The sequence below is a fragment of the Amblyraja radiata genome, chromosome 11, assembly GCF_010909765.2.
Source record: "Amblyraja radiata isolate CabotCenter1 chromosome 11, sAmbRad1.1.pri, whole genome shotgun sequence".
NCBI classification, from domain to species: domain Eukaryota; kingdom Metazoa; phylum Chordata; class Chondrichthyes; order Rajiformes; family Rajidae; genus Amblyraja; species Amblyraja radiata.
This window is the reverse complement of record NC_045966.1, coordinates 5,615,664-5,750,379: the sequence shown is the minus strand read 5'-3', so window position 1 is coordinate 5,750,379 and position 134,716 is coordinate 5,615,664. Positions and strand designations below refer to the sequence as shown.

The 134,716-nt window shown below is 47.4% G+C and overlaps 2 protein-coding genes and 1 long non-coding RNA gene across 4 annotated transcripts; 1 reads left to right on the top strand and 2 right to left on the bottom strand.

Moving 5' to 3' along the window:
* Positions 1-1,542: 1,542 nt before the first annotated feature.
* Positions 1,543-16,399, bottom strand: LOC116978235 (cyclin-G1-like). Its single transcript, XM_033029232.1, has 7 exons — positions 16,332-16,399; positions 9,486-9,758; positions 7,712-7,965; positions 5,890-5,968; positions 5,392-5,490; positions 4,018-4,216; positions 1,543-1,710 (listed from the first exon to the last, which is right to left on the bottom strand). Exons 2-7 carry the CDS (start codon positions 9,756-9,758, stop codon positions 1,703-1,705), a joined length of 912 nt encoding a protein of 303 aa, XP_032885123.1. The 5' UTR covers positions 16,332-16,399; the 3' UTR covers positions 1,543-1,702.
* Positions 16,400-17,015: 616 nt separating this feature from the next.
* On the top strand, positions 17,016-25,694 carry LOC116978232. Its single transcript, XR_004413422.1, has 3 exons — positions 17,016-17,085; positions 18,637-18,641; positions 25,685-25,694. It is a non-coding gene; the product is annotated as an uncharacterized LOC116978232 (long non-coding RNA).
* Positions 25,695-53,543: 27,849 nt separating this feature from the next.
* On the bottom strand, positions 53,544-109,643 carry septin8 (septin 8). 2 transcript variants are annotated; one of them, XM_033029226.1, is made up of 9 exons: positions 109,534-109,643; positions 101,341-101,536; positions 97,176-97,362; positions 92,291-92,452; positions 84,493-84,589; positions 82,999-83,167; positions 80,482-80,614; positions 77,397-77,587; positions 53,544-54,471 (listed from the first exon to the last, which is right to left on the bottom strand). In XM_033029226.1, exons 2-9 carry the CDS (start codon positions 101,505-101,507, stop codon positions 54,306-54,308), a joined length of 1,272 nt encoding a protein of 423 aa, XP_032885117.1. In that variant the 5' UTR covers positions 101,508-101,536; positions 109,534-109,643; the 3' UTR covers positions 53,544-54,305. The 2 variants fall into 2 exon arrangements, with proteins under 2 accessions (XP_032885117.1, XP_032885118.1); XM_033029227.1 differs by lacking the exons at positions 53,544-54,471; positions 109,534-109,643 and adding an exon at positions 75,236-75,317 and having other exon boundaries at positions 101,341-101,507.
* Positions 109,644-134,716: the final 25,073 nt, after the last annotated feature.

Genomic DNA, 134,716 nt, shown 5'->3' with positions numbered 1-134,716 from the left:
GTCAGGCAGCACCCCTGGAGAACATGGATAGGTCATGTTCTGGGTTGGAACCCTTCAGACTGATTGGGATGTGGGGGGGGGAAGAATAGAGAGCTGAAAGAGAGGGGCAGGACAATATGTAGAAGCCCCCCCCCCCTCTCTCTCCTTTTTCTCCCCACACCAGGTATTGATCCCACCCATATCTCTCCTCCACACACCCCCTCCTCTAGCTCCACATCCTGCAACTTTACAAAGCTGTTTCACACCTCCTGTTATCATCCCTGGCTTTTGTCCCGACCATCTACTTGTCAAATAAAAACCCCTCACTTGTCTACCATTTACCTGTTGCACTTTGTCCTGCCTCTCCCCCACTACAATTAGCCTGAAGAAGGGTCTCAACACAAAACGTCACCGAACCGTGTTCTCCAGAGATGCTGCCTGACCCACTGATTTACTCCAGTACTGTTTGTCCAACAGGATTGAAGAGCTGCAAATTGTGAGGCCAGAGGAAAGGATGTAGGGGGGTGGGGAGGAATAGGTGGGGCTAGGGAGGGGGAGAAGGGAAGGGAGAAAATTAAGTTTATCTGTACGAACTTCACCTTCCTTTATCAAATTGAAAAGCATACACTGTAGGAAATGTCTGCCAAGAAGCTTATTTCCAAGTGCAGGTGAACTATTAACATGATGCCGATGATCGGACGAGTATAACACAGAGTGAGCCTGCTCATACACCATCTTGATTCACATAACACATCCCAGCTGTTTACTGACTATGGCAAGATAGGCCTTTGGAAAAACCAAGTCAATCTAAATCAACTGCAATTGAAAAACCTCACGCATGTAATGCATCTTTCAAAGCAAAGATCCTTCATACACTCGCAAATCTATAAGAGCAGTCTCAATAGATTAGGTTTAAATAGGTAGACACAAAATGCTGGAGTAACTCAGCGGGTGAGACAGGATCTCTGGGGAGACGGAATGGGCGATGTTTCCGGTCGAGTCCCTTCAGACTGAGAGTCTAGGGAGACACTAGAGATATGGAAGGTGCGATCAGACTGAAGAAGAGGTTTCGATCCGAAACGTCGCCCATTCCTTCTCTCCAGAGATGCTGCCTCACCCACTGAGATACTCCAGCATTTTGTGTCTACCTTCGATTTAAACCAGCGTCTGCAGTTCTTTCATACAGATTTAAATAGGTCTCTTCCTGGCCCAATGTACAGTATATATCTATCTGCACCTTGTTACAATTCTAATCGTTTTGTAGATGGGAGGAAGAAAGGAAGTTATGACGGTTTTGTGGCCTCTGGTCTAATGGAGATTCTCAGGTGATAAACTACATTGGTACTAGAGAAGAATTGGTCCATGTGGATCCATAAAAGAGCAAAACCTGAAAGCTAACTGGTGTGTTCAAATTCGACCGACTGGTTGAATAAATAACAATGGGATACAAAGTCAATATATGCCCAAACCTTACATTCAGTATTCAAACATTAATAATTATTGTGCAAATTTGTGTTAGGCATCATATTGGAAAAAAAAGTTAAGGGTTAATACATTTTTTAAAAATCTGCCAGTGTTATTTTCCCAGAATCACACAACACACAATGGTTCACTCCATGTTGCAGCCCATGTAGACAAAGGCACTCGTTTTGAAGATGGAACAAAATCAGTTCACTGGTAGTGTTTTGATGTGACAAAGATCTATCTTTTCGGTGAGCAATCATTAAGTTTCTGCAGGGAAAACAGAAAAAAACGAAATTCATGTTACACTTTTCCATCAAAAAATTATAGTTTAAATAATACCTTGGACTTGGTGATTATTGGCCAACTAGAAAATTCATACATACTGCATATTAAGCACAAAAACAGTCTCCAAATGCAACTGAATTAACACAATGACCATGGATAACAGACAAAAATGCTAGAGAAACTCAGCGGGTGAGGCAGCATCTATGGAGCGAAGGAATTTAGATGCTGCCTCACCCGCTGAGTTTCTCCAGCATTTTTGTCTACCTTCGATTTTTCCAGCATCTGCAGTTCTTTCTTAAACATGGATAACAGACATGTATTTCCTGTCGGACTTAATTTATTCATAGTACATTATTACAATCCAACAGCTTACTAATACTTGAGACCAAAGTTTTGAGGAATGCTCTTAGATTTGAGTCACATGAAGGGTCTGGACCCAAAATGTCACCCATTCTTTTTCTCCAGAGATGCTGCCCAACCCGCTGAGTTATTCAGCACTTTGTGTCTATCCTCGGTGTCACCCAACATCTGCAGTTCTTTGCTTCTACATACGTAGCTTTCTTTCTTGCCTCACAGGCAAGAGTTTGAGTCCAAATTCTACTCTAAAGGCAAGCACAAGTTCGACATTGCACTCCAGTTCAGTAATATAGGCGTGCTACACTGTCAAACTCTGTAATGAAATGTTAAACGGAGCATATTTCTACACAGATATAAAATGTCTCGTATGCATCGGAAGAACAACCAAGGGGTTCACCTGCACCCAACCCAGGGCAAGGGAAGCACAAACACAGGCACATGCGTTTAAGGTGAAAGGTGCAAGATTTAATATGAACCAGAGGGGCAACCTTTCTACTCAGAAGGTGGTGGGTGCATGGAACGAGCTGGTGGAGGAGATAATTGATCGTATATTAAAAGACACTTGGAGGTACATGGATATGAAAGGCTTAGAGTGACATGGGCCAAAGGTGGGTAAATGGAACATTTTGGTCGGCATGGATGAGTTGGGACAATGGGGCTGTTTCTATGCTGCGTGACTATAGCTCAATGGTAAGGTGTAGACCATTTAGAACGGAGATGAGGAAGAGTTGTGAATCTGGAATTCTCTGCCACAGAAGGCAGTGGAGGACAATTCTCTGGATGATTTCAAGAGAGAGTTAGATGGAGCTCTTAAAGATAGCAGAGTCAGGGGATATGGTGAGAAGGCAGGAACGAGGTACTGAATGTGGATGATCACAGTGAATGGCGGTGCTGGCTCGAAGGGCCGAATATCCTACTCCTGTACCTATTGTCTATCTAGTTTAGTTTAGAGATACAGCGTGAAAACAGACCCTTCGGCCCACCGGGTCCGCGCTGACCAGCGATCCCCGCACACTAACACTATCCTACACCCACTGGGGACAATTTTTACATTTACCAAGCCAATTAACCCACAAATCTGCACGTCTTAGGAGTGTGGGAGGAAACCGAAGATCTCGGAGAAAACCCACGCAGGTCACGGGGAGAACGTGCAAACTCCGTACAGACAGCGCCCGTAGTCGGGATCGAACCCGGGTTTCCGGCGCTGCATTCGCTGCAAGGCAGCAACTCTACCGCTGCGCCACCGTAACCCAATACATATTCTACACTAAAAACTCAAAAGTCTAAGAAAAATGAGAATTCCCTCTTTGCCCTAATCCAGTAGTTAGCTACTGAGAAAGATTGGGAGCCATTATAGAGGATCACACCCGATTCTATGTCCACTGCAAACAGAGAATCCAATTCTCCTGTGGTCATTTTTGTATATATTATTAATATATGGTGAGACACAAGGTTAGCACTGTATTCATAACAAGAGGGTCAAATTATTTCAACAAGTATAACTGATGTCAAGAACAAAAATAGATCACAGCAGGTCCTGTGTAGGAAGGAACAGCAGATGCTGGTTTACACCGAATGTAGACACAAAATGGTGGAGTAACTCAGCGGGTCAGGCAGCATCTCTGGAGAGAAGGACTGTGTCGAGACCCTTATTCGGACCGCTCCGTGCTGGTTCACTCGGCTAAGTGGCGGTTTGTTACTTGGACATGCAAGGAACTGCAGGTGCTGGAATCTTGGGAGGATCGCAGCGATGTCAGGCAACATTTGGACAAGGGTCTGGGTCAGAACATATTCATTCCTACAGCAGACTCTCAGCAACTGTCTGAAAAAAGGTCCTGACCAGAGACATCACCCCTCCATGTTCTCCAGAGATGCTGCCTGTCCCGCTGAGCTACTCCAGCATTTTGTGTCTATCTTCACGGCAGGTCCTACCTGGCTCAGTGCAAGCAGCGGCTTCAGGGATCGTCGGGAGGGGAGTAATACGATGGCAACTCTTAAGCTGCCTAGATGTGCGCCTGGAAACAATCCACATCAGTTTTTTGTGACTTGGCCTGGAGCACGCGGTTGACGAATACTCCGCTAAACACTTTGCAACAAGTTCCTTCCAGTAGAATAAATCAGGATCGCTTATCTGTGGCCAAAAATACAATGATTAAACTTCAATTTTCTCCAATTTAAAAGATAAATAGCAGCAGTGTGTTTATTTTCAAGAACAACTTTCCATCAAGATACAACAAGAAAAACAAGTTATTTATTCACTACCACTCCCCCCCCAAATCACATACTTTAAAACCTCATACATACATACATACATACATACACAGCATTTTGGGCACCATATCAGAGCAAGGATGTGCTGGCTCTGGAGAGGGTCAATAGACAATAGGTGCAGGAGTAGGCCATTCGGCCCTACAAGCCAGCACTGCCACTCAATGTAATCATGGCTGATCATCCCCAATCAGTACCCCGTTCCTGCCTTCTCCCCATATCCCCCGACTCCGATATTTTTAAGAATCTATTTGAAAGCGAGCCCATTCTAGCTCTCTCTTGAAAGCATCCAGTGAACCTGCCTCCACTGCCGTCTGAGGCAAAGAATTCCACAGGCTCACCACTCTCTGTTCTAAATGGCTTACTCCTTATTCTTAAACTGTGGCCCCTGGTTCTGGACTGCCCCAACATCGGGTCCAGAGGAGGTTTACGAGAGTGATCCCAGGAATGAGTGGGTTGACCTATGATGAGCGTTTGTCGACACTGGGCCTGTACTCGCTGGAGTTTAGCAGAACGAGGGGGGACCTCATTGAAACATACAGAATAGTGAAAGGCTTGGACAGAGTGGATGTGGAGAGGATGTTTCCACTAGAGGGAGAGTCTAGGACTGGAGGTCACAGCCACAGAATTAAAGGACGTTCTTTTAGGAAGGAGATGAGGAGAAATGTCTTCAGTCAGAGTGTGGTGAATCTGTGGAATTCTTTGCCACAGGAGGCCAAGTCAGTGGATATTTTTACGGCAGAGATAGATAGGCTCTTGATTAGTGCGGGTGTCAGAGGTTATAGGCAGAAGGCAGGAGAATGGGGTTAGGAGGGAGAGCTGGATCAGCCATGATTGAATGGCAGAGTAGACTTGATGGGCCGAATGGCCTAATTCTACTCCTACAACTTGTGAACATGGCACAGGACAGAATTCCCTCACACTTCCTCAATCTATACTCATTGTTTTAGGCAGATTTATAACAGGTATTTTAGATTTAGCTACAGGGTTAACCTGCAGCCTGGTGCCATCAGGCAAGGCCAGCCATGTACCACTTACTTTGGAGTGAAGCCGCAGGCTCTCCACAGTCTTGTTTACTTCGAGCAACCCTTGAGTTTGGACCTCCAGCGCCAGGATCGACAGGGCCAAGACAGACCCCTGAAAAATACAAGGTAGATTCAGTTTAGCTTAGAGATACACGCCCAGAACAGGCCCTTCGGCCCAATGGGTCAGCGCCAACCAACGATCCCCGCACACTGACACGATCCCACACACACACACACACACACACACACACACGGGACGATTTACATTAACACCAATTAACCTGCAAACCTGTACGTCTTTGGAATGTGGGAGGAAACCAAAGATCTCAGGGAAAACCCACGCAAGTCACGGGGAGAACGTACAAACTCCGTACAGACAGCACCCGTAGTCAGGATGGAACCCGGGTCTCTGACGCCGTGAGGAAGCAACTCTACCGCTACACCTCGAATCGCTTTGAAAATTAAGTAACTCATTTTACTTCACATTTCTTTCACTGGTGTCCAAACTTACTTTTGTCTTGGAGAAGATAAAGCGACAACTACAAGCTTTGAGTTGGGATTCGAGTCGCTCAAGATTCAGTATCTCCTTCCTAAATCAAAGAGGACAAGTTTGTCAGGTCACTCTGTAATGCTGATACAATTAGAACATAGAAGGAACAGTACAATAAACGAAACTAATCAACTTGTGCAGGAAGGAACTGCAGATGCTGGCTTACACTGAAGTTAGACACAAAATGCTGGAGTAACTCAGCGGGACAGGCAGGATCTCTGGGTAGAAGGTATGGGTGACATTTCGAGTCTAGACCCTTCTTCAGACATACAATGCCTGTATTAAGTCAGCTCTGTACTTGTGGATGCTTACCACAAAAGTAGCAGACTGCTTACGACACAAAATGCTGGAGTAACTCAGCCGGTCAGGCAGCATCTGTGGAGAACATGGATAGGTGACGTTTCACAGAGTGCTGGAGTAACTCAGCAGGTCAGGCAGCATCTGTGGAGAACATGGATAGGTGACGTTTCACAGAGTGCTGGAGTAACTCAGCGGGTCAGGCAGCATCTGTGGAGAACATGGATAGGTGACGTTTCACAGAGTGCTGGAGTAACTCAGCGGGTCAGGCAGCATCTGTGGAGAACATGGATAGGTGACGTCTCACAGAGTGCTGGAGTAACTCAGCGGGTCAGGCAGCATCTCTGGCAAATATGGATAGGTGATGATAAATGGATAGGTAAAAAGTTTGATGAAAGATCCTGACCCGAAATGTTACCCATCCGTTTTGCTCTCAAGATGCTGCCTGACCCGCTCAGTTTCTCAAGCACTTGCATCTATCTTTGGGATGAACTAGCATCTGCAGATCTTGGATTCTATAATGGACAGGTGACGTTTTGGGTTGGGACCTTTCTTCAGTCTGAAGAAGGGTCCCGACCAGAAACGTCACTTGTCCATGCTCTCCGGAGACACTGCCTGACCCGCTGAGTTTAGTTTATTGATACAGCGCGGAAACAGGCCCTTCGTCTCACCAAGCCTATGACAACCAGCGATCCACGTACACTAACACTATCCTACACACTAGGGACAATTTACAGTTTTTACCAAAGCCAAATGAACCTGCAAACCTGTACGTCTTTGGAATGTGGGAGGAAACTGGAAAAAATCCACGCCGGTCACGGGGAGAACGTACGAACTCCGTACAGATAGCACCCACGGGCAGGATCCAACCCAGGTCTGTCCAACCTCTTAAGGGCTTAAGTGTTTGGACAGGCTAGATGCAGGAAGATTGTTCCTGATGTTGGGGAAGTCCAGAACAAGAGGTCACAGTTTAAGGACCGAGATGAGAAAAACATTTTTCACACAGAGAGTGGTGAATCTCTGGAATTCTCTGCCACAGAAGGTAGTTGAGGTCAGTTCATTCGCTACATTTAAGAGGGAGTTAGATGTGGCCCTTGTGGCTAAAGGGATCAGGGGGTACGGAGAGAAGGCAGGTACAGGATACCGAGTTGGATGATCAGCCATGATCATATTGAATGGCGGTGCAGGCTCGAAGGGCCGAATGGCCTACTCCTGCACCTATTTTCCATGTTTCTATGTCTCTGGCACTGTAAGAATGCAAATCTACCGTTGCACAAAACTTATTGGTGAGGATGCCAATTTTTACGGGGAGAAGGGATGAAAATGGGGTCAAAGAAGAAATGGATCAGCTATGAGCAAATGGCAGAGTAGACTGGATGGGCTGAATGGCCTCATTCTGTTCCTATGTCATGTGAGTGTCTTGGGAACTACCACGCCGCACAAATAAACCGTGTCTTGCCCTGAAGATAGTCACCATCAACCATACCTGTCAGATGTGGAACAGTTCTGGACAAGCTCGTGGAACAATCGCAGAAAGTTCAAGGCAGTCGGACCCTTCAGCCTCCAGTGCAGCTTGTCCAGAATAATATCCTCCATCCTCTTCATATCCGACACCGTGAATCTGCACTGACTGATTCCAATCAATTCGCTGACCCGTGGAATAGTGCGTACCTCTTCGACGCTCTTCACAGCCAGGTACATACAGCACAGCCCAACACAACACAAGTGTTTCGGCTGGACCTGGTCAAGAGAGTTGCATTGTCATACATACCCAGAACAGAGCAATGAAATTCTTACAGGTCAGTACAACTGGCCAATACACACACACACATAATACGATGCATACAATTTTCAAAACTTCCACCTAGCATCAAATACTTTTTTTTTTTAATATTCAAACACAAGGAACTGCAGATGCCGATTTACAAAAAAAATATCAAAGTGTCTCGTTACTCCAGCCGCATTCTCCCCTTAACCTTTGACACCCTTACAAATCAAGACTTATCAATGTCTGCTTTATAAATACCCATTGACTTGGCCTCCAGAACCTCGTGTGGCAATTAATTCCACAGATTCACCACACTCTGACTAAAAAAATCGTTCATCATCTCCTTTCCAAAGGAAAATCATTTTATTCCGAGGCTGTGCCCTCGTTTCCTACACTCTGCCATTCCTGGAAATATCCTCTCAACATCCACTCGATGCAAGTTTCAATGAGGTCCCCCCCCCTCATCCTTCTAAACTCCAGCGAGACCAGGTCCAGTGCCGTCAAACGCTCATCGTACGTTAACCCAATCATTCCTTGGATCATTCTCGTAAACCTCCTCTGGACTTTTACATACAACTTTTTGGACTCGGGTCTGCATGAGTCTCCCGGTGACATGCATGGGTTTTCTCCAGTTTCATAAGTTCATAAGGAATAGGAGTAGAATTAGGCCATTCGGCCCATCAAGCCTACTCCGCCATTCAATCAAGGCTGATCTATCTCTCCGTCCTAACCCCATTCTCCTGCCTTCTCCCCGTAACCCCTGACACCCGTACTAATCAAGAATCTATCTATCTCTGCCTTAAAAATGTCCACTGACTTGGCCTCCACAGCCTTCTGTGGCAAAGAATTCCACAGATTCACACACATTTCCTTCCCCACTCGAAAGGCATACAGGTTTGTATGTTAATTGGCTTGGTAAAAATTGTCCCAAGTGTGTGTAGGATAGTGTTAGTGTGTGTGGGGGTCGCTGGTCGGCGCAGACTTGGTGGGCCGAAGGGCCTGTTTCTGCCAAGTATCTCTAAACTAAACCTAAATATCATCGGGGTTATCAAGTGGGCACCTCCCCTCACTGGTGTTTCGTTGAGTTAGGCCCACGACACCTCGGGAAGACCCAGCAGTTAGTTCTCGGGTCCCAGAGCAGAAGAATGTTCCCAATGTTGGGCGAGTCCAGAACCAGGGGCCACAGTCTTAGAATAAAGGGAAAACCATTTAAGACTGAGGTGAGAAAAAACTTTTTCACCCAAGAGAGTTGTGAATTTGTGGAATTCCCTGCCACAGAGGGCAGTGGAGGCCAAGTCACTGGATGGATTTAAGAGAGAGTTAGATAGAGCTCTAGGGGCTAGTGGAGTCAAGAGATATGGGGAGAAGGCAGGCACGGGTTATTGATTGGGGACGATCAGCCATGATCACAATGAATGGTGGTGTTGGCTTGAAGGGCCGAATGGCCTCCTCCTGCACCTATTTTCTATGTTTTTCTAAGACAGAGTCTTACCTTCATTAGACCCAGGAATCGGTCAAGCAGTGATACGGCCAAGACAAAGGTATCGGTGCTGAAGCCAAAGAACTGGGAGAGGCTGAGGAGATCCTTGATTTCAAGGTCTCTCAGTCGCACGGTCATTCGGATCCCATTTTCATGTGCTGATTCAATGGCCTTCAAGCCGCTGATCCGGGGCTGATACTTGGGTTCTTGTTCCAGATGCCTGTTTAGCTGGTTCACCGCTGCCACCACTTCAACCCGTGCTCCTTCCGTTTCAATTCCAATCATCTTAAATGCAAGGCAAACACAACAATCGCAACGTCACTTTTATCAGCTTCAAGCGGGAAAAAAAGCGCACGCAATCGTGCCGAGGAGAGAAGGAACTGCAGGTGCTGGAACCTTGGGGAAAAAAACACACACAAAGTGCTGGAGGGTCTGAGCAGGTCAGGCAGCGTCTGGGAGGTAAAGGACAGGCGACCTTTTGGGTCAGACTGCAGTCCCATCGTGATGTCAATTCAATACAAAATAACAAGAGATTCAAAGGTCGGCGCATTTTAACTGCAATACAGTTAATGTCAAATAATTCGGGTCCACCACCGATTTTCAGGGACCTTTGGTTCCAGAGTCTTACTGGATTCTCTGTTTTGTCGGACCAACAGAGGTCCGACCTCCATTTGGAGTCCACCGGTACTGGAACAGTCCACCCAGGCCACCAGGGGGCAGTGATAGGAGTGAGAACTGCCCTTAACACCAACATCTAATTTGAGATGGAGCTTAAAAAAGAAAGACAATCTATAATTTTTTTGTAGTTTTAACCATACAGTTGCAGGATCAAGGAATGAAATTCCAAGCCTCCCATTGGGACCCACAGTCCCGTTTATATCAACGGGTTGATGGTGGAAAGGGTCAAGAACTTCAAATTCCTGGACGTGCATGTTTCCGAAGATCTCTCCTGGTCCCAGAACACTAATGCAATCATAAACCTCAGCGCCTCTACTTCCTGAGAAGATTACGGAGAGTCGGTATGTCAAGGAGGACTCTCTCGAACTTCTACAGGTGCACAGTAGAGAGCATGCTGACTGGTTTGCATCGTGGCTTAGTTCGGCAATTTGAGCGTCCAGGAGAGGAAAAGACTACAAAAAGTTGTAAACACTGCCCAGTCCATCATCGGCTCTGACCTCCCTACCATCGAGGGGATCTATCGCAAAGAACCCACACCATCCTGGCCACACACTCATCTCTCCGCTGCCATCAGGTAGAAGGTACAGGAGCCTGAAATCTGCAACATCCAGGTTCAGGAATAGCTACTTCCCCACAGCCATCAGGCTGTTTAAACACAACTTCAAACAAACTCATCTGATCTGTATTTTTGACTACAATATCCTGTTGTGCTGCAGCAATGCAAGAATTTCATTGTCCTAAACTGGGACACATGACAATAAACTCTCTTGACTTGACTGTATCTAAGACAGCATGGAAGCCATCCACTTGACCCACAGGAATTTAAAAATAATGTTTTTTTTATTTAGGCAGTACAGTGATAGAGTGCTGCCTTACAGCGCCAGAGACCCAGGTTAGATCCCAACTATGTGTGCTGTCTGTATGGACGTTTTAATGTTCTCCCCGTGACCACGTGGGTTTACTCCAGGTGCCCTGGTTTCCACCCACACTCCAAAGACGTGCAAGTTTGTGGATTCATTGGCTTTGGTAAAATTGTGTATTGTAGCGGGGACTCAGAGGAGTCCAGCCAAAAACCAAGCGGAACACAAGTTGTGTGAACGAGACGTGTTGTATTCTGTTAGTCCCGCACCCAACTCCTCCCTAGTCACGTTGCCCGGCCGTAAATACCCACACGGGTAAAAACCCCCGTGTCTAGCGCCTCCCACAACGAGACACCTCCCTCCAGAGCCGAGGGTTCCTTGTGCCCGTGGCCTGCCAGCAGTTGTCACCACAATATTGTCCCTAGTGTGTGTAGGATAGAGTCAGTGTACGGGGTGATCGCTGGCCGGCGCGGATTGGGCCGCAGGGCCTGACGCCACGCTGTAGCTCTAAAGTCTAAAGTCGCATCTCTTTTAAAACACTGCCGTAATCCCCCTAAACATACACCCTCATCTTTGACTGTTCCACCCTAGGAGGATGTTTCTAACTAGCCATGCCTCATTATATTATATCCTTGGACAGATGCTCCCCGATTTACAGTGCTCCCACTTATGATATCTCGACTTTACGATGGTGCAAACGCTGGGCAAAGGCAGCGAGCCGCATCTTGTATTCAAGTTGTATTAAATGCGCTTTAGACTTGCGATATTCTCAATTTGTGATGCGTTTATCGGGACGTAACCCCATCGTAGGTCAAGGAGCCGCTGTATATCATTGTACGTTCTCACACACTGTGACCGCATGGGTTTTCTCCGGGTGCTCCGGTTTCCTCCCACATTCCAGAGACGTGCAGGTTAATAGGCTTCTGTAAATTGCCCCTACACATGTAGGATAGAAGGGAGACACAAAGTGCTGGAGTAACTCAGCGGGCGAGGCAGCATCTGTGGAGAGAAGGAATGGGCGACGTTTCGGGTCGAGACCCTTCTTCAGTCGGGGTGATCGTTGTCCTTAGTTTAAGAATAAGGAGTAAGCCATTTAGAACGGAGACAAGGAAACACTTTCTCTCACAGAGATGGTGGAATTCTCTGCCTCAGAGGGAATTCTCTGGATACTTTCAAGAGAGAGCTAGATAGGGCTCTTAAAGATAGCAGAGTCAGGGGATATGGGGAGAAGGCAGGAACGGGATACTGATTGTGGATGATCAGCCATGATCACATTGAATGACAGTGCTGGCTCGAAGGGCCGATTGGCCTACTCCTGCACCTATTGTCTATTGATCCTATTGCTGCTGACCGTATGGAGTTTGTACGTTCTCCCCGTGACCGCGTGGGTTTTCTCTGGGTGCTCTGGTTTCCTCCCACACTCCAAAGTCGGCACACACTCAGTGGGCCGATGGGCCCCGTTTCCAAGCTGAAGGTCTAAGAAAAACCTAAAACAGGTGCTGGAAATCATTTCCTACATTCCACACACGTACAATGGATTTGTTGCGCTAAATTATTGACACGCGCAGGAGTGAAACGATGGCATCCGACTCGTGTCTATAAAAAGCCGGGAACACGTCTGGTAATGTATCCATGGAGACATTCCTGGATGAAAAATGTCCGTCACCCTGCACAGAGTGTGAGATAGAACCGCAGGCAGCTATGTGACAACGAGCTATGTGTAGACAGACACCTGTTCAGCAAGTGGCTTTACACCAGCTTTCCTCAAACACACAAGTGGCACAGGGAACAAAACTGCATTTAGTTTAGAGCTGCCCACGGGCAAAAGGTATCGTAGCGTAAGGAGCAGAACGGCCAGGTTTTGCAACAGCTTCTTCCCCCAAGCTATCAGACTCTTGAATGCCATGTAATGTGCCGCCACCATTATCTATTTTATCTTTTTATCCATTTTATCCTTCTATATTTTATTTCAGATGCAACGAAATTTCGTTCAGAATTGCATTTATTGATGTATTTCTGAATGACACTAAAGTTTTGATTGATTGATTGAGATACAGCGTGGACACAGCCCCTTCGACCCACCGTGTCCACGCCGACCATCGATCACACCTTCACGCTAGTTCCACGTTATCCCACTTTCTCATCTACTCCCCAAAAAACACACTTGGGGGCAATTTACAGAGGGCCGATTAACCTACAAACACGCACGTCTTTTGGGATGCGGGGGGGGGGAACCCAGAGCACCCGGAGGAAACCCACGTGGTCCCAGGGAGAAGGTGCAAACTCCGCACAGGTAATTATTAGTCAAAAATCACATTATTTTTTTTAAAGTACACTGCCAAAGCAAACAATGACATTAACATACCAGAATAAGTCAAGAGATATGGGAAGAGTAATGGTCTCTTTAAGAATAATGCGCAAGTCATTTAGAACGGAGACGAGGAAACACTTCTTCACAGAGAGTTGTGAGTCTGTGGAATTCTCTGCCTCAGAGGGCGGTGGAGGCCGGTTCTCTGGATACTTTCAAGAGAGAGCTAGATAGGGCTCTTAAAGATAGCGGAGTCAGGGGATATGGGGAGAAGGCAGGAACGGGGTACTGATTGTGGATGATCAGCCATGATCACATTGAATTGTGGTGCTGGCTTGAAGGGCCGAATGACCTACTCCTGCACCTATTGTCTATTGTCACAAAAATTCTCCATCAGAATTAAGGAGGGGGAGAGAAAATACAAGTTGCTTTTAAGTTGCAGAGTGGATGGGGGGAGGGGGGGGGGAGTTGATGAGCAGGTCACAAAACAGTACAGGAACAGGCTGGTCAACCCACAATGTCTGTGCTGAACAAGACACGACACGAATCTCCTCTGTCTACAATCCAAATCCCCCCTTTACTTGCATTTCCACATATCTATACAAAAGCCTCTTAAACACCACCATTGTACCTGCCTCCACCACCACCACTGGCAGGGGTGATAATCCTTTCATTATCACCTCTTCCCCAGCCAACAATGGGCCATTATGGGCTCCACCCTTCCATGGCCATCTATTGCTGGCCCCGTTTTGTTCTACCCCCCCCCCCCCACCCCCGCCCCATGTTCAGAGTGAGGAAGGGTCTCCACCCGCAACGTCACCATTTTCTCCATTGATGCTGCCTGACCAGATGAGTTTGTCCAGCATGTCCATCCACCTGTTACCTGCCAGTCTTTGCCCTGCCTCTCCTCTCTTCCAGCTTCCTCCATTCACCCCTGCAACTAGTCTGAAGAAGGGTCCCAACACAAAAAAAATCTCGCCTTTCCGTGTTCTCCTGAGATGCTGCCTGACCCCATGAGTTACTCCAGCATTTTGCGTCTATCTTCAGTGTGAACCAGCACCTGCAGTTCCTTCCTACAAATACATTTGATTTTTAAAAATCACTTTGGCCACATATCTGCATTTGTGCGGCAGTCCCACTATTTAAACTTGATTAGTACGGGTGTCAGGGGTTACGGGGAGAAGGCAGGAGAAGGGGGTTAGGAGGGAGAGATAGAACAGCCATGGCAGAGTAGACCGATGGGCCGAATAGCCTAAATTTTCTCCTATCTCTTATGATCTTATGACCTACTCCAGCTAGATCAAGAAGGGTTTCGCCCCGAAACGTTGCCTATTTCCTTCGCTCCATAGATGCTGCTGCACCCGCTGAGTTTCTCCAGCATTTTTGTGTACCTTCGATTTTCCAGCATCTGCAGTTCCTTTTTAGACACAGATCATTTTATAAGCTTCGTTGTCACCTTCCCCTAGCTAATAATGATCTATTCTACATTTTCCTTGGTTAACATCCCCTTTGATGTCTCGTTTTCATACCTCGCCCTTCCATACCTCTAGTGTCTCCCTCTCTCCCCCTGACTCGACCCAAAACGTCACCCGTTCCTTCTCTCCAGAGATGCTGCCAACATGACCTCAGAATGACCAACATGCACATATGTACGCACACACTCATCGACATTAACTAACACTAAGAAATTAATATTGAATTGCTAAACTTGCTATTGTGTTGTACTGCTTACAGCTGCAAGAACGTGTAGCAATCAATAAAGGGCTATAGGCCTATTGCAAGTTTATGTACAGGGACATATCTATCCATGCACTGTATACTTGTATTTATACTTATGCATTTCAAATATGTATGTCATGTTTTATACTTTGGCAATATAACAATGTTTTTTTTATAGTTTTTAAATTGAAATTGAAAAAAATTGATTGCTGCCTGTCCCGCTGAGTTAATCTCCAGCAATATTGTGTGTATATTCAGCAAAGAGATGAATGCAGATCAAACTAGGCTGCTGCCACCACCCTATCAGCCAGCTGGTCAGGCGAGGTAGTGCTTGGATCAGACAAACACCACTGCAGGATATGCCCGGACCTGTTCCCCTACCATCTCCAAACCAAACCCCTTAAAGAATTAGCCCATTCCTCCCCACAAATAGGCGATGGAAGCGGCAGCCAAAACTTGTGCTTCCCCGGGACAAACTAAACGCCCATGGACTTTGTGTTGTAGGGAGGAACTACACTCAAATTTTAGACCACAAAAGTGCTGGGCGGAGTAACTCAGCGGGTCAGGAAACAATCTGTGCAGAATTTGCATGGATAGGTAGCGTATCAGGTTGGGATCCTTCTTCAGGGTGCAAATTGAATATATATTTGTGTATATTATATTATAAATATATATATTTATACACACTCACACAGTCTACTTGCATAAACACAGTGCGTCTGCATTCTGCAGACGCACTGTGTTAATGCAAGCAGACTGTGAGTGTGTATAAACATATATATTTATAATATAATATGCACTCTGCAGACGCACTGTGTTAATGCAAGCAGACTGCGAATTATATATAAGGTAGACAAAAATGCTGGAGAAACTCAGCGAGTGAGGAGTGATATATATATATATGTTACCACCAGCAAAACAACTACTGGTGCTAGTTCCAAGTACAAATGAAAGATATTTAAACCAGGCACGTTTACAAAACAAAAAGTAAAATGGTACACACACACACAAAGTATTGAGTTATCCAACACACACTAGCCGTTTTGTCTCCAAACTCACGCACCCCACAGTAACATTGTGTACTGACTGTAACACAGCCCCACGCCACACTTTGCAACATTGGGCATTTGCAACAATCTAAATCCACACTGTTGCCGACCAACACGCTTTCTCCTGCTAAGATGTTTTCAACACGGAATTAAAACTCATCTTGCAGTCACTGGATTTTTTTTTTTTTTTAAACCGAATTCAGAATTTAAAAAAGATATAAACATATCCAAGCAGAATAGTTACCTTGTGATGTCCTCGTTCTCTGGGGCAGCAACGGTTTCCACAGAGAACCTTTTCAATCTCCCTCAATGTCCCGCCTCTGTTCCCTGACCATTGGTTTGTTTTCATGTACTTGCATTGGCCATGTCAGACGTCAATCGCATTGGGCGTCGATTTATTATTGTCACGGTGACTGGGATAAGTCCATAAATTCTCGGCGCAGAATTAGGCCATTCGGCCCACCGAGCCTACTCCACCATTCAATGATGGCTGGTCTATCTCTCCCTCCTAACCCCATTCTCCTGCCTTCTCCTCCACAATCCCTGACACACACATACTAATCAAGAATCTATCCAAAGAACTGCAGATGCTGGAAAAATTGAAGGTAGACAAAAAATGCTGGAGTAAGTAACTCAGCGGGTGAGGCAGCATCTATGGAGAGAAGGAATTGGCGACGGTTCGGGTCGAGACCCTTCTTCAGACAGATGTCGATCCGAAATCCAGCCTTCCTGGATTATCCATGCTGCTGGACCAACAGAGGTCACGGCTTACGAAACGAGTCCGACAGTACCGGAATGTTCCGCCGAGGGACCTAGGTCCCGGCCCCACAAAGTCGGCCTCGGAAGTCGGTTATGGGAATGGATCTGCCGGTTCCGACCACGCCGGAGTTCCAGAGACCCGGCCACGGGGGGAATATTCGACCCGCCAATCAGCCGCGGAAGTCCCGATGAGGTCGGGATTGGCCGCCTCGCCCGGCATGGATGCCACATTTTCGGGGGTGGGGGGGGGGTTTCAAGTGCGCTCTCGTAATTTTATCCGGATCATAGGGGTGCCGGCCCACCAGTTGCCAGAAAATCAGTGGTGGACCTGGAACATATTGGTGACTAAAATTAGTCACATGGCATTGGGGGTAGGGTGTTGACGTGGATAGAAAATTGGTTGGCAGACAAGAAGCAAAGAGTAGGAGTGAATGGGTCCTTTTCAGAATGGCAGGCAGTGCTAGATGCAGGGAAAATGTTCCCCATGTTGGGCGAGGCCAGAACCAGGGGGCCACAGTCTTAGAATAAAGGGGAGGTCATTTAAGACGGAGGTGAGAAAAAAAATTCACCCAGAGAGTTGTGAATTTATGGAATTCCCTGCCACAGAGGGCAGTGGAGGCCAAATCACTGGATGGATTTAAGAGATAATTAGATAGAGCTCTAGTGGCTAGTGGCATCAAGGGATATGGGGAGAAGGCAGGCACGGGTTATTGATTGGGGACGATCAGTGTGGGAGGAAACCGAAGATCCCGGAGAAAACCCACGCAGGTCACGGGGAGAACGAACAAACTCCGTACAGACAGCGCCCGTAGTCAGGATCGAACCCGGATCTCTGACAGGCAGCAACTCTACCACTAGGCATAACTACTTTAAATGGCACAACGCTCGATTGATCAAAAAAGTGGACAATACTTATTGTTTGTGCAGTAAATGATGACAGATGAAAAATCCATTGACTGCGTATGGGAGTCTGGCAATGATACAGGAATCTCAGCGCAGGGAAACTCACACAACAAACTGCACGCTATTTATTGCAGGCTGGATTTATAACTGAATTGTCCAAACCCTTTATAGTGGGTTGCACTGCTTTAAACAACTCAACACATTAGCAAGTTCATCAGAAACTACTGGCCTTGCTTATGTTGATGACAGTCAACTCATTAAAAAATTCAGCAATTTATCCAGTTTTCAAAAATTCAGGAAAGAAATATTCTCCAAAGGCTCCAAAGTTTAATTAATAGGTGGTGTACAATATGCTTGCTTCATGGTTTTACTTGACTGCACGTTTGCACCTTCTCCCCGTGAGTTTTCTCCGAGACCTTCGGTTTCCTCCCACACTCCAAAGATGTGTACAAATTGTAGGCTAATTGGCTTTTTGTGAAATTGTACATTTTTAGTTTGTTTTAGTTTAGAGGTACAGCGCAGAAACAGGCCCGTCGGCCCACCGAGTCCTTGCCGACCAGCGATCCCCGCACAGTAACACCGTCCTACACACACACTAGGGACAATTTTTACACTTATGCCAAGCCAATTCACCCTCAAACCTGAACGCCTTTTGAGTGTGGGAGGAAACTGAAGATGTCGGAGAAAACCCACCAGGTCACGGGGAGAACGTGCAAACTCCGTACAGACAGCACCCGTAGTCGGGATCGCACCCGGGTCTCGGCGCTGCAAGCTCTGTAAGGCAGCAACTCTACCGCTGCGCCACCATGCTGCCCTTGTCCCTAGCGTGTAGGATAGTGATAGAGTACGGGGTGATGGCTGGTCGACGTGGACTCGGTGGGACGTAGGGCCTGTTTCTGCATTGTAGCTCTGAAGTCTAAAATAAAGTCTAAAGTCAGCAATGGAGTTGGACTTCTGTGGGCAGCTGAATTTCAGGAGATTGTCCCACCGTCCTTCCTAAAACACAAAGTGCTGGAGGAACTAGGTGGGTCAGGCAAAACCTTACTTTCTGAGTCTGAAGAAAGGTCCCGACCCGAAAGGTCACCTATCCTTTTCTCCTGAGATGCTGCCTGACCCGCTGAGTTACTCCAGCACTTTGTGTCAATCCTTGAACATCTAAGCTTGGTTTAGTTTAGAGATACAGCATGGAGACAGGCTCTTCGGCCCACTGAGTCTGTGCCGACCATCGATCACACGTTCACACTAGTTCTATGTTATCCCACTTTCTCCTCCACACCCTGCACCTTAGGGGCAATTTACAGAGGGCCGAATAACCTACAAACTTGCACGTCTTTGGGACATAGAAAAATAGAAAATAGGTGCAGAAGGAGGCCATTCGGCCCTTTGAGCCAGCACCGCCGTTCATTGTGATCATGGCTGATCGGCCCCAATCAATAACCCGTGCCTGCCTTCTCCCCATACGTGGGACGTGGGAGGAAACCGGAGCACCCGGAAGAAATCTACGGGAGAACGTGCAGACTCCACGCAGACAGCACCCTAGGTCTCTAATAGTTGTGGAGGAAAATATGTGGAAGAAAATTTGACTGTTCCCTCCACAGATGCTGCTTGACCCACTGAGTTCCACCAACGCTTTGTATTTGAGTCAAGATTCCAACATCTGCAGATCTTCCTGTCTCCAAAGTCCCCCCCAGATTTGATGTATAGGAAGGAACTGCAGATGCTGGTTTACACCGAAGATAGACACAAAGTGCTGGAGTAACTCAAGCGGGTCCAACAGCATCTCTGGAGAGAAGGAATGGGTGATGTTTCAGGTCGAGACACTTCTTCAGACTGAGAGTCAGGGGAGAGGGAGGTATAGAGTTTTGGAAGGGTAAGGTGTGAAAAGGACAGATCGAAGCAGATGATGATGAGGAAACGTGGAATGGATCATTGTTAGCTGAGGGGAAGGTGACAAGGAGGCATACAATGAGTACATCTTAGAATAAAGGGGAGGCCACTGTGTTTTTGATTTTCTGTTTTTGGATTGAATTCTGTTTTTAATTTGTGTCTCTGTGATGTCTTTTTTTACCTGTTCTATTCCGATTATATGTTTTTATTCCGATTACTATGTAAGGTGTCCTTGAGATGTCTGAAAGGCGCCCATTAAATAAAATTTATTATTATTATTATTATTATTATTTAAGACTGAGGTGAGAAAAAACTTTTTCACCCAGAGAGTTGTGAATTTATGGAATTCCCTGCCACAGAGGGCAGTGGAGGCCAAGTCACTGGGTGGATTTAAGAGAGAGTTAGATAGAGCTCTAGGGGCTAGTGGAGTCAAGGGATATGGGGAGAAGGCAGGCACGGGTTATTGATAGGGGACGATCAGCCATGATCACAATTGTAATTGTAATTTATTTATTTAGGGGACAGTGCATATTAATAAACATTTACATGTAATACGCAAGATTGTAGCCAGTAGCTAATTTCCATCTTTAGTCCCTCTGGTAAACAAAAGACAAAAACAAAACAAAACAAACAATAAAGTAAAAAAGTAGCAATAAAAGAGTACCATAGGATAATTTTAAGGTAGATTATGATTGCAATTTTGATTTTGCAGTAACCATGTTTTTAGATGTTTGGTAAATGAATGCGGTGCTGGCTCGAAGGGCTGAATGGCCTCCTCCTGCACCTATTTTCTATGTTATAAATGAATCAGGAGGACTGAAGCTAGTCGGAGGTGGGGGGGGGGAACGGAGAGAGAGGGAAGGCAAGAGTTACTTTAAGTTAGAGAAGTCAATAATCATACCGCTGGGGGTATGCCGCAATGGAGAAAAAATGGTGATAAACATATAGGTAGAAAAGAGATTGAAAAGAGTGGAGCCATTGTATCAGGTGGCAGTGGATCCTCGTCTGAGAAAGAGTTACAAAGAGCAGCCATATACGTATAATATACAGCTGCTGTGGGTATTTTGTTGGTTCACAGGCTTGATCAATGGTGTTTTATCATTAATGTTTTATTATTATTAATGTTTAGTGTCTGAGTCATCGTAACTGTCACTGTATGTCATGTTACTTGTGGGCGGAGCACCAAGGCAAATTCCTCGTTTGTGAGGTAACCAATGATGAGGTGTTTGCGCAGTAATCAACCAGAACCAGAACCAGGGCCCTTTAAATATCTAGATCCACAGACAGCAACAAATACACATAAATGGCCACAAGTATCTTCAGAGTGCCATCAGAAGGTTCCAATCATCATCTCCAATCCTTCACCCACATGCCATGAATCTCATGCCTTATACTTCTCCTTTCCCACTTCACTGATTACACAAATATTATTCAGTTGAACAAAGGGGATGGCATGAAGGCATGAGGGAGGAGCTGGCCAAGGTAAACTGGAAAGGGATCCTAGCAGGAATGACGGTGGAACAGCAATGGCAGGAATATCTGGGCATAATCCGAAAGGCGCAGGATCATTTCATTCCAAAAAGGAAGAAAGATTCTAAGGGGAGTAGGAGGCAACCGTGGCTGACAAGAGAAGTTACAAGTTAGGGATAGAATAAAACTAAAAGAAAAGATGTATAACACAGCAAAGAGTAGCCAGAAGCCAGAGGATTGGGAAACTTTCATAGGTCAACATTGGAAACAAAACGGGCAATACGGGCTGAAAAGATGAAGTACGAGGGGAAGCTGGCCAGGAATATAAAGAAGGACAGTAAAAGCTTCTTTAGATATGTTAAGGGAAAAAGAGTAGCAAAGTCAAATGTGGGTCCCTTGAAGGCAGACACGGGTGAAATTATTATGGGTAACAAGGAAATGGCAGAAGAGTTGAACAGGTACTTCGGATCTCTCTTCACTAAGGAAGACACAAACAATCTCCCAGATGTACTGGAGGACAGAGTATCTAAGGGGGTTGAGGAACTGAAATAAATTTTCATTAGGCGAGAAATAGTATTGGGTAGGCTAATGGGACTGAAGGATGATAAATCCCCTGGGGCTGATGGTCTGCATCCCAGGGTCCTCAGGGAGGTGGCTCTAGAAATAGTGGACGCATTGGTGATCATTTTCCAATGTTCAATAGATTCAGGATCAGTTCCTGTGGATTGGAGGATAGCTAATGAGAGAGAAAACGGGGAATTCCAGACCAGTTAGCTTGACTTCGGTGGTGGGAAAGATGCTGGAGTCAATTGTTAAAGAGGTAATAATGGGGCATTTGGATAGTAGTAAAATGATTAGTCCAAGGCAGCATGGATTTATGAAAGGGAAATCATGCTTGACTAATCTTCTGGAATTTTTTGAGGATGTGACAAGTAAAATGGATGAAGGGGTGCCAGTGGATGTAGCGTATCTGGACTTTCAGAAAGCCTTTGATAAGGTCCCGCACGGGAGACTGTTGACTAAAATTAGAGCACTTGGTATTGGGGGTAGGGTATTGACATGGATAGAAAATTGGTTGGCAGACCGGAAGCAAAGAGTGAACGGGTCCTTTTCAGAATGGCAGGCAGTGGCGAGTGGATTGCCGCAAGGCTCGGTGTTGGGGCCACAACTGTTTACCATATATATTCATGATTTGGAAGAGGGAATTAGGAGCAACACTAGCAAGTTTGCAGATGACACAAAGCTGGGTGGCAGTGTAAAACATAGAAACATAAAAAATAGGTGCAGGAGTAGGCCATTCGGCCCTATGAGCCTGCACCGCCATTCAATATGAACTGTGAAGAGGATGTTAGGAGGTTGCAGGGTGACCTGGACAGATTGCGTGAGTGGGCAGATGCGTGGCAGATGCAGCATAATATAGATAAATGTGAGGTTATCCACTTTGGCGGCAAAAACAAGGGGGCAGATTATTATCTCAATGGGGTTTAGGTAAGGGGGAGGTGCAGCGAGACCTGGGCGTCCTTGTACACCAGTCACTGAAAGTTGGCGTGCAGGTACAGCAGGCAGTGAAGAAAGCTGATGGAATGTTGACCTTCATAACAAGAGGATTTCAGTATAGGAGTAAAGAGGTTCTTCTGCAGTTGTATAGGGCTCTGGTGAGACCACATCTGGAGTATTGTGTCCAGTTTTGGTCTCCTAATCTGAGGAAGGACATCCTTGTGACTGAGGCAGTGCAGCGTAGGTTCACGAGATTGATCCCTGGGATGGCGGGACTGTCATGTGAAGAAAGATTGAAAAGGCTAGGCTTGTATTCACTGGAGTTTAGAAGGATGTGGGGGGATCTTATAGAGACATATAAAATTATAAAAGGACTGGACAAGCTAGATGCAGGAAAAATGTTCCCAATGTTGGGCGAATCCAGAACCAGGGGCCACAGTCTTAGATTAAAGGGGAGGCCATTTAAGACTGAGGTGAGAGAAATATTTTTCACCCAGAGAGTTGTGAATTTATGGAATTCCCTGCCACAGAGGGCAGTGGAGGCCAAGTCACTGGATGGATTGAAGAGAGAGTTAGATAGAGCTCTAGGGGCTGGCGGAATCAAGGTATACGGGGAGAAGGCAGGCACGGGTTATTGATTGGGGAGGATCAGCCATGATCACAATGAATGGCGGTGCTGGCTTTTCACACAGAGAGTGGTGAATCTCTGGAATTCCCTGCCACAGAAGGTAGTTGAGGCCAGTTCATTGGCTATATTTAAGAGGGTGGCCCTTGTGGTTAAAGGGATCAGGGGTATGGAGAGAAGGCAGGTACAGGATACTGAGTTGGATGATCAGTCACGATCATATTGAATGGCGGTGCAGGCTCGAAGGGCCGAATGGCCTACTCCTGCACCTATTTTCTATGTTTCTAAGTGGTTGTCGAAGGTAGACAAAAATGCTGGAGAAACTCAGCGGGTGCAGCAGCGTCTATGGAGCGAAGGAAATAGGCAACGTTGAAAACGTTGCCTATTTCCTTCGCTCCATAGATGCTGCTGCACCCGCTGAGTTTCTCCAGCATTTTTGTCCACCTTCGATTTTCCAGCATCTGCAGTTCCTTCTTAGACACAACAAGTAAGTGGTTGTCGAACAGGAAACTCACAAAATGGTTCACAGTTGATGCTGGGGACGGGACGGTCTGCACGTAACTGGTTACGCGAAGGAACTAGGAGGAGCTGAAGACTAGTTCGGGACTCTCTGAATCGAAACAAAGAAGCGGCGGCTGCTGCAGTTGCAACTGCGGACGCGATCTCTCTCTCGCTCTCTCTGTACCCGGGTCGGCAGCTCTGAATCCCGGCCGCTGGTTGTTGGTTGTTGGTTGTTGCTGTCCCACTACACCTCTTCTCCCTCCTTGGCTGCGGGCTTGCGAGCGCTCCCATACGATGCTCGACTCTCTGGGGGAGACATCATTCCCTCGTTCACAGCCTGAGCCTGAGCCGGACTTCTCTTCCCCTTTGTTTGGGCCGAGGGCTGTGGGCGGAGGGAGGAAGATGCCGAACTGATGGGGGCTTGTGGTGGCGGTGGCGGCAGCAGGGGCGGACAAACGGGCCGCTTTGTCGTCGGAAAGAGGTCAGTAATTAACCCGGAGTTTCCCCTGAACTTTTCCGCCCAGCCCTGTCCTGCCCTGTTCTGCTCTGCAGGCGGAGAGATAGATCAACAGTGGTCAGAGTTCTTGGCGAGATTGTGTGTCTGAATGTAGGCAGGAGTGGAGCTTGGATGTAACTAGTAGTGTATGTTACATTTTGTAGCGTGTTACATTTTGTATGTTACATTTAGTCGTGTTAGTTTGCATGTTACATTTAGTCGTGTTAGTTTGCATGTTACATTTAGTCGTGTTAGTTTGTATGTTACATTTAGTCGTGTTAGTTTGCATGTTACATTAAGGCGTGTTAGTTTGCATGTTACATTAAGGCGTGTTAGTTTGCATGTTACATTAAGGCGTGTTACATTTAGCATGTTACATTTAGCGTGTTACATTTAGCATGTTAGTTTGCATGTTACATTTAGCATGTTAGTTTGCATGTTACATTTAGCGTGTTACATGTTGCATGTTACATTTAGTCGTGTTAGTTTGCATGTTACATTTAGTCGTGTTAGTTTGCATGTTACATTAAGGCGTGTTACATTTAGCATGTTACATTTAGCATGTTAGTTTGCATGTTACATTTAGCGTGTTACATGTTGCATGTTACATTTAGTCGTGTTAGTTTGCATGTTACATTTAGCGTGTTACATGCTGTATGTTATATATGTCGTGTTACATTTAGCATGTTACATTTAGTCGTGTTAGTTTGCATGTTACATTTAGTGTGTTACATGGTGCATGTTACATTTAGCGTGTTACATGTTGCATGTTATATGTCGTGTTACATTTAGCATGTTACATTTAGTCGTGTTAGTTTGCATGTTACATTTAGTGTGTTACATGGTGCATGTTACATTTAGCGTGTTACATGTTGCATGTTATATGTGGTGTTACATTTAGCATGTTACATTTAGTCGTGTTAGTTTGCATGTTACATTTACAACAAACAGACTGAACTGTAACAGCCTATTGCACTTTATCTGTGTATTTATGTGAATATTGAACTGAACTGTTCTGTATTTATGCCTACAATATTCTGTTGTGCTGCAGCAAGCAAGAATTTCATTGTCCTATCTGGGACACATGACATTAAACTCTCTTGACTTGACCTGACTTGTGTTACATTCAGCTGTGTACATTTTGTATGTTACATTTTGTAGCTTGTCACGTTTTTGTGGCATGTTGTGTTACGTTTTGTACGCTACATTAAACATGTTACATTTTGTCACATGTTATATTTTTGTTGCAAGTCTCTCTTTTGTATGTATCATTTAAATCTTCCACCACCCTCTCTGATCAATCCAATTTACAACATAATTGGTCATTTGTAGTATTCTAGGCGATCCTTAAATACTGGTTTGAGGGCCTGAGCTACAGGGAGAGAGAGGGTGGGCAGGCTAGGAATTTATTCCGCGGAACACAGGAGGCTGAGGAGTGATCTGATGGAGGGGCAGAAAGTCCAGAGGGGAAGAGATAGGTTGAATGCACAGAGTGTTTTACCCAGCGTAGGGGGAGCAAGAGCTAATGGGTTTAAGGTGAGAGGGGGGAAGATTTAATAGGAAGGATTTTCTTCCTATTAAAGGTGGGTGTATGGAACGAGCTGCCAGAGGAGGAAGTTGAAGCAGGGACTATAACAGCATTTAAAAACCATTTGGACGGGATAGGAAAGGTTGAGAGGGATATGGGGCAGACACAGGCAAGTGGGATTAGTTAGTTGGGGCATCTTGGTCGGCATGGATGAGTTGGGCCGAAGGGCCTGTTTCCATGCTATTTCACTCTACATATCGTGGTGGCTGAAAGATGTTTAAATATTTTTCTTAACGTTACGGGGATGGTGGAGAGATGGTCGAGAGATTCTGGAGCCGATCTAATGCTTTGTCTGAAGACACAAGGAACTGCAGGTGCTGGAATCTTGAGCCAAACACACAAAGTGCTGGAGGAACTCAGCGCGTCTGTGGAGAACATGGATAGGCGACGTTTCTGGGGGGTCGGGACTGAAGAAGGGTCCCGACCGGAAATACCACCCACCCACGTCCTCCAGAGATGCTGCCTGGCCCGCTGAGTTCCTCCAGCACTTTATGTTTAAGAAGGAACTGCAGATGCTGGAAAATCGAAGGCAGCCAAAAGTGCTGAAGAAACTCAGCGGGTGCAGCAGCATCTATGGAGCAAAGGAAATAGGCAACGTTTTCTCGTCTCCGTTCTAAATGACTTGCGCATTATTCTTAAAGAGACCATTTCTCGTCCCATATCGCTTGACTTATTCTGGTTTGTTAATGTCTGAAGAAGGGTTTCGGCCTGAAACGTTGCCTATTTCCTTCGCTCCATAGATGCTGCTGCACCCGCTGAGTTTCTCCAGCATTTTGTGTCGGTGGCTTTGTTGAGCTGAACGGAGTTCTTGACTGGTCGTAGGTTCAACTGGAAGAGTTGTTCACACTCCCCTGCCGCCCCCACTGGCCAAACTTAGCTGGGAAATTAAATGCACATTTTTACAATGAAATATCACAAAAATGCAATTCCCCAATCGCGTTTCAAAAAATTTAAAACCCTGTTTTGAAAACACTAAAAAACGCCAGGGCGATAATTCTCCAAGCTCCAGAGGGGGCAGGGTTGAAGTGTTTCTCTGCAGTTGCTGCCTTGGGTATACGAGCTTTCAGCTGGTCTTGTGTGTGTGTGTGTGTATATGTGTGTGTGTGTTCTGTAAATAAAGAAGTCCCGGTACTGTCGGCAGTACACCACAGCACGATTTGCATGCAGCCCGCTTCCTCCATCTCCGTTGCAAGACATTGCACAGTTGCAGCAACACTGACCGACTAGTTTGGGTCAATAAGACTGAAACAAAAATGCCGGAGTAACTCAGCATCTCTGGAGAGGAGGAATGGAAGGCACTTCCTGTCCCGTCGAGTTACTCCAGCACTTTGTGTCCATCTTTGGTGTAAACCAGCACAAGGTCATAAGTGATAAGAGTAGAATTAGGCCATTTGGCCCATCTTGCCTCCACCTACATCAAAAGTCTGCTTACCCACCACACCACCTCCAGGTCCCTCAGATCGGCTGACTTGGGGTTATTGAACATCCCGCGGTCTAGGCATAGGCTCAGGGGCAACCGCGTCTTTGCGGTTGCAGCTCCTAGACTGTGGAACAGCATCCCCCTTCCCATCAGAACTGCCCCCATCCATCGACTCTTTTAAGTCGAGACTTAAAACTCATCTTTACTCCCAAGCCTTTCTTGACGTCCTCTGAGCGAGGGCTATATGTATATATTTATGTATGTACTTAATCTATGAACCACTGTTATATAACGTTAGTACCTCCACCAATGTAAAACACCTTGGCCAACGAGAGTTGTTTTTTAAATGTGCTATAGAAATAAAAGTGACTTGACTTGACCGCCATTCAATCATGGCTGATCTATCTCTCCCTCCTAACCCCATTCCCCTGCCTTCTCCCCATAACCCCTGACACCCGCACTAATCAAGAATCTTATCTATCTCTGCCTTAAAAATATCCTCTGACTTGGCCTCCACAGCCTTCAGTGGCAAAGAATTCCACAGATTCACCACCCTCTGACTAAAGAAATTTTCACCTCATCTCCTTCCTAAAAGAACGTCCTTTAATTCTGAGGGTGTGACCTCTAGTCCTAGCGGAAACTCCCACTAGTGGAAACATCCTATCCACATCCACTCTATCCAAGGCTTTCACTATTTAGTACGTTTCTAATGAGGTCACCCCCCTCATTCTTCTAAACTCCAGCGAGCACTGGCCTAGTGCCGACAAATGCTCCTACTCATTCCTGGGATCATTTTTTTTTAGTGCATCTGCAGTTCCTTCCTGGGAAGGAACTGCAGATGCACTAAAAAAAAATGTCATGCCCCTCAGTTCATCCACAAGTGTCTTTCAACCGATGCTCTTATTTTGGAAGGAACACTGACCACTGTGATAGAAACATAGGAAATAGGCGCAGGAGTAGGCCATTCGGCCCTTCGAGCCTGCACCGCTATTCAATATGATCATGGCTGATCGTCCAACTCAGTATCCTGTACCTGCCTTCTCTCCATACCCCCTGATTCCTTTAGCCACAAGGGCCACATCTAACTCCCTCTTAAATATAGCCAATGAACTGGCCTCAACTACATTCTGTGGCAGAGAATTCCAGAGATTCACCACTCTCTGTGTGAAAAATGTTTTTCTCATCTCAGTCCTCAGTGATGTGGAGAAATTAAGGGCCTGTCCCACTTACGCGACCTCTACAGGCGACTGCCGGCACCCGTGATAGGCCGCCGAAATTTTCGACATGTTGAAAACTCAGTGGAGACCTCTTTGGAGACCTCTCACGACCATACAGGCTGTATGGTCGTGAGAGGTCTCCTATGGTCTTGAGAGGTCTCCAAAGAGTCGTAGCGTCTTTCTGGTCGCCGCCGAATTTAACACATGTTGAAAATTTCGGCGACCTATCACAGATGCCGGCAATCGCCTGTAAAGGTCGCGTAAGTGGGACAGGCCTTTTGGAGAGCACCCCTATATTTTTTTTAAAAAGTAAAAATTGTCGTTGTATTTTGAGATAAGTTTGGGGAATTCCACAGCTGTATCTAAATGTAACTTCCGAAAATGTTGAGGGAAGTTGAGAGAATCTGAGTCGTACAGCACAGATAAAGGCCCTTCGGCCCGACTCGTCCATGCCGACCCATGTACGTTTTTCTTTCCTTTAGAAGGATCTTTTGTCCAATTAGTCACAGGTACCGAGCACTGAAAAGATCAAGACTGACATTGGAAGTTTGCAAACATCAAGCAAACAGTCCTCAAATTACAATGTTCATAAGTGGCAGGAGCAGAATGAGGCCATTTGGCCCATCGAGTCTACTCTACGATTCTGTCATGGCTGATCAATCTCTCCCTCCTAACCCCACTCTCCTGCCTTCTCCCCATAACCTCTGACACCCGCACTAATCAAGAATCTATCTATCTCTGCCTAAAAAATATACTCTGACTTGGCCTCCACGGCCTTCAGTGGCAAAGAATTCCACAGATTCACCACCCTCTGACTAAAGAAATTCCTCCTCATCTCCTTCCTAAAAGAACGTCCTTTATTTCTGAGGCTGTGACCTCTGGTCCTAGACTCTCCCACTAGTGGAAACATCCTCTCCACATCCACTCTATCCAGGCTTTTCACTGTATCATCCTTATCCACTATACACTCTATCCCTGCGGTGACCAGCGCTCACGGAAGGCCTTTAGAGTGGACACTGTTTGCTCCCTCTCCTTGGACACATGGGCATGGACGCAGGCTAGGAAGAGGGGCAGGAAGTCGACTCGGGCAGATCCATCGACAGCCCGCTGCCTGGACCCGCGAAAGGCCATCTTGTCCAGGGACCCAGTATACACTAGTCTCATGCCTCCGTTTGCTTCAAGTCCGTGGTCCCTGCCTGCTTAAAAAAATCCATCATTGTACCGGTACCAAAAAATGCCTCCCCAGCCTGTCTGAATGACTACCGTCCGGTGGCCCTTACCTCGGTAGTCATGAAATGCTTTGAGAGGCTGGTGAAAAAACACATCTGCGCCTTCCTCCCTCGGAACATGGACCCGTTACAATTCGCATACCGTCCGAACAGATCCACGGACGATGCGGTCTCCCAGGTCTTGCACACCGCACTCTCTCATCTTGACAGCCAGAAGGGGGGCTACGTGAGGATGCTGTTCATAGACTTCAGTTCAGCCTTCAACACGATAGTCCCCACCAGACTGGCCGAGAAGCTACTGGAATTGGGGCTCAACACCCCCCTGTGTGCCTGGGTCCTGGACTTTCTCACCGCCAGGCCCCAGGTAGTCAAGATGGGAGGGAATACATCGAAGTCCCTCACCCTGAGCACAGGGTCGCCCCAGGGTTGCGTCCTCAGCCCCCTATTGTACTCCCTGTACACACATGACTGTGTGGCTAGGTTCAGCTCCAACTCAATAATTAAGTTTGCTGATGACACTGTGGTGGTGGGCCTGGTCTCAGACAACGACGAGAAGGCCTACCGGGAGGAGGTGTCTGGTCTAGCACTCTGGTGTCAGGATAACAGCCTCCTCTTGAACATCAGAAAAACAAAGGAGCTGATCGTGGACTTTAGGAGGGCACATCATCCGAGGACGTACACACCATTGAAGATAAATGGGGATCCTGTGGATAGGGTGAGCTGTTTTAAATACCTGGGAGTCCACATCTCCGAGGATATGACATGGACAGTACATGCCGCAGCACTCGTGAGTAAGGCAAGGCAGCGCCTTTACCACCTCAGGCAATTGAGGAAATTCAGAGTGTCTCCGAGGATCCTCCAGTGCTTCTACTCAGCGGCTGTGGAAAGCATCTTGTCCGGAAATATTACCACCTGGTTTGGGAATTGCTCTGCCCAGGACAAGAAGGCTCTGCAGAGAGTAGTGCGTTCGGCCGAACGCACTATGGGAACTTCACTTGCCCCCCTGCAGGAACTATACATCAGGAGGTGCAACTCCAGAGCCAATAAAATCATGGGAGACCCCTTCCACCCCAGCAACGGACTGTTCCAGCTGCTACGGTCAGGCAAACATAGAAACATAGAAAATAGGTGCAGGAGTAGGCCATTCGGCCCTTCGAGCATGCACCGCCATTTGATATGATCATGGCTGATCATCCAACTCAGTATCCTGTACCTGCGTTCTCTCCATACCCCCTTATCCCTTTAGCCACAAGGGCCACATCTAACTCCCTCTTAAATATAGCCAATGAACTGGCCTCAACTACCTTCTGTGGCAGAGAATTCCACAGGTTCACCCCTCTCTGTGTAAAAAATGATTTCCTCATCTCGGTCCTAAAAGTCTTCCCTCTTATCCTTAAACTGTGACCCCTAGTTCTGGACTTCCTCAACATCGGGAATAATCTTCCTGCATCTAGCCTGTCCAACCCCTTAAGAATTTTGTACGTTTCTATAAGATCCCCCCTCAGACTTCTGAATTCCAACGTGTACAAGCCGAGTCTATCCAGTCTTTCTTCCTATGAAAGTCCTGCCATCCCAGGAATCAGTCTGGTGAACCTTCTCTGTACTCCCTCTATGGCAAGAATGTCTTTCCTCAGATTAGAAGAGCAAAACTGTACGCAATACTCCAGGTGTGGTCTCACCAAGACCCTGTACAACTGCAGTAGAACCTCCCTGCTCTTATACTCAAATCCTTTTGCTATGAATGCTAACATACCATTTGCTTTCTTCACTGCCTGCTGCACCTGCATTCCTACTTTCAATGATTGGTGTACCGTGACACCCAGGTCTCGTTGCATCTCCCCTTTTCCTAATCGGCAACCATTCAGATAACAGTCTACTTTCCTGTTTTTGCCACCAAAGTGGATAACCTCACATTTATCCACATTATACTGCATCTGCCATGCATTTGCCCACTCACCCAACCTATCCAAGTCACCTTGCAGCCTCCTAGCATCCTCCTCACAGCTAACACTGCCCCCCCCAGCTTCGTGTCATCCGCAAACTTGGAGATGTTACATTCAATTCCCTCATCCAGATCATTAATATATATTGTAAATAGCTGGGGTCCCAGCACTGAACCTTGCGGTACCCCACTAGTCACTGCCTGCCATTGTGAAAAGGACCCGTTTACTCCTACTCTTTGCTTCCTGTCTGCCAGCCAGTTCTCTATCCACATCAATACTGAACCCCCAATACCGTGTGCTTTAAGTTTGTATGCTAATCTCTTATGTGGGACCTTGTCGAAAGCCTTCTGGAAGTCCAGATATAACACATCCCCTGGTTCTCCCTTATCCACTCTACTAGTTACATCCTCGAAAAATTCTATAAGATTCGTCAGACATGATTTACCTTTCATAAATCCATGCTGACTTTGTCCAATGATTTCACCACTTTCCAAATGTGCTGCTATCCCATCTTTAATAACTGATTCTAGCAGTTTCCCCACTACCGATGTTAGACTAACTGGCCTGTAATTCCCCGTTTTCTCTCTCCCTCCCTTTTTAAAAAGTGGGGTTACATTAGCTACCCTCCAATCCTCAGGAACTACTCCAGAATCTAAAGAGTTTTGAAAAATTATCACTAATGCATCCACTATTTCTGGGGCTACTTCCTTAAGTACTCTGGGATGCAGCTTATCCGGCCCTGGGGATTTATCGGCCTTTAATCCATTCAATTTACCTAACACCACTTCTTGGCTAACCTGGATTTCACTCAGTTCCTCCATCTCATTTGACCCCCGGCCTAAACGCCTCCGTTGCCATGCTGTGAGAACGGAGAGGTTGAGAAGGAGTTTCTTCCCAGAGGCCATTCGGACTGTAAACTCCCATCTCACCAGGGACTAACTTTACTGAACGTTTTTCCTTCCAATATTTAATATGTAAAAGAATATGTGTGTGTTTATGATTGTGTTTATAGTTTGTTTGGTTGTTTGTTTGTCATTTGGCACAAAGTCCGCGAGCATTGCCACTTTTCATTTCACTGCACATCTCGTATGTGTATGTGACGAATAAACTTGACTTGACTTGACTTGACATCCCTCTAAACCTTTCCGAACCTTTTCCCGACCCTTTTTGTGTTTTTGTACAATTCACCCTATTTAACAGCCAGTGTTAGGTCCACTGAGAACGATTGCACTGAATCTCATATTTTCCTGGGTAGATGACAACCAATGTTACGGACCTGTGACCACCTGGGTCTCCTACAGGTGCTCTGGTTTCCTCCCACATCCCAAAGACGTGCAAGTTTGTGTAGGGAATTAGTTTGTTACTGTCACGTGTACTGAGGTACAGTAAAAAGGTTTATTTTCAAGCTATGCACAGATACAATTGATCCAAAGCCCAGTCCAACAGGTAGAGCAAAGGGGAAGATACCGAGTGCAGAATATAGATCTCAGCATTGTAGCGCATCAGTTCCAGAGACAAAGTCCAATGTCCGCAATGGGGTTGAGTTGTCTTTGGACAGTGCCCTAGCTTATGGAAGGATCGTTCAGAAGCCTGATAACAGAGGGGAAGAAGCTGTTCCTGAGTCTGGTGGTTCTTGGTTCTTGGTTTCCTGGTCCTCCAAAATATTCCAAATGGAATTTAAACTGGAGTTGGTGAAGGGAGGACTTAAGCCAGAAAGGGTTATTGGGAAGAAAGAGCTACTTTAAATTTAGTTGTATCTGGTTGGGTAACTATGGTAGGGTGAAGACTATCCCATGCTTTAATTGTGCGGGGGAAGAACTAATGGCTGTACACATCTGTCTTGGTAGCTGGAATCACAAATTGGATCGAATGCCCTCGTCTGCTCCTAATTGGTTTGGGTTTGGCTATATTTAAGTTCATTGGCTATATTTAAGAGGGAGTTAGATGTGGCCCTTGTGGCAAAAGGGATCAGGGGGTATGGAGAGAAGGCAGGTACAGGATACTGAGTTGGATGATCAGCCATGATCATATTGAATGGCGGTGCAGGCTCGAAGGGCCGAATGGCATACTCCTGCACCTATTTTCTATGTTTCTATGTAGGTCTTGTAGTCTATGTCGAGCTGACCATTTAACATTCTGTAAAAACAGGTCATAGAAACATAGAAATTAGGTGCAGGAGTAGGCCATTCGGCCCTTCGAGCCTACACCGCCATTCAATATGATCATGGCTGATCATCCAACTCAGTATCCCGTACCTGCCTTCTCTCCATACCCTCTGATCCCCTTAGCCACAAGGGCCACATCTAACTCCCTCTTAAATATAGCCAATGAACTGGTCAAACGGTGAGCTTCACGTCTGTCTTGGAGAGGGTTCCACCCCAGTGAATTCAGAAGTTTGGTAACACTCGCTTCTCTCTCATAGTGCACGCTTTTAGGTTTGAGTTGAGTTTATTGTCACGTGTACCGAGGTACAGTGAAAAGCTTTTGTTGCGTGCTAACCAGTCAGCGGAAAGACAATACATGGCTACAGTCGAGCTGTCCACTGTGTACAGATACAGGATAAAGGGAAGAATGTTATTTACGTTTAGTGCAAGGTAAAGCCAATAAAGTCTGATCAAAGATAGTCTGAGGGTCTCCAATGAGGTAGATAGTAGTTCAGGACTGTTCTCTGGTTTGTGGTAGGATGGTTCAGTTGCCTGATAACAGCTGGGAAGAAACTGATCCTGAAACTGGAGGTGTGCGTTTTCACACTTCTGTACCTCTTGCCCGATGAGCTTCTTTATCTTCCGTCTGCGGGGGTGGGGTGAGGTGTGCGGGGGGGGGGGGGGGAAGATTGAATAAGTGAGAAAGTTCTTCGATTATGTTGGCTGCGTTCCCAATGTGTGGATTGTAGCTTCATTGGCCTTTGGAAATTGTGAACAGGTAGTCGATGGTCTGAAGGGTCTGTTTCCCTGCTGTAGCTTCATAAAGGTTCACAAGTGATAGGAGAAGAATTAGGCCATTCAGCCCATCAAGTCCACTCCGCCATTCAGTCGTGGCCGCTCCATCTATCCCTCACAACCCCGTTCCCCTGCCTTCTCCCCGTAACCCCTGACACCCGCACTGATCAAATACTAAACACCAACACCTCTGCTCGGTCCGCAATAACCAACCTGATCTCCCGGTGGCTCAGCACTTCAACTCCCCCTCCCATTCCCAATCCGACCTTTCTGTCCTGGGCCTCCTCCATGGCCAGAGTGAGTCCCACCGCAAATTGGAGGAGCAGCACCTCATATTTCGCTTGGGTAGTTTACACCCCAGCGGTATGAACATTGACTTCTCCAATTTCAAGTAGTCCTTGCTTTCTCCCTCCTTCCCCTCCCCTTCCCAGCTCTCCCACCGCCCCCTGTCACCGCCCCTTTCTTCGTCCCCCCCCCCCCCCCCCCCCCACCCCCACATCAGTCTGAAGAAAGGTCTCGACCTGAAACGCCTCCTATTCCATCGCTCCATAGATGCTGCCTCACCCGCTGAGTTTCTCCAGCATTTTTGGCTCCCTTCGATTATTCCAGCATCTGCAGTTCCTTCTTGAACATGTAGTAAAACCCGTATCTCTAAACGAAACCAAATTTCTCAGCTGCTGTAGCTAGTCCTGCTGTGGTATCAAGATACCGACAAGAGCGGACAAGAATTGTGGATCTGGGTGAAGCCGCCTGTCCCCGTCACCAGCTGGCCTCTGTCTCTGTGTCATCTCCTCAGGATTTCAAAGAATGCAGAGGCACGTTCAGCTGCGAGAGCTGAAGAGGTCTTTAAAAATAAAGCAGAGCCGGGCACCATCATTTTAGCTGCGACATTTCTCGTCCCAGAGAAGGCGCCAGGACGTGCCCCCTGAGCTTGTCTTTATCCATTGGATTTGCATGGAGCGTTCCTTCCGTTCAGCGCTAAGTTTAAGGCTGTGAACGGTGAGAGGAGTACTGGGGCTTCCTTCAAATAACCACAACAGTATCCTCTGAACCTTCTGAATGTTGTAGTCGGCAGGGCAGTATTCCGCATATCGCCAACTTGGACAGTTTTACATTTGTTTTAATCAAGCCAATTAAACCTGCAAACCTGCAACGGATTCAGATTCAGATTCAATCTTTATTGTCATTGTGCAGTGTACAGTACAGAGGCAACGAAATGCAGTTAGCATCTCACCCAGAAGAGCGAACATAGAATAATGAGCAGTAAAATATATATATGTACAACATTAGTAGTAGTGCAATTTTTCTGGGGGAAGGAGTGTCCGGGGGGGGGGGGTGATTGGCAATCACCAAGGTACAGAGTTAAGTAGTGTAACAGCCGCAGGGAAGAAGCTGTTCCTGGACGTGCTGGTCCAGCAACGGAGAGACCTGTAGACGCAACCCGGATGGGAGGAGGGTAAACAGCCCATGGTTGGGGTGAGAGCAGTCCTTGACGATGCTGCGCGCCCTTCGCAGACATCGCTTGCTTTGGACAGACTCAATGGAGGGGAGCGAGGAACCGGTGATGCGTTGGGCAGTTTTCACCAACAACAAAAAACGAAGTCAGCACCAGCGACAACCTACGTTAACCTGGCGACAACTACGACAGCGCCTACGTCAGGAGAAGTCAAGCTTCGCTCATTGGCGTCAAACCCACTGTCGCCGACTGTCTCCGAAAATGTTTCAACGTGTTGAAAATCCAGCGGCGACCAGAAAGACGCTACGACTCTTTGGGCGACTGAGGAGACGACTCACGACCGTACAGGGGCCCCCCCCGGCGACCATGTGGCGACAGCCTAGTCGCCTAAAAAATCGCCTAAGTGGGACGGGTCCTTCAGAATAAAAGGATATACCATTAGAAAGGAGATGAGGAGGAATATCTTTCGTCAGAGGGTAGTTGATCTGGTGAATTCATTGCCACAGGCGGCTGTGGAGGCCAAGGATATTTTTAAGAGGGAAATTGACAGATTCTTAATTAGTACGTGTGTCAGGGGTTTCGGGGAGAAGGCAGGAGAATGGGGTTGAGAGAGAGTGAACGATCAGCCATGATTGAATGGCGGAGTAGACTCGATGGACCGAATGGCCTAATTCTGCTCCGAGAACTTAGAATCCATGTTTTTTGATCTTTAGACTTTCGAGATACAGTTTGGAAACAGGCCCTTCAGCCCACCGAGTCCGTGCTGACCAGTACACTAGCACTATCCTACACACACGAGGCACTAGTTACAATTTTACCAAAGCCACTTAACCTACAAACCTGTACGCCTTTGTAGTGTGGGAGGAAACCGGAGATCCCGGGGAAAACCCATCAGTCACGGGGAGGGCGTACAAACTCCGTACAGACAGCACCCATAGTCAGAATTGAACCCGGGTCTCTGGCGCTGTGAGGCAGCAACTCTACCGCTGTGCCACCGTGTCACCCTCACCGAAATTATGATTTTCATTCGAAAACTTGGCTGTCAATGGTTGGAGCAATTGGACGACAGATGGCACAATGGGCTAAGTGTTCGGCTGGCAGCCTGAAGGTGGCCGGTTCGAATCCTGCTTGGAGTGTGTACTGTCGTTGTGTCCTTGGGCAAGACACTTCACCTACCTTTGCCTGGGACTAGAGACGGAAATTAGCTACTGATTGGCTACAATCTCGCATATTTACATGCAAAATGTTAATTAATATGCACTGTCCCTATAAACAAAATATTTTTTATTTTATTTAAATATAATGGTTCGGGCCATGAGGTTTTGTTATGGGAGTATGGAATACAGGCGCTCTGGGACTTGGCGGATGTTCAGTAAACCCTGACATCGGTCAGATTTTACGCGTTGAAATCACCTTAAAACTCGGTCGCAGGTCCAGTGCATGATTGTTCATCAACGGGAACAGAAGCAAGTACCAGAGGTCGCAAGAAAGATCAAGTGGAAGTTGCATGAAGGGAGCAAGCGGTAAGGGCCTGTCCCACTTGCCGATTTTTTTCGGCGTCACCGACTGACGTGTCGGGTTCGCCGAAAGATTTTGAACGTTTCAAACTCCAGCGGCGACAAGAAAAAATGATGCGACACTTGAGGAGACACCGCGCGCCAATCCGTCATCACGCCGCGACTTCTTCCGTGACCTGATACGTCAGTCAATGATGCCGGCAGTCGCCAAGTGAGACAGGCCCTGTGGTGGTAATGGTGCAGGGGGAACTGAGGTAGTAATAGAACAGGTAAAAGGGCAATCATGTGAAGGTGGGGAAACACTGAATGGTGGAGTAACTACCGCAAGTCACATAACTTAGGAACAATGGTTTTGTTTAGTTTAGAGATACAGCTCCGAAACAGGCCCTTCGGCCCACTGAGTCCGCGCCGACCCATCACTAGCACTGTCCCACACGCACCTGGGACAATTTACAAATATACCAAGACAATTAACCTACAAACCTGTACGTCTTTGGAGTGTGGGAGGAAACCGGAGATTAGGGTCGCCAACGTTCTCACTCCCAAATAAGGGCCAAAAGGTCAAAATACGAGACAAATTCCCGACGGCAATTCGTTGACCGACTCGGCCGTGGCTGGGTGAATGATGAGTTGACCCGGGTGCCGGACTGCACACAAAGCCCAGCCGGCGGGCCAGCTGAGGAGTTTTGGCCCAGGCGCTGGATGTCGCGCGGGATGTCGCGCGGCCTCCGGGCCAAAACTCCTCAGCTGGCCCGCCGGCTGGGCTTTGAGTTCTGCTGCACGCAAAGTCCGGCGCCCCATCGAACTCATGAACCGATGATCGGCCATTGTGGTGTCGGCGGTAAGCGAAGGGCAGACAGCTGGCCGGGCTGCAGACCGACCGACGGGGCCACGGGCGAGGCGCTGCTGCTGCTGCTGCTGCTGCTGCTGCACTCCATGGGCTGCACTACGTCGGGACAGGTGAGGCGGGGTCGGATGCGGCGCTACAACCCGACAGTCCCCTCGACCCGAGTAGAAGCGGTCAAATACGGGACAAGGGCGGTCCCGTACGGGACAACCCAATGTAGCCCAATATACAGGATGTCCCGGCTAATACGGGACAGTTGGCAACCCTACCTGGGATCCTGGAGAAAACCCACGCTGTTCTAGGAGACGCTACGCTTGTACGGACTGTTTCTAACTAAACCCCTCTGTTTCCAGGTACGTGCTCCGGGCAAGCTGGCCTGCCCTGTTGGTACCATGAAATGCCCCGGGCCATTGGATGGCCAGAAGCTGGCCTTCCTCCTTGACATCGCCCTGACCAAAGAGGCCCGACTATGGAAAGTGCCCCTGTTCAGGACCTACAGTAAGCAGGTAGCCTGGAGTTTGCTCTATTCCGGCAACATTCCTTGAGTCAAACTCCTTTTGAGTCATGTGTAGGAAGGAACTGCAGATGCTGGTTTACACTGAAGATAGACACAAAAAGCTGGAGTAACTCAGCGGGACAGGCGGCATCTCTGGAGAGAAGGAATGGATGACGTTTCCGGGTCTGAAGAAGGGTCTCGACTCGAAATGTCACCAGTTCATTCTCTCCAGAGATGCTGCCTGTCCCACTGAGTTACTCCAGCTTGTGGTGTCTATCTTCCTTTAGAATCATAGAGTGATACAGCGCGGAAACAGGCCCTTCGGCCCAACTTGCCCACACCGGCCAACATGTCCCAGCTACACTAGTCCCACCTGCCTGCGTTTGGTCCATATCCTTCCAAACCCGTCCTATCCATGTACCTGTCTAACTGTTTCTTAAACATAGGGATAGTCCCTGCCGCAACTACCTCCTCTGGCTGCTCGTTCCATTCACCCAACATCCTTTGTGTAAAAAAGTTACCCCTGAGATTCCTATTAAATCTTTCCCCCCTCACCTTAAACCTATGTCCCCTGCTTTTTGATTCCCATACTCTGAGTAAAAGACTGAGTACTTACACTATATTTTCTCCTCATGATTTCATACTCTATAAGATCACTCCTCATCCTCCTGTGGTCCATAGAAACATAGAATATAGGTGCAGGAGGAGGCCATTTGGCCCTTCGAGCCAGCACCGCCATTCATTGTGATCATCCACAATCAATAACCCGTGCCTGCCTTCTCCCCATATCCCTTGACTCCACTAGCCCCTAGAGCTCTATCTAACTCTCTTTTAAATTCATCCGGTGAATTGGCCTCCACTGCCCTCTGTGGCAGAGAATTCCCCAAATTCACCACTCTCTGGGTGAAAAGGTTTTTTCTCATCTCAGTTTTAAATGGCCTCCCCTTTATTCTTAGACTGTGTGGCCCCTGGTTCTGGATTCGCCCAACATTGGGAACATTTTTCCTGCATATAGTTTGTCCAGTCCTTTTATAATTGTATATGTTTCTATAAGATCACCCCTCATCCTTCTAAATTCCAGCTCCAAGGAATAAAGTCCTCACCTGCCCAACCTCTCTCAATATCTCGGGCCCCTCATGTCCTGGTGACATCCTTGTAACATTACAATGCTGTACAACCATATTCTCTCCACTAATATTTTTCTTTTTGCTGCACTTGTGTGTGGCTCGATTGTACGCATGTATAGTATGATCCGGTTTAGACAATAGACAATAGGTGCAGGAGTAGGCCATTCGGCCCTTCAAGCCAGTACTGCCATTCAATGTGATCATGGCTGATGATCCCCAATCAGTACCCCGTTCCTGCCTTCTCCCCATATCCCCTGACTCCGCTATCATTAAGAGCCCTATCTAGCTCTCTCTTGAAAGTATCCAGAGAACCAGCCTCCACCGCCCTCTGAGGCAGAGAATTCCACAGACTCACAACTCTCTGTGTGAAAAAGTGTTTCCTCATCTCCGTTCTAAATGGCTTACCCTTTATTTTTAAACTGTGGCTCCTGGTTCCGGACTCCCCCAACATCGGGAACATGTTTCCTGCCTCTACCGTGTCCAAACCCTTATTTATATGTTTCAATAAGATATCCTCTCATCCTTCTAAACTCCAGAGTGTACAAGTCCAGCCGCCTCATTTTCCCAGCATATGACAGTCCCGCCATCCCAGGAATTAACCTTGTCAACCTACGCTGCACTCCCTCAATAACACGAATTAATTGGATAACACAGATACAAAAGCTTTTGATTGTATCTCGTCACATGTGAAAATAATAATAAACCAGGGTCAACGTCTAGATTTTATAGCCCGTTTATCGCAAGGTCATTTTTCTCCATTTTAAAATGAGCTTTTTGATCTGTCATCTGATTTCGACATGTGCAGGGTTCGCCGCAGGATGTTAATTATCAGCTTGCCATTTCCCGACAGCGAAGGAAGTCAAATGTCAGGAAATGAGATGAGCGAGAAACTACTTGCGCTAGGAGGAACGAACACACAGCCCTGGTCTTGGAGGGGAGGATGCTCCACAAACTGCAGGAGCATCCTGGACAACACAGCTCACCCCCCTCCGTGACACACTGGTCAACCTGAGGAGCACCTTCAGCAAACAGACTGGTCCCACCAAGATGCAGCACAGAACGCCACAGATCCTTCTTCCCTGTGGCTATCAAACTGTACAACTCCTCCCCCTTCTGTCATCGTGGGGTAGACTGAGACTGACCCCCCCCAATCTTTGCACCCCCCAATCCTGGAGTTTCCACATTTGCACTTTAATTTAATGTTTCATGTACTCGTTGTGTTTTATGACTGTTGACAGACCGATTTCCCCCCTGGGATAAATAAAGTTATATAGTATTGTATTGAGTGCTGGAGTAACTCAGCAGGTCAGGCAGTATCTCCGGAGAACGTGGATAGGTGACGTTTCGGGCCGGGACCTTTAGTCAGTCTGAAGAAGGGTCCTCACCCAAAACGTCACATGGATAGTTCATAATTTCACGTTAGGAGCAGAATTAGGCCATTCGGCCCATCTAGTCTACTCCACCATTCCATCATGACTGATCTATCTTTCCCTCCTAACCCCATTCTCCTGCCTTCTCCCCATAACCCCTGCCACCCGTACTAATCAAGAATCTGTCTATCTCTGCCTTAAAAATATCCATTGACTTGGCCTCCACAGCCGTCTGTGGCAATGATTTCCACAGATTCACCACCCTCTGGTACTAATAAAGGGCTCCAATCCAAAAATGTCACCTCTCTGTGTTGTCTGTTTGGATAGCATGCAAAACAAAGCGAAGCTTTTGTACCTCAGTACAGGTGACAATAATAAACCTGAACCACCTCCATGCAATCAGGGTGTTATAAGCGGTCTGAAGGGTCCCGGCCCAAAAACATCAACTATCCACATTCTCCAGAAATGCTGCCTGACCCATGTCGCCACCTCCAACGGGATCCCACCACTGGCCACATCATCCCATATCCTCCCCTTTCGGCTTTCTGCAGAGACCGCTCCCTCCGTAACTCACTGGTCAATTCGTCCCATCCCACCCAAACCACCCCCTCCCCGGGTACTTTCCCTTGCAACCGCAGGAAATGCTACACTTGTCGCTTTACCACCCCCCCTCGACTCCATAAAAGGACCCAAGCAGTCTTTCCACGTGAGGCAGAGGTTCACCTGCACTTCCTCCAACCTCATCTATTGCATCCGCTGTTGCAGGTGTCAACTTCTCTACATCGGTGAGACCAAGCGCAGGCTTGGCGATCGCTTCGCCCAACACCTCCGCTCGGTTCGCATTAACCAACCTGATCTCCCGGTGGCCCAGCACTTCAACTCCCCCTCCCATTCCGAATCCGACCTTTCTGTCCTGGGCCTCCTCCATGACCAGAGTGAGCCCCACCGCAAATTGGAGGAGCAGCACCTCATATTCCGCTTGGGCAGTTTACACCCCAGCGGTACGAACATTGACTTCTCCAATTTCAGGTAGTCCCTGCTTTCTCCCTCCTTCCCCTCCCCCTTCCCAGCTCTCCCACAAAGCCTACCGTCTCCGCCTCTTCCTTTTCCCCGCCCCCAGTCTGAAGAAGGGTCTCGACCCCAAACGTCGCCTATTTCCTTCGCTCCATAGATGCTGCCTCTCCCGCTGAGTTCCTCCAGCATTTTTTGTTTACCTTTGATTTTTTTTTCCAGCATCTGCAGTTCCTTCTTGAACATTGAGTGACTCCAGTCTTTTTTACAATGGAAGTTCATGCTTTCTTGAAAGTTTTTTCTCTGTACGTTGGGTTTCCATTTTGACATCCGTTTGTTTTTTCGCCAGGATCCGACTATTAACCCGCTGCAGCGGGAACACGTGGTGTTGTGGCTCGGGGACTTGTGCTCAAAGTTTGGTTATTACCCAGAAACATTCTTCTTTGCTGTTAGTATTATTGACCGCCTCTTAGCATCAGTCAAGGTAAGATCCACTTACACCCTTTTACCTGGCTGGTTCTGATGAAGCCGAATTTTGGTTACAAATATAAGAAGATATTAAATTGGCTTCTGGGCTAGCTTACAGCTTATATTTAGCCTCAAATTAGGCTTGTCTCAGGTTGCAGTGTGTGAGATAATAAATACTATAACATTGTCTCCCAAGTGACAAGCAGAGAAGGAGCTAGAGTGATCTCTTTGATGTAAGATGTCGTAAACCAAGTGTCCGATGTTTATGAGGGACCAAGTGACCAGAGAGGAAGCAGAGGAGCTAGCTAGATCTCTTTGATGTATTGGAAGTAAGATGTCGTAAACCAAGTGTCCTATGTTTATGAGGGAGGAGGTGACAAGAGAGGAGAAGCTAGACTGATCTAAGGGATTATGACAAAATACCTTTGATGTGATGCCTTTTCCTGTACCTCTGACCATGACTAATGTCTGCGGAATGTGCTAAGGTGACAAAAAAACAAACTATATAATGCAATGTAATTCTGTTGTTCGGAGAAGTGGACTGAGGACAGTGAAGTGTCTACATTGGTCACTTGACTAGAGGTCTTCCCTCCCTTCCGTTCGGCCGATAATAAGTAAAGTTTTGAACTGGGCTACCAAACAGTTTGTGTTTTGTCTGTTTATTAAGAAGCGAACCCGTTTAGTTGTTATAAAAGTAACTTTTTCAGATCGTCACGCGGGTAGATGGGGTGGTCAAAAAGGCTTTTAGCACGTTGGCCATCATCAGTCAGAGTATTGCGTGTAGAAAGTAGACAAAAATGCTGGAGAAACTCAGCGGGTGCAGCAGCATCTATGGAGCGAAGGAAATGGGCAACGTTTCGGGCCGAAACCCTTCAGACTAATGGGGGGTGGGGGGGGGGGGTGGGGCGTGGAGAAGAAGGAGGAGGAGGAGCCTGAAGGCTGAGGGATGGGAGGAGACAGCCCGAGGGCTGAGGAAGGGGAGGAGACAGCAAGGACTAACAAAATTGGGAGAATTCAATGTTCATGCCCCCAGGATGCAGACTCCCCAAGCGGAATATGAGGTGCTGTTCCTCCAATTTCTGGTGTTGCTCGCTCTGGCCATGGAGGAGACCCAGGACAGAGAGGTCGGATGGGGAATGGGAGGGGGAGTTGAAGTGCTGAGCCACCGGGAGGTCAGGTTGGTTATTGCGGACCGAGCGGAGGTGTCCGGGGAAACGATCGCCCAGCCTCCGCTGACCAACCTGACCTCCCTGCTGCACCTGCTGAGTTTCTCCAGCATTTTTGTGTACCTTCGATTTTCCAGCATCTGCAGTTCCTTCTTAAACATATTGCGTGTAGAAGATGGAGTAACTCTGCGGGACAGGCAGCATCCCTGGAGAGAAGGAATGGGTGAGGTTTCGGGTCGAGACCTTTCAGACTGAGTCCCGAAACGTCACCCATTCCTTCTCTCCAAGGATGCTGCCTGTCCCGCCGAGTTACTCCAACATTTTTGTGTCTACCTACGGTTTAAACCAGCATCTGCAGTTCTTTCCAACACATATTGCGTATAGAAGTCGGGAGTTGGGAGTTGGGAGTTGGAGGTCCTGTTGCAGTTGTATAAGACGTTGGTGAGGCCCATTTAAAGTATTGGGTTCAGTTTTGGTCACCAAGTTATAGGAAAGATATTGTCGAGCTGAAAAGGTTGCAGAGAGGATTTACGAGGATGTTGCCAGGATTCGAGGGCCTGAGCTACAGGGAGAGGTGGAGCAGGCTGGGTCTCTATTCCTTGGAGCGCAGGAGGATGGGGGAGTGACCTTATAGAGGTGTACAAAATCATGAGAGGAATAGATTGGGTAGACGAACAGAGTCTCTTGCCCAGAGTAGGGGAATCGAGAAACAAAAAACATAGGTTTAAGGTGAGGAGGGAAAGATTTAATAGGAATCTGAGGGGCAACATTTTTACACAAAGGGTGTGGGTGTATGGAACAAGCTGCTGGAGGAGGTAGTTGAGGCTGTTTAAGAAACAGTTGGACAGGTACATAGATAGGATTGGTTTAGAGGGATATGGGCCAAACGCAGGCAGGTGGGACTAGTGTAGATGGGACATGTTGGTTGGTGTGGCCAGGTTTATCCAAAGGGCTTGTTTCCACTCAGTATCACTATTATTTCCTCTCTAACGTTTTACTTCAATTAAAAATCACCATTTAAACTCAACATTTAAAATACACGTGTATATGGATAAGTTTAAAGGAATTTCAACCAAATGCGGGAAATTTGGACTAGCTTAGATGGGGTCAGCATGGATGATTAGGGCTGAATGGCCTGTTTCCGTGCTGTGTGACTCCATGGCGAAATTATCCACGATTAACAATAGACAATAGACAATAGGTGCAGGAGTAGGCCATTTGGCCCTTCGAGCCAGCACTGCCATTCAATGTGATCATTGCTGATCATCCCCAATCAGTACCCCGTTCCTGCCTTCTCCCCATATCCCCTGACTCTGCTATCTTTAAGAGCCCTATCTAGCTCTCTCTTGAAAGCATCCAGAGAACCGGCCTCCACTGCCCTCTGAGGAAGAGAATTCCACAGACTCACAACTCTCTGTGAGAAAAATTATTTCCTCGTCTCCGTTCTAAATGGCTTACTCCTTATTCTTAAACTGTGGCCCCTGGTTCTGGACTCCCCCAACATCGGGAACATGTTTCCTACCTCTAGCGTGTCCAAGCCATTAACAATCTTATATGTTTCAATGAGATATCCTCTCATCCTTCTAAACTCCAGAGTGTACAAGCCCAGCTGCTCCATTCACTCAACATATGACAGTCCCGCCATCCCGGGAATTAACCTTGTAAACCTTGTCACAGTTTAAGGGTAAAGGGGAAATCTTTCAGGACTGAGATGAGAAAAACATTTTTTACACAGAGAGTGGTGAATCTCTGGAATTCTCTGCCACAGAAGGTAGTTGAGGCCAGTTCATTGGCTATATTTATGAGGGAGTTAGATGTGGCCCTTGTGGCTAAAGGGATCAGGGGGTATGGAGAGAAGGCAGGTACAGGATACTGAGTTGGATGATCAGCCATGATCATATTGAATGGCGGTGCAGGCTCGAAGGGCCAAATGGCCTACTCCTGCTCCTATTTTCTATGTTTCTATGTTTCTAACCTATGCTGCACTCCCTCAATAGCAAGAATGTCCTTCCTCAAATTAGGGGACCAAAACTGCACACAATACTCCAGATAACCCCTTCAAGTTAACAGTGTTTGACCTACTGATACTCCTTTTACATTCATTCCGGTTAAAGTACCATCCCCTGCGAATTTTGGACCAGATTGCCAAGCGGGCTGTCCAAACAATCACTTCTAAACTCAGAATATAGAAGCGAGGAACTACAGATGTCTGTTTGCACAAAAGGACACAAGATGCTGGAGTAACTCAACGGGTCAGGCAGCATCTTAGCATTAGTCTTCGAGGCACAGTGCAGAAACAGGCCCTTCAGCCCACCGAGTCCGCACCGAATAACGATTTCCGCAAATTAACACTATTCTGCACACCCTAGGGACAATTTTTACATTTATACATTTACACCAAGACAATTAACCTACAAACCTGTACGTCTTTGGAGCGTGGGAGGGAACCGAAGATCTCGGAGAAATCCCACGCAGGCCACGGGGAGAACGTACAAACTCCGTACAGACAGCACCCGTAGTCGGGATCGAAGCCGGATCTCTGCCGCTGTGAGGCAGCAACTCTACCGCTGCGCCACCGTGCTGCCCAGTTAAGAACATTACACAGAGGGACACTGGCCTTTGTCCAACCATATGCTTATTTAACTCCCACCCGCCCCCCCCCCCTCGCTCCCCTCTCCTGTGTCCACCTATTACCTGCCACACTTTATCCTGCCTCTCCTCCCAACCCCTTCTCAACCCCCCCCCCTCCGGCCCGCTGAGTTACTCCAGCACTCTGTGAAACGTCACCTATCCATGTTCTCCACAGATGCTGCCTGACCCGCTGAGTTACTCCAGCACTCTGTGAAACGTCACCTATCCATGTCCTCCACAGATGCTGCCTGACCCGCTGAGTTACTCCAACACTCTGTGAAACGTCACCTATCCATGTTCTCCACAGATGCTGCCCGACCCGCTGAGTTACTCCAGCATTCTGTGAAACGTCACCTATCCATGTTCTCCACAGATGCTGCCCGACCCGCTGAGTTACTCCAGCATTCTGTGAAACGTCACCTATCCATGTTCTCCACAGATGCTGCCTGAACGGCTGCAGCATTTTGTGTCCTTTTGCTTCTAAACCCAAGTGTGTTGACAGGAGTAGGATGGTTGCCATGGCTGTTGTTGCAGATCTAATTATAGTTTGGCTCAGCAGTGGTGATCTTTATCACATTGGCAAGGAAATTTGGCAAATGTTACAATGAGGAAGCTTTCTAGAGTGCCGCCCAGTGGCCTGGATTAAAACTACATGACTAAACGTAAAATACTTAAAATGCTTGTTTTTTAATAAATGTTTAAGAAAGAACTGCAGATGCTGGAAAAATCGGTAGACAAAAATGATGGAGAAACTCAGCGGGTGAGGCAGCATCTATGGAGCGAAGGAAATATCTTCTTCAGACTGATGTGTGGTGGGGGGGGGGGGCGGGAAGAAGAAAGGAAGAGGCGGAGACAGTGGGCTGTGGGAGAGCTGGGAAGGGGAGGGGAAAGAGGGAGAAAGCAGGGACTACCTGAAATTGGAGAAGTCAATGTTCATACCGCTGGGGTGTAGATTACCCAAGCGAAATATGAGGTGCTGCTCCTCCAATTTGCGGTGGGACTCACTCTGGACCATGGAGGAGGCCCAGGACAGAAAGGTCGGATTCGGAATGGGAGGGGGAGTTGAAGTGCTGAGCCACCGGGAGATCAGGTTGGTTATTGCGAACCGAGCGGAGGTGTTGGGCGAAGCGATCGCCAAGCCTGTGCTTACATTTCTCTTTAATATATTTGCAGTGAGCTGAGATTGGAATATTAAAGTATTTGAGCATAAGATGCAGCATTGGAATACGCATCGGAAATGTCCTCGTTCTTCAGGGAACGGGGATTCCCCTCCGCCACCATAGATGAGGCTCACACCAGGGTCTCATTCATACCCCGTAACACTGCTCTCTCTCCCCATCCCCGCACTCGCAACAAGGGCAGAGTCCCTCTGGTCCTCACCTTTCACCCCACCAGCCGGCAAATACAACACATAATCCTCCGCCATTTCCGCCACCTCCAACGTGACCCCACCACTCGCCACATCTTCCCATCTCCCCCCATGTCTGCCTTCCGCAAAGACCGCTCCCTCCGCAACTCCCTCGTCAATTCTTCCCTTCCCTCCCGCACCACCTCCTCCCCGGGCACTTTCCGTTGCAACCGCAAGAAATGCAACACCTGTCCCTTCACCTCCCCCTTCGACTCCATTCAAGGACCCAAGCAGTCGTTCCAGGTGCGACAAAGGTTCACCTGTATCTCCTCCAACCTCATCTACTGCATCCGCTGCTCTAGATGTCAGCTGATTTACATCGGTGAGACCAAGCGTAGGTTGGGCGATCGTTTCGCCGAACACCTCCGCTCAGTCCGCAATAACCAACCTGATCTCCCGGTGGCTCAGCACTTCAACTCCCCCTCCCATTCCCAATCCGACCTCTCTGTCCTGGATCTCCTCCATTGCCAGAGTGAGCAACAGCGGAAATTGGAGGAACAGCACCTCATATTCCGTCTGGGGACCTTGCGTCCGGATGGCATTAACATTGAATTCTCCCAATTTTGCTAGTCCTTGCTGTCTCCTGCCCTTCCTTAACCCTCTGGCTGTCTCCTCCCATCCGCCCGCCCTCGGGCTCCTCCTCCTCCCCTTTTCCTTCCTTCTCCCCCCCCCACCCCCCATCAGTCTGAAGAAGGGTTTCGGCCCAAAACGTTGCCTATTTCCTTCGCTCCATAGATGCTGCTGCACCCGCTGAGTTTCCCCAGCAATTTTGTGTACTGCACAATTATTTAGTTCAGTTTAGTTCATTATTGCCATGTGTACCGAGGTACAGTGAAAAGCTTCTTGTTGCATGCTCTCCTGTCAGCGAAAAGACTGTACATGATTACAATCAAGCCGTCCACAGTGTACAGATACAGGATGAATGGAATAACAGATGCAAGATGCTGGAGTAACTCAGCAGGACAGGCAACATCTCTGGGGAGAAGGAATGGTGACTTTTCTGGTCAAGACCCTTCTTCATGTCCCATTTAGTTACTCCAGCGTTTTGTGTCTATCTTCAGTTTAAATCAGCATCTGCAGTTCCTTCCTACACATTAATGGAATAACGTTTAGTGCAAGATAAAGTTCGATTAATGGTCTCCAAGGGGGTGGATGGGTAGACACAAAATGCTGGAGTAACTCAACGGGTGAGGCAGCGTCTATGGAGAGAAGGAATGGGTGACGTTTCGGGTCGAGACCCTTCTTCAGACTCCACTTTAGCTGGTGTGAAGATGGTTCAGTTGCCTGATTACAGATTATGTGAATTAATCTCATTCTCGGGAGAATGCGGGAATGGAGGGATATGGATCGCGTGCAAGCAGATGAGATTAGTTCATCTCAGCACAGATATTGTGGGCCGAAGGGCCTGTTCATGTGCTCGTTTAATGTATTATTGTCACGTGTTCTGAGGTACAGTGAAAAACTGTGCCGTACTGTTCTGTGTTGTAGAGTTTAATTGATTTAAGGTTTTCCAGCCATCTCATCCAGATTTTCCTTTTATAATAATATTCCCATTCCCATCGTAGTCAAGGCAGACACCATTTTGGAAAGCGAGTTGCATTAATTTAAGATTAAGATAATAAGTGCACTGGTCAGCAATGGTGTGCAGATCTGTCGGTTCCCAACTTGAGAACAGCTTCTTCCCATCCGCTATCAGACATCGGCAATCCTTCCATTAGCTAGGGGACTGTCCCATTCACCTCTGACCAGAGTGCACCCCGGCCCCTCCCCCTTTTCCCCTCTCCCATCGGGCAAGAGGTACAGAAGTGTGAAAACGCACACCTCCAGATTTAGGGACAGATTCTTCCCAGCTGTGATCTGGCAACTGAAACCATCCCACCACAAACCGACAAGCAGTCCTGAACAACTATCCACCTCACTGGTGACACTCGGACTATCTTTGATCGGACTTTACCTTGCACTAAACGTTATTCCCTTATCATGTATCTGTACACTGTGAATGGCTCAAATGGAATCATGTATTGTCCTTCCACTGACTGGATAGCACGCAACAAAAGCTTTTCACTGTACCTCGGTACACGTGACAATAAACTCAACTGACTCGACCCCATTGCGGACATTGGACTTTGTCTCTGGAACTGATGCGCCACAATGCTGAGGACTATATTCAGCACTCTGTATCTTCCCCTTTTGCTCCACCCATTGGACTGGAGTTTGGGTGGATTGTATCTGATTTGATTGAACTGCATGCGAGACAAAGCTGATCATCACTGTACCTCAAGCACAATAATAAACCTAAACGTGTATAAGGTACGACGTTTGGGACTGAGATGAGAAGACGTTTTCGTCACTCAGAGGATTGTGAACCCATGAAACAGATTACCAGACGTGTGTGTGTGTGTGTATATGTGTGTTTGTGTGTGTGGGTGTCCGTGTGTGTCCGTGTGTGTGTGTCCATGTGTGTGTGTGTCCGTGTGTGTGTGTGTGCGTGCGTGTGTGTGAGCGAGTGTGTGTGTGTGCAAGCGTGTGTGTGTGTGTGTGAGCGAGCGTGTGTGTGTGTGAGCGTGTGTGTGTGAGCGTGTGTCCATGTGTGTGAGTGTGTGTGTGTCCGTGTGTGTATGTGTGTGTGCAAGCGTGTGAGCGTGTGTGTGAGCGTGTGTCCATGTGTGTGTGTGTCCGTGTGTGTGCAAGCGTGTGTGTGTGTGTGTGTGTGAGCGTGTGTGTGTCCGTGTGTGAGTGTGTGTGTGTGTGTGTGTGTGTCCGTGTGTGAGTGTGTGTCCATGTGTGTGTGTGTCCGTGTGTGAGTGTGTGTCCATGTGTGTGTGTGTGTCCGTGTGTGAGTGTGTGAGTGTGTGTCCATGTGAGTGTGTGTGTGTGGAGCTAGGATGTATCATCAACACACAGTATTAACCACAGCTTCACTGAACAATGCAACTTGTTCATAGGGCTAGATTTTTCCTTTTTTTTTTACATTGCTTTATTTTTTTTAATTAAAACTGATTCTTTATTTTCTACGTTGCTTTATTATTTCTATTTATCAACAATTTCTTTATGTGCATCAGGTTCTTTAGTAAATGGAAAAAAAATGGTACTGGTCTTTATTGAATTAAATCAGATTCTTTAGTAAATGAAAAAAAAATGGTACTGGTCTTTACTGAATGAAATCAACCTTTGAACATGTGATTTGTGCAGGCACAACCCAAGTACCTCCGCTGCATCGCCATTTCCAGCTTGTTCATCGCAGCCAAGATCAACGAGGAAGATGAGGTTTGTTGTTCCTTTGTCCGTGTCGTCATTGATAAGTTTGTTGAAGGTTGATTTGCCATTTCATGCTGCTGGAAAATGCCCTAATTGTACAATGCCCCACTCCCTGGGAAAAGGGGAAGTACAACGGGATCTGGGGGTCCTTGTACATCAGTCTATGAAAGTAAGCATGCAGGTACAGCAGGCAGTGAAGAAAGCGAATGGCATGTTGGCCTTCATAACAAGAGGAGTCGAGTATAGGAGCAAAGAGGTCCTTCTGCAGTTGTACAGGGCCTTTGTGAGACCACAACTGGAGTATTGTGTGCAGTTTTGGTCCCCTAATTTGAGGAAGGACATTCTTGCTATTGAGGGAGTGCAGCGTAGGTTTACAAGGATAATTCCTGGGATGGCGGGACTGTCATATGCTGAGAGAATGGAACAGCTGGGCTTGTACACTCTGGAGTTTAGAAGGATGAGAGGATATCTTATTGAAACATATAAGATTGTTAAGGGTTTGGACACGATAGAGGCAGGAAACATGTTCCCGATGTTGGGGGAGTCCAGAACCAAGGGCCACAGTTTAAGAATAAGGAGTAAGCCATTTAGAACGGAGACAAGGAAACACTTTTTGAACTGCAGATGCTGGAAAAATCGAAGGTAGACAAAAATTCTTGAGAAACACAGCGGGTGAGGCAGCATCTATGGAACGAAGGAAATAGGTGACGTTTCGGGTCGACAGACCCGTCTGAATAAGGTTCTCGACCCGAAACGTCACCTATTCCTTCGCTCCATAGATGCTGCCTCTCTGGCATTTTTGTCCACCTTCGCACAGAGGGTGATGGGTGTATGGAACGAGCTGCCGGAGGAGGTAGTTGAGGCAGGGACTATCGCAACGTTTAAGAAACATTTATGGTACATGGATGGGACAAGTTTAGGGGGATATAGGCCAAAAGGGAGTGCAGCGTAGGTTTACAAGATTAATTCCCGGGATGGCGGGACTGTCATATGCTGAGAGAATGGAGCGGCTGGGCTTGTACACTCTGGAGTTTAGAAGGATGAGAGGGTATCTCATTGAAACATATAAGATTATTAAGGGTTTGGACACGCTAGAGGCAGGAAACATGTTCCCGATGTTGGGGGAATCCAGAACCAGGGGCCACAGTTTAAGAATAAGGGGTAAACCATTTTGAACGGTGACGAGGAAACACTTTTTCTCACAGAGAGTTGTGAATCTGTGGAATTCTCTGCCTCAGAGGGCGGTGGAGGCCGGTTCTCTGGATACTTTCAAGAGAGAGCTAGATAGGGCTCTTAAAAATAACGAAGTCAGGGGATATGGGGAGAAGGCATGAACGGGGTACTGATTGGGGATGATCAGCCATGATCACATTGAATGGCGATGCTGGCTCGAAGGGCCGAATGGCCTACTCCTGCACCTATTGTCTATTGTCCAAAAGCCGACAGGTGGCACTCGGACCCTGTTGGTCGGTGTGGGCAAGCTTGGCCAAAGGCCCTGTGTCCACACTGTACGCGCCCTAAAGCATCTCACTGTACCTCAGTACACGTGTCAATATTTAGCCCAAAGCACAATCACCACATCTTTAAAACTTTACTGAACATAAGAAGATTTACAAAAACACACAGAGCATTGGCACTTATTTATTGTGCAGGAAGGAACTGCAGATGCCGGTTTATACCGAAGATAAGTCACGAATTGCTGGAGTAACTCAGCGGGTCAGGCAGCATCTCCGGAGAGAAGGAATAGGTGACGTTTCGGTGTCTTCAGACCGAGAGAAGGAACTGCAGGCGTTGGTTAAACTTATTCATTAAATCGCTTCGCAGGTGACTCTGCGAGTGAAGGACCTCGTGGTGAAGAGTGGCAGCGGTTGTACCAGCAGTGAGGTGGTGAGGATGGAAAAGATCATTCTCGATAAGCTGCAGTGGGAACTATTCACGGCCACGGGGGCAGACTTCTTGAACATAGTAAGTAAGCATCCACCAGCCAGCGTCTCCCATCGCAGAGACGCACGTTTGTTTGTGACCGAGAGACATTTAGACTGAGACACGGGATGGGGGGGGACATGGACATTTCTAAATAAAGACTTGGCAATATTCGCCACCTGAACCCGTCAAGCTGACGCGGTTGCAACACGGAAACTGGGTTCTACGGACGCTTTAGCACGCTGACGGTTTCACCGCCACGACACTTGCGGCTGCAAACTCATGCGGTGGTCGTCTGTTAACGGTCTGCAGAGGCGCTGGGAAGGAGGGGTCGGGGCGTAACTCGTGCACATGCACTGGACAGTATAACGCAGCCACCACAGACTCACTGGAAACAGCACGGCTTTGTGCAATTTTAACCATCTCATCTTTTTTATTTTGGACACCTGGATCAGGTGGTTTTGTAATGATTCGGCTTAGTTTATTGTCACGTGTACCGAGACGCGGTGATTCAACGGGCACGGACGTGTTGGAACCTCCACCATCCATCTTCTCCTTTCCGCCTTCATCTTGCCGACTTCTCTTGCGAGGCCAGACCTTGCCTTTTGCGGAGGGGGGGGGTCGTTCTCTTCCCGTTCCTTTAGTGCCACTCGCTAGCCTTCGTGAATGAATAACACTGCTCCAACATTCCTTCAGATCCCCGCCGCGCGCTGCTCCCCGCCCACGCCTGCCTCGCCGCCATCTCACGGGCGCCCCATCATTCGTTGCAACCCCTTCTGGCGTTGGATACTGGAGGTTCCCATCGGCAGGGGACTCAAATTTCCGCAGATTGGTCTCGAGACCACAGACGTCGTTTGGTTGCGGTCCTCCGCGCTCAAGGGATACTTGGGTATAAACCTGGTTAGATTTGTCTTGCAGGTGCCCGGGTGGGGAGGGGGGGGGTTGGTGACAAATTCAGGCTGTTTGTAGTATCGGTGCCCAGGGACGAACCTAAACCTTGGTTTCCATCGTTCCAGTTCCATGCCATGGTGATGTCCGGCCAGCCCCATCTCCTTGACCGCTGGCCTCAGATGAAGCCCTCTCTCCACGCCGCACTCTTGACCAGGCAGCTGCAACACTGCACCGCCTGCCACCAGTTGCTGCAGTTCAGCGGCTCCACGCTGGCCTTGGCCATCATCAGCTTGGAGGTGGAGAGACTTACCCCCGATTGGTTTACCGTCACTGCCACCCTGCTGGAGAGAACACAGGTAGGAGTAGCCACTCTCGACAACATCCACAGCCAAGCACAGAGTGCACAGAGGGTCGGGCAGCGTCTGAGGAGCGAGGGGGGGGAATGGACGGGCGACGTTCAGGGTCGGGACCCTCCCTCCGATAGGGGTAGGAGGGGGTGGAAGGGAGAGTCTAGGACCAGAGGTCGTAGCCTCAGAATAAAAGGACGCTCCATTAAAAGGTTATAAAGTCATAAGTGATAGGAGCAGATTGAGGCCATTCCGCCCATCGAGTCTACTCCGCCATTCAATCACGGCTGATCTATCTCTTCTACTTTCACACAGAGAGTTGTGAGTCTGTGGAATTCTCTGCATCAGAGGGCGGTGGAGGCCGGTTCTCTGGATACTTTCAAGAGCGAGCTAGATAGGGCTCTTGAAGATAGCGGAGTCAGGGGATATGGGGAGAAGGCAGGAACGGGGTACTGATTGGGGATGATCAGCCATGATCACATTGAATGGCGGTGCTGACTTGAAGGGCCGAATGGCCTACTCCTGCACCTATTGTCTCTCAACCCCATTCTCCTGCCTTCTCCCCATAACCCCTGACACCTGTACTAATCAAGATCTATCTCTGCCTTAAAAATATCCATTGACTTGGTCTCCACAGCCTTCTAAATGGCAATGAATTCCACAGATTCACCACCCTCTGACTAAAATAAATACCTCCTCATCTTCCTAAAGGAACATCCTTTAATTCTGTGGCTATGACCTCTGGTCCTAGACTCTCCCACTAGTGGAAAAATCCTCTCCACATCCAATCCATGCAGGCTTGGACAAGTCACCCATCCACAACAGGAGGGGATCATGGAGGGTCGGGCAGCGTCTGAGAAGGGGGAAATGGACTGGGCTATTTGGGGTTGGGACCCTCCCTCTGATAGTTGTAGGGGCGAGGAAGGGAGAGTGGGAATCTAGCACCAGGGGTCATAGCCTCAGAATTAAAGGAAGCTCCTTGTGGAAGGAGATGAGGAGGAATTTCTTCAGTCAGAGGGTGGTGAATCTGTGGAATTCGCTGTCACAGACGGCTGTGGAGGCCTCAAGTCAGTGGATATTTTTAAGGCAGAGATAGATAGATTCTTGTTTAGTGCGGGTGTCAGGGGCTATGGGGAGACGGCAGGAGAATGGGGTTGAGAGACAATAGACAATACGTGCAGGAGTAGGCCATTCGGCCCTTTGAGCCAGCACCACCATTCAATGTGATCATGGCTGATCATTCACAATCAGTACCCCGTTCCTGCCTTCTCCCCATATCCCCTGTCTCCGCTATCTTCAAGAGCCCCATCTAACTCTCTCTTGAAAGTATCCAGAGAACCGGCCTCCACCACCCTCCGAGGCAGAAAATTCCACAGACTCACCACCCTCTGATTGGCAGGAAAATGGGGTTAGGAGGGAGAGATAGATCAGCCATGCTTGACTGGCGGAGTAGACTTGATGGGCAGAATGGGGGGGGGGCTGAGGGGGGGGTGCAGAGAGAGGGGGGGCAGAGAGGGGGGGGGGGCAGAGAGGGGGGGGGGGGCAGAGAAGGGGGGGGCAGAGAGGGGGGGGCAGAGAGGGGGGGGTGGCAGAGAGGGGGGGGAGCAGAGAGGGGGGGGGCAGAGAGGGGGGGGGGCAGAGAGGGGGGGGGCAGAGAGGGGGGGCAGAGAGGGGGGGGGAGAAGAGGGGGGAGGGGGAGAAGAGGGGGGAGGGAGAGAGGGGGGAGGGAGAGAGGGGGGAGGGAGAGAGGGGGGAGGGAGAGGGAGTCTTCATCTCATTGGGTTCAGTTTTGAGAAACAGCACAGAAACAGGCCCTTCGGCCCACCGAGTCCAATTCTACATCCCCCGGCCTAATTCTACTCCGATAACTTGTGAACTTGTGGGTCCGCGCCGACCAGCGATCCCCGCGCACTAAACACTATCCTACACACACTAGGGTCAATTTACACTTACACACCAAGCCAACAAACCTGCACGTCTTTGGAGTGTGGGAGGAAACCGAAGATCTCGGAGAAACCCCACGCAGGTCACGGGGAGAACGTGCAAACTCCGTACAGACAGCACCCGTAGTCGGGGTCGAACCTGGGTCTCTGGCGCTGTGAGGCAGCGACTCTACCTCTATTGTCTGTTGTCAAGATATGGATGAGGTACTTTCTCTTTCAGATTCACAGCTCGGATTTAATCTACTGTAAAAGCGTGGTGGAACAGCAAGCGTTGCCTCCGGCCCTGTCCTGGGACCCCAACGCCCTCTACATCTTTGACCCCGCTGCCTCGGTCATCGAGCGACAACCGCGAGGAAGGTTGTGTTATTCTGCCCAACGCGACCCAAAGTCCGACCTGCTCGCCACCGCCAAGCCGCTGACCCGTCGACGAGCCGGTGCCGGCAACAGCGCAGCCCCGGTCAAAGCCAAAGACACGTACGCCACCGGCGCGCACGTGACGCCTCGTCGCTCCGGAGAGGCTCTCGCGGCGGGGAACGGCGACGGCAAGGGTGTCGATCCGTGCAGAGCTGGCCCGCAGCGGATGGACATCCCTTCACCCTGTCCATCACTGCAGCCCGTGGATGGCGTGTGGAGAGAGTAGCAGCTGGACAATGCAAGTCAATGTGGTCTGGTTAGGTACAGAGGTCAGCTGAATGCACTTGGTGACCAAACATAGACAATAGGTGCAGGAGTAGGCCATTCGGCCCTTCGAGCCAGCGCCGCCATTCAATGTGATCATGGCTGATCATCCAGAACCAGCATCCCATTCCTGCTTTCTCCCCACATCCCTTGATTCCATTAGCCCTAAGAGCTCTATCTAACTCGCTCCTGAAAACATCCAGTCAATTGGCCTCCACTGCCTTCTGTGGCAGAGAATTCCACAGATTCACAACTCTCTGGGTGAAAACGTTTTTCCTCATCTAAAGGGGCTGTCCCACTGTACGAGGTAATTCAAGAGCTCTCCCGAGTTAAAAAACCCCAAAACAAACTCGTGGTAAGTACATAGAATGCACGTAGCGGGTACGTCGGAGCTCATGGACGTCTCGTAGCGGCTCGTAACGCTAACGGCAGGTACTCAGAAAACGCGGTAACTCGGGAAAAATGTCCACGAGAGCCCCGAGTACCTACGAGCGGCCATTACCGTAATTCTCCGAGTTCGAGTCAGGGGAAACTCGGGAGAACTCTTGAATTACCTCGTACAGTGGGACAGCCCCTTCAGTCCTATTCTTAAACTGTGACCCCCCCCCCCCACCCCTGGTTCTGGACTCCCCCAAACATGCGAAATATGTTACCTGCACCTAGCCTGTCCAATCCCTGAAGAATTTTATATGTTTCCATAAAGATCTCCCTCTCATCCTTCTTAATTCCAGTGAATACAAGCCCAGTCGATCCATTCTTTCACAAAGCTATACTCAAACCTAACCTCTCCACATTTAGACTGTTTGGAAATTAAAAATTCCTTAGTAGCAAAGTCCAGTTTAGTTGATCAGTTGAGTTTAGTGTATTGTCACGTGTACCGAGGTACAGTGAATAGCTGTTGTTGCTGACATATTGTTGCATGCCCAATTGCTGGGGCCCAACGCAAGCGACCATATCCTTGCTGGTCACAGAAGCAGATCTACGATCACATATTACAATCGCCCCACACTCTTCAACATCTACTCCTACAGCAACATTTCTTCACTCAACGTTATTCCCTTATCGTATACCCGCTTGCTGCAAATGGCTCAATTGTAATCATGTATGTTAGTTTAGAGATTCAGCGCGGAAACAGGCCCTTTCGACCCACCGGGTCCGCGCCGACCAGCGATCCCCGCGCATTAACCGTATCCTAGACCCACAATTTTTAAAAACATTTACACCAAGCCAATTAACCTACAAACCCGTACGTCTTTGGAGTGTGGGAGGAAACAGAAGATCTCGGCGAAAACCCACAGGGGAGGACGGACAAACTCCGTACAGACAGCACCCGTGGTCGGGATCGAACCCGGGTCTCCGGCGCTGCACTCGCTGTAAAGCAACAACTCTACCGCCGCGCCACCCTGACGGCCCCCGTTGTCTTTCCGCTGTCTGGTCAGCACGTAACAAAAGCTTTTCACTGTACCTCAGCACACGTGACCATAAACTAAACTGAGATCCCACCTTTGAGCTGAATAATAATAATGCAGCCTTAATGGGTCATGTTTGTACGACTTGCATGGATGGAATAACTCGCCCTGCAGTGAAAATGGTCGGCTCAATGACATTCAAAACATCAGGGGTGGCAATGAGCAAGCAGTGGAACCTGTCGCCTGATCGTTTTCTGCCTGGCCCCCTGCCTACAAAGCAGGTGGGAAGCATGTATTATGCAGTGTATCAGCCGATATCCATTCCCACGGACAAGAGCCCACTTCAGAATGGAGTCGGGAGAGCAGATGCTGGAATCTTGTATCAAATACAAAAAGTGCTGGAGGAACTCAGCGGGTCAGGCAGCATCTGCGGAGGGAATGCACAACGTTTTGGATCCCAACCCGAAACATCGCCTCTCCGACCCACGGAGTTGCTCCAGCACTTCATGCCTAGAACACCTCAGAATATTCCCTGCATGTATTCACCTGAACGACAAGGACATCAAACTTTCGTGTGAAAGGGGTATTTGCACTTTGGTTGTGAACAGCTTTTGGTCTAATGTTTATTTTTGCACAAGGAGGCAACTGAAGGACAACTCATTACCAGTTCCTCACGATTAGGAAACGTGTGAGAGATTTGACGAGCCCCTCCAGGCGCAATCAATGTCACAGGAGTCTCCACCCCACCGCCATTTTGACTCGCCAGTGGTGGAATATAGCGTTGGGGACGTGGGGCCCAACGGGTCCGCGCTTGGTCTAGTCGCAACTAATAGTGGTCCGCATCACACAACATTCATCCCCCCCCCCTTTCACTTTCTGCACTCGGAGGCTGGTTATTACAAATCTCTAAAGACCAGCACAATGTTTTTAAATCGCATAAATTATATGCGATTTAGGAGTAGAATTGGGCTGTTCGGCCCATCAAGTCTACTCTGCCATTCAATCATGGCTGACCTATCTCTACCCCCCTCCTAACCTCATTCTCCTGCCTTCTACCCATAACCCCTGCCAACCCGTACTAATCAGGAATCTATCTATCTCTGCCTTAAACTAACCGAGACCGTTCATCTCCGCCTTAAAAATACCAATGTTGGCCTCCACAGCTGCTTGTGGCAATGAATTCCACAGATTCGCCACCTCCTGCCTTAAGAAATGTATAAAAGACTATAATATAGCATGACTTCCTATATGTAACAGTGTGAGAGTACCTGGGGGAAAAAAAAAAACAGGGTATAAAATGTTTGTCCCAAGTAATCTAGTTCTAAATGAAAAAGTATTTTGGAAACAGAACCATTTACCAGTAACACCACGAGTGTACATTCATTTGAAGTTTTAAATATTTATAGCTTTAAGGTCCCCGTGTGTCAAAGAACAGTTTAAGAGCTTCCATAAAGATGTTTTATATCTAAAGTTAAACTTGCAATGATTACTTCAATATGGTGAGCAATTGTGAAACATAGAAACATAGAAAATAGGTGCAGGAGTAGGCCATTCGGCCCTTCGAGCCTGCACCGCCATTCAATATGATCATGGCTGATCATCCAACTCGGTATCCTGTACCTGCCTTCTCTCCATACCCCCTGATCCCTTTAGCCACAAGGGCCACATCTAACTCCCTCTTAAATATAGCCAATGAACTGGCCTCAACTACCTTCTGTGGCAGAGAATTCCAGTGATTCGCCACTCTCTGTGTAAAAAATGATTTTCTCATCTCGGTCCTAAAATACTTCCCTCTTATCCTTAAACTGTGACCCCTACTTCTGGACTTCCCCAACATCGGGAATAATCTTCCTGCATCTAGCCTGTCCAACCCCTTAATAATTTTGTAAGTTAAGGGCTGGGTTTGAATGCAAACAACTGCATTTGTGATGCCCAGACTGTGTGTTGCTGCTGTACCAGTTGGACAAACCTCACCGTTAAACCATGGAGACAAGGAACTGCAGGTTCTGAAACTAGGAATAAGAAGTAAAGTGCTGGAGGAACTCAGTGGGTCAGACAGTGTCTCTCAAGCGGCAGCTGCTCGCGGGGGTGGGGGGTGGGTAAAGAGACAGATTCATGATGTGGCGGAAGGAACTGCAGATGCTGGTTTAAACCGAAGATAGGCGCAAAAAGCTGGAGTAACTCAGCGGGACAGGCAGCATCTCTGGAGAGAAGGAATGGGTGATGTTTCGGGTCGAGACCCTTCTTCAGTCTGAAACGTCACCCATTCCTTCTCTCCAGAGATGCTGCCTGTCCCGCTGAGTTACTCCAGCACTTTGTGTCTATGGATTGACGATGTATCAGGTTGTGATCCCGTATGGACCAATGTCAGGTCACAACCCAGAACATCAACATTTCCTCCTCCTGCCATTTGCTGTTGAACCCGCTGAGTTTCTCCAGCAATTTGGTTGTTGCTACTGGAGGTGCAAGGAACTGCAGGTGCTGGTTTACAAAAAAAAAGACACAAAGTGCTGGAGTGCGTCAGGCAGCATCTCGAGAGGTCCTTCTGCAGTTGTACGGGGCCCTGGTGAGACCACATCTGGAGTATTGTGTGCAGTTTTGGTCTCCTAATTTGAGGAAGGATATCCTTGCTATTGAGGCAGTGCAGCGTAGGTTCACCAGGTTAATCCCCGGGATGGCGGGACTGTCATATGAGGAAAGATTGGAAAGACTGGGCTTGTTTTCACTGGAATTTAGAAGGATGAAAGGGGAACATTAAATTATAAAAGGACCGGACAAGCTAAATGCAGGAAAAATGCTCCCAATGTTGGGGGAGTCCAGAACCAGGGGCCACAGTTTAAGAATAAAGGGGAGGCCATTTAAAACTGAGATGAGAAAAAAACGTTTTCACCCAGAGAGTTGTGAATTTGTGGAATTCTCTGCCGCAGAAGGCAGTGGAGGCCAATTCACTGGATGAATTTAAAAGAGAGTTAGATAGAGCCCTAGTGGCTAGTGGAATCAAGGGATATGGGGAGAAGGCAGGAACGGGGTACTGATTGGGGCTGATCAGCCATGATCACAATGAATGGCGGTGCTGGCTCGAAGGGCCAAATGGCCTACTCCTGTACTTATTGTCTATGTTTCTATGTTAGAACATGGATAGGTGACCTTTTGGGTAGGGATCCTTGATAGGTGATGTTTTAGTCTGTAGAAAGGTAACGATCCAAAACGTCACCTATCCACGTTCTCCACAGATGCTGCCTGACCCGCTGAGTTACTCCAGCACTCTGTGAAACGTCACCTATCCATGTTCTCCACAGATGCTGCCTGACCCGCTGAGTTACTCCAGCACTCTGTGAAACGTCACCTATCCATGTTCTCCACAGATGCTGCCTGACCCGCTGAGTTACTTCAGCACTCTGTGAAACATCACCTATCCACGTTCTCCAGAGATGCTGCCTGACCCGCCAAGTTACTCCAGCACTCTGTGAAACGTCACCTATCCATGTTCTCCACAGATGCTGCCTGACCCGCTGAGTTACTCCAGCACTCTGTGTCTTTTTTGGTAGATTTTGCTACTGTTGTTTTAACAGGATAAAGGGTGCTAGCTCCATCTGGTGGCCAATAACTGCAGAACATGTTCTTCATTCTGTCTGCGTTGAACGCTCTCTTTTGGTAACACAAGTGGAGGTGGTTCATCATTTGGCTACATTGGTGAGTATGACTGTACACAGACAAACATATAGACAGCCAGACACAGACGAGCAGAATTAGGCCATTCGGCCCATCAAGTCGACTTCCCCCATTCAATCATGGCTGGTCTATATCTCCCTCCTAACCCCATTCTCCTGCCTTCTCCCCATAACATCCGACGCCTGTACTAATCAAGAATCTATCTCTGCCTTAAAAATATCCATTGTCGGCCTCCACAGCCTCTTGTGGCAATGGATTCCACATTCACCACCCTCTGACCCCTCGTGCTAGAGGCAAATGGTATTATGAACTGTGAACTTGAAGTCCTGTATAAACATGTGGCAAGTCTTCAATTCTATATACATTGAAAAATACAATCAGATCGCTTTGAAAATGATCTGGTAATAAAACGTGCAATTCTTACCTTGGCAATAAGGTTTCAGAAATGTTCTGGAACATTGCACAATATTCAATCAGAAGTCATAAGCTTTCATTAAAATACTATTCAGCAAAAATCTAGGGGGGGGGGAAAGAAATCTGTTAAATAATTTTTAGCCGGTGCTATTTTGGTGAGAGTACGGGTGCAGTGGTACCTCTAAAGCCACACGTACGTCCGCACAAACATTGTGGGCCGAAGGGCCCGATCTGGTGCTGTTCTGTTCTATGTAGAAACAAGGAACTGCAGGTTAGTTTTCAGTCTGAAGAAGGGTCCCGACCCAGAGATCCTGCCTGTACCGCTGAGTTACTCCAGCTTTTTGTGTCTTATCTTTCGTTTAAACCAGCATCTGCTGTTCCTTCCTACACATTTCTCCGCTATTTCTTGCAGACTTGGGCAGAGCTGTTAGCCGACATCTGCAGTTCCCGCCCCTGCGCAGTTGGGGGCTATGGGTGAGTGGTGGAATATTGCATTGAGGGGACGGGGCCCAATGGGTCCCCACTTGGTCTAGTGCTTATTAATTGTGCTTGGCTAGTGGATAATGTAAATGAATGAATTAGAAAATTTCAGTCTTAAGAGCTTGAGTTATTATATTACAAATTAAAGTGTCCCCAATATTTATTGATGGAAAAAATATTTGTAAGCATAGCTTAATATTCAATTGATATGGGTAACATAGAAACATAGAAAATAGGTGCAGGAGTAGGCCATTCGGCCCTTCAAGCCTGCACCGCCATTCAATATGATCATGGCTGATCATCCAACTCAGTATCCCGTACCTGCCTTCTCTCCATACCCCCTGATCCCTTTAGCCACAAGGGCCACATCTAACTCCCTCTTAAATATAGCCAATGAACTGGCCTCAACTACCCTCTGCGGCAGAGAGTTCCAGAGATTCACCACTCTCTGTGTGAAAAAAGTTTGCCTCATCTCGGTCCTAAAGGATTTCCCCTCTATCCTTAAGCTGTGACCCCTTGTCCTGGACTTCCCCAACATCGGGAACAATCTTCCTGCATCTAGCCTGTCCAACCCCTTAGGTACTGGCACCTATTTGTTTAGTTTAGAGATACAGCATTGAAACAGGCCCTTCGGCCCACCGAGTCCGCACTGACCATCGATCACCTGCAGACGAGTTCTATCCTACACACTAGGGACAATTTACAGAAGCCAATTAACCTACAAACCTGCACGTCTTTGTAGTGTGGGAGGAAACCGGAGCACCCGGAGAAAACCCACGTGGTCACAGTTCAAACTCCGTACAGATAGCACCAGAGGTCAGGTTGCTTTTAGCTGCGAACATTGCTTTTAGCTGCAAATAAATTCTGCTTACAATTATTGCCAGTAATGGCAATTTGCAGAATTGTCCCCCGAATAGCCAATCAGGATAGTAAGACGTCAATATAAAACAAAATCTTGCATTTACACGCATTTTCCGTAACCTACTGCTAGATTTTTCAACATTCTCTTATGACAACTGGCAACGAATGGAGAGCTGGGATCAGGTAGAAACAAAGAACTGCAGATGCTGATTTACACCAAAGATAGACACAACGTGTTGGAGTAACTCAGCGGGTTAGGCAGCATCTCTGGAGAAAAAGATTAGGGTGACATTTCGGGTCCCGACCCGAAACATCGCCCATCTTCTTTCTCATAGTGATGCTGCCTAACCCGCTGAGTTACTCCAGCATTTTGTGTCTTATTCCTGAGATGAGGAAAAACGTTTTCACCCAAAGAGTTGTGAATCTGTGGAATCCTCTGCCACAGAAGGCAGTGGAGGCCAATTCACTGGATGTTTTTAAGAGAGAGTTAGATTTAGCTTTTAGGGGTAAGGGAATCAAGGGATATGGGGGGAAAATCCGGAACGGGGTAATGATTTTGGATGATCATATTGAATGGCGGTGCTGGCTCGAAGGGCCGAATGGCCTACTCCTGCACCTATTGTCTATATTTCTAACAGGTTAGTGATGATCTTATTGAATGGCAGTGGGACAGGATAGTATCGGTTCCAATGCAAGGTGCATACAACAGACAATAGGTGCAGGAGTAGGCCATTCGGCCCTTCGAGCCAGCACCGCCCATTCAATGTGATCATGGCGTGCTTGCCTCAGTTTTCATTGAGCTCCTCATCCTGTATTGCAGAAGGAACCTGCGGTTCAGTTTCCTAAAAAAGACACAAAGTGCTGGAGTAACTCAGCGGGTCAGACAGCATCTTTGGAGAACATGGGTAGGGGACATTTCAGGTTGGGAGCCGTCTTCAGACTGATTGTATTGGGGGAGGGAAGAGAGGACAGGCATGACAAGATTGACAGGGTCTTCTTGCGTATGGCGTGCACAGCCTAAAGTTGGAGATCAAGTGGCATGAAAAACTACACCTATTTGTTCGTGTACGTCGGGTTGATTGCATTAGTCGAAATAGGGTGGACCATACATGAAGGTTGCAATCTCCCACCAGGTAATAGGTGGATACAGGTGAGGAGGGATTCCCATCTAATGTCTTTGTTTCAGGTTGGGACCCTTCTTCAGACTCACCATCTCCCACACCTGTTTTTTTCTTCAGGATTGGAAGCTCTCTTTCCTAAACTGCTTTATAGTTGATCATTTTTGTTGGGTGTGTGTGTGTGTATCCCCAAGTGCTTCTTTCATGAACAATTGAAATGGTCTTCATTTTTTCCGTTCAGATAGTATTTTTATTCAAATCTAATTACAAACTCGTGGAGAATGCTTGTTGCTTCTGCAAAGCTTTAGTTTAAGAGCGTTAAATCTGTCAGCATTTTGAAATTTGATGTAATTGCTATTTAGGGAATTTTCCAAATCGAGCTATGAAATTGCTGTTTATCCAGCGTGTAAACTCGTATCAAGGGGGCGAAACAAATTGAACAGATTGTTCTCCACACTCTGAATTGTTTAGTCACCCTCTAGCCTGGGTAGGGAAAGTGTAGAGTAACTAGCATGTCAGAGTCACAGAGTGATACAGCGTGGAAACAGGCCCTTCGGCCCAACACCGACCGACATGTCCCAGCCACACTAGTCCCACCTGCCTGCGTTTTGCCCATATCCTTCCAAACCTGTCCTATCCATGGGATAGTCCCAGCCTCAACTACCTCCTCTGGCAGCTTGATCCATACACCCGCCACCCTTTGTGTGGAAAAAGCTACCCCTCAGATTCATATGAAATCTTTTCCCCTCCTCACCTTAAAGCTATGTCCTCGATTCCCCTACTCTGGGCAAGAGACTGCGTCTACCCGATCTACTATTCCTCTCATGATGTTACACACCACTATAAGATCGCCCCTCATCCTCCTGCGCTCCAAGGAATAGAGACCCAGCCTGCTCAACCTCTCCCTATAGCTCACACCCTCTAGCAAGATAAATCACTTGCGTGATTTGAAGGCAGCTACCGAAATGTTTCAAGTTAATCGTTAAAATCACCAAGAACATGCCTTGATTCTGCTTTTCGTGGAATTATCCGGATGAAACCTCACAAATGGAGGCAAATAAATGACGCTATAAAAAAAAAAACCACAGAATTTAGCGGGCGTGTAATCGCGATACATTTAACCGAAACATTTATACTATTCGTCTGTGGTGGGACCAAAAACTCAATATATATTTAAAAAAAGAAAAAAAAAAGCTTTAGCATTCTTTTTGAATACTGTGATATTATTGAAACTAAGCAGAACAAATATTTTGTGCCCCTGACATTTTCTGCACTACTTTGACTGTTCAGGGCACAAGATCCAGTAATCTCCATTTTCAGTAAATATAATGTCGTATTCATATTTTCTAAGTGAACACTGAGCCATTGATACCGAACAAGATAATGGAAGCTCCTCATTGTCCCTGCTGGAGCTCTGTTATCTAATTTGATGTCAGATTTATTTGAAATAAATTTTAAAAAATCTGATGGAGAATTTTCTGCTCGTCTATTTGCTTGCTTGCTGTAATATCCTTTCCCATTCAGGCAACTGAACCATCCTATCGCAACCAGAGAGCGGTCCTGTACAACCATCTACCTCATCGGACTACCCTTGATCGGACCCTGCACTAAACGTTATTCCCTCATCATGCATCTGTACACTGTGAACGGTTCCATTGTAAGCATGTATTGTCTTTCCGCTGACATAGAAACATAGAAAATAGGTGCAGGAGTAGGCCATTCGGCCCTTCGAGTCTGCACCGCCATTCAATATGATCATGGCTGATCATCCAACTCAGTATCCCGTACCTGCCTTCTCTCCATACCCCCTGATCCCTTTAGCTACAAGGGCCACATCTAACTCCCTCTTAAATATAGCCAATGAATTGGCCTCAACTACCTTCTGTGGCAGAGAGTTCCAGAGATTCACCACTCTCTGTGTGAAAAATATTTTTCTCATCTCGGTCCTAAAGGATTTCCCCTCTATCCTTAAGCTGTGACCCCTTGTCCTGGACTTCCCCAACATCAGGAACAATCTTCCTGCAACTAGCTTGTCCAACCCCTTAAGAATTTTGTAAGTTTCTATAAGATCCCCCCTCAATCTCCTAAATTCTAGCGAGTACAAGCCGAGTCTATCCAGTCTTTCTTCATGTGAAAGTCCTAACATCCCAGTAATCAGTCTGGTGAACCTTCTCTGCACTCCCTCTGTGGCAATAATGTCCTTCCTCAGATTTGGAGACCAAAACTGTACGCAATACTCCAGATGTGGTCTCACCAAGACCCTGTACAACTGACTGGATAGCACGCAACAAAGGCCTTTCACTGTACCTCGCAGGTACAAGCAACAATGAACTAAACTGTAAACAAACATATAAGAATAAGGGGTTTAAGAATAAGAATAAGCCATTTAGAACGGAGACGAAGCAACACTTTTTCACACAGAGAGTTGGGAGTCTGTGGAATTCTCTGCCTCAGAGGGCGGTGGAGGCAGGTTCTCTGGATACTTTCTAGAGAGAGCTAGATAGGGCTCTTGAAGATAGTGGAGTCAGGGGATATGGGGATATCCTCATCACCTTCTTAATGGAACGTTACTTTAATTCTGACGCTATGACCTCTGGTCCTAGACTCTCCCACCAGTGGAAACCTCTCCACATCCACTCCCTCCAGGTCTTTCACACCCTTTGAAGAGATGTCTCCAGAGATGCTGCCTGTCCCGCTGAGATACTCCAGCACTTTGTGTCTGTCTTGGGAATTAGACAATTTGCCCAAACGCCATAAAAATTATTTTAGATTTTAGAGATACAGCGCGGAAACAGGCCCTTTCGGCCCACCGGGTCCGCGCCGACCAGCGATCCCCGCACATTAACACTATCCTACACCCACCAGGGACAATTTTTACATTTACACCAAGCCAATTAGCCTACATACCTGTACGTCTTTGGAGTGCGGGAGGAAACCGAAGATCTCGGAGAAAACCCACGCAGGTCACGGGGAGAACGTGCAAACTCCGTACAGTCAGCACCCGTAGTCGGGATTGAACCCGGGTCTCCGGCGCTGCGTTCGCTGTAAGGCAGCAACTCTACCGCTGCGCCCCCGTGCAACCCTGCATTGTAGCAGGCGTGAATGATTCTCTGTAAAGCAACTGGTGACTAAGAGAGGCATGTATATTCATACCTCAAAGATGTTCTCTTCATTTTATATCCTCAAGGGCAGACATCAAACATGATATGGATACAAGTAAACTAAATCGCAAATGATTTATTAACATTTAATGATAAAGTCGATATGAAACAAATAATGAAAATTAAAAAAAAAACCCCAGCACATTTAAAACAATACATACTGGCGCAGAAGAATAAGCCATTTTTGATTTTACGCATAGGCTTTTTATAACTCATAAAATTATAGATGGACACAATGCATTGGTTTAAAATTAAAATTGAAACAGCTTCGATACAATCAAAACAGCAACCAATGTCAGAAAAGGCTTGAACAGTTAAAAAAAAGCTGTTCAAGTGTACAAACGTTCCACAAAGCACAAAAACCAGCAAACCACAGAGTCACAGAGGCAGAAATTATAAAACAAAATTCAGAAGCACAAAAGGTAAAATGATGAATAAGTACAGTGAATTGGAACGACATTCAAGTAACAATATTAGCATTTGCATGTCAGATGTTTCGAACAATTTAATGCATATCTATAGTCTACATTAAAAATATCTTATAAATATCTATGGATTTTAAGCAAGCACTGTTAAGAAATAACATTAAAAATAGTTGCTCCACAACTGTTAGAAAAGTCTGGTCCAATGATAAGAAATTATTATTATATCTTAAAATAAAACCGATGCTATCGATTTAAAAAAAATTATTATTTGCCTCCAAAGACATAATAATGTGCACTTTTTTTCCTACAACTAACCGATAAAGCTACATAGGACTTTTCCTCAAAGCATATTATCGGCCGATTATTTAGATTCCAATACTCCATACACAGAGAAGATATTTGGGGAATCAATGTCCCCCCTCAGCAAAGTTTAAAGACCAAAAAAAGATATAAAAAGATTTGGTTCAGCTCGAAATAAAATCAGTAAAGCACTGTGACGTATTTAAGGTATTATAAAAGCCCGATGACTGCCTATTGTCACACCCTCTCCTCCTGCCCCATCCTCTCTCTGAGTCTGCTCTGATGTTTTCCCCCGCTTACACCTTCTCTTCTGAGAACTCCACACACAAGAGGAATATTCAAAGAAGCGAATCTTTCCTGGTGCTTCCGACAAGCGATCTTCCTTAAAAAAGCCAGACAGAACACTTTGTTCAGTTTTTGGGATGTGGGAGGAAACCGGAGCACCCACAGGAAACCCACGCGGTCACGGAGGGAGCATGCAAACACCGCACAGACAGCACCCGTAGTCGGGATCGAACCGGGTTTCTCCGGCGCTGCAAGGCAGCAGTTTAGTTTAGTTTAAAGATACAGCACAGAAACACGGCGTTTGGCCCACCGAGTCCGCGCCGACCAGCGATCCCCGCACACTAGCAGTATCCTATACACGAGGGACAATTTACAATCTTTACCAAAGCCAAATTAACCTACAAACCTGTATGTATTTGGAGCGTGGGAGGAAACCGGAGCACCCAGAGGAAACTGAAGCAGGTCACTGGGAGAACGTGCAAACTCCGTACAGACAGCACCTGCAGTCAGGATTGAACCCGGGTCTCTGGCGCTGTGAGGCAGCAACTCTACCGCTGCGCCACCGTGCCGCCATTGTTGATCATGGGGAAATCGTCTAACTGTGGAGGCCAAGTCAGTGGGTTGGGTTTTTAAGGCGGAGATTGACAGGGTCTCGATCTGTACGGTTGCCAGGGGTTACGGGGAGAAGGCAGGAGAAAGGGGAAGGCAGATCGGCCATGACTGAACGGCAGTGCAGACTCGATGGGCCGAATGGCCTAATTCTGCTCCAATAACTTACGAACTTGCACTCTTTCCGAACCAAAAATATAAATTACGAAGTAAACAACAAATATAAAACAGTAGGTCAACGAAAATGCTGGAGAAACTCAGCATCTATGGAGCGAAGGAATAGGTGACGTTTCAAGGTCAAGGCCCAGACCTTTCTGTCCTGGGCCTCCTCCATGGCCAGAGTGAGTCCCACCGCAAATTGGAGGAGCAGCACCTCATATTTCGCTTGGGCAGTTTACACCCCAGCGGTATGAACATTGACTTCTCCAATTTCAGGTAGTCCTTGCTTTCTCCCTCCTTCCCCTCCCCTCCCAGCTCTCCCACAGCCCACTGTCTCCGCCTCTTCCTTCTTCCTGCTCCCCCCCCCCTCACCCCCACATCAGTCTGAAGAAGGGTCTCGACCCGAACGTCACCTATTTCCTTCACTCCATAGATGCTGCCTCACCCGCTGAGTTTCTCCAGCATTTTCGTTTACCTTCGATTTTTCCAGCATCTGCAGTTCCTTCTTAAATATAAAACCGTAATCCCGTCACACAAAATATGCGGCTAATTTGAGAATGCCACAGTATTCCACAAAGAGATTATTATTCTGCAGGGGGTGTGGAAAACATCTCATTCCTGTAATTATTCTATTTTCTTATGCTGCTTATAAAACATATCCTTTTATATTCTTCCTTAATGTTACAGGACGTAAAATACACATTGTCATGACTCGAGTTAGAATCGATCCTATCAGTTCAATTTGTTAAAAATATATAAGAGAGATTAAAAAAGACTCCGCTTGTACGATAACCTTCGGGACCCAGGAGGCCTCAAATCACTTGACAGGTAAAGAAATTCTCTGCCGGCCCACCACCGATTATCCGGCAACTGGTGGTCTGGAAATTCCTTTAATCGGGACAAAATTATGAGAGAGCACTTTAAATCCACCCCCACTCCCGGAAGTCCCCACAAAAATGTGTCCACTAGGCCGGGTGAGGTGGCCGATCCCGACCTCATCCGGGGCTCTGGAATCCGGCCCGGCAGATCTGTCCCCATAGCCGACTTTGCCGGCCCGGTATCTCGGCCTCACCGCCACCGAGGCTGCGTCCTGTGTTGGTCCGGCAGAACGGAATATACGGCAAGGCTCTGGAACCAAGGGTGCCGGAAAGTCGACGTTGGATCTGTACTATAAAGGGCCTGGTGTCCCACTTGGCGATTTTTTTTCGGCGACTGCCGGCGTCATATCAGTGTCGTCAAAAGATTTTGAACATTTCAAAACCCAGCGGGGAGACAAAAAAAAAGTTGCGACACTTGAGAAAGCATCGCACGTCAACACGCCATCACGCCGTGTCACCGCCGCGAATTTTTCGGTGACCTGATACGTCAGTCAATGGTTCCAGCAGTCGCCGAAAAAAATTCACCAAGTGGGACAGCCCTTTAACTCAGACAACATGGTGGGCAGTTTGGACACCGAGGTTCTCAAGGGGAAATATGCAAAATTCCTTGACAATCTGCTTCGGGGAATGTTTACGGAGGAAGTTCTGGCCAGGAGCTTTCTGGGTTTTTTTAACGTTTAGTTCAGAGATACAGCCATGGAAACAGGCCCTTCAGCCCACCGAGTCCATGCCGACCATCAATAGCCCGTTCACATAAGTTCCACATTATCCCACTTTCTCAGGGGGCAATTTACAGACAGATAAGTAAACTACAAACCTGGACATCTTTGGGATGTGGGAGGAAACCGGAGCACCCGGAGCAAGCCCACAAGGAGCGCGTGCAAACTCCGCACAGACAGCACCCGAAGTCAGGATCGAACCGGGGTCTCTGGCGCTGTGAGGCAGCAACGTTACCTCTGCGCCACCGTGCTGGCCTTCTTCAGACTGTCGAGAGATATCTTACGCAAAATGTCAACAGGAAGAGGGAGTTGAGGCAGGCACCATCGCATAATTGATGAAATATCTAAACAGGTACGTGGATAGGACAGGTTTACAGGGATATGGGCCAAATGCAGGGAGGTGGGACTGGTGTAGATGGGGCATGTTGGTCGGCATGGGCAAGTTGGGCCGAAGGGCCCGTTTCCTCGCTCTATGACTTCAGAGTGAAGCTCTCTCGCAACAGAGATGTCGAGGAATGCGATTAAGGCAGAACCTTCTGACTGGAGGCAAAAGTGTGACCCGAAAGCCAACGATAGTATACAGAACTAGAACAGGCTCTTCGGCCCACAATGTGTGTGCTGAACCATCCTATCAACAACAAGAGAGCGGTCCCGAGTTGCTATCTACCACATTGGACACCCGTGGACTATCTTTAATCGACCCAGTGGACTACTTTTAATAGACTTTATCTTGCACTAAACACTATTCCCTTCTCCCTGTATCTGTACACTGTGGACGGCCATATTGTAATCATGTACAGTCTTTCCGCTGACTGGTTAGCACGCAACAAAAGCTTTTCACTGTACCTCAGCACACGTGACAATAAATTAATTTAAACTCGACCACCTCTTCCCTGCCTACAAATAATCCAGATCCAAAAAATATTAGATCAGACAATAGACAATAAGTGCAGGAGTAGGCCATTCGGCCCTTCGAGCCAGCACCGCCATTCAATGTGATCATGGCTGATCATCCCCAATCAGTAACCCGTACCTGCCTTCTCCCCACATCCCCCGACTCCGCTATCTTTAAGAGCCCTATCTAACTCTCTCTTGAAAGCATCCAGAGATCCAGCCTCCACCGCCCTCCGAGGCAGAGAATTCCACAGACTCACCACTCTCTGTGAGAAAAAGTGTTTCCTCGTCTCCTTTCTAAGTGGCTTACCCCTTATTCTTAAACTGTGTGTGGCCCCTGGTTCTGGACTCCCACCCCCAACATCGGGAACATGTTTCCTGCCTCTAGCGTGTGTGAACTATCATCTGTGGAAGATGACTTCTATCCACCGCCTGTATCGGCCAGTGGGTTAATCCATTGTTGGCCTGGTATAAATATGTCCAAAAACCCTGCAAGGTCAACTACTTAGTATAAACCTTTTTTCCAGAAATTAAATAAACAAACTATTCTTCACCACACTGATCTAGCCATTTAATTCCTTCATTTCATAGCAACGTGCAAAATACAAGAACTTACTTAAGCGAGTGTAACGTCAAACTTGAGACTTGTGTATCTCCCACAAGTTGACACATGAAAGGCACTTAACTCTAGGGTCTCCCTGTGGAATGGACAACAATGTCGCCCTTGTTGATACAAGGAACTGCAGACGCTGGTTGACAGAAAAGGACACAATGTGCTGGAGTAACTCAGCGGGTCAGGCAGCATCTTTGGAGGTCAGCATGTACAAGCAAGGAACTGCTGGTTCAGTCTGAAGAAGGGCACAACTCGAATGTGCTGGAAGGAACTGCAGATGCTGGTTTAAAACGGAAGATAAGACACAAAATGCTGGAGTAACTCAGCAGGTCAGACAGCATCTCTGGAGAAATGGAAGCATAAGTGACGTTATGGGTCGATGGAGAATAGGTGCAGGAGGAGGCCATTCAGCCCCTCGAGCCAGCACCGACATTCAATGTGATCATGGCTGATCATCAACAATCAGTACCCCGTTCCTGCCTTCTCCCCATATCCCCTGACTCCGCTATCTATAAGAGCTCTGTCTAGCGCTCTCTTGAAAGCATCCAGAGAACCGCCCTCTGAGGGAGAGAATTCCACAGACTCACAACTCTCTGTGTGAAAAAGTTGATGAAGAGATTTATGAAGGGTCTCCAGAGATGCCGTCTGACCTGCTGAGTTACTCTGACTTTTTGTGTCTATCTTCCGTCATCTATCCATGTTTTCCTGAGATGCTGCTTGACCTGCGGAGTTTACCACAGCCAAATATGGGCAAATCCCGGCATCTAAACACGTCATCTCGGTTGACGGTGCGTTTATTTGTTTCAACTTGCATAAAACCCAACATCAGCTAAATTTCTTTCCAACCGCACATAAAGACCTTAAACATTCAGAGACTGCCACAATATGCTGGAGTAACTCAACGGGATTGGCAACGGGTGACGTTTCGGGTATCATTTTCACACCTTACACTTCCTTATCTCCGTGTCTCCCTCTCCCCTGACCCTCAGAGTGAAGGAGGGTCTCGACCCGAAACGTCACCCATTCCTTCTCTCCAGAGATGCTGCCTGTCCCGCTGAGTTACTCCAGCATTTTGTGTCTATCTTGTAGATAAGGTGTAAACCAGCATCTGCAGTTCCTCCCACACCTTAAATGTTCTAGTTTAAAGGGCCTGTCCCACCAGCATGCGATTGCATGCGTCTAGCGCGACCAAACGGAAACCGAGTTCGCGGTAAGTACGCGCAATGTTCGCGCGTGACGTAATTTACGTCATACTCACCAATCAACTGGGCAGGAGGCGGGCCGACTGAATTTAGACGCCGCACATCACGCAACGGCACGCCGGGCGGTGACGTCATCGTGCAACGCCACGCGCTAGGCGTACGCTGTCGAGACGCTGCATACGCACTCAATGCTCCTGCGAGCCGACAGGCCGTTGGGAGCGCCAAATTTTCGGACAGTGCGGGATTTTCGGAGCCCTGCGCGATGTTGGGACCAAACCCGCACAACTCCATACGCCTCCGTGGTTCAAAGTGGGACCGACCCCGCGCAGTTTGATCGCGCTGGACGCATGCAATCGCATGCTGGTGGGACAGGCCCTTAAGATCCCACTTCTGAGTACCAAGCTATGATGTTACCGCTCAACTTAGAAGTCAGGAAGAAGTTGGCACAGAATTGCACATTTTAGCTTTCCCCTAGAACCGGCTTCAAGATTTAGGAACATCCTTCATCGATTAAAAAAATACATCTATAAATAGATTAGGAATAAAGCTTAACTTGGTTGACACCTTGCATACATCCAGAAGTGTTGCATTGGCATCTTAAGCTGAAAACCTAATCATAATTCCTGCATATACACTTCATATGTTGTTAAGTAACATTCTGTATACTCATATTTTTAAACTATTGCAGAAATGATACCAAAAATATATATATACACATACTATGATTATTTAAAAAGAGCCCTATGCAGAAAAGTGAGAAATCTATGTCAAGTTTTTAACTTATCACAGTTCATGGATATGGGTTCACACGATGGCTGTTCAAATGGAGCATTCTACAGGTATAGTGTTGACATCTTCTGATCAGGTCTTGACTTGGAATATTTCTGGTCTGAGTTGAGGCAGAGTTGAGGTGGTTAGGTTAGGAGGCACGAGACTTGTTTTTTTAAAATGTGGTAACAGTTACGTTATTAAGGTCACAAGAACTAATCCCAGAGGTTTAACATGTGCATGACGTTTTAACTGAAAAAGAAAAAAAACAAAACAGAAAATAAAAATGAGAGAAATCGAAGAATGAAGCAAAATCATAAATGGTCACGTTTCGTGACACAAACAGCGGCATTCGTCATGTTCGATGTCCGTGCACTGGGAGAGGCCGGGGGCAGAAAGGAAAGGAGCTGAAAAAGAAATAAATTAACACGGGTGCAAAAATACACAAAAAAAACATATACAGTACGGCTTAATATGGACTTGAACAAACAGAGCTTGGCTGAGAGCCCCCACCAGACTCAATGTGTAGGAAGGAACTGCAGATGCTAGTTGGAAACCGAAGATAGACACAAAGCGCTGGAGTAAAGGGCCCTGTCCCACTTTCACGACCTAATTCACAACCTTTTTTACTCGTGGACATTTTTCATCAGGCTAGAAAAACGCCCCGACCTACTTGATGCCACGAGTACCTACGACTAGCATCACGACCTACCTACGACCTGCCTACGACCAAGCTGCGAGGATGAGTCAAGGGCAAACTTGGCAGAGGTCGTGAATTAGGTCGTGAATGTGGGACATGCCCTTGACTCAGCGGGACCGGCAGCATCTCTGGAGAGAAGGAATGGGTGACGTTTTGGGTCGAGAACCTTCTTCAGACCCAGAAGATGTCTGATGTCTAAAGAAGTCTGAAGAAGGGTCTCGACCCGAAACGTCACCCATTGCTTCTCTCCAGAGATGCTGCCTGTCCCGCTGAGCATTTTGTGTCTGCCACCAGACTCAAGAACAGCTTCTGAACGGCCCTTCCATAAGCTAGGGTGCTGTACGGCTCACCTGCGCCCCATTGCGGACATTGGACTTTGTCTCTGGAACTGATGCGCTACAACGCTGAGAACTATATTCTGCACTCTGTATCTTCTCCTTTGCTCTACATGTTGGAATGAATTTGACTTCATTGCATTTACGTAGAGTGTTATCTGATCTGCTTGGAGAGTGCGTACAACTTTTCACTGTACATGCGGCAGTATTAAACCTAAATCTAAAGATTTTATTGTAGTAAACTTTACAAAGAGAAACGTTCGAAAATCTTTAACCCTGAAGTGCATGGAGAGTTCAGACGACAATGTCGACAACAAGAGTTTAAACAGGCTTTTCATTTATAGTAGTCATCAGATAACAGCGTCGCCTGTCAAATGAGCAGCCTGCCTTAGAAAAGTAATTCACTATTACTCCAATTAAAAGTGAATGGAGTAAACGCAGAGATTGACAGGTTCTTGATTGGGAAGTGCGTTAAAGGCTAGCGCGCAACAAGTTTAGTTTAGTTTAGTTTAATTTGGAGATACAGCGCGAAAACAGGCCCTTCAGCCCACCAGGTCCGCGCCGACCAGCGATCCCTGCATATTAACACTATCCTACACCCACTAGGGACAATTTTTAAATTTACCAAGCCAATTTACCTATGAACCTGCACCGCATTTGGAGGAAACCAAAGATCTCTGAGAAAACCCACGCAGGTCACGGGGAGAACGTTCAAACTCCGTACAGACAGCGCCCGTAGTCAGGGTCGAACCCGGGTGTCCGTCACTGCATTCGCTGTAAGGCAGCAACTCTACCGCTGCACCACCCAGCCACCGTGACCACCCAAAAGTTCATAAGTGATGGGAGCAGAATTAGGCCATTCGGCCCATGGAGTCTACTCCGCCATTCAATCATGGCTGATCTATCCTTCCCTCTCAACCCCGTTCTCCAGCCTTCTCCCGACACCCCAGATACTTCAGTTCAGTTTAAAGCGAAAGCGTGGAAACAGGCCCTTCGGCCCATCGAGTCCACACCCACCAGCGATCCCCGCACATTGACACACACACACACACACACACACACGGGCCAACTTTACATTTTAAGCCAAGCCAATTAGGAGTGTGGGAGGAAACCGAAGATCTCGGAGAAAACCCACGCAGGTCACGGGGAGAACGTGCAAACTCCGTATAGACAGCGCCCGCAGTCCAACCCGGGTCTCTGGCACTGTGAGACAGAAACACTATCACTGCACCACAGTGCCGACCTGTCTAAAGATAATTTATATCCGGCCTTTGCAAGCTCGGTAAAGCATCTTACTTTTTTCTGTCCTTGTCTTTCTTGAGGGGCTGCTGCCCGGTGGCCAGGAAGGAATGTCCCTGCAGCGTTTGGGCAGCCATTCTCCGCTGGTTAAAGGCGTTCATCTCCTCCTCCAAGTCCCTCCGCTTCTCCTCCAGCCTCCTCTTCTCCTCCTGGTGTGTTTTCTTCAGCTGATCAAACTGGTCGTGGAGCTGGAACACAAAGCCAAGAGCAGTGAGGACAACTCAAACTCCGGTTCAGTCTAGTTTAGAGATACAGCCTGGAAACATAGAAACATAGAAAATAGGTGCAGGAGTAGGCCATTCGGCCCTTCGAGCCTGCACCGCCATTCAATATGATCATGGCTGGTCATCCAACTCAGTATCCTGTACCTGCCTTCTCTCCATACCCCCTGATCCCTTTAGCCACAAGGGTCACATCTAACTCCCTCTTAAATATAGCCAATGAACTGGCCTCAACTACCTTCTGTGGCAGAGAATTCCACAGATTCACCACTCTCTGTGTGAAAAATGTTTTCCTCATCTCGGTCCTAAAGGATTTCCCCCTTATCCTTAAACTGTGACCCCTTGTTCTGGACTTCCCCAACATCGGGAACAATCTTCCTGCATCTAGCCTGTCCAACCCCTTAAGAATTTTGTAAGATTCTATAAGATCCCCCCTCAATCTTCTAAATTCTAGCGAGTACAAGCCGAGTCTATCCAGTCTTTCTTCATATGAAAGTCCTGACATCCCAGGAATCAGTCTGGTGAACCTTCTCTGTACTCCCTCTATGGCAAGAATGTCCTTCCTCAGATTAGGAGACCAAAACTGTAAACAGGCCCTTCGGCCCACCGTGTCCGTGCCGACCAGCGATCGCCTCATACAGTTTAGTTCATTATCACGTGTACCGAGGTACAGTGAAAAGCTTTTGTTGCGCGCTAACCAGTCAGTAGCAAGACAATACATGATTACAATAGAGCCGTTTACAGTGTCTAGATACATGATAAGTCCCTGGTTCTGGACTCCCCCAGCACATGGAACACGTTTCCTGCCTCTAGCTTGTCCAAACCCTAATAATCTTATATGTTTCAATAGGATATGGGGGCCAAATTTGCTCGCAGTACTCCAAATGCGGCCTGACCAGCGCCTTATAGTCCCAGCATTAAGAGCTCGGATATTGTATTCCAGTCCACTTAATATAAACGGTCGCACCTTCCACCTTGTGACAAGCCTCCACATCCTTCCTGCCATGCTGTGACCAGAACGGCAAACAAGACTGTAGACGTGGCCCAACTGAAGTTTATACCACTGCACACGACTTCATAATGATGGCTAGTCTGACGTCTTTACCACCCAAACTTTGTGTGCGGCCACTTGCACGGAACTATGGAGTCGTGCCCCAAAACCACTCTGCACATCACATCTTTAATGCAGAGCAAGATCACCTTTCCTTTCTTTCTGACGTTATTCTGCGCGGAGAATCAATAGGAAATTGGAGAACAAGGCCCTAGTGAGACCACACCTGGAGTATTGTGTGCAGTTTTGGTCCCCTAATTTGAGGAAGGACATTCTTGCTATTGAGGGAGTGCAGCGTAGGTTTACAAGGTTAATTCCCGGGATGGCGGGACTGTCATATGCTGAGAGAATGGAGCAGCTGGGCTTGTACACTCTGGAGTTTAGAAGGATGAGAGGGTATCTTGTTGAAACATATAAGATTGTTTAGGGTTTGGACAAGCTAGAGGCAGGAAACATGTTCCCGATGTTGGGGCAGTCCAGAACCAGGGGCCACAGTTTAAGAATAAGGGGTAAGCCATTTCAAACGGAGATGAGGAAACACTTTTTCTCACAGAGAGTGGTGAATCTGTGGAATTCTCTGCCATAGAAGGTAGTTGAGGCCAGTTCATTGGCTATATTTAAGAGGGAGTTAGATGTGGCCCTTGTGGCTAAAGGGATCAGGGGGTATGGAGAGAAGGCAGGGATGGGATACTGAGTTGGATGATCAGCCATGATCATATCAAATGGCGGTGCAGGCTCGAAGGGCCGAATGGCCTACTCCTGCACCTATTTTCTATGTTTCTATGTTTCTTTGAGTCTGTGGAACTCTTTGCCTCAGAGGGCGGTGGAGGCCGGTGGAGGCCGGTTCTCTAGGGCTCTTAAAGATAGCGGAGTCAGGGGATATGGGGAGAAGGCAGGAACGGGGTACTGATTGGGGATGATCAGCCATGGTCACATTGAATGGCGGTGCTGGCTCGAAGGGCCGAATGGCCTACTCCTGCACCTATTGTCTATTGTCATCCGTGGAGGGAATGTACAGACAATGTTTTGGGTCGGGATCTTTATTCAGACTGATTAAAATAGGGGAGGAAAGAAAGCTGGAAAAGAGATGGGGGGCGTGAGACAAAGCCTGGCAAGTGATAGGTGGATACAGGGGAGATCTGATCTGTCAGCTGTGTGGAGTAAGTGACAAAGGCTTGAGATAAACAAGAGATGAAAGGGCGTTAGATACGGAGAGATGATGGAGTGAAATGTAAAGCCAGAGAATTCATGTGATAGGAGCAGAATTAGGCCAACTCGGCCCATCAAGTCTACTCCGCCATTCAATCATGCCTGATCTATCTCTCCCTCTTAACCTCATTCTCCTGCCTTCTCCCCATAACCCCCGACACCCGTACTAATCAAGAACCTATCTATCTCGGCCTGAAATATATTCATTAATTTGGCCTCCCCAGCCGTCGAAGAGGGGTGTAGGTGGAAGGGAATGGGAGAACAGGGAGATAATGGTAGAAGGGTCTCGACCCAAAACGTCACCCATTCCTTTCTCTCCAGAGATGCTGCCCGTCCCGCTGAGTTACTACAGCATTTTGAGTCTATCTTCAAGATAATGGAAGAATTGGTGTCACCAAGGTTGGGGTGTGGGGTGGGGGGGAATGGGGGGTCTCATAGGAAAGCCTGGGCAGGAGTGGAGGTGCTACTTAAAATTGGAGAATTCATTGTTCATGCCATTGGGGTGTAAGCTACCCAAGTGGAATACAAGGTGCTAGTCCTCCAGTGCTAGTCCTCCAGGTGGCCTCAGCACCAATTCCCACTTCCGGGAAGAAAGCCTCACCTCCTTTTCCTTCTCCTTCAAATCCATCTCGGTTTCCTTCACCCGGGCCACAAACATCTGCCTCATCTCCTCCTCCTTTTTCTGCAGTTCACTCATAAATTCATTCCTCTTGGCTTCGTAGGTCTCCTGCAGGCTGTAGACAGGGCACAATATTCCACGTTATCCGCCTGCCCTTCAATCAGCTTTCGGTACAGTTCAGTTTATTGTCACGTGCATCGAGGTACAGTGAAAAGCATTTTTGTGGCGTGCTAAACAGTCAGCGGAAAGACAAGAATATCAAAAAAAACTAAGGAGCTGATCGTGGACTTTAGGAGGGCACATCATCCGAGGACGTACACACCATTGAGGATAAATGGGGATCTTGTGGGTAGGGTGAGCTGTTTTAAATACCTGGGAGTCCACATCTTAGAGGATCTGACATGGACATCACACGCCACAGCACTCGTGAGTAAGGCAAGGCAGCGCCTTTACCACCTCAGGCAATTGAGGAAATTCAGTGTCTCTGAGAATCCTCCAGTGCTTCTACTCAGCGGCTGTGGAAAGCATCTTGTCCGGAAATATCACAATTTGGTTTGGGAATTGCTCTGCCCAGGACAAGAAGGCTCTGCAGAGAGTAGTGCGTTCGGCCGAATGCACTATGGGAACTTCACTCGCCCCCCCTGCAGGAACTATACATCAGGAGGTGCAACTCCAGAGCTAATAAAATCATGGGAGACCCCTTCCACCCCTGCAACGGACTGTTCCAGCTGCTACGGTCAGGCAAACGCCTCCGTTGCCATGCTGTGAGAACGGAGAGGTTGAGAAGGAGTTTCTTCCAGAGGCCATTCGGACTGTAAACTCCTATCTCACCAGGGACTAACTTTACTGAACCACACTACTGTTGTGTGGTGTCTTTTTAAAATTGCTATTTTTTCTTTTTTTGCTCCCACAAATATGTAATTCTGTTCCATTCTGTTTTGTGTTTTTTTAGCACAATCCACGAGCATTGCCACTTTTCATTTCACTGCACATCTTGTACGTGTATGTGACGAATAAACTTGACTTGACTTGTGATTACAATCGACCCCATTTACAGTGTACAGATACATGATAAAGGAATAACGTTTAGTGCAAGGTAAAGCCAGCAACGTCCGATCAATGATAGTCCGAGGGTCTCCAATGAGGTAGATAGTAGTTCAGCACCGCTCTCTGGTTGTGGTAGGATGGTTCAGTTGCCTGATAACAGCTGGGAAGAAACTGTCCCTGAATCTGGAGGTGTGGGTTTTCACACTTCTGTACCTCTTGCCTGATGGGAGAGGGGGGAAGAGGGAGTGGCCTGGGTGCGACACGTCTTTGATTATGCTGCTGGCCTTGCCGAGGCAGCGTGAGGTATCAATGGAGTCAGTGGTCTGGTCCGAGAGGGGATCTTATTGAAATATACAAGATTATTAAGGGATTGGACACGCTAGAGGCAGGAAACATGTCCCCGATGTTGGGGGAGTCCAGAACCAGGGGCTACAGTTTAAGAGTAAGGGGTAAGTCATTTAGTACGAGATGAGGAAAAACATTTTCACCCAGAGTTGTGAATCTGTGGAATTCTCTGCCTGAGAGTGCAGTGGAGGCCAATTCTCTGGATGCTTTCTAGAGTTAGATACTTTTCACACTGTGTTTTTGATTTTCTGTTTTTGGATTGAATTCTGTTTTTAATTTGTGTCTCTGTGATGTCTTTATTACTTGTTATATTCCGATTATATGTTTTTATTCCGATTACTATGTAAGGTGTCCTTGAGATGTCTGAAAGGCGCCCATTAAATAAAATTTATTATTATTATTATTAAAGGGAATATGGTGAGAAGGCAGGAACGGGGTACTGATTGTGGATGATCAGCCATGATCACAGTGAATGGCGGTGCTGGCTCGAGGGGCCGAATGGCCTACTCCTGCACCTATTGTCTGTTGGCTGCATCTACAATTCTAGTATCCTTCAGTTAGCTAGCCAACTTATAGAGGACAAGCCTAATTGATTAGGTTTAGGTTCATTATTGTTGCATGTATTGAGGTACAGTGAAAAGCTTTGTTTTGCATGCTATCCAATTAAGTCAGATAATACTGTACATAATCAAGTCAAACTTAAGTACAAAGGTTAGAGTGAAAAGAAAGAGTGAGTTTACTTTAGACTTTAGAGATACAGTGCGGAAACAGGACATTCGGCCCATCGAGTCTGTGCCGACCAGCGATCACCTCATACACTAATACTAACTACACACACTAGGGACAATTTACAATTTTTACTGAAGCCAAACCTGTACGCCTTTTGGAGTGTGGGAGGAAACCAGAGCACCCGGAAAAAATCCAATGAGGTCATGGGGAGAAGTTACAAACTCCGTACAGACAGCGCCCGTAGTCAGGATCGAACCCGGGTCTCCAGTGTGTAGGATAGTGCCAGTGTGTGGGGGAAGCTGGTCGGCGTTGACTCAATGGGCCGAAGGGCCTGTTTCCGCTCTGTATCTCTGAAGCAACGTGCGTGGCTGTTCTGACCTGAATGGTTTGCTGTCAGGGTCTGTGTCCTTGAAGCCCATCTCCTCCAGCTTGCAGCGCCGGTACAGCTCGTAGTGTCGTGTGTGAGTCTGTTCCCGCAAGTCCTCCATGTTCACACGAATCAGCATCTCACGCAGCTTCACAAAGTCACAATGATTCTCATTCTCAACTGGCAAAAGGACAAAGGCACTTCAAAATACCTCCTGTGTCAAGGGTCAACAGTGTTTCATTGTCAATAGGACAGACACAAAATGCTGGAGTAACTGAGCGGGTCAGGCAGCATCTCTGGAGAGAAGGAACGGGTGAAGTTTCGGGTCGAGAGGCAGACAGAGGCACATACAGAGAGACACACACACAGAGGCAGACACACACACAGAGGCACAGACAGAGAGACACACACACACACACACAGAGGCAGACACACACACAGAGACAGACACACACAGAGACACACACACAGAGATACACACACACACACACACACACACACACACAGAGACACACACACACACACCGAGACACGCACACAGAGAGAGACACACACACACAGAGACACACACACACACACACACACACAGACACACACACACAGACACACACACACACACAGAGGCACATACAGAGAGACACACACAGAGACACACACACACACACAGAGGCACAGACAGAGAGACACACACACACACACACACAGAGACAGACACACACAGAGACACACACACAGAGACACACACACACACACACACACACAGAGACACACACACACACAGACACACACACACACAGACACAGACACAGACACAGACACACACACACACAGACAGAGACACACACACACACACACACACACACACACACACACAGACAGACAGACACACACACACACAGAGACACGCACACAGAGACACACACACACACAGACACAGAGACACACACACACACACACACACACAGACACAGACACACACACACACAGACAGAGACACACACACACACACACAGAGACACACACACACACACACACACACAGAGACACACACAGAGACACACACAGAGACACACACAGAGACACACACAGAGACACACACACACACAGACACACACACACACACACACACACACACACACACAGAGACACACACAGACACACACAGACACACACAGACACACACACACTAATGCCGACCAGTGATCACCCCGTATACCAGCACAACACAACCCAACACGCAAGGGACAATTTACAATTTTTACTGAAGCCAATTAACTTACAAACCCGCACGTCTTTAGATCGTGGGAGGAAACGGAGCACCCGGTGAAAATCCACGCGGCCAAGGGGAGAACGTGCAAACTCCGTACAGACAGCACCCATAGTGAGATTCCAACCCGGGACTCTGACGTTGTAGGCGTTGAAAGGCAGCAACTCTACCGCTGTGCCCCAAGGTCGACAGAGGTGGGGAAGCAACTTCACATCAGTTATATAAAACTTCCACCTACCCTGCACAATGCCCCAGGGATACTGACGAGCTTTCACCATCTTGCTTCCCACTTTAGCCTCGTCCATGCTGCCGACAACTGCAAACGGGAGATGTGCCTGCGCGATGAGAGAAAACGCAGACCTGCACATCACAATACGTTCAACAAGATGTATTCAAGAGAGAGTTAAGGGCCTGTCCCATGAGCATGCGACCTGCATGCAGCAAGCGCAACCTAAAGGGACCGTTCCTGCGAGGCCGTACGGCTCAAGCGACCACGTTAGGTCGCGCTTGCCGCATGCAGGCGCATGCTGGTGGGACCGGCCCTTTAGATCGAGCTCTTGGCTCTCTCTCTCTCTCAAGGGATATGGGGAGAAAGCAGGAACGGGGTACTGATTTAGAATAATCAGCCATGATCATATTGAATGGCGGTACTGGCTCGAATGGCCTATTCCCGCACCAATTTTCTATGTTTCAGCCCTTAGTTCTAATGCCGCAAAAAATCTCAAAATACCATGAATTCATCTTCACCAATTTCCTCAAGGAACGCTGGCTGATTTAAGAGAGAGTTAGATAGAGCTCTAGGGGCTGGTGGAGTCAAGGGATATGGGGAGAAGGCAGGCACGGGTTATTGATAGGGGACGATCAGCCATGATCACAATGAACGGCGGTGCTGGCTCGAAGGGCCGAATGGCCTCCTCCTGCACCTATTGTCTATGTTTCTATGATGTGACAGATTATGTTCATAGGAAAACAATCCGACACAATCAAAGGTGTGCAAAGATTTAATTGTGATTGAAAATCAGTGATTGTATTGCAGACTGACAAAAGTTATGGGTCTACAACTAAGCATTTGTATTAAAAACAAAACTGCTTCATCATATTCATTTGCACATTCATTTGCAATCACTTTTTTAGTTTTCTATAGTTTTAGAGATACAGCATGGAAACAGACCCTTCGGCCCACCGAGTCCACGCTGACCCATCGATCACCTGTTCATGCTAGTTCCCCGTTATACCGCTTTCTCACCCTCTCCTTACGCACCAGGGGGCAATTAACCTACAAACCCGCACGTCTTTGAGATGTGGGAGGAAACCGGAGCACCCGGAGGAAGCCCACGAGGTCACGGGGAGAACGTGCAAACTCCACACAGGCAGCACCCACGGTCAGGATCGAACCCGGGTCTCTGGCGCTGCGCCACCGTGCCGCCCCAAATGTAACTTTTGTACATCGTCCGCGTGTACTACAAATGAACAACTTTGTGGTATTGTTAATATTGGCTAAATTAAAGACACCGTAAAATGGAGGATCCCTGCACTTGTCAGAATTGCTTAACCCTTGTCAGCTGAATTTTACAGGCTTTGATTGGCACCAGCCAGTCTAGGCCCAGACTGATATGCAGGATGGTAACGGGTCCAGGTGTTCTCCCTGTTTCTCTTAAATTGATAACATGTATAGTCGTTTTGCAAACTAACCTTAAATGCATCATTTTTATTCAGTCGCTGCAAAAGCATTGTATAACAGTATCAATAATGTTGGAAGATGGTTAATCCTGTAAATTGATGATTGGTTGAATTGTTGAGCCTTGGAAACATAGAAATAGGTGCAGGAGTAGGCCCTTCGGCCCTTCGGCCCTTCGAGCCTGCACCGCCATTCAATATGATCATGGCTGATCATCCAACTCAGTATCCTGTACCTGCCTTCTCTCCATACCCCCTGATCCCTTTAGCCACAAGGGCCACATCTAACTCCCTCTTAAATATAGCCAACGAACTGTGGCCTCAACTACCTTCTGTGGCAGAGAATTCCAGAGATTCACCACTCTCTGTGTGAAAAATGTTTTCCTCATCTCCTAAAGGATTTCCCCCTTATCCTTAAACAGTGACACCTTGTTCTGGACTTCCCCAACATCAGGAACAATCTTCCTGCATCTAGCCTGTCCAACCCCTTAAGAATTTTGTAAGTTTCTATAAGATCCCCCCCTCAATCTTCTAAATTCTAGCGAGTACAAGCCGAGTCTATCCAGTCTTTCTTCATAAGAAAGTCCTGACATCCCAGGAATCAGTCTGGTGAACCTTCTCTGTACTCCCTCTATGGGTCTACAGATGTCTTTCCTCAGATTAGGAGACCAAAACTGTACGCAATATTCCAGTAATATCTGTAATTGGGTTATTATGAGACCACCCCCATGTGGTTCGGCCCCTCGAGGTCCCTGGACATATAAAAGTCCGCTATCACGAGGCTCAGCGTCGATCTTCTGGAAGAGCGCTTGGGACCGCGTGAACTTCTGTAGTGTCTCTGTCTGAGCAAGGCCTAGAGGGCTTGAACAGGCAGACACGAGGATCGAACCCGCGGTGAGATAGGTACAGTAGTTGAACTGCAATGTGCTTTTGTTCAAATAAAATGTAGTTGTTTCAAGTGCTGGATTCAGTTTTTTTACTGAAACTAGACTGGGGGGGGGGAAGCTTAGAGACGAGCAATTCACAGCATGACTAATTCAAAATTATTTTACTCAATAGACAATAGCTGCAGGAGTAGGCCATTCGGCCCTTCGAGCCAGCACCGCCATTCAATGTGATCATGGCTGATCATCCCCAATCAGTACCCCGTTCCTACCTTCTCCCCATATCCCCCGACTCCTCTTTTTAAGAGCACTATCTAGCTCTCTCTTGAAGGTATCCAGAGAACCCGCCTCCACCACCCTCTGAGGCAGAGAATTCCACAGACTCACCACACTCTGTGAGAAAAAATGTTTCCTCATCTCCGTTTCAAATGGCTTACCCCTTATTCTTAAACTGTTGCCCCTGGTTCTGGTCTCCCCCAACATCGGGAACATGTTTCCTGCCTCTAGCGTGTCCAGGACTCAAAACTCCTTCAGTGTGAACTCAGAGAGATAACTTGAGACACATAAAAAAAACATTCTGTTCTTGTACAGGCTCCTCTAAAGGTTATCTCTCAGGCAAGAGGTACAGAAGTGTGAAGACACACACCTCCAGATTCAGGGACAGTTTCTTCCCAACTGTTATCAGGCAACTGAACCATCCTACCACAACCAGAGAGCAGTCTTGAACTACTATCTACCTCACTGGAGACTATCCTTGATGGGACTTTGCTGGCTTTACCTTGCACTAAACGTTATTCCCTTATCCTGTATCTGTACACTGTAAAATGGATCAATTGTAATCATGTATTGCCACGCACTGTAGATATAAAACAGAGGCAAAGAGGTTTGCCACGCACTGCAAGGGAGCAGTGGACCAGACAGGAAGAGCGGACGGAATTACCACTAGACAGCCAAACCAGTAGGTAATTTACGGCTGGGGTGAGTACTTTCCCATTTATAGGAGGTAGGATTATATAAATAAGGGGTGTATCAATACAGTAGGGGATTCTTAAATAGGACCAGTTAATTACTTATATAAGATGGGCGGTCAGGAGATGTGCCAATACTGCGAGATGTGGGAATTTGTCGACACCATTGATGTAGAAGATCCCTACAGCTGCAGTAAGTGTTTGAGGCTAGAGGAACTCCAGCTCCGCATTGATGAGCTGGAGACCCAACTTCATACGCTGCGGTACATCAGGGAGGGGGAGTATTACCTGGATGTTTTGTGCCAGGGGATGGTCACACCGACCAGTTTAACTAATTCAGTAGGCAGTGAGCAAGGAAAGGAAGGTGTGGCCATAAGCGAGGCAGGTAGGGGGAACCAGGAGGAGATGCGGCAGGAGCCACAGCCCTTGTCCCTGACGAGCATGACCGAGGCTCTTACTCAATGTAAGGACGGGATCAGGGGCTGTGGGAGGGATGAGCAACCTGGCTGCAGCACCGTGGATCAGGAGGCCATTCAAGAGGGGGGAGTTAGAAGAAATGCCGTAGTGATAGGGGATAGTATTATTCGGGGGGTGGATAAGGTTCTCTGCGGCCAGCAGAACATGTCCCGAAGGCTGTGTTGCCTACCCGGTGCTAGGGTTAAGGATATCTCTGCGATGCTGGAGAGAAATTTGCAGTGGGAGGGGGAGGATCCAGTGGTCGTGGTCCATGTGGGGACCAATGACATAGGAAGGACGAGGAAGGAGGATCTGCTGAAGGAGTTTGAGCAGTTAGGGAATAAATTAAAAAGCAGAACCTCGAGGGTACTGATCTCCGGATTGCTACCTGAGCCACGGGCCAAATCGGCGAGGGTACGTAAAATTAAAAAGCTGAATGCGTGGCTCAAAGACTGGTGTGGGAATAATGGGTTTGGTTTCTTGGGCCACTGGCACCAGTACTGGGACAGGGGGGATCTGTTCTGTAAGGACGGACTTCACCTGAACGGTGCTGGGACTGGGGTCCTGGCAAATCATATAACTAGGGCAGTAGAGAGGTCTTTAAACTAAGTAGCGGGGGGGAGGTATCAAGGGGGGTAATAACGGCAGGGGTAGAGGAAATAGAGCAGGGTATCAGTGGGGAAGCGGAAAGTCAAAATGTGACAGGAGACAGAATGTGTGAAGATAAAGCTCTAGATGTAAAAGGGGCAAAAACGGAAAGGAAGGGTAGTAAAAATCATCTGAAAGTGCTTTATCTAAATGCACGGAGTATTCGTAATAAGATAAATGAATTAACGGTGCAATTAAGTATATATAGTTATGATATCGTGGCCATTACGGAGACATGGCTGCAAGGGGATCAGGACTGGGAGTTAAATATAGAGGGGTACTCGACAATTAGGAAAGATAGACAGGAAAGAAAGGGAGGAGGGGTGGCCCTTTTAATAAGGGAGGGAATAACGGCAATAGAGAGGAAGGATATTGCGTTGAAGGATCAGGATAGTGAAACAGCTTGGGTACAGATAGAGAATAACAAGGGGAAAAAAAACACTAGTGGGTGTAATTTATAGACCTCCAAATAGCTGTGACGCTGTTAGTCAGAACATAAATCTGCAAATAGTTGACGCATGTAAAAAGGGAACTGCTGTAATCATGGGGGACTTCAATTTTCATATTAATTGGGCAAACCAAACTGGGCAGGGTAGACTAGAGGAAGAATTTATAGAATGTATTAGAGACGGGTTCCTAGAACAGTATGTCACAGAACCGACAAGGGGGGAGGCAATCTTGGATCTGGTCCTGTGTAATGAAGCAGGATTAATTAAAAATGTCATAGTTAGGGACTCGTTGGGAACAAGTGACCACAATATGGTCGAATTCCATATTCAAATAGAAGGGGAGCAGGTTGAAACTCAGGCTAGGGTGCTTAGTCTAAATAAGGGGGATTATGAAGGTATGAGGACTGAGCTGATCAAAGTTGACTGGGATAGCAGACTCAAGAATAAGACGGTACATGAGCAGTGGTGTACGTTTAAGGGTCTACTGTATAACCTTCAAGAAAAATTTATTCCTATGAAGAAAAAAAGGGGTAAGGGTAAGAACAGTCAGCCATGGCTCAGTAAAACTATAAAGGATAGTATTCGGCTGAAGGCAAGGGCATATAAGGTAGCCAGAGATAGTGGGAGGGTAGAGGATTGGGAAGCATTTAAAGGTCAGCAAAAAATAACTAAGAGATTAATTAAGACGGGGAAAATAGACTATGAAAGGAATTTAGCAAACAACATAAAAACTAATAGTAAGAGTTTTTATAGCTATATAAAAGAAAAAGGGTGGCTAAGGTGAATGTTGGTCCATTGGAGGGTGAGACTGGAGAGTTGTTGGTGGGGAACATGGAAATGGCAAAGGCATTAAACGAGTATTTTGTATCAGTCTTCACCATAGAAGACACAAAAAATATTCCAACGTTGGATAAACAGGGGGCGGTAGGAATGGAGGAGCTAAATACTATTAAGATCACCAAGGAGGTGGTATTAGGGAAATTAATGAGACTGAAGGAGGATAAATCCCCTGGGCCTGATGGATTACATCCAAGGGTCTTGAGGGAGATAGCGGTGGGGATTGTGGATGCATTGGTGATAATTTTCCAAAACTCCCTGGAGGCAGGAACGGTCCCAGTGGATTGGAAAATGGCCAATGTAACACCTATATTTAAAAAAGGAAGTAAACAGAAAGCGGGTAACTATAGACCGGTTAGTCTAACATCGGTGGTGGGTAAAATGTTAGAGACAATTATTAAAGAAACACTAACGGGGCACTTGGATAAACATGACTTCATCGGACAGAACCAGCATGGTTTTGTGAAGGGGAAGTCCTGTTTAACGAATCTGCTCGAATTCTTTGAGGAAGTAACAACCCGGGTGGATAAAGGGGAACCGGTGGATGTGGTATACTTGGACTTCCAAAAGGCTTTTGACAAGGTGCCACATAAGAGACTATTGCTAAAAATAAAAAATTATGGAATTGGGGGTAATATATTAGCATGGGTAGAGGATTGGCTAACAAATAGGAAGCAGAGAGTGGGGATAAATGGTTCATACTCGGGATGGCAACCGGTAACTAGCGGGGTTCCGCAAGGGTCGGTGCTGGGACCCCAGTTGTTCACAATTTATATAAATGATTTGGAGGAGGGAACCAAGTGTAATATATCAAAATTTGCGGACGATACAAAAATGGGAGGAAAAGTAGGGGATGAGGAGGATAGGAAGAGTCTGCAAAAGGATATAGATAAGCTAGGTGAGTGGGCAACAACTTGGCAGATGAAGTTTAATACTAATAAATGTGAAGCCATTCACTTTGGGAAAAAAAATGATAGGGCAAGTTATTTTCTAAATGAGGAGGAGCTGCGTTGTAATGCAACGCAAAGGGATCTAGGGGTATTAGTACATGAATCACTAAAAGTTAGTATGCAGGTGCAGCAAGCAATCAGGAAGGCCAATGGAGTTTTGGCCTTTATTGCTAGGGGGATTGAGTATAAAAACACGGAGGTCTTGCTGCAGCTGTACACAGTATTAGTGAGACCACATTTGGAATACTGTGTACAGTTCTGGGGTCCATACTTAAGAAAGGATGTACTAGCCCTGGAGGCAGTGCAGCGAAGGTTTACAAGATTAATTCCTGCAATGAGGGGATTGACATATGAGGAAAGGTTAAGTAGGCTGGAACTCTACTCTTTGGAGTTTAGAAGAATGAGAGGCGATCTCATTGAAACATATAAGATCGTGAGGGGCCTTGATCGGGTGGATGCACCGAGGATGTTCCCAATGATCGGGGAAACTAGAACTAGGGGACATAGTTGCAGAATAAGGGGGGGCTCTTTTAAAACTGAGATGAGGAAGAACTTCTTCACCCAGAGGGTGGTTAATTTATGGAATTCACTGCCCCAGGGAGCAGTGGAAGCAGAAACTTTAAATATATTTAAGACTAAAATAGATGGTTTTTTAGCTGCCAAGGGGATAAGGGGCTACGGGGAGAGGGCAGGGATATGGACCTAGGTATGGTTAGTATAGTAAGACCTGAGTGATCTCCTGGACAAGTGTCGATCGCCTAGATTGGGGTCGGAGAGGAATTTCCCGGATTTTTTTCCCGAATTGGACCTGGGTTTTTATCCGTTTTTTTGCCTCCCCCAGGAGATCACGAGGTTTTTGGGGTGGAGAGGGGTGATAGCGGTATAAAGGGGAGGGTAGTGTCTTGTGTTCTGTGTCTTGTGTCTACTGTTTGTGGGTAAGTGTGTCTGTTTAGTGTTCAGCCATGAGCGAATGGCGGTGCGGGCTCGACGGACCTGGTGGTCTACTCTCGCACCTACTTTCTATGTTATTGTCTTTCCGCTGACTGGTTAGCACGCAACAAAAGCTTTTCACTGTACCTCGGTACACGTGACAATGAACTAAACTGAATTAAAATTAAACAGAGACCCAAGCAACAACGTGTTCGGACAAGAACTTGCTGTACTTACGTTCATCGTAGAGTTGATCTCTGCTACGGCCTCATCATCAGTTGGGAACTGGTAGATCTGAACACCATTGCTGACCAGTTCACTCATTATCTTGATCTTAAATTTATGCAACTCGCTTTTCGAAATGGTGTCTGCCTTGGCTACGATGGGGATAATATTTACCTAAAATTATAAAAGAAAAATCTGGATGAGAGTCAAAGTCAAAGTCAAAATCAATTTTATTTGTCACATGCACCCGAAGGTGCAGTGAAATGAATTTACCAGCAGCGATACACTTAAAAAGAACACACAATACACAATAAGTTTTCACACAAACATCCACCACAACATCCTTCACCAAAGTTTCTACAGCGAGCAAGATAGACCACTCGACGAAAAAGACGTAGTACGGTCATGGGCAGATTCATGGGTAATTTTCGGCCCCATTTCCATGACCGGCTTCCATCACCGCACCAAAGATCCCGTAGGATACTCGTGCGGAGACGGAAGCCGGTTACAGGAAACATCCACGTAAAAATAAGAGTTCTTTGCTAAAAATCTTCTCATTTTCAGAATTATAATTTATTAACACAAACTGTTCCCCCGCAACGTTGATTACACTGCAAGTCAGTTCGGGTTACTGAAATGGATGAAAAAAAGGCCCACGTTCCGTAGACACAAAATGCTGGAGTAACTCAGTGGGACAGGCAGCATCTCTGGAGAGAAGGAATGGGCGACGGACCTCCTCCATTGTCAGAGTGAGACCCCACGCAAATTGGAGGAACGGCACCTCATATTTCGCTTGGACAGTTTCAACCCAGCGGTATGAATATCGATTTCTCCGACTTGCATCCCTTGCATCCCCTCTCTCTCCGTCCCTCCCCCACCCTGTGGAATTCTCTGCCTCAGAGGGCGGTGGAGGCTGGTTCTCTGGATGCTTTCAAGAGAGAGCTAGATAGGGCTCTTAAAGATAGCGGAGTTAGGGGATATGGGGAGAAGGCAGGAACGGGGCACTGATTGGGGATGATCAGCCACGATCACATTGAATGGCGGTGCTGGCTCGAAGGGCCGAATGGCCTGCTCCTGCACCTATTGTCTATTGCCTAATCGTCATTCTAGTTTCACTTTCGCCCTGCAGAGTTTCACTGTCTGAACAACTCATTATCATCCATCCCACAGCCAACAATGGACCATTGTGGGCTCCACCTTTCCTTGATCACCGTTGGGTTTTTTTTGTGCACATAGAAACATAGAAATTAGGTGCAGGAGTAGGCCATTCGGCCCTTCTAGCCTGCACCGCCATTCAATATGATCATGGCTGATCATCCAACTCAGTATCCCGTACCTGCCTTCTCTCCAGACCCTCTGATCCCCTTAGCCACAAGGGCCACATCTAACTCTCTCTTAAATATAGCCAATGAACTGGCCTCAACTACCCTCTGTGGCAGAGAGTTCCAGAGATTCACCACTCTCTGTGTAAAAAAAGTTTTTCTCATCTCTGTTTTAAAGGATTTCCCCCTTATCCTTAAGCTGTGACCCCTTGTCCTGGGCTTCCCCAACATCGGGAACAATCTTCCTGCATCTAGCCTGTCCAACCCCTTAAGAATTTTGTAAGTTTCTATAAGATCCCCTCTCAATCTCCTAAATTCTAGAGAGTATAAACCAAGTCTATCCAGTCTTTCTTCATAAGACAGTCCTGACATCCCAGGAATCAGTCTGGTGAACCTTCTCTGCACTCCCTCTATGGCAATAATGTCCTTCCTCAGATTTGGAGACCAAAACTGTACGCAATACTCCAGGTGTGGTCTCACCAAGACCCTGTATAACTGCAGTAGAACCTCCCTGCTCCTATACTCAAATCCTTTTGCTATGAAAGCTAACATACCATTCGCTTTCTTCACTGCCTGCTGCACCTGCATGCCTACTTTCAATGACTGGTGTACCATGACACCCAGGTCTCGCTGCATCTCCCCTTTTCCTAATCGGCCACCATTTAGATAATAGTCTGCTTTCCTGTTTTTGCCACCAAAATGGATAACCTCACATTTATCCACATTATACTGCATCTGCCAAACATTTGCCGACTCACCCAGCATATCCAAGTCACCTTGCAGCCTCCTAGCATCCTCCTCACAGCTAACACTGCCCCCCAGCTTAGTGTCATCCGCAAACTTGGAGATATTGCCTTCAATTCCCTCATCCAGATCATTAATATATATTGTAAATAGCTGGGGTCCCAGCACTGAGCCTTGCGGTACCCCACTAGTCACTGCCCGCCATTGTGAAAAGGACCCGTTTACTCCTACTCTTTGCTTCCTGTTTGCCAGCCAGTTCTCTATCCACATCAATACTGAACCCCCAATGCCGTGTGCTTTAAGTTTGTATACTAATCTCTTATGTGGGACCTTGTCGAAAGCCTTCTGGAAGTCTAGATACACCACATCCACTGGTTCTCCCCTATCCACGCTACTAGTTACATCCTCGAAAAATTCTATAAGGTTCGTCAGACATGATTTACCTTTCGTAAATCCATGCTGACTTTGTCCAATGATTTCACCACTTTCCAAATGTGCTGCTATCCCATCTTTAATAACTGACTCTAGCAGTTTCCCCACTACCGATGTTAGACTAACTGGTCTGTAATTCCCCATTTTCTCTCTCCCGCCCTTCTTAAAAAGTGGGGTTACATTAGCTACCCTCCAATCCTCAGGAACTACTCCAGAATCTAAAGAGTTTTGAAAGATTATTACTAATGCATCCACTATTTCTGGAGCTACTTCCTTAAGTACTCTGGGATGCAGCCTATCTGGCCCTGGGGATTTATCGGCCTTTAATCCATTCAATTTACCCAACACCACTTCCCGACTAACCTGGATTTCACTCAATTCCTCCAACTCCTTTGACCCGCGGTCCCCTGCTATTTCCGGCAGATTATTTATGTCTTCCTTAGTGAAGACGGAACCAAAGTAGTTATTCAATTGGTCCGCCATATCCTTGTTCCCCATGATCAACTCACCTGTTTCTGACTGCAAGGGACCTACATTTGTTTTAACTAATCTCTTTCTTTTCACATATCTATAAAAACCTTTGCAGTCAGTTTTTATGTTCCCTGCCAGTTTTTTTTCATAATCTATTTTTCCTTTCCTAATTAAGCCCTTTGTCCTCCTCTGCTGGTCTCTGAATTTCTCCCAGTCCTCTGGTATGCTGCTTTTTCTGGCTAATTTGTACGCATCATCCTTCGCTTTGATACTATCCCTGATTTCCCTTGTTATCCACGGATGCACTACCTTCCCTGATTTATTCTTTTGCCAAACTGGGATGAACAATTTTTGTAGTTCATCCATGCAGTCTTTAAATGCCTTCCATTGCATATCCACCGTCAACCCTTTTAGAATTAATTGCCAGTCAATCTTGACCAATTCACGTCTCATACCCTCAAAGTTACCTTTCTTTAAGTTCAGAACCATTGTTTCTGAATTAACAATGTCACTCTCCATCCTAATGAAGAACTCAACCATATTATGGTCACTCTTGCCCAAGGGGGCACGTACAACAAGACTGCTAACTAACCCTTCCTCATTACTCAATACCCAGTCTAAAATAGCCTGCTCTCTCGTTGGTTCCTCTACATGTTGATTTAGAAAACTATCCCGCATACATTCCAAGAAATCCTCTTCCTCAGCACCCTTGCCAATTTGATTCACCCAATCTATATGTAGATTGAAGTCGCCCATTATAACTGTTTTGCCTTTGTCGCACGCATTTCTAATTTCCTGTTTGATACCATCTCCAACTTCACTACTACTGTTAGGTGGCCTGTACACAACACCCACCAGCGTTTTCTGCCCCTTAGTGTTTCGCAGCTCTACCCATACCGATTCCACATCCTCTAAACTAATGTCCTTCCTTTCCATTGCGTTAATCTCCTCTCTAACCAGCAACGCTACCCCACCTCCTTTTCCTTTCTGTCTATCCCTCCTGAATATTGAATATCCCTGGATGTTCAGCTCCCAGCCTTGGTCACCCTGGAGCCATGTCTCCGTGATCCCAACTATATCATAATCATTAATGGCTATCTGCACGTTCAACTCACCCACCTTATTACGGATACTCCTTGCATTGAGACACAAAGCCTTCAGGCTTGTTTTTACAACACTCTTACCCCTTATACAACTATGTTGAAAAGTGGCCCTTTTTGATTTTTCCCCTGTTTTTGTCTGCCTGCCACTTTTACTTTTCACCTTGCTACCTATTGCTTCTACCCTCATTTTACACCCCCCTGCCTCTCTGCTCTTGTACCCATCCCCCTGCCACATTAGTTTAAATCCTCCCCGACAGCACTAGCAAACACTCCCCCAAGGACATTGGTTCCATTCCAGCCCAGGTGCAGACCGTCCTGTTTGTACTGGTCCCACCTCCCCCAGAACTGGTTCCAATGCCCTAAAAATTTGAATCCCTCCCCCTTGCACCATTTTTCAAGCCACGTATTCATCTGCAATATCCTCCTATTCCTACTCTGACTGGCCCGTGGCACTGGTAGTAATCCAGAGATTATTACCTTTGAGGTCCTACTTTTAAGTTTATCTCCTAGCTCCCTAAATTCACCTTGTAGGACCTCATCCCTTTTTTTACCTATATCGTTGGTGCCAATATGCACCACGACAACTGGCTGTTCACCCTCCCCCTCCAGAATGTCCTTTCATTCATTTGCTCCAAGTGCCGTTCCGTCTGTACCTCTCCCCCGAAACTCAGTCTGAAGAAGGGTCCCAACCCCGAAACGTCACCCATTCCTTTTCACCAGAGATGCTGCCTGACCCGTTGAGCTACACCAGTTTTTTTTCGCGTCATTTTCTATTGTTATCTAAGACTTCCGGCGCGCGCGGTGTTCCGCGTCGAACGGCGCTACCTTGCTGTCGAGTTTTTTCATGGTGACCAAATCCAGTGATTTGAGGCAGTGGCCAGTGGGGACAATGAAGTACAGGCAGGCGTGGATTCGTGTGTCGTGGAAGTCGTGTAGAGAGCGTCTGATCTTCAGTTCCTCCTGCAGGTAACTCTCAAACTGCGTGTCAATGTAGTCGACCACTGGCTTGTAGCTGAAGAAGAGAAAAATAAAACAGAACAACCTCACAACTCTCATCAGTGGAACTCTGCCACAGAAGGCAGTGGAGGCCAATACACTGGATGCTTCCCAGAGAGAGTTAGACAATAGACAACAGGGGTTGGACAGGCTAGATGCAGGAAGATTGTTCCCAATGTTGGGGAAGTCCAGAACAAGGGGACACAGTTTAAGGATAAGGGGGAAATCCTTTAGGACCGAGATGAGAAAAACTTTTTTCACACAGAGAGTGGTGAATCTCTGGAATTCTCTGGCACAGAAGGTAGTTGAGGCCAGTTCATTGGCTATATTTACGAGGGAGTTAGATGTGGACCTTGTGGCTAAAGGGATCAGGGGGTAGGGAGAGAAGGCAGGTACAAGATACTGAGTTGGATGATCAGCCATGATCATATTGACTGGCGGCGCAGGCTCGAAGGGCCGAATGGCCTACTCCTGCATCTATTTTCTATGTTTCTATATGTGCAGGAGTAGGCCATTTGGCCCTTCGAGTCAGCACCGCCATTCATGGTGAGCATGGCTGATCATCCACAATCAGTACCCCGTTTCTGCCTTCTCCCCATATCCCTTAACTCCACTATCTCGAAGAGCTCTGTCTAACTCTCTCTTGAAAGCCTCCACAGAATCGACCTCCACTGCCTTCTGAGGCAGAGATTTCCACAGACTCACAATTCTCTGGGTGAAAACGTTTTTCCTCATCTCTGTTCCAAATGGCTTAAATTCCTTATTCTTAAACTGCCTAACTCAGTGGGTCAGACAATAGCTCTGGAGAACATGGAGAGATGATATTTTGGGTCAGGACCCTTCTACAGTTGGCACATGATCTATATCCTTTCTGAAGAAGGGTTTCGGCCCGAAACGTTGCCTATTTCCTTCGCTCCATAGATGCTGCCTCACCCGCTGAATTTCTCCAACATTTTTGTCTACCTTCGATTTACCAGCATCTGCAGTTCCTTCTTAAACATCCATATCCTTTCATTCTCTGCATATTCATGTGTCTATCTAAAAACCTCATATACACCATATAGCTCTTGGGGCTAATGGAATCAAGGGATATAGGGAGAAAGCAGGAACGGGATATTGATTCTGGATGATCAGCCATGATCACATTGAATGGCGGTGCTGGCTCGGAGGGCTGAATGGCATACTCCTGCACCTATTGTCTAATTCCATCTGCTCGGAAATATAGAAAAAAATCTTTCGCAGTCTCGACGAGTGCGTTCGAAAGATGGAATCCGCTTCATTGCCGTAAACCTAAATGATCATCACACAGCATTCAAACCTTTTTATTTAAGGTCAACATCGTGATAACTTTTAAAGAATTATCAGAAGCACAAGTGTTAAAAAAGAACTGCAGATGCTGGAAAAATCGAAGGGAGACAAAAATGCTGGAGAAACTCAGCGGGCGAGGCAGCATCTTTGGAGCAAAGGAATAGATGACGTTTTGGGTCGAGACCCTTCTTCTTGGAGGTGGTGGTGGGGGGGGGCGGGAAAAAGAAAGGACGAGGCGGAGACAGTAGGCTGTGGGAGAGCTGGGAAGGGGACCTCCAATTTCACGTAGTCCTTGCTTTCTCCCTCATTCCCCTCCCCTTCGCATCAGGTCCAATAATCAGTGATGCAGTTACTTTGTAACAGGTTACTTTTTCTACATACTCTCCTGTATCTTCCATCATTCTGTCGACATTATAGTCATAAGGCTTGTTAAGATTGTGCTGACGCATTAATTATTGTCAAGGCAAGAAGGTGTCTAAAATGTAATTTATAATTTAAAAAAAATGTAATAACTTCCTCAATCCCCGAGTCTTCGCTTAGTTTAGTTTGGAGATACAGCACGGAAACAGGCCCTTCGGCCCACCGGGTCTCCGCGCCGACCAGCGACCCCCGCACATTATCCTACACCCACTCGGGACAATTTTTACATTCACCAAGCCAATTAACCTACAAACCTGTACGTCTTTGGAGTGTGGGAGGAGACCGAAGATCTCGGAGAAAACCCACACAGGTCACGGGGAGAACGTACAAACTCCATACAGACAGCACCTATAGTCAGGATCGAACCCGGGTCTCCGGCGCTGCATTCGCTGTAAGGCAGAAACTCTACCGCTGCGCCACCGTCTGCCTTGCTTCAATATCCGTCATGATTTACGTTGTTGTTGCCAGTATTTCAGGGTCTGCGCTATAGTGGTTGGGCAGGCGAGGACTTCATTCCTTGGAGTGTAAGGGTTGCTCACATAGAGATGTATAAAGTAATGAGTGGAATAGGTAGGAGTGGAATAAACGCACAGAGTCTTTTACCTGGAACAAGGGAATTAAGAACAAGGGGACATCAGTTTAAGGGAGAGGGGAAAGATTTAATAGGAACCAGAGGGGCAAGTTTTTCCCCACACAGGGATTGGTGGGTGTATGGAACAAGCTTCCAAAGGAGGAAGTCGAGGCAGGTACTATAACAGTATTTAAGGTAGACAAAAATGCTGGAGAAACTCAGCGGGTGAGGCAGCATCTACGGAGCGAAGGAAAAAAAAAGTTGCCTATTGCTCCAGCATTTTTGTCGACCTTCGATTCTCCAGCATCTGCAATTCTTTCTAAAACATAACAGTACTTAAAATACTCTTGGACAGGTATATGGATAGGAAAGGTTTAGAGGGATATGGAGCCAAACGCAGGCAGGTGGGACATGTAGATGGGGCATCTTGGTCAGCATGGGCAAGTTGGGCCGAAGGGCCTGTTTGTGCGCTGTATGGCTCTAGGTGAAGTATCGAAAGAAACAGACAGCTCGGGGAACGTACAACCAGTCCCCAATACCTCACTTAAGCTTTTCTTCCCTTCCTTATAAGCAGTTTTTAAAACCAATTCTAGTTGTGTGTACCTTCTATTTCCTTCGCTCCATAGATGCTGCTGCACCCGCTGAGTTTCCCCAGCAATTTTGTGTACCTAGTTAGCACAATGCTTGACCATTGCAAGCTAGGATAGGTGTGAATATTGATTTAGACTTTAAGTAACCCTTGCAACCCCTCTCCCTCGGTCCCTCCCCCACACTAGTCATGGTACTAGTTTCACTGCCGTCCTGTTGAGTTCCCCAGTCTGTATACCCGGGGGCTGTCTGTGTGGAGTTTGCACGTTCTCCTGTGACTGCGTAGGTTTCCTCCGGGTGCTCCGGTTTCCTCCCCCAACATGTGCGGGTTTGTAGGTTAATCGGCCCTCTGTAAATTGCCCCCTAGTGTATAGGGAGTGGATGAGAGAGTGGGATAGCATGGAACTAGTGCGAACCGATGATCGATGGTCGGCATGGACTCGGTGGGCTGAAGGGCCTGTTTCTATGATGTATCTCTAAAGACAGCATGGAAACAGGCCCTTCGGCCCAACTTGCCCAAACCGGCCAATCAAAGTCCCAGCTACACTAGTCCCACCTGCCTGCGCTTGGGCCATATCCCTCCAAACCTGTCCTATCCATGTACCCGAGTGGTGAATCTGTGGAATTCTCTGCCACTGAAGGTAGTTGAGGCCACACAGTTCATTGGCTATATTTAAGAGGGAGTTAGATGTGGCCCTTGTGGCTAAAGGGATCAGGGGGTATGGAGAGAAGGCAGGTACAGGATACTGAGTTGGATGATCAGCCATGATCATATTGAATGGCGGTGCAGGCTCGAAGGGCCTACTCCAGCACCTATTTTCTATGTTTCTATGTTTCTATTACCTGTCTAACTGTTTGTTAAAAGTTGGCATAGTCCCTGCCTCAACTACCTCCTCTGGCAGCTTGTTCCATACACCCACCACCGTTTGGGTGAAAAAGTCACCCCTCAGATTCCTATTAAATCTTTTCCCCTTCACCTTGAACCTGTGTCCTCTGGTCCTCGATTCCCCTGCCCTGGGCACGAGACTCCATGCATCTATCCCTCTCATGATCCTTGAGATGGAGGTCCACGTTGACCACTGAGGTCTGCTTATTTCCAGAACATACCTTTCCTCTTTGTTAACTTGGTCACCAAATCCCACTGTGTTGATGATGGTCAGTTTAAGATCCACATTAGTCTCCTTCAAGCAGTAGCTCTGCGGCTTTAAACGGACCCCGGGTTCATGGTGCGTAGCCTCTTCGGTCTCAAACATGGTGTTGAATAGTGTGTTCATCAGCGTCGATTTGCCTATGCCTGTCTCCCCTGAGGCAGAAAGGAAAACCGGTCACACATTAGAACGCAATAGCGTTGGCGGACACACAATGCTGGAGTAACTCAGCGGGACAGGCAGCATCTCAGCAGCTAATTTGAGGAAGGACTTTCTTGCTATTGAGGGACTGCAGCGTAGGTTTACTAGGTTAATTCCCAGGATGCCGGGACTGTCATATGCTGAGAGAATGGAGCAGCTGGGCTTGTACACTCTGGAGTTCAGAAGGATGAGAGGATATCTCATTGAAACATATAAGATTGTTAAGGGCTTGGACACGCTAGAGGCAGGAAACATGTTCTCGATGTTGGGGGAGTCCAGAACCAGGGGCCACACACAGTTTAAGAATAAGGGGTAAGTCATTTAGAACGGGGACGAGGAAACACTTTTTCTCACAGAGAGTGGTGAGTCTGTGGAATTCTCTGCCTCAGAGGGCAGTGGAGGCCGGTTCTCTGGATGCTTTCAAGAGAGAGCTAGATAGGGTTCTTAAAAATAGCGGAGTCGGGGGATATGGGGAGAAGGCAGGAACGGGTTACTGATTGGGGATGATCAGCCATGATCACATTGAATGGCGGTGCTGGCTCGAAGGGCCGAATGGCCTACTCCTGCACCTATTGTCTATTGTCTGATCTAATATTTTTTGGATCTGGATTATTTGTAGGCAGGTAAGAGGTGGTCGAGTTTAAATTAATTTATTGTCACGTGTGCTGAGGTACAGTGAAAAGCTTTTGTTGCGTGCTAACCAGTCAGCGGAAAGACTGTACATGATTAGTAATCGGGCTGAGACACTTCTTCTGACTGAGAGTCGGGGTGGGGTGGAGACACAGAGATAAGGAAGGGTAAGGTGTGAGAACGAGACATCAAAAGAGAAGAAGGTCAAGGAACATGTAGAATAGATCGTTGTTAGCTGGGAGGAAGTGACAACGAAACAAACAGAGATAAAACGTGATCAGGGACAGTCAGACTGGTCGGAGAATTTGGATGGGTGGAGGGGATGGAGAGAGAGAGGGAAAGCAAGGATTAGTTGAAGTTAGAGAAGTCAATGTTCGTACCGCAGGGGTGTAAGCTGCCCAAGCGAAATATGAGGTGCTGCTCCTCCAATTTGTACTGGACCGCACTCTGACAGTGGAGGAGGCCCAGGAACAATAGCTCAGAAGATGGAACATTTCCTGCATGGTTGGGTAGGCGTGTGTCAACCAGGGGAAATTAGACTATTTTTCTGTGGGCGTAGAATGGAGACGAGGAGGAATTTCTTCAGTCAGAGGGTGGTGAATCTGTGGAATTCATTGCCACAGACGGCTGTGGAGGCCAAGTCAATCGGTATTTTGGCAGCAGAGATAGATAGGTTCTTGATCAGTACGGGTGTCAAAGGTTACGGGGAGAAGGCAGGAGGTAGGGCTGAGGGGGAAAGACAGCAAGAGGCACACAGCACGGAAACAGACCCTTGAGACCAACTCATCCATGCCGACCATGATCGAATGGGGGAGCAGATGCGATGGGCTGAATGGCCTAATTCTCCAAGGTCTTATGGATACAAGGAACAGCATACGCTGGTTTACTAAGTAAGGCACATAGTGTTGGAGTAACTCAACGGGTAACTCTGGAGAACATGGATAGACAATAGACAATAGGTACAGGAGTAGGCCATTTGGCCCTTCGAGCCAGCACCGCCATTCAATGTGATCATGGCTGATCATCCCCAATCAGTACCCCGTTCCTGCCTTCTCCCCATATCCCCCGACTCTCCTGATAGGTGACGTTTCACAGAGTGCTGGAGTAACTCAGCGGGTCAGGCAGCATCTCTGGGGAACATGGATAGGTGACGTTTCACAGAGTGCTGGAGTAACTCAGCGGGTCAGGCAGCATCTGTGGAGAACATAGATAGGTGACGTTTCACAGAGTGCTGGAGTAACTCAGCGGGTCAGGCAGCATCTCTGGGGAACATGGATAGGTGACGTTTCACAGAGTGCTGGAGTAACTCAGCGGGTCAGGCAGCATCTGTGGAGAACATGGATAGGTGACGTTTCACAGAGTGCTGGAGTAACTCAGCGGGTCAGGCAGCATCTGTGGAGAACATGGATAGGTGACGTTTCACAGAGTGCTGGAGTAACTCAGCGGGTCAGGCAGCAACTGTGGACAAAACGGACAGGTGTTGTTTTGGGTCGGGACACTTCTGAAATGTCAGCGGCCATTTTCTATGCTGGATCGACGAGCCTTTTATTGTGTCTCCTGCTTTGTGACTACACCAGCGATCTCGTCGTACCTGGCCCGGCTCCAACACACACTCGCAGTCTGACAGAGAGACAAGGACAGGACAAACAAGGATCACATCTCATCAGCCAGTGATGCAGCACGTTGATACTCTGGGCACGGAACCACAATGACTCACTTTGTTGTCAAGATTTGATATCAATGAGCAGCTCTGTATGTGAACCGCGATTTATTTTATTTCTTTAAATCGGTCTCTTGTGCTTGGGAATCAAGTGACTATTTTTGGCCGGACTAAAGAGTTTAATTGAAATGGATAAATTTATCAAAAGGCATGACCTTCATCAGAAACTTTACATCTCATAAGGTCATAAGTAGAGGCAGGATGTTTAGGCGCTAAAAATCTCTGAAATAGGCAGGCAAAAAGCCATAATAAAATTACAAAAAAGGCACGAAAAAGGCATTTAATGACAAAAAAAACATAAAAAGGCATTTATTTCCACCACTAAAATATGGTTAAAAATGATAATTATAAAGGTATATTACATTAAATGACCAAAGTAGCCTGGTTGCACATAACTACCAGCATTTGTTTCAAATTATCTGGTGTTAAACTATCTGAGGAAATTGTTCTAATCTGAGGAAAGACATTCTTGCCATAGAGGGAGTACAGAGAAGGTTCACCAGACTGATTCCTGGGATGTCAGGACTTTCATATGAAGAAAGACTGGATAAGACTCGGCTTGTACGCGCTAGAATTTAGAAGATTGAGGGGGGATCTTATGGAAACTTACAAAATCCTTAAGGGGTTGGACAGGCTAGATGCAGGAAGATTGTTCCCGATGTTGGGGAAGTCCAGAACAAGGGGTCACAGTTTAAGGATAAAGGGGAAATCCTTTAGGACCGAGATGAGAAAAACATTTTTCACACAGAGAGTGGTGAATCTGTAGAACTCTCTGCCACAGAAGGTAGTTGAGGCCAGTTCATTGGCTATATTTAAGAGGGAGTTAGATGTGGCCCTTGTGGCTAAAGGGATCAGGGGGTATGGAGAGAAGGCAGGTACAGGATACTGAGTTGGATGATCAGCCATGATCATATTGAATGGCGGTGCAGGCTCAAAGGGCCGAATGGCCTACTCCTGCACCTATTTTCTATGTTTCTCTCTCTGCCTTAAAGATATCCACTGACTTGGCCTCCACAGCCGTCTGTGGCAAAGATTTCCCCTCTAATTTTCAGTTAAACTTCCAACCTCAGTTAAAATAACGCTGAACACCTTCACTCAGTCCGCCTGGGCCTGCGTGATCTCCCAGTTGCCAAGCACTTTAACTTCCCCTCCCATTCCCACGCTGACCTTTCTGTCCTGGGCCTCCTCCATTGTCAGAGTGAGGCCCAGCGCAAATTGGAGGAGCAGCACCTCATATTTCGCTTGGGCAGCTTACACCCCAGCGGTATGAACATCCCCTCTCTCTCTGACCTCCTCCACCCGCGTCACCCTGTTAGTTTCACTGTCGTCTGGCTTAGTTTTGCTGTTTGTAACACTTTTTCCACAGCCAACAATGGACCATTGGGGGCTCCACCTTTCCTTGACCATCGGTGCCGGCTTTGATTTGTCCTTCTCACACCTTTCATTCATTTGTTCTTTGTAACGTTTCAAACCTCTAGTTTCCCGCTCCTCCGACTCTCAGTCTGATGAAGGGTCCCGACCCGAAACGTCAATCCGCTCCTTCTCCCCAGAGATGCTGCCTGACCCGCTGAGTTACTCCAGCGTTTTGTGTCTATCATTGTATTTGCAATAATACCAAGGTCTCCAGGTTTGACAATGAACAGTTAGCAGGGATCCATTACATGAATCATATTCCAACAGCCAGCGCTCAAAATTGGAAAAGTTCAGATGAAGTTGAGGTGGTCCACTGACAAATGTCTATGGCAGGGGTCAGCAACCTTGTTCTGCATAGGGGCCGGGACGCATGTCTGTGAGCGGATGGCGGGCCACATCTATCACGTGTACACATGGATCCCGCCCCCAACCTGCCTCGGATGGTAGGCATCAATAGACAATAGACAATAGGTGCAGGAGCCAGCACCGCCATTCAATGTGATCATGGCTGATCATCCCCAATCAGTACCCCGTTCCTGCCTTTCACCCCATAATCCCCTGTCTCCGCTATCTTCAAGAGCCCTATCTAGCTCTCTTTTGAAAGCATCCAAAGAACTGGCCTCCACCGCCCTCTGAGGCAGAGAATTCCACAGACACACAACTCTCTGTGTCAAAATAGAAGAGATAGATCAGCCGTGAATGAATGGCGGAGTAGACTCGATGGGCGAGAATTCCACAGACTCACCACACTCTGTGAGAAAAAGTGTTTCCTCGTCTCCGTTCTAAATGGCTTACTCCTTATTCTTAAACTGTGGCACCTGGTTCTGGTCTTCCCCGACGTCGGGAACATGTTTCCTGCCTCTAGCGTGTCCAAATGCTGGAAAAATCGAAGGGAGGCAAAAAATGCTGGAGAAAGTCAGCGGGTGAGGCAGCCTCATGCAATCCCTGCATGTCTCACCCGCTGAGTTTCTCCAGCATTTTTTGTCTACCTTCGATTTTTCCAGCGGGCGTTCGGCAGGCCGGATGGTTACAGGGAAAAAAAAATCTGCCTGCGGGCCGGATGATTTCGGTTTATGGGCCGCATAAGATGCCCCATCTATAGTCCCAGTTCCCCACATTTGCCCCATATTCCTCTTAGCCTCTCCTATCCATGCATCTGTCCAAATGTCCTTTAAATGCTGTTATCGTTGGTCAGGTCGGGGGCGAGCTTCGCCCCAGCCACGGGTACCATGTAATCCCGTGCTACCTGCTCCATGGTCGGATAGTCGGCCACTAAACCGTCTCCCCCACCTGGTTTGCCAGGTGAGGAGGGGGCTGTGGACCCCCAGCAGGACCCAAAAACAAGACCTGTCAAAGGGCGGATGAGCTCCTAGCGAGCCAACGGCCATCCACACACTTCAGTAGAAGTTGCGATCACTGTCGTACACGGCATTGTAAGGAACGATGATAAAAAGCACACACACACCAACATCCTAGACTTCCAGCAGCGGAAGTCCGCAGGAACTGGAGGACAGGAAGTCCGCAGGAACTGGAGGACAGAGACGTGTGGTGCGTCCGTCACCGTTCCCGTCGGAAACCAGCGCCACTGCGTCACTAACGTTTTCAACGATGATGAATGAATCTTGTACCTGCCTCAACAGCCTCCTCTGGCAGCTCATTCCATAGCCCATGAGTGAACGAGCCACACTAATCTACCCCCTCTCACCTTAAACCAATGCCCTCTATTCCTTGATTGGCCTGCTCTGGGGAAAAGACCGTGTGCATTCACCCCAGCTGTGACCCTCATGATTTTATAGGTAGACAAAGGTGCTGGAGAAACTCAGCGGGTGCGGCAACATCTATGGAGCGAAGGAAATGGGCAACGTTTCGGGCCGAAACCCTCCTTCAGACTGATGCAGGGTGGGGGAAGCGGGAAGAAGAAAGGAAGAGGAGGAGCCAGAGGGCTGAGGGAGAGTTAGGAAGGGGAGGAGACAGCAAGGGCTACCATAAATTGGTTGCCTATTTCCTTCGCTCCATAGATGCTGCCGCACCCGCTGAGTTTCTCCAGCGCTTTTGTCCACCTTCGATTTTCCAGCATCGGCAGTTCCTTCTTGAACACTGGTGATTTTATACACCTCTATAAGATAATTCGTTGCCACGTTGAAGGTTGTGGAGGTAAAGTCAGTGGATATATTCAAGGCAGAGAGGAATAGATTCTTGATTAGTGCGGGTGTCACAGGTTATGGGGAGAAGGCAGGAGAATGGGGTTAGGAGGGAGAGATGGATCAGCCGTGATTGAATGGCGGAGTAGAAGATGGGCCGAATGGCCTCATTCTACTCCCATCACTTATCATCTTACGATCACACCGCACTATCCTGCACTCCAAGGAACAAGGTCCTAGCCTGCCCAATCTCTCCCTGTAGCTCAGGCCCTCGAGTCCTCGAGGGCCTGAGCTACAGGGAGAGGTTGGGCAGGCTAGGATCTTGTAAATCTTCTTTGCTTTTTTTCCCCCCAAGCTCAATGAGATGGTCTTTTCCACATCAGGCATGAACTGGCCTGCAGTTCAAATCGTTTTTAACTAAATTGTTTTAGCCGTCTGCTTTGCCCAGATTTTGTAGCATAATCAGATTATATTAGCTGCGAAAGTCAGAACATTAATCTAAATATTCAACACTGCATCAAATAAAAATGAAGAGTCTAACTCTTACTGCGTAATTAAAACTGTCAGGGGCAATTTCCAATTGCATCGACCACCTACACTCATGTAACTATGTGGGAGGCACAGTAACGAGGGCGGTACCTCAAACACGTGGCATAATTGTCTCATTAAATAATTGTCCTTCTGCTGTTGTTGGTGAATATTTATGTTAGGTTATAATTTCACCTCTACCTAGGGTTGCCGACGTTCTCATTCCCAAATAAGGGACAGAAGGTCAAAATGCGGGACAAATTCCCGACGGCAATTCGTTGACCGACTGGGCCGTGGCTGGGTGAATCATGAGTTGGCCCCGGGTGCTGGACTGCACACAAAGCCCAGCCGGCGGGCCAGCTGAGGAGTTTTGGCCCGTGGGCCGCGCGACGTCGCCCGCAAAGTCCAGCGCCCCGTCCAACTGATGGACCGATGATCGGCCATGGTGGTGGTGTCGGCGGTACGCGAAGGTCCGAAGGTCGGACAGCTGGCCGGGCTGCCGGCCGACCGACCGACGGGGCCACGGGCGAGGTGCTGCTGCTGCACTCCATGGGCTGCACTACGTCGGGACGGGTGAGGCGGGGGCTGGACGCGGCACTTCAACCCGACAGTCCCCTCGACCCGAGTAGTAGCGGTCAAATAAGAGACTACGGCGGTCCCATATGGGACAAACCAGTTTAGCCCAATATACGGGATGTCCCGGCTAATACGGGACAGTTGGCAACCCTATATCTACCCATCGTTCTGTAACACGTCATCCGTAGGATTTTGTGCAATTAAGTGACAGTGCACTATTAAATTCTTCAAAGCAGTCCAGCACCCGGGCACTATCATTACAGGTCATTACACTTGAGATACAGTGCGGAAACAGGCCCTTCGGCCCACTGAGTCCATGCCGATCAGCCTGTACGCTAACACTATCCTACACACACTAGGGACAATTTACAATTTTACCGAAGCCAATTAACCTACAAACCTGCACGTCTTTGGAATGTGAGAGGAAACCGGAGCACCCGGAGAAAACCCACACAGGTCACGGGGAGAACGTACAAGCTCCATGCAGGCAGCACCCGTTGTCAGGATTGAACCCGGGGCTCCGGCGCTGTGAGGCTGCAACTCTACAGCTGCACCACCGTGCCGGCCTCAAACGTGTATACTGAGTAACAGGGGGTCACAGTTAAATTGTCTTCGAAGTGATTACTGCTGAAATATTGCTGACATTAATGAACCAAAGTCAATCTAGGACAAGCATTCAGCGGGTATTGAACCATTAAATCAACAGCAGTGTAAAAAATATCAAGCCATTTTAACTTGGTGAAATGTTTGGACAACAGAGAGACACAGAGACAGACACAGAGGCAGACACGCAGACCCACAGACCGACACACAGACTGAGACACACACACAGACACAGAGGCATACACACAGACCAACAGACAGACAGACACACAGACAGACACACAGACAGACACGACTTTTAAATGCAAGATGAGAGATCTATTGGTTGGAAGATACCTACCCACACACAGTATGTTGAAACCGAATCCTTGTGATACAGATTTGCTGACTAATTGATCAGGAAGGCTGTCAAAACCAACGTGACCACCAAGGCTTTGGCTCCGGTTCTCCGCAGCCTAGTTTGAAACAAAAAAAGAACATGATACAGGTTATAAAATAGATCAGATATCGTACTCTTTATTCAGAGAAATAACATCTACCCCAAAAGGTGAATGGTATTATTGTGAATGATGATGGGCGGAAATAATTATGCACTTTTCTACCGAAAGATTTGTAGGGCAATTGGCTTCCGTGAATTGTCCCTAGAGTGTAGGATAGAACTAGTGTATGGGGTGATTGTTGGTCGGGCACGGACTCGGTGGGCCGAAGGGCCTGTTTCCACGCTGTATCTCTAAACATCAATGTTTAAGAAGGAACTGCAGATGCTGGAAAATCGAAGGTAGACAAAAATGCTGGAGAAACTCAGCGGGTGAGGCAGCATCTATGGAGCGAAGGAATAGGTGACGTTTTCGGGCCAAACCCCTTCTTCAGTGTTTTTTTGATCACTGCAACAGTGTGAAGGGATAGGGTGAAGTTTGGTTTAAATTAGTTTCGAGATACAGCGTGGAAACAGACCCTTCGGCCCACCGGGTCAGCGCTGATATGCGATCGCCCGCACACAACATAGAAACATAGAAAATAGGTGCAGGAGTAGGCCATTCGGCCCTTCGAGCTTGCACCGCCATTCAATATGATCATGGCTGATCATCCAACTCAGTATCCTGTACCTGCCTTCTCTCCATACCCCCTGATCCCCTTAGCCACAAGGGCCACATCTAACTCCCTCTTGAATATAGCCAATGAACTGGCCTCAAATACCTTCTGTGGCAGAGAATTCCACAGATTCACCACTCTCTGTGTGAAAAATGTTTTTCTCATCTCGGTCCTAAAAGACATCCCCCTTCTCCTTAAACTGTGGCCCCTTGTCCTGGACTTCCCCAACATCGGGAACAATCTTCCTGCATCTAGCCTGTCCAACTCCTTAAGAATTTTGTAAGTTTCTATAAGATCCCCCCTCAATCTTCGAAATTCTAGCGAGTACAAACCGAGTCTATCCAGTCTTTCTTCATATGAAAGTCCTGACATCCCAGGGATCAGTCTGGTGAAACTTCTCTGTACTCCCTCTATGGCAAGGATGTCGTTCCTCAGTTCTATCCTACACACTAGGAGCAATTTACAGAAGCCAATTAACTCGCAATTCCGCACATCTTTGGGATGCGGGAGGAAACCGCGTAGGGAGAACGTACAGACAGCACCCGTAGTCAGGATCGAACCTGGGTCCCATACGGCGCGAGGCAGCAACTCTACCGCTGCGTCACCGTAATGCCTTCAGTAATTGGTGGCATGGATGCCTTGGAACCTGAAGTTGTCAACCAGCAGATCCGTTGATGAGGACAGTGTTGCGTTCAAGCCCTCACCTCTCAAGGTCAACCAACACACTCACCTTTCCATTAAATATTCAGCCAAATCCCAGAGAGGAAAAAAGATGCTCTTCCAGCAAGGAGGGAATAAGGTGAACAACTAAACAAACATAAACATATAAGGGTTTGGACACTTAAGTTTATTAAGGGTTCGGCGGGGAGGCTGGCTGGACTATGGTACCTTCATCAACTTTGGTGCCACTGTGGGGTTATATTGTGTGGTGGACTTCTGTGTTTGTGCTTTTCTTTTAAATAATATGGCTTATTTATTTATTATTTATGTTACTTGACTGTAAGGAAAATCCATTTTGTTGTCTCTTATGAGATAATATCAATAAATTGAATACAATACAAAAGACACGCTAGAGGCAGGAAACATGTTCCCGATGTTGGGGGAGTCCAGAACCAGTGGCCACAGTTTAAGAATAAGGGGTAACTCATTTAGAATGGAGATAAGGAAACACTTTTTCTCACAGAGAGTGGTGAGTCTGTGGAATTCTCTGCCTCAGAGGGTGGTGGAGGCAGATGCTCTGGATGCTTTCAAGAGAGAGCTAGATAGGGCTCTTAAAGATAGCGGAGTCAGGGGATATGGGGAGAAGACAGGAACGGGGTACTGATTGGGGATGATCAGCCATGATCACATTGAATGGCGGTGCTGGCTTGAAGGGCCGAATGGCCCACTCCTGCACCTATTGTAGATTGTCTACAACAGACCATTAATTCACCGATTTGTTTAAGAAAGAACTGCAGATGCTGGAAAAATCAAAGGTAGACAAAAATCCTGGAGAAACTCAGCGGGCGAGGCAGTATCTATGGAACGAAGGAACAGGCGACGTTCAGGGTCGAGACCAGGGTCTCGACCCAAAACGTCACCTATTCCTTCGCTCCATAGATGCTGCCATGAATTCATCTATTATCACTAGAGTGCAAAAACAGTACAAGTTTTAAAATCGTGAGCCACGTGGGAGATAAACCAGAAACAAGTTCACGTGCAAATGTTAGTGAGTTAAATTAAGCTTAGTGAGTTACTCCAGCTCTTCGTGCCTTTTTTTTTTTTAAGCCATCATCTGCAGTTCCCTGAATCGGCATGTACCTGTGATAGCTGGACACTGTTACTATAACAACCTTTATAAGGTACGATAACAATATTTAAAAGACATTTGGACAGGTAAATGGATAGAAAAGGTTTAGTTTAGTTTAGAGATATGGCGCGGAAGCAGGCCCTTCTGCCTACCGGGTCCGCGCCGACCAGCGATCCCCGTACACTAACACTATCCTACACCTGCTAGGGACAATTTTTACATTTACCAAGCCAATTAACCTACAAACCTGTACATCTTTGGAGTGTGGGAGGAAACCGAAGACCTCGGAGAAAACCCACGCAGGTCACGGGGAGAAACGTACAAACTCCGTACAGACGGCACCCGTAGTCGGGATCGAACCCAGGTCTCCGGCGCTGCATTCGCTGTAAGGCAGCAACTCTACCGCTGCGCCACCGTGACTGCCCTCTAGAGGGCCGTGGACCAAACGCAGGAAGGTGAAACTAGTTTAGATGGGACATTTTGGTCGACATGGGCAAGTCGGGCCGAAGGGCCTGTTTCTGCGCGGCATGGCTCTATAGAGAACACGAGGGACAATCTTTAGCTATGTTTCCACACCCAGCCCAACTAGGGTGTGGTGGGCAGATGCGGGATTAGATTAATTTAACCTCGTCTCAGTTCCCTCTTGACAAATGACTAGAGGATGGCTAATTGTGGAATTATTGGAGCACAAGTGGTAGCCGGAGGCAATGGGCTTACAAAGAGTCTACAACAACAATGAATAGGAAGGTAGACAAATGTGCTGGAGAAACTCAGCGGGTGCAGCAGCATCTATGGAGCGAAGGAAATAGGCGACGTTTCATGATTTTATGACAGCCATTTTGTTGGAAAGGGTGCAGAGAAGATTTACGAGGATGTTGCCAGGACTAGAGGGTGTGAGCTGTCGGGAGAGGTTGAGTAGGCTGGTACTCTATTCCTTGGAGCGCAGGAGGATGAGGGGTGATCTTACAGAGGTGTATAAAATCATGAGACAAATAGATCGGGTAGATTGCCAGAGCAGGTAAATCGAAGACCAGAGGACATAGGATTACGGTGAAAGGGAAAAGATTTAACAGGAATCAGAGGGGTAACCTTTTCAAAAAAAGGGTGGTGGGTGTATGGAACAAGCTGCCGGAGGAGGTAGTTGAGGGAGGGACTATCCCAACATTTAAGAAACAGTTAGGTACATGGATCGGACAGGTTTGGAGGGATAAGAGCCAAATGCTGGCAGGTGGGACAAGTGTAGCTGGGACATGTTGGCTGGTATGTACAATTTGGGCCGAATGGCCTGCTTTCACGCTGTATCACTCTATGACTCAAAGCACAAGTAAGTATTTTCTGGAGACACTAGGAACCGCAGATGCTGGAACCACGAGTAAAACACCAGGTGCTGGAGGAACTCAGAGGGTTCTGGCAGCATCAGTGTAGATGAATAGATGGGCAACGTTTTGGGTTGGGAACCTTCGTCAGATTTATTTTCTTTGGGTCCGCGTTTAACTTGACAGGGATTACGTCACATCAGAATGTAGAAACAAGGAACTGCATGTGCTGGTTTACGGGGGGGGGGGAAAGACAAAGTGCTGGAGCAACTCAGTGGATCAGGCAGCATCCCTGGAGACCATGGATAGGTAACAATTTGGGTCGGGACCCTTCTTCAGACTGATAGTGTGGGGGAGGGGAGGGGGGTGGTGAAGAAAGCTGGAAGAGGGGCAGGTCAGCATGGCAGGTGAACACAGACATGATATTTCAATACTGTAGGGAGGCTCAGTTTAAAGCATTCAAACGGCGACTTTGGTCACAATTTTGAATAATATTGTGGTATAAACAGTAAGAACTATATATTGAGGTGCTGGTTTACACCAAAGATAGACACAAAGTGCTGGAGTAACTCAGCAGATCAGGCAGCATCTCTGGAGAAAGAGGCAGCATCTCACTCCAATGGCTTACAGGTTTGTAGGTTAACTGGCTTGGTATAAATGCGAATTCTGCCTAGTGTGTGTCGGATAGTGTTAATGTGCGGGGATCGCTGGTCAGCATGGACTCGGTGGGCCGAAGGGCCTACATCCACGCTGTATCTCTAAACGAACCTAAACTAAAATTGATAGGTAGACACAAAAAGCTGGACAATAGGTGCAGGAGTAGGCCATTCGGCCCTTCGAGCCAGCATCACCATTCAATGTGATCATGGCTGATCATCCCCAATCAGTACCCCGTTCCCGCCTTCTCCCCATATCTCCTGACTCCGCTATCTTTAATAGCCCTATCTAGCTCTCTCTTGAAAGTATCCAGAGAACAGGCCTCCACCGCCCTCTGAGGCAGAGAATTCCACAGACTCACCACTCTCTGCGCAACCTAACGGAACAGACAGCATCTCTGGAGAGAAGGAATGGGTCGACGTTTTGGGTTGGGGACCCTTCTTCAGACGTATATTTTCAGGGTTCAGTCACCATTCAAGAGCATCTCGATTTTTAGGATCAGTTGATATTCATTAAGTGGTTCCAAAAAAAAAGGCTAAACCACAGCCAGTTTGGTCAACTGATCTCGTCTGGCAGAAGTTGGAACAGGATTTGACAGACGTCTGCAGATCCGCTGTGGTCAGGCGACGTCACTTTTATACAACAGCACAATCATTCTGAGAGTGTCACCATCTCATATTCAATCTTGGTCAGCTCTGGAGGAGCAAGCAGACAAGCTGCTTGTACAAGGTAGACAAAAATGCTGGAGAAACTCAGCGGGTGCGGCAGCATCTACGGAGCGAAGGAAATAGGCGACGTTTCGGGCCGAAACCCTTCTTCAGACCAGTTTAGATGGGGCTGCGTGGACAAGTTGGGCCTGTTTCCATGCTGTAAGACTATGACACACTGTAGAAAGGGTGCAATTGCTCTGGAGAGGATCCAGGGGTGATTTATGAACATATTGGCAGGGCTGGAATTTTTTTTCACTTTGAAGAAAGATTTGATAACTGGGATTATATTCTCTGCAGCAACAGAGGTGAAGAAAATACTTAGTTGAGGTGAATAATATTATGAGAATAGGACCTGTTTCGCTTAACAAAGTGTGTAAGACCTTCAGGTCTGAAGAAGGGTTTCGGCCCGAAACGTTGCCTATTTCCTTCGCTCCATAGATGCTGCTGCACCTGCTGAGTTTCTCCAGCATTTTTGACTACCTTCGATTTTCCAGCATCTGCAGTTCCTTCTTGAACAAGCTGCTTATATATCTGCATCACTTCGGTAACACCTCCGCTCAGTCCACCTGGGGCCTAGGCCTACCTGATCTCCCGGTTGCATAGCACTTTAACTCCCCCTACCATTCCCACACTGACCTTTCTGTCCTGGGCCTCCTCCACTCTCAGAGTGAGGCCCAGCGCAAACTGGAGGAACAGCACCTCATATTCCGCTTGGAAGTAACCCTTTCATCCCCTCTCTCTCCCGAGTCATACTAGTTTCACTGCGTAACTCGTTATCACCTTCTCCACAGCCAACAATAGACCATTGTGGGCTCCATCTTTCCTCGTTGTTTTTTTGCCTATATTTCATTCTTTGGTTCTCTCTGTACCTTTTCATATCTCTAGTTTCCCTCTCCCCTGACTGTCAATCTAAAGAAAGGTCTTGATCCAAAACGTCACCCATTCCTTCTCTCCACAGATGCTGCCTGTCCCACCGAGTTACTCTAGCATTTTGTGTCTGTCTTTGGTGTAAACCAGCATCTGTAGTTCCTTCCTACACATTTTACATGTTTGGTGTTTAGTTTAGTTTAGTGTAGAGATACAGCACAGAAACAGGCCCTTCGGCCCACCGGGTCCGCGCCGGCCAGCGATCCCCGCACATTAACACTATCCCCCAGCCACTAGGGACAATTTTTACATTCAAATTTTACACCAAGCCAATTAACCTACAAACCTGTACGTCTTTGGAGTGTAGGAGGAAACTGAAGATCTTGGAGAAAACCCACGCAGATCACGGGGAGAACATACAAACTCCGTACAGACAGCACCCGTAGTCAGGATCGAACCCGGGTCTCCGGTGCTGCATTTGCTGTAAGCAACTCTAGCGCTGCGCCTCCGGGTGTTCTATTAAATTATTCTGAATATAAAGATACCAGAGTGGAAACAGGCCCTTCGGCCCACCAAATCCATACCTGCCAACTATCACCCTTACACTTTAGACTAGTTCCATCCTAGGCATTAGGGATTGTTTGTTTTTTACAGAAGCCAATTAACTTACAAACCTGCACGTCTTTGTAGCATGTGAGGAAACCGGAGCACCCGGAGAAAACACACAAAGGTCATGGGGAGAACGTGCAAACTCCGTAAAGACAGCACCCGTGATCAGGATCGAACCTGGGTCTCCGGTGCTGCAAAGCAGCAACTCTACCGCTGTACCACCGTGCCGCCCTCAAATTATGTTAAAAAAACGAAATGCAGAATAATATTCACTTTTTTTTTTTAATTTTAAAGCTTTTAAAAACCAGACGAACCAGCAGGAAATCTTATGGTTCAAAAAAATAATAATTCTGTGAATTTAGTATTGTTGCTCTTAATACTCTTAAATGAATACTCATTGAATAGTTTCAGGCCCACGTCCCTGCTTTAACTCCTGTATATCGGCGAAACCAAGCATGGGCTCGGCGATCTTTCGCTGAACACCTCCGCTCAGACTGCCAAAACCTACCTGATCTCCAGGTTGCTAAACACTTTAACTCTCCCTCCCATTCCAGGGCTGCCAACATTGGGGGACAGTTGAGAGTGAGAAATTACAAGGGGGCGTAGCGACCGAGGGGGGCAAGGTGTGGGAGGGGGGTGTCCCCACGGGAGGGAGCTTTTGCATTTTTCAGCTTGAAATTGTACAAACTGGTGCATACTGTTGTGAGTCTTTTAACTTACACTTGAATGCAACATTTATGCTTCAAATTGGATTAGGTATGAATAAAGTTTGGCTAAATTACATTCCTAATTACATTCCACAGTAGAGCCAGGCTGTGATCAACAGGTGCAGCACATGAATGACCTTAGTATATTGATGTATGGAAATCAGATTATAATTCATGCCGTTATGCATATATATAGAGAGAGCAACAAAAACATACAAACAAGGCAAGAGGAGTCAGACTTCCATCACTGTTCTGCACAAATAAATCAATCAACCTTACCCTTTAACTATAGAAACAAGACGAAAATAATGCCACATATTCAACCATATATGGTTCAATGAAATTAAGATGCAATTCGGCCCACCAAGTCCACACCGACCAGCAATCTACCATACACCAGTTGTATCCTACATACCAGGGACAATTTACAGTAGCCAATTAACCTACAAACCTGAACTTCTTTCAGATGTGGGAAAAACCGGAATATCCAGAGAAAACCATGTGATCATAAGGAGAATGTACAAATTCTGTATAGATAGCACCCGTAGTCAGGATCAAATCTGGATCTGTGGTGCTCCAAGGCAGCAACTCTAGCGCTGCGCCACCGTGCCACCCCATTAAATTATTTTTTCAATAATATATTTATGATGGTGTCACGTCAATAAAGATGAACACATGATTCTGATTTCTGCCCTTAGTTGGATAACGCACATCTCCAGTCATTGTGTTTTATGGCTGGTTTTCAACCTTTTCAGTCGGAAGGCCTCGACCCGAAACATCACCTATTCTTTCTCTCCAGAGATGCTGCCTGTCCTGCTGAGTTATTCCAGCTTTTTGTGTCTATCTTCAGTTTAAACCACCATCTGCAGTTCCTTCCTACACTCTTTGTTAAACGAAACAGGTCCTATTCTCATAATATTATTCACCTTAACTAGGTTTTTTCTTCACCTCCGTTGCTGCAGAGAATACAATCCCAGTTATCAAATCTTTCTTCAAAGTGAAAAAAAATTCCAGCTCTGCCAATATGTTCATAAATCGCCCCTGGGTCCACTCCAGAGCAATTGCACCCTTTCTACAGTGTGTCATAGTCTTACAGCATGGAAACAGGCCCTTCATCCCAACTTGTCCATGCAGATCAAGATGCCGCATCTAAACCAGTCCCATTTATCCGCATTTGACCCATATCCCTTTAAACCTTGTGTGTGCCAGTGTGTGTGTGTGTAAGGGTGTGTGTTAGGTTGTGTGTGAGAGTGTGTGTCAGTGAAGCGGCGACAACACCCGGAGTGAGCGGAGACTTGGCGATGTCCGGGGAGCATCTCCCTCTCCCCCCCCTCCCCGGGAATGCGGGCCGGCCCAGGTGCTCTGTGTCCAGCTGGGGTCCGGGGGAGGTGAGGGTCAGTGACCCAGGGGGTCCGGACATCGGAGCGGAGCCTTAGCCCTATATTCATCACCACGGCTCCGGGGGGGGGGGGGGGGGTGTCGGTGCTGGGACCACCACCGTGTCTCACCTATCACACCATCTGCGCGGGAATGTGAATGCGGGTGAGGCAGCATCTATAGAGCGGTAGACAAAAATGCTGGAGAAGTGCTTGAGTCTGAAGAAGGGTCAAACTCAGACATAGATGCTGCCTCACCCGCTGAGTTTCTCCAGCATTTTGGTCTACATTGCCATTTTAAACCGTGTACGATGGGCTTAAATTGCTCGTTCTTTACGGGGAACCCGCTGACAGAAATCTATTCTCATTGGTGAGTGTGGAGGAGTGTGACTTTATATATATATATCTATTTTAAAGGTTTTTTTTCAGCATGAGAACTTCTGTCATCAGCGTGAGAGCGTGAGAATTTCGTCAAATGCGTGATTCTCACGCTCAATGCATGAGAGTTGGCAGCCCTGCCCATTCCCACACTGACCTTTCTGTCCTGGGCCTCCTCCATTGTCAGAGTGAGGCCCAGCGCAAATTGGAGGAACAGCAACTCACATTTCACTTGGGCAGCTTACACCCCAGCGGTATGAACATTGACTTCACTAACTTCAAGTAACCCTTGCTTTCCCTCTCTCTCCATCCCCTCCCCCTTCCCAGCTCTCCCGACCAGTCTTACTGTCTCCGACTACATCTTATCTCTGTACCGCTACCCTCCCCCGACATCAGTCTGAAGAAGGGTCTCGACCGGAAATGTCACCCATTCCTTCTCTCCAGAGATGCTGCCTACCCCGCTGAGTTACTCCAGCGTTTTAGACAATAGACAATAGGTGCAGGAGTAGGCCATTCGGACATTCGAGCCAGCACCGCCATTCAATGTGATCATGGCTGATCATCCACAATCAGTACCCCATTCCTGCCTTCTCCCCATATCCCCTGACTCCGTTATCTTTAAGAGCCCTATCTAGCTCTCTCTTTCTGATCGAGCTTCTGTGTCTATTTATCCTGCTTTAACTTCCATTGTTTAGATCAGTCAGGGGTGGAAGGCTGGTAATTATGTTTTCAAGTGCAGGGGATGCAGTATTTGCAGGCAGCTGACAGAATTATATATATATATATATAGGCACCAATTTCTACTCAGCAGAAACTTGGCTGTGTCTGAGCCTGATGCTGATTTGCAAAGCCTGACTGTGGGCACTCAGCGTTTCACATCTTGCGGTGAGGCCATTTGCCTCTTTTTGCAGAGCTGCGTTTCCTGGGGCCTTTGCAGATCAAACCCAGCTTGTTTTCTGCTAAAAATAACCGACATTCTGGTTAATGTTTCCATTCAAGGGAGAGTTCAAGAACTCGAGGCCGTAGCCTCAGCATTAGGAAGGAGATGAGAAGGAATTCCTTCAGTCAGAGGCCGGTGAATCTGTGGAATTCTTTGCCACAGAAGGCTGCGGAGGCCAAGTCAGAGGATATTTTTAGGACAGAGGTCGATAGATTCTTGATTCGCACGGGCCTCAGGGGTTATGGTGGAGACGGCAAGAGAATGGGGTTAGAAACATAGAAAATAGGTGCAGGAGTAGGCCATTCGGCCCTTCGAGCCTGCACCGCCATTCAATATGATCATGGCTGATCATCCAAATCTATATCCCATACCTGCCTTCTCTCCATACCCCCTGATCCCTTTAGCCACAAGGGCCACATCTAACTCCCTCTTAAATCTAGCCAATGAACTGGCCTCAACTACCTTCTGTGGCAGAGAATTCCACAGATTCACCACTCTCTGTGTAAAAAAATATTTTCTCATCTCGGTCCTAAAAGACTTCCCTCTTATCCTTAAACTGTGACCCCTTGTTCTGGACTTCCCCAACATCGGGAATAATCTTCCTGCATTTAGCCTGTACAATCCCTTAAGATTTTTGTACGTTTCTATAAGATCCCCCCTTAATCTTCTAAATTCTAGCGTGTACAAGCCGAGTCTATCCAGTCTTTCTTCATATGAAAGTCCTGCCATCCTAGGAATCAGTCTGGTGAACCTTCACTGTACTCCTTCTATGGCAAGAATAATAAAGCTTTATTTCAGACACAGGTCCATATAACACATCATACAGTATAAGGAGATACAAAAATACATTAAAAATTGCATATTAGCCTATAAGATATACAAGCTATTGCACCAATGCCATCTTAGCCTAGAAGTGAATCTATAGCAGCTTTTTAGAGGGCTGACTAGGGCTTCAATTATGTGGTTCTCTGACTTGTCCAGGCGACACATAAAACTAAACATCAGCTATCTTAAGAATGTCTTTCCTCAGATTAGGAGACCAAAACTGTACGCAATACTCCAGGTGTGGTCTCACCAATACCCTGTACAACTGCAGTAGAACCTCCCTGCTCTTATACTCAAAGGAGGGAGGGAGGGAGGGAGGGAGTTGTGACTGTGGACTCTGTGTTAGGAGGGAGAGATAGATCAGCCATGATTGAATGGCGGAGTAGACTTGATGGGCCGAACGGCCTAATTTTTGGCTTAGAGACACAGCACGGAAACAGGCCCATCGGCCCACCGGGCCCATGCTGACCAGCGATCCCCGCACATTAACACTATCCTACACCCACTAGGGACATTTTTTACATTTACCAAGCTAATTAACCTACAAACTTGTACGTCTTTGGAGTGTGGGAGGAAACCGAAGATCTAATAGAAAACCCACGCAGATCACGGGGAGAACGTACAAACTCCGTACAGACAGCACCCGTAGTCAGGATCGAACCCGGGTCTCAGGCATCCATCGCTGCCGAGGGAAGGAACGAAGGAGGACCTGTCGTGGGAGTAGGGGTGGAGGAGGGGGGGGGGGGGTAGAACAAAGGGGGAACAGGCGCAGTGGGGGATGGGGTAATTTGTAACTTTGTAAGCGCCGTTTATGGGCGACTATTTGTATACCGTGGCAAGATAGGCAAGCTGAGAATTTCACTGTGACTTGTATTTAATTCAATTCAAGTACGGTATGAGCCTCGTGGCTGTGAGTTGCCCGATTTGAGATGGAGTGAATGGGCTGGGCTCGGGGGACAGAGAGAGAGAGAGAGAGAACAGCAATGCAGTCCATGAGTAGCTGAGCTCGCTTTGCTCTGCACTTTGACGTTAAGTTACGTGCCGATGAGCTCACAGGTTACAGGAGCAGAATTAGGCCATTCGGTTCAGCTCAGTTTAGTTTAGTTTATTGTCACGTGTACCGAGGTACAGTGAAAAGCTTTTGTTGCGTGCTGACACCAAATCCTGGCATCACATCACTCCAGTCCTCAAACAACTTCACTGGCTTCCCATCTCCCACCGGATCACCTACAAAATCCTGGTCCTCACCTACAAAGCCCTCCACCATCTGGCCCCCCCATATCTCACTGACCTCCTCTCCCCCTACCAACCCTCACGGTCCCTCAGATCCACATCAGCCGGTCTCCTCTCCATCCACAAGTCCAACCTCCGCAGTTTTGGGGACAGAGCCTTCGCCAGGGCAGCTCCCAGGCTCTGGAACTCCCTCCCCCAACTGATCCGCAATTCCGTGTCCCTCACCATCTTCCAGTCCCGCCTCAAGACCCATCTCTTCACCTCTGCCTATCCTTAGCCCCACGTCCCCGTCCCTTTTCATCTGTGCATTAATTGCCTCATATTGTGTTTTGTATTGAATTCTGTCTTTACTTTGTGTACTAGTCATGTCTCTACTACTTATTTCATTCCCCTTACATGTTTTTCCTCTACATGCTCAATTTTTGTAAGGTGTCCTTGAGACTCTTGAAAGGCGCCCATAAATAAAATTTATTATTATTATTATTAACACAGTCAATGGCGTCACCTGATGGTCAGACCACCTACGGTCGAACCCTCGTCAGTGGTCGCGAGGACTGTCACGTGACGTCATGGGTTAAAGGGAGTGTCCTGCTGCATCAGCAGATCTCACCTTCTTAAAATCTGGCAAATCATACCGGAAGAAATCTCAGATGGACATAAAATGCTGGAGTAACTCAGCGGGTCAGGGGGGTGGGAGGTTGCAACTTTCACGTGGTCCGCCCCGTTTCAACCAATGCAATCAACCTGGCGTGCACGGTCAAATAGAACAAGTTGTCCTACAACTTTAGGCTGCGCACGCCATACACAAGAAGAAGAAGAGGAAGAAGCAGGTCAGGCAGCGTCTCTGGAGAAAAGGAATGGGTGACGTTTCGGGTCGAGACCCTTCTTCAGACTGAGAGTCGGGGGGGGGAAAGGGAAACGAGAGATATGGACGGGGTGATGTGGAGAGGAGCGGAACAAATTGTTATATGTGGGATGGGTGAAAACCAGTTCCAGACAATGAGACTCAGCGAGACAACTTTGAAACTGGTACGACAACTTGTGTGGGGGCAGGGCGGAGAGAGAGGAGAGACGCAAGGGCTATTTGAAGTTAGGGAAATCAATATTCACACCGTTGGGTTGTGAGCCTTCTCGAAATCCCGACCGACTTGCACAATGCTAACATTATTCCTTTTTAAAAATGATCTCGCCATCCCTTGGGGGAAAACATCAATGGCAAAATGTTACTGCACTCCCTATTTCCCCGTACGGATAGAGTAAGCTTTGAAGGTAGACACAAAGTGCTGGAGTAACTCAGCGGGTCAGGCAGCATCACTGGAGAGAAGGAATGGGCCACGTTTCGGGTCGAGACCCTTCTTCAAAGAGTAAGCTTTGAATCTCAGTCTAGATTCAGACCATCATTCAGGGCTGGCGTGCGTGATCTCAACAGCCAAACACATCAGGAAATAAATCGCTGGAGCTATATCCGACCTTCAGAGATTGGACTAGTGCCTTCAATTAGGTTTTTGTTTAGTTTAGAGATACAGCATGGAATCGGGGCCCTTCGGCAACACCATGAAGAAGTCTCGACCCGAAACATCGCCCTTCCATCTCTCCAGAGATGCTGTCTGTCCCGCTGAGTTACTCCAGCTTTTTGTGTCTATCTTTGAGTCCATGACACCAAATTTCTTCAGCTGTAGAGAAGGTGAGGTAAGAATGGGTGGGTCAAATTGAATATAGTCACAGTCGGAGAGACTGGAATGAGTTAGAATGTGAAGAGAGTGGTGAATCTCTGGCATTCTCTGCCACAGAAGGTAGTTGAGGCCACAGTTCATTGGCTATATTTAAGAGGGAGTTAGATGTGGCCCTTGTGGCTAAAGGGGATCAGGGGGTATGGAGAGAAGGCAGGTACAGGATACTGAGTTGGATGATCAGCCATGATCATATTGAATGGCGGTGCAGGCTCGAAGGGCCGAATGGCCTACTCCTGCACCTATTTTCTATGTTTCTATGTAACTAGGGTGAACTGGTGATTTATAGTTAGTATAGACTCGCCATAGGGCCTGCTTCCATGCTTGGTTTAGAGATAGCGTGGAAACGGGCTCTTCGGCCCACCTGTTCCGCGCCGACCAGCGATCACCCGTTCACACTAGTTCTATCCCACAGGCTAGGGGCAATTTGCAGCAACCATTTGAGTTACTCCACCATTTTGTGTCTACCTTTGGTGTAAACCAGCATCTGCAGTTCCTTCCTACACATTTAACCTACAATCCTGCACGTCTCTGGAGTGTGGGACGAAACCGGAGCACCCGGGGAAAACCCACGCGGTCACGGGGGAGAGCGTACAAACTCCGCACAGACAGCATCTGAGTTCAGGATCGAACCCGGGTCTCTGGCGCTGTAAGGCAGCAACTCTACCGCTGTACGCTTTGAAGAAGATTGTCAATTGTGAAACTCTATTTTCTATAGAGGTTAGTTCGTATAGAGATCATATAGCTGGAAATACAACCTCAATATACATATGTTTTACATGTGTCTGAAGAAGGGTCTCGACCCGAAACGTCACCCATTCCTTCTCTCCAGAGATGCTGCCACTGAGTTACTCCAGCATTTTGTGTCAACCTTAGATTTGAACCAGCATCTGCAGTTCTTTCTTACACACTCGATATACAACCAATATACAACAAGTGGTATATTCTATACAAACTCATATCAGAGTTAGGCTAGTCAGATAGGTTAATAATCGTTGCCACAAGACCCCAGTGCTGACTGCAATGTGGAGTCAGGGGATATAGGGAGAAGGCAGAAACGGGGATGGGGATGATCAGCCATGATCACATTGAATGGCGGTGCTGGCTCGAAGGGCCGAATGGCCTCCTCCTGCACCTATTGTCTATTGCAACCATCCAGTCAATTCAATAATGATCTAATTACCACTCAAACAGATAGAAAGGAGATAGACACCAAGTACTGGAGTAACTCAGCGGGTCAGGCAGAATCTCTGGGGAATGTGGATAGGTGAGGTTTTAGGTGAGGTTTTGGGTCAGGACCCTTCTTCAGACTAGAAGCATCACCTTCAAATTCAAATTCTTCAAATTCCTGGGCGTGCACATCTCTGAAGATCTTTCCTGGTCCGAGAACACTGACGCAATTATCAAGAAAGCTCATCAGCGCCTCTACTTCCTGAGAAGGTTATGGAGAGTCGGTTTGTCAAGGAGGACTCTCTCTAACTTCTACAGGTGCACAGTAGAGAGCATGCTGACCGGTTGCATCGTGGCTTGGTTCGGCAACTTGAGCGCCCTGGAGAGGAAAAGACTACAAAAAGTAGTAAACACTGCCCAGTCCATCATCGGCTCTGACCTTCCTTCCATCGAGGGGATTTATCGGAGTCGCTGCCTCAAAAAGGCTGGCGGTATCATCAAAGACCCACACCATCCTGGCCACACACTCATCTCCCTGCTACCTTCAGGTAGAAGGTACAGGAGCCTGAAGACTGCAACAACCAGGTTCAGGAATAGCTACTTCCCCACAGCCATCAGGCTATTAAACCTGGCTTCGACAAAACTCTGATTATTAATAACCCATTATCTGTTATTTGCACTTTATCAGTTTATTTATTCATGTGTGTATATATTTATATTATGGTATATGGACACACAGATCTGTTTTGTAGCAAAGCAAGAATTTCATTGTCCTATACAGGGACACATGACAATAAACTCACTTGAACTTGAACTTCAACCTAACCATGTTCTCCAGAGATGCTGCCCGACTTGCTGAGTTATTCCAGCATTTTGTGTCTATTGTTTGGTGTAAACCAGCATCTGTAGTTCCTTTTTATTACTGATAGCAAGAACGCTTGCAGGTGCCTCTACTTCCTTAGCAGCGTGAACAGAGGTGCTCTGTCGCTAGGTACACCAACACATTTTTACAGGTGTGTTATAGAAAGCATTCAGACCGGTTGGATCAGGCCTGATATGACAATTCCAACCTGCTTTCATGTATTCAAAACTTGCTGACAACTGCAGATGCGGGTTTAAACCGAAGATGGACACAAAACGTCACCCATTCCTTCTCCCCGGAGATGCTGCATGCCCCACTGTGTTACTCCAGCATTTTGTGTCTATCCAAGGTTTAGAGGAATATGGGCCACTGGGACTAGATTAGATGGGGCATTGTGGTCGGCTGGGACGAGTTGGGCAAAAGAGCCTGTTGGATGACCACCACTCTAAAAGCTCTTCATTGTCTTTATCTCACAAACACAATGGCCCATCATTGCATCAGTTTACGAAGGAGTGACACATTGGGGTTAAAACAAATTACGATTGTTTCCTTGATCATCGGTCTGCTTTGATCAGTCGTTTCCACATCTCGAGTTTCCCTCTCCCCTGACTCTCAGTCTGAAGGAGGGTCTCGACCCCAAATGTCACCCATTCCTGCTCTCCACAGACACTGCCTGACCCACTGAGTCACCCCACTGAGATCTGGGGGTCCTTGTTCATCAGTCACTGAAAGTAAGCATGTAGGTACAGCAGGCAGTGAAGAAAGCTAATGGCATGTTGGCCTTCATAACACGAGGAGTTGGGTATCGGAGCACAGAGGTCCTTCTGCAGTTGTACAGAGCCCTAGTGAGACCACACCTGGAGTATTGTGTGCAGTTTTGGTCTCCAAATTTGAGGAAGGACATTCTTGCTATTGAGGGAGTGCAGCGTAGGTTCACAAGGTTAATTCCCAGGATGGCGGGACTGTCATATGCTGAGAGAATGAAGCAGCTGGGCTTGTATACACTGGAATTTAGAACGATGAGAAGGGATCTTATTGAAACAAATAAGGTTATTAAGGGATTGTGGACACACTAGAGGCAGGAAACATGTTCCTGATGTTGGGGGAGCCCAGAACCAGGGGCCAGAGTTTAAGAATAAGGGGTAGGCCATTTAGAACGGAGATGAGGAAAAACCTTTTCACCCAGAGAGTTGTGAATCTGTGGAATTCTCTGCCTCAGAGGGCGGTGGAGGCCAATTCTCTGGATGCTTTCAAGAGAGAGTTAGATAGAGCTCTTAAAGATAACGGAGTCAAGGGATATGGGGAGAAGGCAGGAACGGGGTACTGATTGTGGATGATCAGCCATGATCACAGTGAATGGCTGTGCGGGCTCGAAGGGCCGAATGGCCTACTCCTGCAGCTATTGTCTATTGTCCAGCACTTTGTAGCCATCTACTATTGTTTGAACCGAAGATAGTCACAAAATGCTGGAATAACTCAAGTTCAAGTTCAAGTTCAAGTGAGTTTATTGTCATGTGTCCCTGATAGGACAATGAAATTCTTGCTTTGCTTCAGCACACAGAACATAGTAGGCATTTACTACAAAACAGATGTATCAGTGTGTCCATATACCATAATATAAATATATACACACATGAATAAATAAACTGATAAAGTGCAAATAACAGAAAGTGGTTATTAATAATCAGAGTTTTGTCCGAGCCAGGTTTAATAGCCTGATGGCTGTGGGGAAGTAACTATTCCTGAACCTGGTTGTTGCAGTCTTCAGGCTCCTGTACCGTCTACCTGAAGGTAGCAGGGAGATGAGTGTGTGGCCAGGATGGTGTGGGTCTTTGATGATACTGCCAGCCTTTTTGAGGCAGCGACTGCGATAAATCCCCTCGATGGAAAGAAGGTCAGAGCCGATGATGGACTGGGCAGTGTTTATTACTTTTTGTAGTCTTTTCCTCTCCAGGGCGCTCAAGTTGCCGAACCAAGCCACGATGCAACCGATCAGCATGCTCTCGACTGTGCACCTGTAGAAGTTAGAGAGAGTCTTCCTTGACAAACCGACTCTCCGTAATCTTCTCAGGAAGTAGAGGCGCTGATGAGCTTTTTTGATAATTGCGTTAGTGTTCTCGGACCAGGAAAGATCTTCAGAGATGTGCACGCCCAGGAATTTGAAGTTCTTGACCCTTTCAACCATATAAATGGGGCTGTGGGTCCCCCTCCTACTCCTTCCAAAGTCCACAATCAGTTCCTTGGTTTTGCTGGTGTTGAGGGCCAGGTGGGACAGGTGGCATCTCTGGAGAGAAGGAATGGGTGACGTTTGTCTGAAGAAGGGTCTCGACGCGAAACGTCGCCCACTCCTTCGCTCCAGAGATGCTGCCTGTCCCGCTGAGTTACTCCAGCGTTTTGTGTCCATTTTCAGTTTAAACCAGCATCTGCAGTTCCTTCCTGCTATTGTTTGACGTTGACTGCCAATGCCAGGAGATCTTGATGAATTGGTAACGGCCAGATTAATGTTGTCAGGTTGCAGTGTGTACCACTGACAGATTAAAAACCAATGCTGAATCTATTCTAGGCTGCGTTAACCTTGCTATTTAAAGCATTCATAACATTGCATGAATATTTATAGCAAGACATTGAACACATCAACCTGTTGTGAGTCTAACTTTTGGATATTTAACGATTTATGGGCCCAATAATTACAGTAGATTTCATCGCACAGCAACAGAGGAGCACTTCAGTGCAGTAATGTCCGCATATCAGCCTCTAGCATTCCTAATTGATCATTCCATCGTAATAACTATAACCACAGAATACTCTAATCACTTTATTTTTTTTATTTTTTTTTATAAAGAGATACAGCATTGAAACAGGCCCTTGGGCCCACCAAGTCCACGTTGACCATCGATCTCCCGTTTACACTAATGCTTTGACATTAATCCAAGAATACATCAATAATAAATCCGAGTGGACAAACACCCTTGAGGAATATATTAACTTGGGTCAAATTGTCTCATCTGCAAATATCGTGCAAAAATACTTTGGAGACACAGCCCTTCGGCCTACAAAGTTCACGCCAACCAACCCTGCACAACAAAAGCCAATTAACCTGCAAACCTGTACGTCTTTGGAATGTGGGAGGAAACCAGAGCACCCGGAGAAAACCCACACGGTCACAGGGAGAACATATCAAGTCGAGTCACTTTTATTTATATAGCACATTTTAAAAAACAACTCTCGTTGGCCAAAGTGCTTTACATTGGTGGAGGTACTAACTACATATACTGTATACATATACTGTATAAACTACATACAGGCAGCACCCGTAGCCAGGATTAAACCAGGGTCAACATCTCTACTGCTGTGCCACCCCGATACTGCTATGACAAGTGTGTAGGAAGGAACTGCAGGTGCTGGTTTAACCGAAATAGACATAAAAAGCTGGAGTAGCACAGCGGGTCAGACAGCGTCTCTGGAGGAAAGGAATAGGTGACTTTTCGGGTCGAGACCCTCCTTCAGACTCAGGGGAAAGGGAAACGAGAGATCTAGACGGCGATGTGGAACAAATGAATGAAAGGAATGCAAAAAAAGTGAGTGATCAGGAAAGGTGGAGCCCACAATGGTCCATTGTTGGCTGTGGGCTGGGTGATAACAAGTGGAACAAAAGTGAAACTAGTGTGGGGGAGAGACGGAGAGAGATGGGATACGCAGGGTAGACTTTAAAAAAAAATCAAACCATTAATAAAATCTCGATTTGGTATCATTGCATGGAAGACACAACAGTTGGAAACATGCTAAGTTCACAGGAAGAAACATAGAAACATAGAAAATAGGTGCAGGAGTAGGCCATTCGGCCCTTCGAGCCTGCACCGCTATTCGATATGATCATGGTTGATCATCCAACTCGGTATCCCATCCCTGCCTTCTCTCCATACCCCCTGATCCCTTTAGCCACAAGGGCCACATCTAACTCCCTCTTAAATATAGCCAATGAACTGGCCTCAACTACCTTCTGTGGCAGAGAATTCCACAGATTCACCACTCTCTGTGTGAAAAATGGTTTTCTCATCTCGGTCCTAAAAGACTTCCCTATTATCCTTAAACTGTGACCCCTAGTTCTGGACTTCCCCAACATCGGGAATAATCTTCCTGTATCAGCCTGTCCAACCGCTTAAGAATTTTGTAAGTTTCCCGAAACGACTTAACTAGACTGGATGCAGTAAAGTACATGTACAGCTAGTGATGGAGACTTCAGTCGGCTGTGTGGTTTTCCAGAGTCTAACAACTTGCAGCTATCTGAAGTTGCAGCCTCTAATGTTTTACATGGAGCATTGCCAGCGCTGTGTGAAACTCTAATGCAGACTCTAATGCAGGGGTGGGCAACCTTGTTCTGCATAGGGGCCGGGACACACGTCTGTGAGCGGATGGCGGGCCACATCTATCATGTGTACACATGGATCCCGCCCTGGATGGCAGGCATCAAATCACGTGTTGGCAGAAGGTGCGCAGCCGTGCCGGCGGCTTTGCGCAGGATGCGGTACAGCCGGAGCTCGGCGGGCCGGATGATTACGGGAAAAAAAATCCGCCTGCGGGCCGGATGATTTCAGGTTACGGGCCGCATTCGGCCCGGGGGCTGTATGTTGTCGACCCCTACTCTAATGCCTCACGTCTAATATAATCTTATTACACATTCTTCAACATTAAGATGCTGGTCAGGCCGCATTTGGAATATTGTGAGCAATTTTGGACCCCAAATCCGAGGAAGGATGTGCTGGCTCTGGGGACGGCCCAGAGGAGGTTGACAAGAATGAGAGGGTTAACCTATGATGAGCATTGAACCACCCACCACCCCCAACCCCCCACCCCCACCCTACCCCCCCTCCCCACCAGCACACTCACCCCATCCCATCCCATCCCCCCACACCCCCTCCCCACCAGCACACTCACCCCATCCCATCCCCCCACACCCCCACCCCACCAGCACAACCCCATCCCCCACCCCCCCCCCACCACCACCCCACCACCACCGCCCACCCCACCAGCACACTCACCCCATCCCACCCCATCCCCCCACCCCACCTCCAACACCCCACAACCCCCCCACTCCCCACCCACCCCACCCCCCACCACACTCACCCCTCCATCCCCCCACCCACACCACCACCCCCACACCACCACCCCAACCCACCACCATCACCCCCAAACCCACCACTCCCCCCCCACCACCACACTAACCCCATCCCATCCCATCCCCCCACCCCACACCACCACCCCAACCCACCACCACCACCCCCAACCCCAACCACCAACCCCACATCTGACGATGGTTTCCTGAACCCGAAGGTCAGATATGTTGCCCGACCCACTGACCGTTACTATGGAATTTGTGTGTCCTATTCCTCTGGATAAAATAAAAACAAGAAATACTAACAGCAGAGGCCAACTGCGAAAATTTTCCCACTGATTGTCACAGCAAGACTGTATTAATGGCCCTTTCATCCTCTCAATCAGAGCTTGATGTGAAGCCAGACATTGTAGGGGAAAAAGGTCAACGTTCCAACAAATCATATCATTACTGTTGAAAACATTCAGAAACTTTAGACTGGAGCGGAAACTGGCACTTTGGCGCACCGAGTCTCACCAGCGATCGCCCCGTACACGAGCATTACCCAACACACTGGGGACAATTGTACCCACAGCCAATTAACCTACAAACCTGTACGTCTTCGGAGCGTGGCAGGAAACCGGAGCACCCCGAGGAAACGCAAGCGATCACAGGGGAGAACGTGCAAACTCCGTACAGACAGCACCCACAGTCAGGATTGAACCTGCATCGCTGGCGCTGTGAGGCAGCAACTCTACCACTCTGTCACCCAACATATCATTACACTTTTTAAAAAATACACCAAAAAAGTCATTGAGAGTTGGTTATTTGTACCGTGAGATACAGAGCAGACAATAAAGAGGACTCACGCCAATAAATAGGAAGGTGCTACAAATATATCTCTGTGGGAGTCTGGCCTGAAATCCAGCAGGTTTCTGCTGGACAAACGAGCGAGAGCGTTGGTGTGGTATGGTACTTTGTCACCTTTACCCAAGTGCAGTGAAAATCCATTATACCATCCAAGCCTGTCACCAAAGGTAGACAAAAATGCTGGAGAAACTCAGCGGGTGAGGCAGCATCTATGGAGCAAAGGATCAGGTGATGTTTCGGGTCGAGACCCTTCTTCAGTCAAAAATCTGTAGCCTCCCTTTGATAGACAATAGACAATAGGTGCAGGAGTAGGCCATTCGGCCCTTCGAGCCAGCACCGCCATTCAATGTGCTCATGGCTGATCATCCCCAATCAGTAACCCGTTCCTGCCTTCTTCCCATATCCCCCGACTCCGCTGTTTTTAAGAGCCCTATCTAGCTCTCTCTTGAAAGCATCCAGAGAACCGGCCCCCACCGCTCTCTGAGGCAGAGAATTCCACAGACCTGGTATTTTGTTGGTTCACATGCTTGATCAATGGTGTCTTATCATTAATGTTTTATTATTATCATGTTGTTACTTGTGGGTGGAGCACCAAGGCAAATTCCTTGTATGTGAATACTTGGCCAATAAATTTACTTACTTTACTTACTTACTTCAGAAGGAATAGGTGACGTCACCTATTCCTTCTCTCCATAGATGCTGCCTCACCCGCTGAGTTTCTCCAGCACTTTTGTCTATCTTCGATTTTTCCAGCATCTGCAGTTCTTTCTTAAACCCCTGTCCCACGGTACGAGTTCATTCCAAGAGCTCTCCCGAGTTTGCCCTGATTCGAACTCGGAGATTTATGGTAATGGCCGCTCGTCGGTACTCGGGGCTCTCGTGGACATTTTTCAACATGTTGAAAAATCTTCACGAGTCTTCCCGTGCTTACCTGCCGTTAGCGAGTCTTCCCGAGTACCTGCCGTTAGCGCTAAGAGACGTCCCTGAGCTCCGACGTACCCGCTACGTTCATTCTCCATGCTTACCACGAGTTTGATTTTTTTTAAACTCGGGAGAGCTCTTGGAATGAACTCGTCCCGTGGGACAGGGCTATTAAGCTTATCACCAAACTCACGGGACTTGGTGTTTGCAACTGGACGTTCGACTTCCAGGCCAACAGACCCCAATCAGTGAGGAGAGGGGATAAATCTACACTAATCCTCAACACTAGTTCTCAGCCCCTGTCTCTATTCCTTGAAAAACCCACGACCACGCAGCCACGTACAAACCAAATTCAATTTTCAAATTCCCTGACGATAGATCCCACCATTATGGGCCAGATATCAAACCGCGATGAGACGGAGTACAGGAAGGAGATCGAGAACCTGCCGTGTCCTGGTGTCGAGACAACAACCTTTTTAGACAATAGACAATAGGTGCAGGAGTAGGCCATTCGGCCCTTTGAGCCAGCACCGCCATTCAATGTGATCATGGCTGATCATCCCCAATCAGTACCCCGTTCCTGCCTTCTCCCCATATCTCCTGACTCCGCTATTTTTAAGAGCCCTATCTAGCTCTCTCTTGAAAGCATCCAGAGGACCCGCCTCCACCGCCCTCTGAGGCAGAGAATTCCACAGACTCACCAGTCTCTGTGGGAAAAAGTGTTTCCCCGTCTCCGTTCTTAATGGCTTACTTCTTATTCTTAAACTGTGGCCCCTGGTTCTGGACTCCCCCAACATGGGGAACATGTTTCCTGCCTCTAGCGTGTCCAAATCCTTAACAATCTTATAGGTTTCAAAGAGAACCCCTCTCATCCTTCTAAACTCCAGAGTGTACAAGCCCAGCTGCTCCATTCTCTTAGCAGATGACAGTCCCGCCATCCCGGGAATTAACCTTGTAAACCTACGCTGCACTCCCTCAATAGCAATAGCACGTTTTCTTAATGTCAGCAAGACAAAGGAGATAGTGTTCGACTTCAGGAAGTGAAGCGGTACCCACATCCCGGTTTGCATTGACGGAGCCCAAGTAGAGATAGTTGAAAGCCTCAACTTCTTAGGTCATTGCCAGAATCTCTGCCTTAAAAATATCCACTGACTTGGCCTCCACAACCTTCTGTGGCAAAGAATTCCACAGATTCACCACCCTGTGACGAAATAAATCCCTCATCTGAACGTCCTTTAATTCTGAGGCTGTGACCTCTAGTCCTAGACTCTCCCATTGGTGGAAACATCCTCTCCACATCCACTCTATTCAGGTCTATTGATTCAGGAAATGGTTTCATGGAGGCTTCAAGTACATTGGTCGACATTTTAAAAGGTCAGACACATTTATGCTGATGCATAAGGGGAAGGAAATGTGAAGTCAAAGAAAGAACTGCAGATGCTGGTAAATGGAAGGTAGACACAAAATGCTGGAGTAACTCAGCGGGTGAGGCAGCATCTATGGAGAGAAGGAATTGGCGACGTTTCGGGTCGAGACTCTTCTTCAGACTGATGTCGGGTGGGGAGAAGAAAGGAAAAAGGAAGAGGAGGAGCCCGAGGGCTGAGGGAGAGCTGAGAAGGGGAGGAGACAGCAAGGGCTACTGGAAATTGGAGAATTCAATGTTTATGCCGCTAGGGTGCAGACTGCCCAAGCGGAATACGAGGTGCTGATTCTCCAATTTCCGGTGGTGCTCACTCTGGCCATGGAGGAGGCCCAGGACAGAAAGGTCAGATTCGGAATGGGAGGGGGAGTTGAAGTGCTGAGCCACCGTGTTCAGAACAGAATAAAGAATAACTCAGCAAGATGGGGGGGGGGGGGGGGGGGGGGGAGGGGCAATGAGGGAAATAGACTCAATTCTTACATAAAGAAATGCCTTCAATACATCAAAAGGGCCTAAAGTGCTTTAAAGCACGATCATTAAAAAAACATTTCAAATCTACTAGGGCAGACAATTGAAAGTAAGGTCATGTGGGCAGGTCGCAAGAGAGTATATTAAAGATAGTAATGACTCTGAACTCCATCAGTTTCCCCAAAGCCCAATGTTTTGATTCCCACTTAAAGCTCAGTCTCACATCCCCGACAACCTTACCTCTAACACCAAGATTTAAAATCAATCTCTCTACCCATTTCATGTGACCCGGCAACACATTTTGGTTCAATCATTTGTCATGAAGCGTTCTGGCTGTTTAATTATGTTAAGGGCGCTATATAAATGCAGGGCACGTCGTGTTAATTCACCCCCACGTCCATCGCAGGCGCAGCTCTGAAAGCAACGAGAAGGTCAAGGGTGCGCATTCATTAATGACTCGCAGCCGAAAATCAAACTGGGACAGAAATGTA

What these genes read in the sequence shown, in the direction of transcription:
- septin8 (XM_033029226.1), bottom strand. Translation starts at nt 101,507, where the DNA reads ATGAACACACTATTCAACACCATGTTTGAGACCGAAGAGGCTACGCAC. An exon ending in CAAGTTAACAAAGAGGAAAG is followed by an intron (nt 97,363 to 101,340) that starts GTATGTTCTGGA and finishes TCTCTTCTTCAG; the next exon opens with CTACAAGCCAGTGGTCGACT. An exon ending in TCCCTGGGGCATTGTGCAGG is followed by an intron (nt 83,168 to 84,492) that starts GTAGGTGGAAGT and finishes TCCTTTTGCCAG; the next exon opens with TTGAGAATGAGAATCATTGT.
- LOC116978235 (XM_033029232.1), bottom strand. Translation starts at nt 9,758, where the DNA reads ATGATTGGAATTGAAACGGAAGGAGCACGGGTTGAAGTGGTGGCAGCG. An exon ending in GATTCCTGGGTCTAATGAAG is followed by an intron (nt 7,966 to 9,485) that starts GTAAGACTCTGT and finishes TCTCTTGACCAG; the next exon opens with GTCCAGCCGAAACACTTGTG. An exon ending in GCCTGCGGCTTCACTCCAAA is followed by an intron (nt 4,217 to 5,391) that starts GTAAGTGGTACA and finishes TTTTGGCCACAG; the next exon opens with ATAAGCGATCCTGATTTATT.